The sequence below is a fragment of the Leuresthes tenuis genome, unplaced genomic scaffold, assembly GCF_036924035.1.
Source record: "Leuresthes tenuis unplaced genomic scaffold, fLeuTen1.0.hap1 SCAF_12, whole genome shotgun sequence".
NCBI classification, from domain to species: domain Eukaryota; kingdom Metazoa; phylum Chordata; class Actinopteri; order Atheriniformes; family Atherinopsidae; genus Leuresthes; species Leuresthes tenuis.
Genome location: NW_027325366.1, coordinates 33,876,101 through 34,020,279, shown reverse-complemented (window position 1 = coordinate 34,020,279; position 144,179 = coordinate 33,876,101). Strand labels below are relative to the sequence as shown.

At 45.0% G+C, this 144,179-nt stretch overlaps 3 protein-coding genes and 3 non-coding genes across 6 annotated transcripts in view; 2 read left to right on the top strand and 4 right to left on the bottom strand.

Annotated features, from left to right (window-relative positions):
* LOC140319808 (uncharacterized) overlaps positions 1-17,538 on the top strand; it is a 481,384-nt gene extending 463,846 nt beyond the window's left edge. The window contains exons 4-11 of the mRNA XM_072397595.1: positions 4,496-4,543; positions 12,179-12,250; positions 16,104-16,151; positions 16,527-16,574; positions 16,667-16,847; positions 16,968-17,063; positions 17,155-17,232; positions 17,314-17,538. Of these exons, the coding sequence (XP_072253696.1) occupies positions 4,496-4,543; positions 12,179-12,250; positions 16,104-16,151; positions 16,527-16,574; positions 16,667-16,847; positions 16,968-17,063; positions 17,155-17,232; positions 17,314-17,514 (772 nt within the window). The 3' untranslated portion in view covers positions 17,515-17,538. The remainder of the gene's footprint in view (positions 1-4,495; positions 4,544-12,178; positions 12,251-16,103; positions 16,152-16,526; positions 16,575-16,666; positions 16,848-16,967; positions 17,064-17,154; positions 17,233-17,313) is intronic.
* A 12,683-nt stretch (positions 17,539-30,221) lies between these two features.
* parp4 (poly (ADP-ribose) polymerase family, member 4) lies at positions 30,222-119,476 on the bottom strand. Its single transcript, XM_072397597.1, has 41 exons — positions 119,467-119,476; positions 62,881-62,903; positions 60,062-60,188; positions 59,769-59,988; positions 55,817-55,904; positions 55,662-55,727; positions 55,130-55,208; positions 54,962-55,060; positions 54,598-54,756; positions 54,208-54,345; positions 53,963-54,133; positions 50,992-51,143; positions 50,795-50,926; positions 49,688-49,786; positions 49,423-49,606; positions 49,199-49,340; positions 48,162-48,304; positions 47,924-48,055; positions 46,472-46,558; positions 46,115-46,279; positions 45,850-45,896; positions 45,556-45,637; positions 45,210-45,347; positions 44,951-45,140; positions 44,620-44,690; positions 43,139-43,326; positions 42,957-43,056; positions 42,023-42,193; positions 39,788-39,868; positions 39,627-39,707; positions 39,459-39,554; positions 39,280-39,372; positions 38,679-38,729; positions 38,552-38,590; positions 37,018-37,080; positions 34,774-35,067; positions 34,208-34,662; positions 34,043-34,100; positions 33,564-33,666; positions 31,941-32,070; positions 30,222-30,763 (listed from the first exon to the last, which is right to left on the bottom strand). Exons 3-41 carry the CDS (start codon positions 60,185-60,187, stop codon positions 30,562-30,564), a joined length of 5,115 nt encoding a protein of 1,704 aa, XP_072253698.1. The 5' UTR covers position 60,188; positions 62,881-62,903; positions 119,467-119,476; the 3' UTR covers positions 30,222-30,561.
* On the bottom strand, positions 82,851-82,923 carry trnav-aac (transfer RNA valine (anticodon AAC)). Its single transcript has one exon. It is a non-coding gene; the product is annotated as a tRNA-Val (tRNA).
* trnav-aac (transfer RNA valine (anticodon AAC)) lies at positions 84,159-84,231 on the bottom strand. Its single transcript has one exon. It is a non-coding gene; the product is annotated as a tRNA-Val (tRNA).
* trnav-aac (transfer RNA valine (anticodon AAC)) lies at positions 84,798-84,870 on the bottom strand. The gene has a single exon. It is a non-coding gene; the product is annotated as a tRNA-Val (tRNA).
* On the top strand, positions 114,226-115,514 carry LOC140320014 (gamma-crystallin M2-like). The gene is made up of 2 exons (XM_072397774.1): positions 114,226-114,464; positions 115,227-115,514. The coding sequence occupies exons 1-2, from the start codon at positions 114,288-114,290 to the stop codon at positions 115,503-115,505; spliced, it is 456 nt and encodes a 151-aa protein (XP_072253875.1). The 5' UTR covers positions 114,226-114,287; the 3' UTR covers positions 115,506-115,514.
* Positions 119,477-144,179: the final 24,703 nt, after the last annotated feature.

The following is a 144,179-nucleotide window of genomic DNA, read 5'->3' as shown; positions in this document are numbered from 1 at the left end:
AAAAAACGCCTTTAGCTTTGATTACGGTTAGGGTCACGGGTTCGGTTGTTTCGATAAGCTTCTGCAGTGTCACAAGAGTCGGTAATAATACTTATTATTATAATAATTATTACTTACTACGTTCACACTGCAGGTCTTAATGCACAATTCAGATTTACTGCTCAAATCCGATTTTTTGTTTGGTTGTTCACATTACCTCCTAAATGTGGCCTGTCTACGGATTGCTGCGTGAACAGCTCACGTTCCTGAAGTGACCCGCATGTGCAGGTGATCATTGATGACATCACGCTCATAGACCACAATGATTTTTACTGACGCAACCATGGCAACGGCAACCAGAACTGCAGGACTGTATGGCTGAATGCTAAAAATCACAGCTCTCAAGTCTAACGAGACACACGCATTTCAACAAGTTTCAACAAGGGAAATCTGTGAGATCATGAAGGAGGAAGAAGAGGAAGAAAATTCAGACGTTAATGACGGCTCTAAGCAGAGCAATAACCGCTACATCAGAGTATTTGGATGTGGTGGGATCAGGATGTGGCTGGTTACACGGAGCAGGATTTCTTCCAAAACTTTAGAATGTGGAGGAATGCCTTTCATCACTTTTTGTCAGCGCCTCTCCCCGAGACTTTCATGAGACACGTCGTTCAGGAGATCCATCTCCTTGAGAAAGCGAGTGGGAGTGGGGCTATATTGGGTAGCAACGGGGGCAGGTTACCGCACCTTGGCCAAACTGTTTGGCATCGCAAAGTCCTCCGTTTGCACTGTTGTGCATAACTTCTGCAAAGCTGTGCACCAGGTCCTCATGCCTGACTATATTAAAATACCCCAGGGAGACGATCTCCAGGAGGTGCTGCGAGGCTTCAGGCAGAGGGTGGGGTTTGCCACAGACTGCTTTCCTTAAAAATCATTTAAACTTCTGATTAAACATATCAAACAAAAACAGAATAGAATCATATAGAATCATCAACCAGCCATAGAAAAGTGAGATCAGGGATGTCCGTCCTTATTCTCAGATTATCCAAATAGTTGTTGTGAAATCATCTGAAAAATGTATCCGATCGATTCAGCTCTATAGCCACATTAACAGCTTACAGCCAGTGTTATGTGTGAGTCACTCACTGCAGAAACAGGTCCAGCTGGTCTGAAAAAGAGACGTCAGAGAGCGACTCAGCAGGTTTTTATCAGCTCTACTGTCAAACTCAGCCTCCGACAGACAAAAAGGAAAAGAAGCTGCAAATTTCACCGTTTTCTGCAATAGAAAATTATACGGTAAGAAAGATGAGAAAATCTCAACATTTCATCCTGTAAAATGAAGAATATTTCATGTAGAGACATGAACACTGCAGATGGAAGTCAGTATATTGTACAAACAATCCTGTCAGTATTTGATCAAACAGGAAGTAAAAGCTGCCTTTTAACTTTATTTTTAAGCATCACAACTTTTTCTAAAAGATCTTAGATCAGAAACAATCTTGTTGGATTTGTACAGTGTGATTTGAACCCATGTCTTCATGTAGAGAAAATGATGAAATGTATTAATAAACACCTCAAGGGAGGGTTATGGGTTTTGTTAATCCGGTACACGCCCTTCCTGGATTCATTGAATAATAATTTCTTAATCCTCCTGTTTAACAGAGATCAGACTGATGTTGGTGATTCAGAGAAAAACTCTGAAATGTTAAAGAATAATTTACACAAACAGAGCGAAAGTGATTTCAGAAACGAGTTTCATTCACCAACTGGTTCTGTAACTTAGATGTTTTAATCTCCTAAAGTGACAGAAAGTTATTGGTTTACTGTGATTCTGATAAAAATCTGCCTGTTAGTTTTATATGTGTTTGATCTAAAGGCCTCCTTCGTGTAAATAGTTGCTGGAAAGTGAGCAGCGTTGGGTTTCTGTGTCCCAGGATAGTCCTCTGCAGGCTGCTGCTGCAGATCTCTGACATCTCAGCGACTGTTCAAAGATGGAAAGATGGAAGATGGAAATGGACACGTCCACTGAAGAAAGATCCAAAGAGACAAAGTAAGTATTTTCAAATAAATTCTTATTTATTCAGGGAATGGGCCATTTTATTCAAGGCGCCATCTTGTCGATTTGAGTCGACTATGGCGCTTAGAGGGTTAAGTTGACAAGATGCCGTCCTGAATAAAACGGCCAGTTGTGGCAAAAATAACGTAATTTTGTTCCTATTCTCCACCTCTGGTTGGCTGACATGTCACACTTCACCTCTGACGCAAAATAAGTCAGTCTTTTTACCCTATAGCAAGTTGAATAAGTTCTTCACCGAGCGAGTTGAGCTACAGCAGCAGAGAGATATAGTCAGCATTAGTGAGTATTTCTTTCAAATAATCGCACAATGTCCATTAAAATGTTTACCTGCAAAAAAGCGCTGGGTCTTCTATTTCCTGATCCTGAAGGGCTAAAATCTACCTTTGGAAGAGGACGGTCCGCTGTTAGCTAGTCCACAAGTGGTCCCCGCCTCACCAGCAGTCGGACAAAGTGTTTCCCTACACCAAACACCAACTTCAGTTCCTTTGCCCAGCAATGTAGGCAGTGAGGAAAATGTTTCACGGGGTCGAAGTTTGCATCGAGGAGTTAGCAGGCGTGGTAGTATTGGAAGGAACGAGGCTGGGAGTAATGTTGGTGTTCTGTCTTTTTATGGCTTTTTTATGGCTCGCCAAGTGCTTTCTGACACGGTGCCTTCACAAAGTGTCCGCGATCGCGAAGCCAATAGCTTGACAAATCTGATGGACATGTCAGACGTGGTCGAAGTGTCAGTGGGAGAATGTAGTGGCGCAGTTCATGCAGCCGCAGCCATGCTGTCTGTTCACTGACCGGAGCGTGTTGGCTCACATGGTGGAGACATGACAGGACAGGAGCGCATTTAGAGGCAGACGCGCTGTCACTCAGCGCAGAGCCAAGTCAGCCAACATGCGTCTCGCTAAGCCAGGTTATGGACATGCAGGCTTTGAGTATTTGACTGATGAGGTGGGGTACCAAAATTGGATAAAGCCATTTGATGAAACAGTTGGATATCAGGGGGACAGAAACCCCCCCCAATGCTCATTCGGCCCTAGATTTTTTGTCACTTTTTCTCAATGATGATTTTTGGAATTTATTGACTGTAGAAACAAATCATTATGCCCATCAGTTTTTAGCCTCCCGTGAAATCAAGACACCTTCAAGATTTCACCAGTGGTCTGATGTAACTGTCAGTGAAATCAAAGCCTTCATGTCTCTGTATTTGAGCCATTTGGGTCTGGTAGAAAAGGCAGAGTTAGAAGATTATTGGGCAGATTATTGGCCAACAGCAACACCTGGATTTGGCAAAGTGATGTCCAGGAATAGATTTGAAATGATACAGTCTTTCCTTCATTTTGCCAATAATAACAATTATATTGAGAGAGGCCGGCTATGACAGGCTATTCAAAATTCGCCCAATAATTGATTTCGTCATCACACAATTTTCAGCAGTGTTTTGAGTGAAGCTAAATCAGGCTGCAGCGGTACATCTGGACAATATAGTGTGAACAAAGAGCTTCATGATGGATCAAAACCGAAGTTGCATCTCTGTTGGAAACTGGGTCAGAAAAACATTTACGACAGTTACTGTGCAAACACAAACTGGAAATTGAAACTGCAGTTTGGTGTAAAATGTTTAAACAATCATACGTTTTGAGTTGAGTGGTAGCAGATTTTTTTTTATCATGAGAACAAATAAAATGGTCCCAGTCTGACAATAACTTTACACCAAATCCGAATAAGGAGATATAAACATCTCCTTTGTCTTTATCAACAGACGTAAGAAAGGAGGACGTGCCGGACGTAATCAACATGAGGAACTTCAGCAGTGAGTCTTTTTCTGATGTTAGAGACATAAAACAGCTGAAAATCCAGGATGTGAACCATGGACTTTAAATAAAATGGCTTGGAGCTGAGTTGTAGCTTTCACTCAGCACCTTTTTATCTGTGTTCTGCTTGGATAGCATCAGTGTTGGATTGTCATTTTCTGAAAGTTTATGTTTAGACACATATTCCTCTGATCAGGACTGTTTGCAACACGTTGGTACAATTTGATGAGTCCTTTGGCTCACCGTGACCATTAAATGATGCATATTTGTATTTTGTTGGTGCTTCATTCTTTGTTGAATAGAAATGTTTAACACATTTTGATCATTTTCTTAAAATTACATGAAAGTTTGGACAAAGTTTCCTAAATCGTGTCAGACAGTTGTTTACAGAGGTTCTTCAAAGCTTTTCCACAATAAGTGTTGGGATTTAATAAGAAACTGGTGTAACCTGTCAAATAAAAACAATTACTTTGTCTAATATTATCAATAGTAATGATAAGAGCAGTAATCTAACAGATGAGCTTACTAACATTAAACAGTGGTTCTTTCTCATCATTCTTACAGTGAACTGACATTAATTCAGTTGGTTTGTCATTGTGTGTTTAAACTTTATTTCCATGTGTTGTATTTTCCACAGATCTGCTCTGAAGCAGAAGGAGGAAGAACTGAAAGCTGTCCAAGACAGGTATTGTCCCACTAAAGCCCAGATATTAAATCATAACATTATCTAAAATAAGAAGAAACCTTTTGGTTTCATTTCTATCCACAAACCTTAAACACAGATTACTGTCAGTGTTGGTTTGCATTAATATCTAAAGCTATATTTCACGATTGGATTATCAGTCCATTTTAAAGTACAATTACTTCCACACTGGTGCGGTTACCACCGATTTGTCTGTTTGGTCTCTCTGATCACACTAATGTGGCACTCTCCAGTTTTGTTGGAGCAGACCTACAATCCAGTTAGTAGAAAGGCTGTTCCAGGCAGCGACAGTCCTGCAAAACTCTTCATTCCCTTTAGTATTTTCCCCATTTTGTTTCACCGCAGCCTGGAATTTTGATGGGTATGTTTTTAGATGTGAGATTAGAAAAGACCCAAAACCTGACAAAGTTCAAATTGGTTGAAACAAACGGTTGAGATTAAAAGGCGGTCGTATATTCACCCCCTTTAATTAGAAGCCCTAAATTATACATTATATTTATATCTGAATTATATTTCTTTATTATTTAGATATACATTCTTTATATTAAATATTGAGTAAGATCACTTTTTCAACGTTTTCTTTTGAGCTGAATAAGATTTTTTTTTGTTTCATGTAATTCAAATTGTTTTCAATCAATTACCTTCAAGAGGTCATGTGATTATTTCAGTTGAGTTCACTTGTGTGCAGTGTAAGTGCTGCATGATCTCTGTATATATATATATATATATTTGGCCCCAGAATATTTAACCCAACCAAGCAAACTGCAGAATAAAGACAAAAGGAGCTCTGTAAGAAAGCCAGAGAAAATGTTCTGGAAACATGCAGCTTTGGTTTACACCGTAGAAGTATAAAAATCTCTGAATATCCGTCTGAGCACCTTTAAATCCATCACTAGCTGTTATAAAGAACGTGACACCCCAAGAAACTGGCCAAGAAAGAACTGAGCACCAAACCTCAGAGTTATAAAAAGAAAAAGGATATTAATGCGAAAGTTAACATAAGTACAAGGTAAACAGGAGCTGCAAAGACCCAACCTGGCTCTGGGCAGACCAATGCCTTCATCTTCTGCTCAGCTCACACTGCACCCCCCACAGGTGGTAAAGATGTAAAGATGGCTATCTGTGGTTTCTTTGGGCTGAGTCCTGACTCCTGACCCAAAGACACAGACAGATATATTGGAGAAACAGCCAGGGGACAGAAACAAGAATTATCCCTTCGAGCTTGATACATTTATATCAAATATGTTTCTTCTGCACATGAACAGGCTGAAGAACGAAGCAGGCGTGAGATCCAGCAAATTAACGATTTAGTCGCTCCAGGTGAAGCATATTTGCCATTTCTCTCAATCACTGATCATACGTGGGTGCAATGTCCGACTTCCACCCATGAAGAATAATCTTCTTCACGATCACAGTTCCAAATAGGATAGCCTTTTCCTCATATTTATTGGCAGAAGACAAAGATGGTTGCCCCTAGAAAGGCTACAAATGGATCCGGCTCCCAACATTTCCCATAAGCCATAGAGAATTAGTGAGAAATACTTTTCCAGTATGTGTACAGTTTACTGCAGAACCAAAAAGAATGTGTTAAGTTACCAGTCATAAACTTGCATCTGTTACAAATGGGTGAAACATCAGGAAAGAAACTGCAGTTTTTCTCTGGAATAATAGAACCTATGCACCGTCTTAAACTGAATAAGGCAATGTCTGACATTCACAGAGCAATCATGTACACTTTTTAAACATTCATCCCATACTTCATCTTCCAGGGCTGCATTCAGCTCATCTGTCCATGCCTGTCTAAGACTCGCTGTATTCAACTGCGTATTGTTGTGCAAGATCTGGTAAAAGAACGAAACCGCCCCCTCAGCAGTAGGTTCAAATTTGTTTATTGCCTCAAGGGCCTGATGCTCTACCAGAATCTCAAAGCCAGGTACATGCATCCTGACATAATGCCGAATTTGAAAGAATCGAAAAAGGTCATATTTAGGAATGTCGTATTTTGCTACAAGTTCTGGGTATGAGGCAAAAATACTGTTAATGTACAGATCACCTATGTTGCAAATGCCTTTCCGCTTCCAGAGAAGGAAAACACTATCAGACAGACCTGGTAAGAAGGAATGGTTTTCACATATTGGGATATACAAGTAAGTTTTTAGAGCCTCAATGTAATGTTTTCCCCCTCTGGAGAAATTGGACCGCTCCAACTTGGCACACTTGTCTTGGGGAAAAGTGTCCCAAGTTGGAGCATGGCTCCCGAAGGCAATTTGAAGCGGATTTTCGCGGACACAAGGCCAATTTTTAAGCACTTTTCTCGGGGGATATTTTACCAACCTGGCGCCTGGCTCCACGAGGTCAGTTGAGGGGGATTTTCACAGATATAAGGCCAATTTTTGAACACTTTTCTCGGAGAAAATTGAACCAGGGAAACCGCTACCACTTGCTCCAACTTGGCACACCTTTCCCCAAGACAAGTGTGCCAAGCTGGAGCATTGCTAACGGAGGTAAATTAAGGCGGATTTTCACGGACACAAGGCCGATTTTTAAGCACTTTTCTAGGGGGGTATTTTACCAACCTGGTGCCTGGCTCCAGTAGGTCAGTTGAGGGGGATTTTCGCGGACACAAGGCCGATTTTCAAGCACTTTTCTTGGGGGAAATAGAACCAGGGTACCCGCTCCAAGTGTGCAGGGGTGGAGCATGGCTCCCGGAAGTCCATAGGTGGCGGCCTGTGGTGGCCACATGACCGATTGTCAAGTGCTGTTCTCCAGGAGAAATATACAAATTTGTGGACTGGCTCCTGGAGTCAGTAATGTCCAAAGCACCATGAAACTCCAGGGGCTCTGATGGGACTTTGTGCCCGAGCAGGAGTGCTTAATAGTGGCTGAGTTTAGCCAGAAACGGACCCCATTTCTCCACATTAAAGCAAGTAATTTTGGGGCACTTTTAAACTAAATAAGTGCCCGAAAGTGCATGAAGGAAATTTGGGCCACTTTTTAGACAATATAAAGTGGACGAAAATGCACCATGTAAACCTATGGTGCACTTTGGCACACTTTCGTAATAGAAAAAGTGTTCCGAATTGGACCCGTTTTAGCGGATGTTCCAATTCGGCACACTTTTTCAATTGCCGTGGGTGTGCCAAAGTAGATGCTCGCCAAACTTAAACGCCACCTGGTGACGGGAAAAGGTAAAGGGTGCCCAAATTGGATATGATGCATTTGTACCCTGGACTACCTGGCCAGAATTTTAGGTTTCGATGGATAATAATGAAATCGGGCGATACGATGACACCATCTGAGGATCACGGCCTGGCTCTGGGATTAGCGAAATATTTGCTTTTTATAAGGTAGGCGACAAACCTGAAGTTTGCATCGTATGGTTGAACATGTGTAAGAGCAGCGGTGAAAACTTAGGGACAAATTTTTGGAAAAATTCTACGTTAAAACCATCTGGTCCTGGCGCCTTGTTATTAGGGATATATACCAAATTATAAGACTGCATAAGATTGTTCAGTGTGACTCTGTTTCTAAATGTACTAGCTTGGGAGTGGTGTAGATCAAGAACGGGATCTAAAACATAGTTAAAATCACCGTCCATGATTACAATTGAATCCGACAAATTTGGCAAAGCATTATAAAGTTGCTGGAACAAAAAACGTTTCATCAAAGTTGGGCCCGTATACATTTACTAATATTGACGGTATGGAGTTCAGAGTCCCACTCACTATCACATACCAACCCCTCTCATCGAAGTGAGATCCGGAAAGATGTACACCGGGCGCCCGTCGTATTGTAGAGGAGCTTTCTCTCTTGCGAGCCATAGCACAAGCTCTTTCACCTGGTGGTAGTGTATCCTCACGATGATGGCTCTCGCTTTGCCATCTGTAGCCGGAGCCAAGTCAAGCCCGGTCCACTTCTACTGGCCGGTTGAAGTGCTACTCTCCAAACAGTTTAGGAAGCAGCTCAGACACAAACTGTAGATCAGCCATTTTCCGTTTTCTCCTTAATCCCGACAATCTGAATATTCTGTCTGCCGGAGCGGGCCTCAACATCATCTAGTTTAGCTTGTTGCTGCTTGTGCTTTAAAGTCCGAGATAACTCCAGTGAACCTTATGTCGACCCTGCTGCCCAGCATGTTTATGGCTGTCAGGATGTCTTCAATGGTAGTAGGAGCTGGAGGGCGAGCTACATTAGCGCTAGCTTCGCACACGTCTATTAGCATGGTACAGTGGTCGCTAAAGTTGTCCTCCCCGGGACATTTGTCCTGCTTCTTTCCTTTGCCAGCTTTCTTCATCTTGACTAAGATGCTGAAGTTCACTTCTGGTACATGAAACGATGATTAAATGTCTTATGTGCGAGGGAAATTGTAAAGTCGGGATGGAGCTCCTCTAACACGTCTACTCCATATCGAAGCCAAACCAGAACTCATCCATTCCATCAAAATTTGACTAGTTTGCAGAATTAATACATTTAAAAATGAAAAACAACTAACTTTTAATTCTATTTATTTTACAGTTTAACTGAGATGGAGGAATTTTACAGACAGAAACTCAGTGAGGAGAGGCAAGTATTTCTCTGAAGTTAACTTTAATAACTCATCTCATTCATTTTATACCAACTTTGAACTGTTATTACTTCAGTATTTGTACCATACTGAACTTTTTCACATGCTAACTTTTCAGATCTGCTTTGAAACAAAAAGAGCATGAGTTGAACTCATTCAAACAGAGGTACTGTACTGGTAAAGTTAAAACAAAACATAAATTAGTTAAGTTTAAAATGGGACAGATGTTGCAGTGTTCATGTTCTAAACGCTTTAAACAAGGCTTTCATATTAATCAATAATTATTTACATATCTCTTTACCATTAGACAACTGTTAGACTGAGTAAAAGAATGCTATTCCATTTCAATTAATGTCTCAGTATTACAAACAATATACCAAACCTTAATTTAACATACAATAGCACTCCACTGATATTTACCAATGAGTTTGTATTCTGAGGGTTTTTTACCTGACTTATTTTATGCTGTTTTTAACAGTGTATCTGAGATGCAGACACTTTACAAACAGAAACTCAGTGAGGAGAGGCAAGTATTTTTCTTTTCGTATAGTGAACATTTTAAAAGTTTTTGAAAGAAAAATCTGTCTATACATGTATAATCAACTTCCCTTGGAGAGAGGTGGGAATTAAAAACAATATGATTATAATATTGATTAAGTAAAAGTGCAACTTTCTTTGGTCTGACTGACCTTGATTTGGTATATGAGCCCAGATACCTGCAGGAGTCATTCAAATTGTCTTTATTCTCAGGGCACAATGATACCTGTAAAATAAGAAAGGAGTCTAACCCAACAGACTGATAATGACTAATATATTTACTGATTTGTTTTATAATAAACTCTTTCACAATGGATTTTCCCCATTAGATCTAATTTTAGGTTTAAAGAGGAAAAACTGAAATTCGTCAAAAGACGGGTGTAAATTTTGTATGATGCCCCAAACTACTTTAACACTCGTGTAGTTAAATGGGAGATTTTTAGTTCTATTACTTAAATATCTAATAGATATTAGAAAATGATGAAAGCTACAATGTTTTTCTCATCCTAAACAAGACTTTTAATGCCTAAACCTATCCAAATGATGAAAAATTAAATAAAATTCAAATAAACTGCAAAAGAATACAAAATCGTTTAAAGCTAAATTAGACAGAAGGTACTGAATAAGATGTGAGGTATACTCTTTTCTCGCGGATGATGATCACCACAGTCCCACTGTAATACAACCCTGGTTCCACACAGTAAGGAGAGGTATGAATAATGATAAACAGTATTTTAAAAACAAAAGGTGAGATATTTAATTATTTAATGAGAAATATCTAATCTGATGGCAGCAATAAGTCTCAAAATATTTCGGACAGGGGCGCTCAAAAATGCTCAGAAAGTGTTGCAACTAAACAGGTTAATCAGCAACGGGTCTGTGAAATGATTGGGTATAAAAGGAGTACCTAAGAGATAATGAGTCTCTAATCAGTAAAGATAGGAAGAGTTAAAGAAATCTGCAAAAATCTCGACAAATTGTTAAGAAATTTCAGGAAAATGTTCTTCCATTCAAAACTGTGAAGACTTTAAAAAAGCATGGCTTCGTAGTAGAAGAGTCCGGGTGCTGGAATGACCAGGAGTCCAGACATTTCACCACTTTAAAACCTTTAACATACAACAAAGACTGCTGAGAATCCTATACCTGAATGGGACAACAATCCTCTCCCAGAGGTCCAGGAGCTGGTCTCCTCAGTCCCAGATGTTTACAGATGTTGTTAAAGGAAGAGGGGATGCTACGCGATGGGAAACATGGACCTGTCCCAACTTTTATGAGATGTGTTCCAGGTGTTATCCTAGACTCCATACACCCTTGAACAGGCATATAAGCCATGATATCCCCACAATGCCAAGAGCCACTTACATTTCTGTGGAAATCTCATCCACACCTGGAACCCTGTCATCGGAAAGCTTTTCAATGACCTCAGCAACCTCTGCCTAGGTTATGGGCAAGTCTTATCTCAAGTCAAATCTTGCCTCAATGGAAGAGGTGCTGGTGAGATTAAGGTGACCCTCAGAGTGCGCTTCCCACTGCTTGACAATAATCTCAGCTTGAACCAGCAATTCTCCATCTGCATTGTCTTTATGAGCCACTGAATGGTTTCCTGAACATCCTTGAGACCAACTGAAGGTAATTTTCCCAGGTCCAACTTTTAGCTTTCCCAACCAGTAACACTGCAGCCCTTTTGGCAACTTAGCACCTCTCACCTGCCACAGATGATCCTGAGGTCAACCACGGCAGAAAGACCTCCTTCAGTTTAATGGCTTCCTCTGATGGAGATAATCCACCCCTCTCAAGAAGTTTGGTTGAAGAATGCTGTGTCTGGTAGTAAGCCATGGTGCATGAGTTAAGGTTCATGCATTACCAGCGTGGAGGTGAATTGGACAGGCTCAAGGCAAAAGGTGCTACAAATCTGAACCTTGGTGCTCCTAACTAAAGTCAGCCGGCGCTGTTTTTACCAGGCTGGCAGGAACAGTGATCTGGCAGTGAGTGCAGGATGATGAGCTGATGGTAGTCAGGTGAAGAGGGGGATCACCAGGAAACAGGAGACCACGCCCACAGTGGCAGGTAGAGGAAGACAGACAAGCACACAAGATGGAGGAAGGGAATAGGAAACAAAAGAATGAAAACCCAACAGAGCCTCAGAAAACAAGTCATGTGATGACTCAGCGAGTCACATCATTGATCCAAACTGGAGCTGATTTGCTGCCTCTAAGTTAGTTCTGTTCATGTTAAAACTTTTTCACCAGCTGTGTTTTCCTCCACAGATCTGCTCTGAAGCAGAAGGAGGAAGAAATACAATCGCTCAAAAACAGGTACTATAAGAGCTGGAATATCATTCAATTCTTTTTGTTGTTCTGAATGAAGCAGTTTGTTCCTTTGGAGCAGGGAAGATCCCACTATGATGAACCAGAACCGGACTGAGCAGAGGTCTCAGGATCTTCCTTTAGCTTCTGCTTACTTGTTTCATCTCAAACCTCAATAACCTGAAAATCATTTCTTCTGCACATTCACAGACTTCAGAAAGAAGCAGGAGTGAGATCCAGCTGCCATCAGTGTGAACAGCATGAACGGGAACACAAACAAACGTTTGTATCTTTAAATATTGGATCGATGCAACTGGCAGTTTAAAAAGTCCTCTAAGTCACAGATTTTCAGAGAACCAGTGACCTTAGTGTTGAAGCTGTGTTCTAACCACACTAATTATTTTCTTAACAGCTTAGCTGAGATGGACACATTTTACAGAGAGAAACTTACAGAGGAAAGGTCAGTATTTTATGGAATTACCTTCAGGGATGTAAAGCTGGAGAATACAAAAGCACAGAAAGCAGCAGCCCAGCTGTCTGCTGGACGCATCTAATCTGACATTTCATTTTGCTCCACTGTCGATACAAAGTTAAATCCGTGTGATGCTTTCATATTTGTTGAATAACATCAAACTTTTTCACTTGCTGTATTTCTGTCTGCAGAACTGCTCTGAAACAGAAAGAGGAAGAGCTGAACTCGTTCAAACAGAGGTACTGGACATTCAGAGGGCTGAAACAACACAGCACTTTTTTACAGTTGTGGTTGGACAAGTCACAAGTTGGCTTGGAAGCAGAGGCTGTATTTGGTCACCTTTGGGGTTGACCTCACCAGTGGTTCCTTTCAGTAGGATGATGCACAATGACACAAACTGTGTTCATGAACACACGGTGGACTTCAGTCAGCTACTCACTCACAGATCTGCATCTAAACCTGATGGTTTTACACACACTTCTGTCTGTTTTGTTCCAGAATGGCAGCAGAGTTTCCTGTTTCACGAGACATTGAGGAAAAAAAGAGCAGAAATCTCTCAGTTAGTAAAACATCTGTAGAGATGGAGACATTTTACAAAGAGAAACTTGAGGCCACGTAAGTACCCTGTAGGTTAAAGCACTTTAACACTGTGATGGCCCATCCAAAGGCCTTCCAGTAGAGTCTACATCATTTTGCTCTAATTCCTGCTCTGTGAGTTCATAAATGCTGCTGTTAGAAAGTCCAGATGTGACTCAATTTATACAAAATCACCACAGCAGGCACAATCATCATCAAGCAATGAAGCCTCCGAGTGATCCACTGAACGATGCTATTCCAACAAGAACGATCTTCTTAGGATAACAAAGGTTTTAATCATCCAATCAGCTGTTTAACTCATAAAACACTATAAAATCATCATTGATTGGTCAGCAGTCGTGCTTCATCCACCAGCTGTTCTATTATAATCACCTCTGAAACCAAAGCCAGATACCACCATTTAAAGGGGAGCAGTCAGCTTTAGCTTTTAATTAGCTCTTTGATACAGAAGGCTTGTCTCCTTAAGAGAGTAAAAGCTGAGAAAATGTTTGCGTGTCAGTGTTCTAAAGTTATACTCAGTGTTGAGTGTTTGAGGGAAAAATCAGGTCAAATTAAAATGTGTTTGTTCTGGAGGGACAATGGGGTAACTTTTAGTGACACAGGCAACAGTCTGTAACTGACTAAAGCTGGAAGATGGAGTGTGGACATGCAGTGACACGATAACAGCTGTACAGCACAACAGCCCTGCAGTGACCACTGCCTGCGGCTGAAGTTTCTGATTCTTTATTAGATTTCAATCACAAATCAGCTTAAATGACGTTGGGCCGACTGAACAGTGTTTTAATCTGAGCAACAAGTGCAGCAGAATAAAGACGGAAGTCTTCGGAGCTTCTTGTGCAGAGCATGATGAACGTTGTCAGGAAGCAGGTGGATGTGTTCGTCTGCCATATTTTCAGACACACCCACACCTGGCCAATAAAAATGAATCCAAATCAAAAGTCTAAATCAATCTGCTCTTTCACCGAGCTGTGAAGAAAATGAATGTTGGAGCTTTTTGAGTCACACTGAATTTCTCTGCTCTTAAGCAGAAGGAGGAAGAACTGAAAGCTGTCCAAGACAGGTATTGTCCCACTAAAGCCCAGATATAAAATCATAACATGATCTAAAATAAGAAGAAACCTTTTGGTTCCATTTTTATCCTCAAACCTTAAACACAGATTGCTGTCAGTGTTGGTTTGTATTAAATATCTAAAGTATTCATTCTGTGATGATTGTTGAGACAATGTTCTGGAAAAGTACAGCTTGGGTTTATATAAAAGTGTAAAAATCTCTGAATATCCCTCCGATCACTTTAAATCTATCAACATGACACCCCAACAAACCAGCCAAGAAAGAACAGAGCACCAAATTTTCGAGTTAACAAGCAGGCCACAGGTGATAAGGATCCATCCATCCATTTTCTGCCGCTTCTCCGGGGGTCGGGTTGCAGAAGCAGCAGCTTGAGCAGAGAAACCCAGACGTCCCTGTCCCCGGCCACTTCCTCCAGCTCTTCCAGGGCGACCTCAAGGTGTTTCCAGGCCAGCCGGGAGACATAGTCTCTCCAACTTGTCCTGGATCTTCCCGGGGTCTCCTTCCAGTTGGACTTGACAGGAACCACTAATGAGGGAGGCGTCCAGGAGGCATCCTAACCAGATGCCAGAGCCACCTCATCTGGCTCCTCTCAATGCAGAGGAGCAGTGGCTCCTTCTTCACACTCAAATGCAAACCGAGCTGAAGGTCGACGACACTAACAGAACGACACCATCCGTAAAAAGCAGAGACCATGAAAATTATGAACAGATCGGTGACAAAGGGCCGCCCTGACGGTGTCCAACCCTCACCGGAAACACGTCCGACTTACTGCCGGCAATGTGGACCAAACTCTTGACACCGTTCATACAGAGACCGAACAGCCCCTATCAAGGGGTCCATACTCCCGGAGCACCCCCCACAGGACTCCCAGAGGGACACGGTCGAACGCCTTCTCCAAGTCCATTAAAAAACACATGTAGACTGGTTTGGTGAAGTCCCATTCAGCCTCTATGACCATGCTGAAGGTGTAGAGCTGGTCCACTGTTCTACGGCCAGGACACACTGCTCCTCCTGAATCCAAGATTCGACTATCCGATGGATCCTCCTCTCCAGTACCCCCGAATAGACCTTACCAGGGAGACTGAGGAGTATGATCCCCCTGTAGTTGGAACACGCCCTCTGGTCCCCCTTTTTAAAGAGGGAGGGAGGGACTGCCACCCCGATCTGGCAGTCCAGAGGCACTGTCCCTGATGTCCACGCGATGTTGAAGAGGCATGTCGACCAAGACAGCCCTACAACATCCAGAGCCTTGAGGAACTCCTGACAGACCTCATCCACCCCTGGGGCCCTGCCACCAAGGAGCTTTTCGACCACCTCAGCCCCAGATATGGGAGGCCCCACATCCGGTTTGTCTGTGTGACTGAGGAGTTTCTAAAAGTATTCGTCCCAATGACTCACAACGCCCCTAGTTGAGGTCAGCAGAGCACCATCCCTACCATACACGGTGTTGAAAATTCAGAGTTAACAAGCAGCCCATTAATAGGAGAGGGAATAAGGATGCCAAAGGTTAACTGGAGCTGCAGAGATCCACAGCAGAGACTGGAGGGTCTGTCCATAGGACCACTTTAAGATGTACACCACCCCTCCATCCATCCAGTTTGTCCTCTGCTTATCTGAGGTATGGTTGTGGAGGCAACAGGTCCAGGAGGGAAACCCCAACATCTGTTATCCCACCAACCTCAGCTGGTTTTTAGCTACTCCATTGCAGCTGAATGTATAGATGCTGTTCAGCACGTTCCTGAATGTAAAGGTGATGGAAAAATGTTTTCAAACTCCAGCAAAGTCATTTCAAATGTTTGTCTTTTTCTCTTCCAAAGACTTGATTCAGGTATGAAATCCAGTTGCCGTAGATGTGAACAACATGAACGTGAACACAAAGAAAGGTTTGTTCAAATCTATGATGGATTTATGGATCTTACAGCCAGCCATCCGACTCATTTTACCATTAATGCTGCGTTATGATGGCATTTCACCGTGATGTTTATATTCCAACAGCATGACTGAGATGGAGACTTTCTACAAGAACAAACTTCAAGAAGAAAGGTAAATGTTATTCTGAAGTTTATTTCAGTGAGACAGGAAGCTGAACAGTGTGTGGATACAATAAGAGCTGCATAAAGCAACCGATGCAGCAGCCATGTTCAAGACGATGTTACTACTCTGTCCTACATTTTCTTTTTAACTCTCCTTCCTTTTCTCATCATTTTTTACTCACTGTTCTACGTATTTTTGAGACTGCTCCAAGCAGCAGCCGTTCCTGAGGCACTAACAGGGAGAGAATAGGGGTCTGTGTTCAGCCTTTAACTGAGGTGTGGTCACCACAACCTGGAGCCCGTCTCATTGTTAGGATAACCGAGCAGGCTGGTCTGACAGCTACTTACAGCTAAAGCTACTTCACACTCTGCATCTCCCTTCCAGGTCTGCTGTGAAACGAAAAGAGGAAGAACTGAAATCACTCAAAGAGAGGTAATCTATGTACAGATATCTGGGGCGACAAAAGCAGTTTGTCACATGCAAAGTGTCTCCACTGTCATGTTTTATATTTTCTATCTGGACAGACTGGCAGCAGATTTGGCTGTTTCAATAAAAGCTGCAGACACTGAGAGCAGTAACAACCCAGTCAGTAAAACCAGACTGACAGAGATGTACGACAGGCTGAAACTGCTGCAGTGGCCTCAGATAAAGGATGATCTGAAGGCCACTGAAATGAACCCACAGTCAGCCCAAGCTCTGCTTCAGGTACAGTAACACTGTTGAAGCAACGTCACTCGGTTCATTCCTTGACTTCCTGTCCAAGTTCAACTTTGAATTCCAGTGAGTGTGGATCTTTGGTATAAAGCTTGAAACTGATCCTTCCAGAAAACCTTTGAAGATGCAACAGAGGAAATGAAGAAAAAGAAGAAGCAGATAGAAGAGGCGTTTGGACTGACCGACTCCAACAGTGGACCTCAGAAGGTTCTGTGCTGTAGGACTGTTGTCTGAACTGGATCATTAAAGCAGATTGTGTCATTAGACGTCTGTAACCTGCATGTTTCCTGTGTCCCAGGTTAAAGAGTACAGACAGCTAACCATTCAGAATCTGCAGATGGCTCTGTACCACAGCACCAAAGAAGACCTTCTACAGGTATGTGAGGCACATGTTACAGCTAAAGGAACCAAACTTCAGGCTGAACAATGAACTGAACACTGAACCATTCCTCCACAGACTCATGTCCCCGAACATGGAGGTCAGTACTCAAAGGATGTGATGGTGACTCTGAGACCTCTGACCTCACAGTGCTTCTGGTTGGGCTGCTTGATGGCTTTAAACAATCCTCCTCTTCAGCCCGACTGGAAGAATCTCGCTCCGGGGATGGATCCTTGGGACATTTTTCCTCGAGACATCAAACCTTCTTCTGCCATGTAGACGAATCAGACTGAGGAATGAGGAGAGAATCTGTCTGTTTTTAGAGCTTTAGTACGCTGTTGGGATATTTTATCTTTTGTTCTTTTCCTTAATATTCTGTTGAAAAGACAGCGGATCATGTGACCCGTAGAATATATGCAGACTTTGGTGTCGATGGTCTTAATATGAAGTTTAAAAAACTGTTTATTCAAAATGATCGTGGCATTGTTAATCCTCATTTTTCTATTACTCAACAAATCAAACGTCTGGCTGGATGGTTGCTTGCCAGGTGAGCCCTTAAATTCCTTGCGTTTGACCTAGATTTTACAGATTGTCTTATTTAAATTGGCAGGATCAAATATGGAGCACAGAGGTTCATTATCAATTTCAGCCTGACTTCTCTTAGTTATTCTCCAAGGTATCCTCCCTTTAGCGGAACCCACTCAGCCAGAACCTTTGCGATTTGTGAACCATGTGATTATACTTGTTGGTAAATGGGGGTCATTGGTGAACCAGCTGGTGTTCACCACCTGTTTGTTGGATCGTTGGAAACATCGCAACCTGAAATCAGGGTCAAACTGGCCTTTTACTCAAAGTTTGGCTGCTTCATCGGGTCCACTTATTCTCCCCCACATGCACCCAGTCCTCTTCCGGCTGGTTGCTCAAGCAGTGCTTTGTAAAGGTTAAACTTTGTGACCTTGTCAATAAATTTGTCGGAGAAATTTGTGCATGTGTAGAAAACATTTGTATTTATATGAACATCTGTGAACTCATACAGAGACATTGAGACACTTTTGTGAGCGCGCATTAATGACATCATCCCAGTAGACGAGTGTGTAGAAAGCCCTCTATAAGCCCCCCGATAAATGCCAATAACAACAACACAGCAGCTATGAGCTAACAGAGCTATGAGCTAACAGAGCTATGAGCTAACAACAGCTATGAGCTAACAGAGCTATGAGCTAACAGCAGCTATGAGCTAACAGCAGCTATGAGCTATAGCACACGTTCATTCATTCATTCTTCTTAAAGTATTGGTGAAATAAAGACAGATAATGCCTTATTTAGAGGCTGCATCCTCTAAGCCCCGTTCTCTCCGTTATATGGATCTCCAGTTATCTAAATATCTTCTGAAGGACGCCGACTTTCACCAAACTGTTCTCAGTGAGCAGATGAACGTATTTCATGCCAGAAATAAGGTTTAAAAACACCGGAGTTCCCCTTTAAGACCTGCAGTGTGAACGTAGCCCAACATGATTCTTATTCTCATGCCTTATTCTCCCCCACATGCACCCAGTCCTCTTCCTGGTGGGTTAGGGTTCAAACAGTGTTTTGGTTTGTTTGTGTGGAGGAACTGGGCGTCTGTGTGTTTAATCTACCTTTATAATATTGATCAAAAGGTTTACTGTGGGCTCAAATTAGCCCCAGAAACTGTTCACACATAGGAAGCATAAAACTGCTTTTAAAACTCAGTACTCCGTTAATTATGAGTGAGAATTCTGTCCAATCAGAGGGTCGGTCTCACGATATTTCAGCAAATTCAGCAACAAATGTTTTTGCAGTAATTTGCAACGAGGAATTCCCCCGGGTCAGTGGTTCCCTTCATAGATACCATTCTAAACATTAATATCCACCCTCAACACGGACTGCCTTGCATCTGACAAACAGGCTACAGAAATCTCTAATCTTTCATGTGTATTCATTTTTAAAAGGATTCAGCCAAGTCTGAAAGTTCCCTGGACTGTATCGAGGTGACCAAGCATCAGGGGTAGTTCCCCCCACCAGGAGCAGCCTTACCTCGTTTTATCATTTCCCTTTAGCTTGTAGTGGTAAAAAACTAAAGATAGTAGACAACAAAATGCAAATATGTGTTGTGTTCACCAACAAACTGGTGAGGGCTGAGCTAAATGACTTAAATCTGTGCTTCACTAACATTTCATCGGGCTGCTGCCTCTGTGCTTTGAATAAATCATTTACTTGTTAATTCCCTGTATAAAAACCTGGAGGCAGCACATGTAAAAGGGGAAAAGGTTTCCTTCTGTGAGGAACATGCAGAGAACATTTACATTTGTCCTGCTAAATGTAACTGAATCAGTAGGCTGGCTAACTGAGGTAACACTCGTACTAAGTTGGTCTGTGTAGTAAAGAACTACTGAAAGCTGAAATCCAGGAACAGAAACACAGGTTCATAACTTACCTGCTTGTTCTGCAGCTTCACTCACTTTTCTCCATGTCGCTCTCTCAATGTTTCAGGTTTTCCAGGATAAAATTCTTCCTGCTTTATTTCTTCGTTCATTCATTCGTAAATAAATCAACTGACTGTCGCTCTCAGTAACTATGAAGCTGTCGTTACAAAGTGTTCACGTCTCCACACTTTGCTCCGAGTCATTTTGCACACGTCATCACGCCGCCACACAGCTCCCTCCACGTCCTGAACGCCCATCAGCAACAAGAAGCCTGTACGAGACTCTCTTCAGCAGGAGTACAGCAGAAAGCTGAGACTGCTTAAAGAGAGACACTGAGTTAGCATGGCGGCTAACCACTGAGTTAGCATGGCGGCTAACCACTGAGTTAGCATGGCGGCTAACCACTGAGTTAACATGGCGGCTAACCACTGGGTTAGCATCTCTCTTCAGCAGTAGTACAGCAGAAAGCTGAGACTGCTTAAAGAGAGACACTGAGTTAGCATGGCGGCTAACCACTGCGCTAGCATGGCAGCTAACCACTGAGTTAGCATCTCTCTTCAGCAGGAGTACAGCAGAAAGCTGAGACTGCTTAAAGAGAGACAGCACTGAGTTAGCATGGCAGCTAACCACTGAGTTAACATGGCGGCTAACCACTGGGTTAGCATGGCGGCTAACCACTGAGTTAGCATCTCTCTTAAGCAGGAGTACAGCAGAAAGCTGAGACTGCTTAAAGAGAGACAGCACTGAGTTAGCATGGCAACTAACCACTGAGTTAGCATGGCAGCTAACCACTGACTTAGCATGGCGGCTAACCACTGACTTAGCATGGCGGCTAACCACTGACTTAGCATGGCGGCTTACCACAGAGTTAGCATGGCAGCTACAAACCACTGAGCCTTAGCGCTACACAGCTGATGCACCATTTTGATTTGATCTGTGACGTTTGAGTTGCTGTGATCACATTTATTGTTATTTGTTGAGTTCATGTCGGTTTGGGGAAGATCCTGAATGATAAAAGCATTTAATTATGTGTGTTTAACAGCTCAGAAACACATTTAAAACAGTGAAGAACTGATGTGAACTCGACTGTTCCAACAGATCCAGAAAGAAGTCTGAATTATTTCTGCAAACTTACAAAAAGCAAAGAACCAAATGTTTTGCTGTAATTCGTCAGGACAAAAGGATCTGAGACGCCAACTCTTTGTCTGATGTTATATTTCTAATGAAGGTTATCAGTTTAGGCTTTAATATTTTGACAAACCTAATTAAGCCCTTTTTCATCATCTTTTATAATCTGTAACTAATGTTTGCTGCATTGATCGATCTCGGCCCGATCACAATATAGAATTTGCTTTAGCTGTTAATGGGTTTCTGTAACAATCTGCTTTGAAGCTGCATTGAAATGTGTTCACAGTAATATTCAGAATGACTTCATTACATCATTACAAAGCCAACATAATGCCTTTCTATTTCCTTTCAGCTGCAGCTCTGCAGACTGCAGTTCAGGTGAAGCTGTCTTTGGTAAAACCGTATATTCTAATAAACTTCCTTCTCTGCCTGCAGCAGGGTCTCCTCTGGAGTTTAAGTATTTTTCACAAGGCGCCTTCTTTAGAAAAAGTTATTTAACTGGCTCAGATCTGTGGTGTAGAGTCTGTGGGCCGCTAGCTGAAGACAGAAAGAAGGGCTGAATAATGAGCTGCAGCTCACAGCAGAAGAAGACGCTGAAATATGAAAAATAACCACTTACCTCCTCAGGATAAGAGGATAAAGTGAGTTCATCTGCAGTCTCCCATACGGGAGGCGTAGTGATGGAGCAGCGACCGTAACCCCAGCAACAGATGGAGCTTCTACATTAAAACTGGCTGCTGCTGCTGGGTTTGTGTGGAGGGACCCTGCAGCAGTGCTGCTTCTGGGCTGCACCGAGGGCTCGATGGCCCGATGTTCTCCTGTTTGTGCTCCTAGTTTAGTGTTGGCATCCTTAACAAACATTTGGAAACATTTCCCCCTAAAAACCTCCTTCTGGACAGCGTGAATGAGCAGCTGTTGCATGCAGCAGCTCCTGGGAGATACCTCACTGGAAGGGCTCCATCCCTCAGCTGCTTTGTTGCAGATGTGCTGCTGGCATGGACCTGGATGCTGGATCTGCACTGGTTCTGGTTTGTGGGGACACAGAACCACTGGTCAGGATGAGAAGATCATCTGACCCGAACCGTTCAACTGGAAACGAACACAGAACACCTTCTTTTGGCATTATGGGTGCAATCCTGCTCCTTAAAGAACGACACGTTGGCATCAGTCCCAGCTCTGATCAGCTCATGCACAGCAGCTCAAGCCTGAGACTCAGGCTGGAAGCTGTAGAAAGTCTCCATCTGTCATGCTGATGAAACACAAACATCAGGGTGAAAGGTCATCATAACACAGCATTAATGGTAAAATGAATAAGATCCATAAATCCATCACAGATTTGAACAAACCTTTCTTTGTGTTCATGTTGTTCACATCTACGGGAAAAGCTTCATGAGAAATTTAAATTAAAATCACAGAAAATAACCCAAATCATCCAAAGCAGCCACAATAAATCCAGACATTTACTGAGTAAGAACCACTAACCACCAACCAGCTTATAGCTGTGGGAACACAGCCATCCTTTCATTTGACTTCAGTTAGCTTCAGAATCCCGTTCAGCATCTGTACATCCAACATCTGGAGGAAGCAGACACCAGCTGGAGCTGCTAAAGGCTGCTGTGACCGGCCCCAGAGCAGGTGAGGGCTCCAGGTGAGAGATCTGTGTGAAAGCTCTGCCTCCAACAATAAATCCTGCTGTAACCGCAGCAGAAAGAGTCCAATGTGTGTAAACTGGGAAAAGGCGTCAGAGTCCAGCGCAGACCAGGCTTTTCTTTCATTGGGAAGCATCTTCAAGGAGATATACGAGGCGATAAATATTATGGCGAGGGCAGCAAACCTGAGATATAAGCATAAGTTAGTGAACTCTCTGCTGTCGGGGTTAGCTGAGCCAGGACAGCAGAAGATGGCCTGGATGTGATGAACCTTCATCCTGGTTCAGCCCCAGGACTGAGACAGACTTCTGTGGAGAGGACAGAACCACAGTAATCATTTTATCGGTTAACCTTCTCTAATTATAACATTTAGCAGCTCAGCTAACAGTGAAAAATAACTTTAATAAAAACTGACCTGCTTCACGGTTTCCTCAAAGACCAGGAACCTTTCAGGAAGCTGTTGTTCTGCCAGGTTTCCATCAACAAAGCGGCACCAACATTTTGGTGGTTTCTCCAGTTTAGCTAACAGTTCTTCGTGCTTATCGACTGATGTGAATGGAGCTGGACGCCACGGCGTTGTGACCGGCGTTCAAGATCTGCTGCAGTTAAGCTCGACCGCTGAGTCCAGCGTTTCAGAGGAGCCGCTGTCATCAAACCAGGAAGTAGACACTGAGATGACTTCTTTAGATGATCCCCTTCTCCCTCTTAAAGGGGACATCTGAGGCAAAAACCAGCTCTTCTACACTAATACTTGAACTCTCTCGTCTCTAGTCTGGGCGCCGCGTTCAGATTCCACTTCCTACGTAGAAAGGGCAGCGGAATCTGAACTCCAGCAGCGGCCAACACCCAGTCTCCACCCAGTCTCCACCCACCAGGCCCTGCAGGTGATAAAACAGCAAAGCTCAGGTGAGGCGCCCAGATTTCATTCATCGCAGGAGAAAAACGGCAGAATGGAGAATCTGGGCGCTAAGCATGTCAGCTGCTCTGCTGTTGGCTGCAGTGACCAGCAGAAGACCCTGCATAAGACCCGAGTCTCAGAGGACCTGGAGTGGATAAAAAGGTTTTGCTGAACATGAAAGTAGAACCCCCCCCCTCTGAAAGGTGTCAGTACTCGCCGTTTACTTTGGTTCGAACAAATCAAACAGCAGAAAACTTAACACAGTCCTGAACAACACAGTTTGGGCTGTTTCTGTGTGTCACAGTTCAATAAGAACAGGAACAGATGGATGACAGGCTAATCTGCCTGGACTCACTCAGGCGGGTTCAGGAGCGCTTTAGACTGTTTTACAGCGGGGTCCAACAGTTTAGAAACTTATCTCTCATGAGATTAATGACACATTTCACTAGCTGCAACAAGAATGCTTTGCAGATGGTTTAATTACTTTCACAACGTTTTGATCAGGCATCTATGCGGCCACCTACTGCCTTTAAACAGCAGTCTAAGGCACAGATGTCGCTCTAACAGAGATGTTCAGCAGCCGGTCAGACGAGGATGAAGTTGTGGAAAATAAATTACTTTAGAGAACATGCTTTTCTCAACATGGTTCTTCCTTCTCTGCTCCGTAACAAAATGGCGCCATGCAGAAACAACTCGTTTCAAGCAAAGAACAAGACAAATATTTCTGATAAATATAATGATTGAGGACCTTCGGGAACTATGGCAACGAGACCATCTGCCCTCTGATTGGACAGTTTGAGTTTTTATCGTCCAATTGGCAGCACTGACTTTTAAAGGTAGTTTTCTGCTTTGAATCTGCGAATAAATGCTCACAAAACCGCTTGTATCGTCGTTGTGTTTCAGAGATTTTTAAAAAACACATCTTTTCTACACGTGAGCAAATCTGAATTCCTCAGATCGATTTATTTCACAGGGTCAAAAAGCTTAATTTACGATTACATTTATTGAAAAGCTCATAATCTTTCTGGGGCTAATTTGACCCATAATTTAAGTTCAATGGTTTCCCAAAGTTTTTTACCTTTGAAGGCAAAGTTCAGTCATGTTCGGGAGAGAAAGCTGATGAGAAACGCACGACAGAAAGGGAAGAAGTGGCCGATTTTACATGCATATAAGACGGGCTGCAGAGCGGATTCTGCACTATAACTTAATCCTTGCTCCAGTTTTTATTACGAAACTCTGAATAAATGAAGATTTTAGTACCTACCCCTCTGATCGGGGTCTTCTCTCCTGCTGTGGAGTTGGAGCAGGGTCCAAACTTTCTGTCTTTCAGGCTTTGCTTCGTTCATTTTCCACCAAACAGGACAGCATGAACACCAGGGACACCGTTTCCGTCCAGATGTTAATGTCCGCGGTGCTCACCGTCTCTGCAGGTCGTAAAGATCCTCGGTGAGACCAACGAACTTAACGCTAAGACGATGTTCACCTGTCAGCCACCGGCGGCCGCCATGTTCAACGCGTTTACCGCTCAGTGGGCGTGTCTACGTTGTCTCGATAGATCAATCAGGACAGATTAATCAATAAACCGAAATGGGGTGGGTGGTATTACTGAGGTGAAAGGAAAGTGTTTCTAAAGTTGGGAGAATCTTACTTACATGTGGCGCCCCCCAGGGGTCTGTGCTGGGTCCATCACTGATCAATATCTAAATCAAATAGATGTGGAAGGTATCTGATGCATTAAAGGGAATCTGGGGCAGCTACTGGATAGGGTGGTCACTTCAGAAATAAGAACAAATGATCCTTAAATCTAAGTCAAACTGAGATGTTTTTCAGGAGCTGAAGAAGAATCCACAGGTGCAGATACTTCTGATGGAAGAGACCATGAAAATAAGTTTCTAGGTGTGATAATAGAGAATAAAATAAGTTTCAGGAAGGACTACAAATCACTCCACGTTCTCTGCTGCTCACTGCTTCACTGAATCTGAGTTACTGAGCAGCTTCGGGGCAAAACTTAGAAATGTTCCCGCTCATCATCATCAGTGCTGTAATAAAGGCCATCAGGACAATCCCCAGAACTGCTCTTCACATCAAAAGCAGTGAATCTCCCCCATCTGCTTCCCTGTCCCAGCTCTGTGTCCGTCCAACATTAAAAGGTTCTGTGTGATGAACTGAAGCAGCGTCTGAACTGATGGAGGAGGGCCTGAGAATCACAGAGCATCCTTTAAATGATGGAGGAGGGCCTGAGAATCACAGAGCATCCTTTAAATGATGGAGGAGGGCCTGAGAATCACAGAGCATCCTTTAAATGATGGAGGAGGGCCTGAGAATCACAGAGCATCCTTTAAATGATGGAGGAGGGCCTGAGAATCACAGAGCATCCTTTAAATGATGGAGGAGGGCCTGAGAATCACAGAGCATCCTTTAAATGATGGAGGAGGGCCTGAGAATCACAGAGCATCCTTTAAATGATGGAGGAGGGCCTGAGAATCACAGAGCATCCTTTAAATGATGGAGGAGGGCCTGAGAAACACAGAGCATCCTTTAAATGATGGAGGAGGGCCTGAGAATCACAGAGCATCCTTTAAATGATGGAGGAGGGCCTGAGAATCACAGAGCATCCTTTAAATGATGGAGGAGGGCCTGAGAATCACAGAGCATCCTTTAAATGATGGAGGAGGGCCTGAGAATCACAGAGCATCCTTTAAATGATGGAGGAGGGCCTGAGAATCACAGAGCATCCTCTAAATGATGGAGGAGGGCCTGAGAATCACAGAGCATCCTTTAAATGATGGAGGAGGGCCTGAGAATCACAGAGCATCCTTTAAATGATGGAGGAGGGCCTGAGAATCACAGAGCATCCTTTAAATGATGGAGGAGGGCCTGAGAATCACAGAGCATCCTTTAAATGATGGAGGAGGGCCTGAGAATCACAGAGCATCCTTTAAATGATGGAGGAGGGCCTGAGAATCACAGAGCATCCTTTAAATGATGGAGGAGGGCCTGAGAATCACAGAGCATCCTTTAAATGATGGAGGAGGGCCTGAGAAACACAGAGCATCCTTTAAATGATGGAGGAGGGCCTGAGAATCACAGAGCATCCTTTAAATGATGGAGGAGGGCCTGAGAATCACAGAGCATCCTTTAAATGATGGAGGAGGGCCTGAGAATCACAGAGCATCCTTTAAATGATGGAGGAGGGCCTGAGAAACACAGAGCATCCTTTAAATGATGGAGGAGGGCCTGAGAATCACAGAGCATCCTTTAAATGATGGAGGAGGGCCTGAGAAACACAGAGCATCCTTTAAATGATGGAGGAGGGCCTGAGAATCACAGAGCATCCTTTAAATGATGGAGGAGGGCCTGAGAATCACAGAGCATCCTTTAAATGATGGAGGAGGGCCTGAGAATCACAGAGCATCCTTTAAATGATGGAGGAGGGCCTGAGAATCACAGAGCATCCTTTAAATGATGGAGGAGGGCCTGAGAATCACAGAGCATCCTTTAAATGATGGAGGAGGGCCTGAGAATCACAGAGCATCCTTTAAATGATGGAGGAGGGCCTGAGAATCACAGAGCATCCTTTAAATGATGGAGGAGGGCCTGAGAATCACAGAGCATCCTTTAAATGATGGAGGAGGGCCTGAGAATCACAGAGCATCCTTTAAATGATGGAGGAGGGCCTGAGAATCACAGAGCATCCTTTAAATGATGGAGGAGGGCCTGAGAATCACAGAGCATCCTCTAAATGATGGAGGAGGGCCTGAGAATCACAGAGCATCCTCTAAATGATGGAGGAGGGCCTGAGAATCACAGAGCATCCTTTAAATGATGGAGGAGGGCCTGAGAATCACAGAGCATCCTCTAAATGATGGAGGAGGGCCTGAGAATCACAGAGCATCCTCTAAATGATGGAGGAGGGCCTGAGAATCACAGAGCATCCTTTAAATGATGGAGGAGGGCCTGAGAATCACAGAGCATCCTCTAAATGATGGAGGAGGGCCTGAGAATCACAGAGCATCCTTTAAATGATGGAGGAGGGCCTGAGAATCACAGAGCATCCTTTAAATGATGGAGGAGGGCCTGAGAATCACAGAGCATCCTTTAAATGATGGAGGAGGGCCTGAGAATCACAGAGCATCCTTTAAATGATGGAGGAGGGCCTGAGAATCACAGAGCATCCTTTAAAGGCTCATAAATCAGGGCCGTCTTTGGGTGCTGAGACGCTCCAGAAGGAAACAGCACCTCATCATCACTGACCCCACGCTCGGCATTATGGGAGAGGAAGTGAGGAGGCAGGTGCTCTCAGGTTGTTAAACATCAGCACATCACTGGAATATTATAAAATAATGACTCATACTGTATCAAACACAAAAGCCAGTCATCAGAAAGCTCCTAAAACCCAAACTATGGGAAATATGAACTGTTTACATGTTGTTTTTGTACAAATGAATGAAAGTTTTACAGCAACTGTGAGAAACTGTCTGAATGGTGTCACTTTAAGAGACTAATCTATGAAAGCTTCTGAACAAACATGATGATGATGAGAACAGCTGCTGAGGAATGAGGAAGACTGTTATCAGACAGATACAATGGATATATTCTGTATTTATATCCTACAGTACCTGTATTTCACCACTGAGCGGCGCTGTTGGCCGCCGCTCTGACCAAACTGTGTGGCTCTGGAGGTTTTAAACACTTTCCTTCCTGCTTCATCTGAATATGTTGATGAAATGTAAAACGTGGGAGACAGGAAGGCTCCTCCCTACATTTCGGTGTGTATAGAAACTCACATACTGATGTTTACTGGCCCAAACTCCAGAGAAAACTCAAACAGGGAAACTGAAAACTATCCTGAACAGTGTCACCTGCCAGGATTGTTCTGAACAGATCAGTGTGTCATAAATATAAAACTGTGTATATCACCCCTATTTATGACACTAATATCAGTGAAGATACTCACCAGAGGCTCAAGTATCATATATACGCAAGCGCGCGCGCACGTATTGTCCCGTAAAATGCACTTGAGTCACGCACGGCTTCACACCTGTAATTTACCGAAGTTCGTGTGGCTAATGCTAAAGCTAGCGCTACGGCTGCTAACAAACATAACGCGCTTCCCGCTCGGTTTCTTCGCGGTGCTCAAAATAATCCACAGCGGGGGAAAGTGGTGTTTCGCTCTCTCGCGCCGATGGAAAAGTGACAAAACAGTTTAAAAATCTTACTCTCTTCCTCAGAAGCGGTCATTTCCAGGCGAAAGCGTGCGCCGCCTTGACGTTGATCCGGCAGAGAGAGACAGAACCACGGCACGTGCACGCTGACGGCGCCTGATTGGTTGCGTTGCATCACGTGAACTCCCTACGTCACCTGTTCTTTACATTCGCCACATTTAAATTAAACAAATTATCATTTTAAATATATTTTAATAAACATGACTACACAAATCTTCATCTTAATCTATTTATTGACTTTTAAGATTTTAATCATAAATCCTATTTATTCCTTCTTTGTGACCACAGCCGATGAATTTTCTGCTGCTTTCAATGACTCACAGTTTGTCCTGATCATTTTCTCTCCTCCTTTCACTCCACCTGTACTGCGATTCTGGACTCTATTGCCCCTTTTAGGCAAAAATCTGTCTAGCCAAGAACAGACCTCTGGTTGAACGACACCACCAGCGCTATCAGGCAACGCTATCAGGCAACGCTATCAGGCAGCGCTATCAGGAAACGCTATCCGGCAACGCTATCAGGCAACGCTATCAGGCAACGCTATCAGGCAGCGCTGCAGGCAACACTATCAGGCAACGCTATCAGGCAGCCCTGCAGGCAGCGCTATCAGGCAGCGCTATCAGGCAACGCTATCAGGCAACGCTATCAGGCAGCGCTATCAGGCAACGCTATCAGGCAGCCCTATCAAGCAGCGCTATCAGGCAGCGCTATCAGGCAACGCTATCAGGCAGCGCTATCAGGCAGCGCTATCAGGCAACGCTATCAGGCAGCGCTATCAGGCAGCGCTATCAGGCAACGCTATCAGGCAACGCTATCAGGCAACGCTATCAGGCAACGCTATCAGGCAGCGCTATCAGGCAACGCTATCAGGCAGCCCTATCAAGCAGCGCTATCAGGCAGCGCTATCAGGCAACGCTATCAGGCAGCGCTATCAGGCAGCGCTATCAGGCAACGCTATCAGGCAGCGCTATCAGGCAGCGCTATCAGGCAGCGCTATCAGGCAGCGCTATCAGGCAACGCTATCAGGCAACGCTATCAGGCAGCGCTATCAGGCAACGCTATCAGGCAACGCTATCAGGCAGCGCTATCAGGCAACGCTATCAGGCAGCGCTATCAGGCAGCGCTATCAGGCAGCGCTATCAGTCAACGCTATCAGGCAACGCTATCAGGCAACGCTATCAGGCAGCGCTATCAGGCAGCGCTATCAGGCAACGCTATCGCTACGACATCTCTGTGTCCGTCCAACATTAAAATGACTCATACTGTATCAAACACAAAAGCCAGTCATCAGAAAGCTCCTAAAACCCAAACTATGGGAAATATGAACTGTTTACATGTTGTTTTTGTACAAATGAATGAAAGTTTTATAGCAACTGTGAGAAACTGTCTGAATGGTGTCACTTTAAGAGACTAATCTATGAAAGCTTCTGAACAAACATGATGATGATGAGAACAGCTGCTGAGGAATGAGGAAGACTGTTATCAGACAGATACAAAGGATATATTCTGTATTTCTATTCATATATTTATATATAGAATAGCTCCCTGTGGGGGGGGGGGGGGTCAAACTGTCACGTAGCTCAAATAAAATACAGTGATTGTCTTTCAGAGATATTAAAGTATGTTTTTTATTTAATTAATTCATGCATATTTCTGTATGAATGTAAGCATGCACGTGCACGTGCACGTGCATCCATGTGTATATGTGAATATATGTAATAATATATTCTGTTCACAAAAACACTGAAATTATTAAACTCTTTTGTTCAGCCAAAAACTGAACAAATATGAACATTTTATCATGAGTTCCTAATCATAAATATTCACCCTGCTTGATAAAGACAGTTATACTGTGAGAAAGGCCCCATCCCGATTAAAGATCCCGTTTCTTGAGTCTGATCAGTGCATGAAGACAATTAAAATCCTTTATGAGGCAAAGAAAAGCCCACAAATATAAACTGAAACTCTGATTTTATCCCAGTTTAAAGAGCAAACAGCGGCGTCGTCTGCAGCTCCAGTCCCCGGAGAGGTGAGAACGGTGGGAGGCCTTCGTAGCCAAGCAGCTGACGGGTGGAGGACTCCCAGCTCTTACCGAACTCCAGCCGGCTGCAGATGCACGGATACTGCCGGTCGGCCCAGCACACCCAGTCCACCGCCTTCTTCACCTGCTCCCAACGCTCAGGCCTGGAGGGGAAAACACAGCCACTCAGCGCAACTACAGCAAGCATTCACAACCAAGACAGTCAAACTGGTAGGAGGCTGACAGAAGCTGACGGGGTTTCCTAAGAGTCAGAGTTTCATCTGATCAAAGAAAAACAAAAAAAGCAGGACAATTTAAGCTGTTCTGCAGCCGCTCAGTGAAAGTTGCCCCAGAGTCATGTGTGGCTTCCTGCTGGTGAGATGCAGCTTCAGGTGACATTTCTGGATGAAAGCAGCTGAAACGTGGACTCATCTGAGGTCTGGCATCGTCCTGCTGAAATAACCACAGAAGCCACCTTGATGGCAGCATCTGTCTCTCCAGAACTCCAGCATCCAGCATGCATCAGTGGTACCTTCACCCAGATGAAGCCCTCCATGCCCTGGACTCTGCTGCAGCCCCAGACCATCACAGACGCTGCTTTAAACCTTCCTCTGAGAACAGCTGGATGCTCTTTCTCAGCAGTTTTTCCCAGAAGCAGCTGAAACGTGGACTCATCTGCCCACAGAACACGTGTCCACTGTCTTTCTGTCCCTCTGAGATGAGCTGGAGTCCAGAGAACTGGGCCGTGGTTCTGCTCAGAGCTGATATATGGCTTCCTCCTGGTGTGATGCAGCTTCAGCTCACATTTCTGGATGCAGCCGTGGACTGTGTTGAGTGGAAATGCTTTTCCCAGCTCCTCCTGAGCCCATGTGGCTGTATGGATCATGGTGGCCTGACGGTTTCTCCTGCAGTGCTGCCTGAGGGCTCCCAGCTCATCCAGCAGGGCTTTCTGTCCTTGGCCTTTCCACACTGAGACTTCCCCAGACTCCCTGAATCTGTTCCCAATATTCTGCTCTGTAGATGCTGAAAGACCAAAGTTCTTTCCAGTCTGACTCTGAGGAATATTTCCTGAACTTATTGATGATTCTCTGATGGAGTTTGGCCCAAAGCGGTGAGCCACGACCCATCCTTGTTGGAGAGGCTGAACCTTTGGTGGAAGCTGCTTTTATACCCAATCCTGACACCCTCACCTGTCAGCAGGTAACCTGCTGCTTGGAGAAGCTCCAGAAGCTGTTGCTGCAGATTCTATAAACTTTGACTGAGTGTTGCTGCTTCAGGTTCTACTTTTGGTTCTTTTTCTAAAGTCAGTTATGCTGCTGATGTGTGTGTCGTTGTGCAGACCTGAGCTCTGACTCTTCCAGGCGAAACAGGCTTTGCAGCAGTTTTCCTTCCACCATCTTCTCCATCCTCATCAGCTGCAGAACCAGGAGGGTTGCCACCATCCTCAGGATGTCTGCATGAGCCTTCGTGCCTTTAACACAGACAGACACGCACTTACAGTACAATCTGCAGAACTTTTTGAGACAAACAGTCAGAATCAAATGTAAAATGTGGCTCAGTTTGCCACCTCGGTACAGGCAGATGTCAGTGATGTCACTTCTCTGAGGCTCCAGCAGACGTTTCTTTTGATTTGGTTGGTTTAAAGTTACAGTGACCCAGCTGGTACAGTCGGTGCCAACAACAGCCAAAACACAAACTACAGCAGTGACACAACAAACCTAGAAAGTGTCCTGATAGTTAGGGCGAAATACCAGAAATTTACCGACACAGAAAGTTCGACTGTAACCGAATTTTAATTAAATTCATTTGGCTCATGTCGGTATATTCGGCTGTGTTCACGTCCCTTTAAGACGCGGCACACGTAGTTCAGCGTATGTCGTCGTGTGATAGAGGTTTTGGGACTGGGTCCCGTCGGGTCCAGGATCGGGACGTATCCTAGCAACAGGATGTGAATAAGTGATGTGGAAAGGAAGCTCAAAGAAGGTCTTTACAGCACAAAGACAAAGCAAAGCAAGTCTTTGACATTTGGAGAAGTTTCTCAACTGTCCATGAATCTCTTGATCAACAGCCTATAAAATGTTTTCTCCTTTCTGGACAGGAAACAGTCAGGGCTTCATCACCTGACTCCACCCCATCCAGTCTGTAGCAACAAGGGGAAGAGACGGTGACCTGAAGCTGCAGCGCCGCCGCCGGCGGTCGACCTGGCCGAGGAAGAGGAGCAGCAGCTTGTTCCCAAGAAAAACGTATGGTTGCATTTTAATACGCAGATTATTTTATACTTTTAAACTTGTTCAGTTGTGCTTGTTCAATAAATCTGAACTAAAAGTCCTTCATTTATTTTCAGACGCTGTAGGTCTTACAGTCCTTTTTAAAGTGACAGAAATAGTTGCAATAAATAGGTCCATCATAGACAATCGTGCTATTATCACTTTAACTGGGTGTGGAGAAATGATGCTGCCACAGCCCCATCTAGTGGCCAAACCTTTTTGTGCAAGGAGTGGCGGTAGTTATCGAGGTGAACTGCTCAATATATCGTGAATTTTAGGCCATATCGCCGAGCTCTGCTCCACCGATTATTTAACCAACAGAAATGCTCTAACAAGGGTCCCAACAACCCACTTCATCAAAACTGTTCTCCCAAAATGATGCAGACATGAGACTCAGTCCATCGTGTGCAGGGCAGAACTGCTCATTAAAAACAGCTTGAGAAAATAAAAGACTGAGTTTATGGAGATAAAGCTGTGGGAAACATGTGGAAAAGGACTGAGAGTTAGTAACGAAACCAAAATCAATCATTCACTCCTTGTGCTGCTGGGTCCATTCACTGGATTCCAGTAATTAGCAGGAGGTGCAGCCACTCTGTAATATTCAGCCGGCCGGCTGCTACGGGTCATCGACATGCTTTCAGGCCTCATGCTCCTGCTTAATCTGGAATAAAAAGCCAGTTCTCCTCAGAGATCTCACCCAGAGAGCGTATCCCTTTGTTCTTCAGGAACACGTTGGCAAAGACGTCCACGTTGAGGTTTATCAGTTGTCCCAGTTCGCTGGTTAACTCCCAGAACCCCTCCTGCAGCATCAGAACCACAGTGACAGGCTTTGGGTTACAGTGCAGACCCAGACTAAAACGCTGGATTAGAACTTCTACATCTGTGGAGTCCGTCGCTCCAGAGCTTTTTCTTACATTTGTAGCGGATAATGATGTGAAAACAGCAATAATCTCACTCAGCTGTTCCTTCATGTCATGAAGACAGAACATCCTTGTTCATTTCTCAGGTTTTATGTATCAGGACATAATGAACATCCTGTGGTTCTGAGTCTTTATTTATCGAGTTCACACAATAAATCTATAGAGTTTTGCATCTCAAACAGACACTCTGAAGAAGCTCAGAGCAGCTTTTTGTCATCTGGCCACTGAAACCCAAAGAAAACTCCAAATATCTCACCGAGCGCTGCAGCTGGAAGATGTTTCCCCACTTGTGCTTCAGCGCTGCAGACTTCCAGCTGAAACAGAAATGTTTTAGGGGTGTGGAGGCTCACAAACACAGCTGATGAGGTCAATAACTTTCATTTACATCAAGTGTTGAGGTTGTTCTGTGTTTCGGACTCACTCAGAGAACGGACGAGCTGGACCAGCTGGACCAGCTGGATCGGAGGGAGAAGCTCGACCCTGACAGCCAAAAACCTTGGGCAGGTATCGGATGGCTTCTCTCTTTCGACCCATCGTAAACTTCTGTTGTGGGGAACTTTTGAGGAAACCAACTTCACCTGAAGGAGGTACAAAATGCTTCTGCAGCACTGAACTGGAGGAACCGGTTAGTTGTCCAAAGGAGAAGCCCGTAGCTTTAATCCTTGGAACGTCATCATATAGTCCAAATCCCACATCGTCGTCACTTTCTTCACTTTCAAAGTCAAGTTCAGCCGACTGACCTCTCACTGTAAGACCCACAGGAGGAGGAGGAGGAGGAGGAGCTGAGTCTTGAATGAAAGCCAACGTGACATCAGATTCAAGGCGATTACTTGATCTCAAGCTGAAGTTCCCCTCTGAGATTTCCCCACACAGAGTCTGTGAATGAGGAAAAAACTGAATAAGTTACAGCAGGTCCCACAGAAACCTTCCAGCTGTCAGTAACATGCATGTTTTCTCTAAATGTGACCAGTTCATGCTGGTTGTTACCTGAACATGTTGTCCGTGCCCCAACATTAACTCATTAACCTCACTGGAGGAACTTGTCAGTTGTCCAAAGGAGAAGCCCGTAGCTTTAATCCTTGGAACGTCATATAGTCGATGTGCCATATCGTCGTCACTTTCTTCACTTTCAAAGTCAAGTTCAGCCGACTGACCTCTCATTGTAAGACCCACAGGAGGAGGAGGAGGAGGAGGAGCTGAGTCTTGAATGAAAGCCAACGTGACATCAGATTCAAAGCGATTACTTGTTCTCGAGCTGAAGTTCCCCTCTGAGGTTAGAGTCTGTGAATGAGGAAAAAACTGAATAAGTTACAGCAGGTCCCACAGAAACCTTCCAGCTGTCAGTAACATGTTTAAATGTGACCAGTTCAATTCAATGCTTTGTCTGATCAGCTTCATTTAATCTGGTAACAAACATCATTTCTACACCTCAGACCTGCAGCATCCCATAAAGTCAGTGAACCTTTTCCCACTTTGTTTCCTTCTGCCAACACTTAAAGCCGCTCTGACTCTGAGGAAACCAGGTGATGCAGAGTTCCAGCTGTTATTTTGTCCCATTCCTCTATTTTCAGCCTTTACTCATTCTGTCAACCCCATAAACAGACTAAACTGATCAGTTTTACATGTTATAACATTCCTAAAAGGCTTAAAATAACTTTTACAGCCACAAATTGGAAAAACTTGGGATAGTTTTCTGCAAAAGCAGATGAAGAAAACAGTTATTTTGATGTTTTCTCTTACTTTTACTTCCTGTCAGACAGTCTGAACTCAACATGTTTCCTGTTCAGCTTCATTTAATCTGGTAACAAACATCATTTCTACACCTCAGACCTGCAGCATCCCATAAAGTCAGTGAACCTTTTCCCACTTTGTTTCCTTCTGCCAACACTTAAAGCCGTTCTGACTCTGAGGAAACCAGGTGATGCAGAGTTCCAGCTGTTATTTTGTCCCATTCTTCCTTAAACAGGTCTTAAGGTGTGCAGCAGGGCGGGGGGGTGGTTGTATGGGTTGATTTTCAGCCTTTACTCATTCTGTCAACCCCATAAACAGACTAAACTGATCAGTTTTACATGTTATAACCTTCTTAAAAGGCTTAGAATAACTTTTACAGCCACAAATTGGAAAAACTTGGGATAGTTTTCTGTAAAAGCAGATGAAGAAAACCGTTATTTTGATGTTTTCTCTTACTTTTACTTCCTGTCAGACAGTCTGAACTCAACAGATTTCCTGTTCAGCTTCATTTAATCTGTGAACAAACATCATTTCTACACCTCAGACCTGCAGCATCCCATAAAGTCAGTGAACCTTTTCCCACTTTGTGTCCTTCTGCCAACACTTAAAGCCGCTCTGACTCTGAGGAAACCAGGTGATGCAGAGTTCCAGCTGTTATTTTGTCCCATTCCTCCTTAAACAGGTCTTAAGGTGTGCAGCAGTGCGGGGGGGTGGTTGTTTCTCTGCTGGGGACAGGTCAGGACTGCAGGCAGCCAGTCCAGCACCCGTACCTCTTCTTCCTCAGCCAGGCCTCTGGAATGTGGCAGAATGTGGTTTTCCATGGTCTGCTTGAACAATGCTGGGACGTCCCAGGAAAAGATGTGGCCTTGAAGGCAGCATATGTTGCTGTAAAATCTCAGGGAACTTTTCTGCATTAATGCTGCCGTCACAGAAGTGGAAATGAGCTTTGCCCCCTGATCCAACCCCATACCATCACAGAGCCTGGCTGCAGGGACTGGTTGCTGACAGCAGGCTGGATGCTGCTTTTGCTCTTTGCTCCATTTCTTCCAGCAAAGATGTGGAATACTGATGGGTCTGACCACAGCACACGTTTCCACCGTGTGACGGTCCATCCCAGACGCCTCCGAGCCCAGAGAAGTGGACGCCGCCTCTGACCGTGTGGAACCGAGTCATGATCATCATGTTACCTCCTCACTGTTGTCTGACACTGTTTGCAAAGTGTTGCAGCTCTGAAATGATGCACTTTAATTAAGAGGAATGAAGTTGTTGGATTCAAACCGTCCACAGTGAAGCTAAGTCAAGTAAATGCAGGAGTTTCTGCATTTTTAAAACTCTTTTCCATATAATCCAAACCTTTTCTGATTTAATGTTGTATTCTTACCAACTCTTTATGTAACTATCACCAGATCAGACTCCAGCTTCGGCTAAAAATACCTTTTCTAGATTTCCTGCACCCAGAGATCACCAAGTTGTGCAGATTTGATTTGTGAAGGTACTAACCGAAGAGCGTCTGATGCGTGCACAACACAATGCGCCCTCCTCTCCATATTCATCTCCATCACTCTGTAACAGACACAAATACAGACCCATCAACAACAAGTTCTCTCATCCACTGACAGCAGAACTCGGCCCACTGGGGACATCATCTGGAAGTGGGAGAAATACTGCCCAAAGCTTCCTAACAGGAGTGATATGGAATAATAAGCTTCTATCATAATGGAGCCGAGGCCTGGGAGGTGCGGGGTGAGCGGTCCCTGGGCTGGAGGACATTTATCCTGAGGTGCTGTTTCCACCTGATGGAGAAGACCAGAGGACGACCACGATGGAAAGGAAGGAAGAATGTTGAACTGCAGACTCAGCAGAAGCAAAGTCCTTTTGATTCTGGTCAGATCTTTACCCTCACACGGCTGGGGGGTGCACGGCATCCAGTCTTTGGTGTATACCTGGAGAAAGCTTGTGTCCCTCGCTGTGTCCTGTGGGAGGTGCTTTGGGAGAACGGGGTGCAGGGTCTTTTGTCACGAGCCATTGGGTGACAGTACTCCCCACTTCTGATCAGGACATTTAGAAACTGCTTTTCCAGGCACAGCCGAGGGCTGATTGCAGAGATTCTGCTGGCTTCATTAAGAAAGGCAGCACTGCTGCTGCTGCAAAGTGATAAAAGGCGGATGTCCACTCCGGGTTGGGAGCGAGTTTCAGCATAACCATACTGTACAGAAATGGGGGCGATTGGTGGCCGGATCCACAGTGATTCCAGGCTTCACTCATGGCCATCAGCTGTGGGTCGGAGCTGAAATAATGTTCCTCCACGTCTAAAGGTCAGTTCAGCCGGTTCAGGCGTCTGCTCGGGCATCCCAGGCGTTTCAGACATGGCCCCCAGGGCACAGAGTAGACTTGTTGAACGCCTTGGTGTCCCGCAGGGCAGCTGGAGGAGGTGGGAGCGAGGGGAGGGTCTGGATGATTTATCTGTCTGACATGATGCCTCAGCAGCAGGAAGGAAACTGTCCTTCTGTTGGACCAGTCAGGTTCTACCATGGAGAGCAGAAAAGGGTTTTATCTGTCTGACATGATGCCTCAGCAGCAGGACTTTGGCTCAGCACTGTTCATTCAGAAGAAGGTCGGTCTCCATCTTCCCAGGAGCACACTGTAAGTTGCATCTATCCCAGCATTCAGTCTGCAGGATTATGACACAGAAGGAGTTTCCAACTGCCAGGAAGTTTCTGGAGGCGGGAATCTGCCTGTGACTGACTGCTAAAAGCTGTCAGCAGCCTCTGAGTCCGTGTTCCTGTGAGGTTCAGCTGTGTTTCTGCAGTCCATCATCAGCACAGCATGTGGCACACATGCAGGTTAACGTGCACTGAGGAACGTTTCATCTCCTCCTGCTCTGAACAGTCAACACATTCATTTAGCATCATTAGCTTCTAATAAGTCAGTTCTTCAGTTTCCACCTGAAACAGATTCACATTCAAAGAGTATTTTCTGCATCTGTTGCCCTGGAAACACTGATATGTGCAGATGTGTGTGTAAAGGGACTTACATCATAATGATCCTCAGCCAGGAGGAGATCATTGGTGTCCTACAACATGAACGTATGCAGACATCAGAGGAGTTTTTCACTGAATTCTAGTTCCATAAATTTCTGCTGATTCAGCAAAATCAGTCACCTCGTCTTCCTCATCGCTCTCATAGGAGGAACTCTCATCCAAGCTGGAGCCCTGCAGAAATGAGCCCACAGGGTGAGTTACTGTGAATATACAGGAGAAACCGACTGTTGTCTCATGAACTGTGAGCAGATCTGTGCACGGCTTCAACAATCTTCTACTTTAGGGTTAGTTAAAGCGTTTCAACATCTGATTTCCAGCACTCAGATGATGCCTGGCAGCATTCACGTTAACGTTTTAGCACATTATGGACATAAAAACTCTGCTAAATCCTAATAAAACTGGAGCTAGTTGAACAAAATCAGTCAGCATGTTTGATTTTATCAGATCAAATCATGATGGAACCATGTGTCTCATCAACAGGGCATTCAGCCTTTTTAACATCATGACTGGTACCTATATATCATTCTATTGTGACATAAAATCACATCACAGTTTGAAACGGCAACAGATGTGTCTTTGTGACGCAAAGATCCAATTTAAAATGGCTTCTTTGCTACGTGGGATGCCTCAGGGATCAGCCCTGGGACTCTATCCCACCTCAGATCTGGCCTGTAATCACAGGTGAGACAGGTTTGAATCGTGTGAAAAAGCGTGTTCTCACTGAAGTCCAGCTGATGTAAGGGAGGATGTCCACGTCCTCCTCTGCCATCAGCTTTGGGATGTCTGTGACGCCGTCCTCCGCCTGCTCAGAGTCCTGCAACCATGAAACCATTTGGGTCTGAATTCAGATAAATCCCTGACATCCAGAGAGCAAAGTGAGTGAAGTCAGAAGAAACGAACCCTCTCCTCGATGGCCACGAAGCTGGTGAACTGAGACAAGATGGAGAACTCTTTGCTCAACTCAGTGATGAAGGACTTCAGCTCTGCTTTCTTACCCTGAAACAGCAGAAACGCGTCGCATGTAGCAGAGATTCCACTTTGGTCTGACTCACTCACACTAAAATGTACCTCGTGCTCAGCTTCGGTGGTTTCCAGGTTTCCGTCCTCATAATCCCTGATGAGGGCCCTCGCCGTGAGCTTGTGGAGGAACTGAACACACATCACAGAAGTCACTGCCTGCTTGTTTTTAGCCTTTTAGTGACAGATGGTGTGCATGAGGGAGCTCTTACTGTGCCTCTGGTCTTCTGCAGCTCACTGGTTGACACCATGGTTTTCAGCTCCTGACCACACAAGTTTCCAAGAAGAGTTGCCTGCATGAGAAAAAAAGTCTGGCATCAGCAACGATCTCAGAGAAGCAGCTGCTGCTGCCCATCGGTCTGGGAAGGGTTATAAGGCCATTTCCAGACTATCTGGAGTCCATCATTCTACAGAGAGAAAGATTATTCACAAGTGGAAAACATTCAGGACAGCTGTCAATCTTCCCAGGAGTGGACGTCCCAGCAAGGTCACCCCAAGGTGAAGAAGCCCAGAGCTACATCTCAGACTCTACAGGCCTCAGTTAGCATGCTAAAGGTTAAAGGTCACCCCAAGGTGAAGAAGCCCAGAGCTACATCTCAGACTCTCCAGGCCCCAGTTAGCATGTTAAAGGTTAAAGGTCACCCCAAGGTGAAAAAGCCCAGAGCTACATCTCAGACTCTACAGGCCTCAGTTAGCATGTTAAAGGTTAAAGGTCACCCCAAGGGGAAAAAGCCCAGAGCTACATCTCAGACTCTCCAGGCCTCAGTTAGCATGTTAAAGGTTAAAGGTCACCCCAAGGTGAAGAAGCCCAGAGCTACATCTCAGACTCTACAGGCCTCCGTTAGCATGTTAAAGGTTAAAGGTCACCCCAAGGTGAAAAAGCCCAGAGCTACATCTCAGACTCTACAGGCCTCAGTTAGCATGCTAAAGGTCAAAGGTCACCCCAAGGTGAAAAAGCCCAGAGCTACATCTCAGACTCTCCAGGCCTCAGTTAGCATGCTAAAGGTTAAAGGTCACCCCAAGGTGAAAAAGCCCAGAGCTACATCTCAGACTCTACAGGCCTCAGTTAGCATGCTAAAGGTTAAAGGTCACCCCAAGGTGAAAAAGCCCAGAGCTACATCTCAGACTCTACAGGCCTCAGTTAGCATGCTAAAGGTTAAAGGTCACCCCAAGGTGAAGAAGCCCAGAGCTACATCTCAGACTCTACAGGCCTCAGTTAGCATGCTAAAGGATAAAGGTCACCCCAAGGTGAAAAAGCCCAGAGCTACATCTCAGACTCTCCAGGCCTCAGTTAGCATGTTAAAGGTTAAAGGTCACCCCAAGGTGAAGAAGCCCAGAGCTACATCTCAGACTCTCCAGGCCTCAGTTAGCATGTTAAAGGTTAAAGGTCACCCTAAGGTGAAAAAGCCCAGAGCTACATCTCAGACTCTACAGGCCTCAGTTAGCATGTTAAAGGTTAAAGGTCACCCCAAGGTGAAAAAGCCCAGAGCTACATCTCAGACTCTACAGGCCTCAGTTAGCATGTTAAAGGTTAAGGGTCATACATCTCAGACTCTACAGGCCTCAGTTAGCATGTTAAAGGTTAAAGGTCATGACAGCACAGTTAGAAAAAGACTGAACAAGGATGGCTTGTTTGGAAGGGCTGCAGGAGAAAGCCTCTTCTCTCTAAAAAGACCAGAGCAAAGTGGAGATGTTTGGTCCTAATGCACAGCAGCACGTTTGGAGGAAACCAAACACAGCATATCAGCACAAACACCTCATACCAGCTGTCAAGCACGGTGGTGGAGGGCTGATGATCTGGGCTGGTTCTGCAGCCACAGGACCTGGGCACCTTGCAGTCATTGGTTTTTACATGATTATTCGCAGGTGGAAACATTCCCAGGAGTGGACGTCCCAGCAAGTTCATCCCAAGGTCAGATGGTGCAATACTCAGAGAAACTTTGAGTGTGTCCTTAAAGAAGCCGTTCTTAAGGAAGGGAAACAGGGAGAAAAGGCTGAGCTGTGCCAAATGACACAAGAAGTGGACTGAAAATCAGTGGCAACAGGTCTTATGGAGGGATGAATCCTCCCCAGAGCCCGGACCTCAACATTATTGAAGCAGTGTGGGATCATCTGACAGAGAACGGAACAAAAGGCAGCCCACATCCAAAGAAGAGCTTTGGGATGTCCTTCAAGAAGCCTGGAGAACTATTCCTGAAGACTCCTTAAAGAAATGACAGAAAGCTTGTCTCAGAGGGTTCAGGCTGTGTTGGAGAATAAAGGAGCTCAGACCAGATATTCACTTTAAAGCTGCTGAGAACTGAGAAAAAACTCTGTTTCACCTGTTTCCTGACAACAGAAAGAAATGAGGATTAAATCAGGACAGTTTGGAAAGGCTGTCGTCTCTGCTGAGGGAGGCTGCATCCCATGATTTAAAAGGTTTACAGTCACATGTCTGGGCTGCCTACCTGAGTGCAGTGCGGCACGAATCCGTAAACCAGAGTGGGGCAGTCACTGAACAGCGCCTGCAGCTGCTTGGGTGCTTGTACGGGAGAAGGAGCGGTCGGGTTAAACTGCTGCCACTTCACCGACACCGAGCTGCAGCTGACAGACGACATGCGCTCCACCTGCCGCTCCACCTGCAGGAGGAACACACTCATTAAATGTGGAAGTTTCACCGCATCTCAGCTTAGCAGCAAAGTTCATCTGGAGCCTCGTTAGAGTTTTCCCTGTGATGACCTAAAAGCACCTCGGCTTTACTGCCAGTTCAACAGTTTAATGATATCTGGGAAGTTTTCAGTTCAGTCAGGCGTTTACGCCTCATTCCTCCAGGACTGTGTTGCAGCTGCATCTCATAAGCAGGATGCTCCCGCTGAGCTGAGGTATCTGCTCCTCCCTATCAGGCTGTCAGATAAACACCTCCCCATAATCCCTGCCTCAAAGGGATAATCATAGATTTCACTGTTAGAAATGCATTTGGTTCCTTTTGAGAGGTTGTGAACCTGTGCACTTCCTGACTGTTTTCTATGTGAAGCAAACTCCTCACCTCTGGTCCGGGGAAGTTCTCACCTTTTCTGCCCAGGTGTGCTTGGTTTTTGTGTCAAAGAACTCGTAGGCTCCGCCCCCTTTCTTGGGGGAGGCCTGGGTTCAAATCCCCTGCATGAAAGTTTCCCCAGTAGGGGTCCTTAGGCAAGGCCCCCTTACCCTACCTGCCTACCTGTAAGTCGCTTTGGATAAAAACGTCTGCTAAATGCATAAAACATAACAAAAAAACCTGTGCACTTCCTGACTGTTTTCTATGACCAATCTAAGTGGGAGGTTACCGATGGTATTCATGGCGGTAACCCCCGCCCCCTCTCATGTGAAGCAAACTCCTCACCTCTGATCAGGGGAAGTTCTCACCTTTTCTGCCCAGGTGTGCTTGGTTTTTGCATCAAAGAACTCGTAGGCTCCGCCCCCTGCCTGTGCCAAGGCTCTCAGCATGTGGCGGTTGGCTGTTGAGCTGAAAAGACACACCTTCGTCTGGTAACTGAGTATGAACAGAAACCATATGAATAAGGGCGACCTCTGACCCCCGTTCACACCTGAGGCCGCAGGTGAAGAGGCGGCTGTGCTCGGCGTTGTCTCTGAGCAGCTCCAGAGTGACCGCTGCGTCCTGGATGTGGCCGTCCGACAGCAGCAGCAGATTCCTGACCCCGCGGGACGGCGGCAGCAGGCTGAGCGCCTGCAGGGGGCGCCACAGCTCCGTGCTGCCCCCTACTGGACAGCAGTGCTGATAAGAGGCAGAGGAGGCCGGTTACTGATGATGTCTGTGGACTGGTGAGAATACCTAGAGACATGATACTAAGAAGAAGATTCAAATAAGGCTTTTTTACAGCAGATATCAACTTTCTGTGTCAGGGAATAAAAACTGTTTATTTGAATAAAAACACATCCCATAAAACACCTCCGTCATACCTCTGTAATGCTAACAATAGCTCACCTTGTTGATGTGTCTTTGTGACAGGCTGCTAGTAACAAAGTGCCTAAAGATCCAGTTTAAAATGGCTTCTTTGCTAAGTTGTCTGTTCTGTGTCGACACAACACTGGTTCATCCCTTGAGTTAGGAGCCTTTTTTCTGCCTGAATGGTTCATAGGTCAGAGTTAAGTGGCTGAACACAGAAAAAACACATTCTTCTGGTTTGGGACCCTGGGTACGAACTCTAGTTTGGGACCCTGGGTACGAACTGTAGTTTGGGACCCTGGTCTGGGACCCTGGGTCGGGACCCTGGGTCGGGACTCTAGTTTGGGACCCTGGGTCGGGACTCTGGTTTGGGACTCTGGTTTGGGACTCTGGTTTGGGACTCTGGGTCGGGACTCTGGGTCGGGACTCTGGGTCGGGACTCTGGTTTGGGTCTCTGGTTTGGGACCCTGGGTCGGGACCCTAGGTCGGGACTCTGGTTTGGGACTCTGGGTCGGGACTCTGGTTTGGGACTCTGGGTCGGGACTCTGGTTTGGGACTCTGGGTCGGGACTCTGGGTCGGGACTCTGGTTTGGGACCCTGGGTCGGGACTCTAGTTTGGGACCCTGGTTTGGGACCCTGGGTCGGGACTCTAGTTTGGGACTCTGGTTTGGGACCCTGGGTCGGGACTCTGGTTTGGGTCTCTGGTTTGGGACTCTGGGTCGGGACTCTGGTTTGGGACCCTGGGTCGGGACTCTAGTTTGGGACTCTGGTTTGGGACCCTGGGTCGGGACTCTGGGTCGGGACTCTGGTTTGGGACCCTGGGTCGGGACTCTGGTTTGGGACCCTGGGTCGGGACTCTGGGTCGGGACTCTGGTTTGGGACCCTGGGTCGGGACTCTGGTTTGGGACTCTGGGTCGGGACTCTGGGTCGGGACTCTTTAACAGTAGTAGAAGTGATGTCTGATATTTATTTCTGGCTTCTATAAACTTTCTGTCGTTGAACCTTGGAACTATTTCTGGTTCCTTCGTGAGTCCAACAATAATAAAGCCTCCCGGTCTTTGGACGGTCAGCATTCTCTCTGATGAACGATTCCACCACTTTCAGTTTTTAATCAGAACTCACCTTGATGAAGCTCTCGGCTGCCTGATGAGCTTCACTGAGCGGCTGTGCGCTGAGGAAAGCCTCCGTGTGATCTGACAGCCACAAACAGAAACAGTCAGGAAAACTGAACTTGACTGAAGTTCTGCTCAGCTTTTCAGGTCCGGTCTGCGTCATTAAAGGCGACAGAAGTCTGATTTTCAATAGCAGAAAGTTTTCAGATGCCAAACAGCCTGAACTAACAACAAAGCTAAAGAAGTTCTGGTTCCGCCCGTGCTTCACACACCGGTTCATGCAGTTTTATATTTCTGTATTCGAGCTCGTATTTCCTCTTTGTAAATCCCATGAAACCGACCTGTGCCAAACAGAATGACGTTGACGTTGAGGTTGTTGTCGAGCTTTCTGAGAACCTGCAGGGCGATTCTCTGAGCTGAGCGGAGCGACTCCCCCCTCATGGACTCAGAGGTGTCCAACAGCAGGACGACCTCCCTGTGTCCGGACCCGGAGCCCGAGTCAAAGTCTGGGTAGAACACCAGCATGCAGGCCTGCAGGAGAGAGGAGAAGCGCTGAGGAAGGCGTGCGGCAGGGAAAGGAGGAGGGAGGACGAGACTGACCTGGCTCTCCTTGTCGGGGTGTTTCTCCACCCACATCCTGGGCAGGTGGACCTCCGACAGAGTGACTGACAGCTGGAAACCGTCTGAATCCATGACCTGACCCGGCAGCACGCTGACCACCGCCTTACAGTCCGTCCTCTATGTGATAAAACCATCAACATGTGATGTTTGCTTCCCCAAAAATACTTTGATGACTCAAAGTTTTGTAAAATGATTCAGACACAGTGAAAGTTTTTAGAGCTCGCAGGTAGAAAAGTTGCCCCATCCAGTTTAAAAAACCAAAACGGAGGCTTTCTGACTTGGATGAAGTGTGTAGCCACATGCAGTTTTAAGTGTGAGAAATCACCTTCATCTGGACTTTGTGGGTGGTGCAGAGCAGCCTGCTGATCTCATGGGGCATCTCAACTGAGGCGTCCAGCGTGAACTCTCTGAGGAAAGAAAGAGCTCAATGAACACGACCTCCACACCTGTGGTGAAACGCAGCCTGATGGAGGACAGTCGGACGGTGGAGGAACGTCACACGCCAAACAATAAACTCCCATTTCACAGGATCGATAGGTAACGAACTGCGAGTCCTTTCAGCAGCTCCCATGAACCAAGTCTAACTCAAACGGCATTAAAACAGAATGAATAAGCTCACCTTGCTGTTGCTTCCTCATCAGTCACACACACCTTCTCCACGGTGACCTGTTCAGTAAAAACAGAGGGCAAACTGAGCCAGATGAGCACAAAGCTGCAAAATAAATGAATAAATTAAACAACGTTTACGATAACTCATGAAGAATGATTAAGACCCTTAATTAAGGCAACCCAAGACACGTTTGTTTTCTCTCTGCTCCGTCTCCACTGTGTCCCGTTTGCCGTTTTCACCCCTCCCTGCCTGGTGTCGTCCAGGCTCCTCCTACCTGTGTGGTCTGGTTGAGCGCTGCACTCTGCTGCCAGGGGGCCACACTCCCGGGCAGGGAGAACAGAATTTTCCCATCTTTGACCACCAGCTCAGACACAAAGGTCACTTTGATGAGGACGGTGGCTCCAGGCGGCAGGTTGCCCACGCTGATGGTGAACACGTCCTGCAGAGAGAGCAAAGAAGACGTCACAGCTGGTGAAGGGAATCACGAAGCGTCAGAATGAGAATAAAGTCAGAATGAGAATAAAGTCAGAATGAGAATAAAGTCAGAATGAGAATAAAGTCAGAGTGAGAATAAAGTCAGAGTGAGAATAAAGTCAGAGTGAGAATAAAGTCAGAATGATGGCAGACGTACAGGAGCATCCTGGTCCATGAGGTACGCTCCATGGCCTTTCTCTACAGCCTGCTTGTACTCCTTACGAGCTTTCTCTTTCTCCTTCACCTGAGCGCCGAACACACGAAGCAAAAAGTGTTACTTTGTGCACGTTTATGCATCTTTGATTTTCAGTCATCATTTACAGACATGACCAGCAAACTTCTGGGAATCAACAGTGAAGATGTAATGAATAAAAGAAGATGATAAGAATGTGTAAACACTTTCACAACCAAGGCCTCCATCTCAGACCCGCCCTAACCCCACCAAACCAAATGCTGGAGGGTCCACAGGTCCCATTTAGCTCTTTCAGACCCCAGGACTGACCCAGGGTGAACAGACCCTACTGACGGAGCCCCAACCACCAGGCGCTTGCCCACGAGACCCTCCCCCAGGACTGACCCAGGGTGAACGGACCGTACTGACGGAGCCCCAACCACCAGGTGCTTGCCCAGGAGACCCTCCCCCAGGACTGACCCAGGGTGAACGGACCGTACTGACGGAGCCCCAACCACCAGGCGCTTGCCCACGAGACCCTCCCCCAGGACTGACCCAGGGTGAACGGACCGTACTGACGGAGCCCCAACCACCAGGTGCTTGCCCAGGAGACCCTCCCCCAGGACTGACCCAGGGTGAACGGACCGTACTGACGGAGCCCCAACCACCAGGCGCTTGCCCAGGAGACCCTCCCCCAGGACTGACCCAGGGTGAACAGACCCTACTGACGGAGCCCCAACCACCAGGTGCTTGCCCAGGAGACCCTCCCCCAGGACTGACCCAGGGTGAACGGACTGTACTGACGGAGCCCCAACCACCAGGTGCTTGCCCAGGAGACCCTCCCCCAGGACTGACCCAGGGTGAACAGACCGTACTGACGGAGCCCCAACCACCAGGTGCTTGCCCAGGAGACCCTCCCCCAGGACTGACCCAGGGTGAACAGACCGTACTGACGGAGCCCCAACCACCAGGCGCTTTCCCAGGAGACCCTCCCCCAGGACTGACAGAAGGTGCTTTAGGAATGTTGGGTATCGGGCCCTCTACGATGAGCCATTAGGTCCCTGTACCAGCAGTGAGAGCTTGGCTCTCTTTGCTGGTAATAACTCAACTGGTTTCAGACTCTGCCTATATAACTGTAATCTAATTATAACTTTTATGGACAGAAATTTCAGGTGTTTAAGGCCCGATCCTTATTCCTACTTTTGACCCTTCAATTCCAGTTTGCAGAGGTAAAGAGATCCTTTTGTTTCAGACATGTCCTCCCGGGAGGAGGCAGACCCAGGACTCACTGGAGAGATTTTATCTCTTTGGGAAGAGCTGGATGCGTTGGCTGAGGATAAGGAAGCCTGGGGACCTCTAGTTAGCCTGTTGCCTCTGTGACCCCGTCCCCGATAACCCGAGAAATGGATAAATGGAAAAGAAGTCTGATCAGGTTACCTCTCCCACTATATGTTTTCCATTGATGAAAGCTTCAAATCCACAAACTGCAGCAGAATCGTCCAGCGGGAAGACATACTTTGCTTCAATGGGGACATGGCTCAGATTGGTGTATTTCTGGAAAATAATGACCTAAAAGAGAAAAGAAGAGAGACGAACAGAGCTGTGAGCAGTCAGTGAAAGACTAACATCTGGGAGTCTGAAGCTACTAAACTAAATGAGGCGTTTAAATGTTCACCTGAGAGAGCAAATCCATCAGTTTGCACTTCACGTGGACGGCCTGCAGGGGGAGCTGCTGCCCGGAGCTGTCCAACAGTCCAGCTGTCACATCCTCCAGAGGGTTTTTCATGTCTTCAGCCACCTCATCCTCTGAGCTGAGCTCTGCACACAGAAATCTGATTCATGAGGATGTTTGTGTGAAAGGACAGACTTTACTTTGTCTGGATGACCACTGATCAGAACCAGTCCTGCTTTGATGACCTGGCAGCGATATTTATCAGATTATTAATAAATTGTGTGCATTATTATCATCTTTCTTCCTGCTTTGTCTGCAGCAGCTGCTGCTTTCTGCTCTGAAAGGACTGGTGAGCTGATGCCAACTCCACCTGTTTTACATGAACACACAGGTTCAGAGTCAGTCACCTGGGCCACCTTACAGAGCTGATACCCGGCATCGTAGAACAGCTTCGGGGGCTTCCAGGGTCAGGGTTAGTTAAACCAGATAAGCTGAAGACACGCTGGGTGTGTTGAAGCTGCTTCTTGTTCAGGCCCCAGCTGCGTCATCAGGAAACATTTGGGCCAAACACAACAACTACTCCTGAGTCTGTTCTTTAAAAGCTGTCCCTCAGTCTGGAGTGAACCAGAATCACACCCTGACTGGACTGAACTGGAGCCGCTTCCTTCTGAACTGGAGCCGCTTCCTTCTGAACTGGAGCTGCTTCTTTCTGAACTGGAGCTGCTTCCTGCTTCTTTCTGAACCGGAGCTGCTTCCTTCTGAACTGATGCTGCTTCCTTCTGAACTGGAGCTGCTTCCTTCTGAACTGGAGCTGCTTCCTTCTGAACAGGAGCTGCTTCTTTCTGAACAGGAGCTGCTTCCTTCTGAACAGGAGCTGCTTCCTTCTGAACTGGAGCTGCTTCTTTCTGAACAGGAGCTGCTTCCTTCTGAACTGGAGCTGCTTCCTTCTGAACCGGAGCTGCTTCCTTCTGACCTGGAGCTGCTTCTTTCTGACCTGACAACATGTGACTGAGCGCTAACAGAAGAGGGAAACAGCTCACCGTGGTCAGAGGCGGGCTGCACCGGCCCAGCCGACATGTTGATTTCAGGACTGAAGTCCTTCAGCTGGTCTCCGTCTACGATGAACTGAACCACATACTTCAGCTTCACCTGATCAGCAGAGTACACGACGAACTCGTCATCCTGGAACACAAAAACGTGTAGTTCAACTGGAGTTCAACAGCCCTGTTTGTTCCTGCTTCCCTCTACATTCACAGCGTCCTACCTCGAAGTCAGAGGGGGTTTTCTCGGTGTGGCGGACCCCATGCACGCTGTGGTGGCCATCAGGAGCCTGGGTCAGGGTCTGGTCTCTCTTATGGAGGTCCCTGCAGCGTCCCAGCGCCACATCGCACACCAGCAGCAGCCGGGCGCCGTCCGTCTGGCTGGGTTTGGAGTATTTCAGACTGGTGCTGCAGACGCAGGAGACACAGCTGCCGTCATCTGGCTTCACCAGACTTAGTGCTTTAATGGAATTAGGCTTTTCTACCAACCTCACGGCGTCACTAAAGTAGATCCCGCTGCCCAGATTACCAATATCTGTCCTCTTGATCCCATGATGCCCGACGGCAACAAGGGGAAGCAGCAGGCCCCTGAGGTGATAAAATCAAATATAAAGTCCCATTTCTTACAGTCTAACTCAGGGGTCGGGAACCTTTTTGACTAAGAGAGCCATGAAAGCAAAAAATTTGGAAATTTATTTCAATGAGAGCCATATAATATATTTTAGTAGCTCTCGGCTCGCTTTCTTTCTGCTGTCTCCTGCCGGGTATTTTGATGCAAAGGTAGCATGGCGCGTGTCGAAGTGCCGCTTTACATTCGACCGTTTCATCGATGTAATTTTGTCTTTGCAAATTAGACACACCGCAGAATTTGCTCTCTCCACAAAGGCGAATTCTTCAGTCCATTCGGCCTGAAATGTACGATACTCCTTAGCGATAAGGGTTAGCTTTGAGCTAATGACCGAGCAGACTGATTCAAAAGGGGGCGTTTACCTGTTTTACGCTGCCAACGTAGTCCAGTATCATCCAATTAAAATAATGGACAATTGCTCCTGCAGCCCTGAACAGGACATGAAAAATCGATGGATGGATTAAAACAAGTGAGAATATTTAGTTTTATCTGTGAGCCAGATGCAATCATCAAGAGAGCCACACCTGGCTCACGAGCCATAGGTTCCTGACCCCTGATCTAAAGCAATAAAACAGAAGGTTTACTGCATCACAGACAGAGGAGCTCAGAGGTGAAGCTCTCATGTGAAGCTTTCAGAAACAGTTGGTCTGCAGCATCTGGTGAAAAGAAACGCAGCACAGAAAGCTCTGCTTACAGCTCCAAATGTTCTCATGGATGTACCACAAAAAGGCTCAAACAACCGACAGCTTCACTGTTTTACAGCCAAACAGAGCAGGGTTACCTGCTTTCTGAGGCTCTTCTTTGTCTGAGGTTCTGTTTTTCAGAGCTCTGGAGACTTAAGCTACGTCTTAAAGTCCAGAAGGTTCTGAAAACGTGTGAAGAATTTCTTCCATGAACCCTTCAGAGAAAATGATTTAACGTGGAACTCTGCACCATCTTCAGTCTGACATCGTGTTTTCAGCTCTCACCGGGACAGGATTCCCACGAAGTTACTGGGGCCGGAGGAATGGAGGAGGGTCTTCACGTTCTCCAGCTCGCTCTTGAAGGTCTGAAGCTCCACCCCCCTGCTGACCCGCACAATCTGCTGGATCTGCACTCCGCTGCAGAGCACACACAGAAACATGAGCACCTCCGAAAGGTTTCAGAAAGGCGTGGCAGCATCTACCTGTTCTGCAGCAGGCGGGCGACGGCCTGGAACTCAGAGCTGCTGGGGGGGACGGCCTCCATGCTGCACCGCAGGGCGCGGTACTTCCCCACGCTGGTCGGGACCGAGCTCCCCAGAGTCATCTCACTCAAGCTCAGAACATCTCGGATTAACTGGACGAACAGACAGAAGCTGGGAGCTCAAACACACACTTTGATCAAAAGCTTCCACTCAAACCAACAAGGAACAAGTCAAATTAAATCATTTGATGTTAAAACAGCAGCCAGAAATCCCACCAACCATGGCTGTGCTACCTTACATGTGAAGAACTTCCATTTCTGACCCCCAGGAAGCACTGATCAGGGTTACTATGGTGACCTCTCCTCAAAGAGATAGCAGCACTACCCGTTATATTCAGGAACCTTCAGTTCCTCACGGCTCCATAAAGCTTCCTCCTGACCACCAGCTGCTCTCCTTCCGGCAAAAACTACTTTATGGTGAAAACAAATAAAAGTTTGAATGCCTGCTGTGCCAACCCCAGTCCATCTGCAGCGTTTTTTACATGCACAATGCATTGTGGGTAACTTTAGAACACAGAGGATACACAGAAGCATCCTTAAAATGTCACAATCAAAGATTTTATGAGGCAGCGGCTGAGAAATGCAGACATGAAGGATCCTTTAGTCTGAGAAGCAGCTTCTGAAAACACATCGTGTCCCTGTGGAGGAGATGGAGGGATTTCACCTCCTTTTTTTTATTTATGGGTCTTTTCTTTCTGCTAAACTGTAGCAGAAAGAGCTGAATGCTTTGCTCTCAGGCTGCAGGTTTCCTTGTGGTTCCCAGAGTTTCTAAAAGCAGAATGGGAGGCAGAGCCTTCAGTTATCAGGCCCCTAAAAGCAGAATGGGAGGCAGAGCCTTCAGTTATCAGGCCCCTAAAAGCAGAATGGGAGGCAGAGCCTTCAGTTATCAGGCCCCTAAAAGCAGAATGGGAGGCAGAGCCTTCAGTTATCAGGCCCCTAAAAGCAGAATGGGAGGCAGAGCCTTCAGTTATCAGGCCCCTAAAAGCAGAATGGGAGGCAGAGCCTTCAGTTATCAGGCCCCTAAAAGCAGAATGGGAGGCAGAGCCTTCAGTTATCAGGCCCCTAAAAGCAGAATGGGAGGCAGAGCCTTCAGTTATCAGGCCCCTAAAAGCAGAATGGGAGGCAGAGCCTTCAGTTATCAGGCCCCTAAAAGCAGAATGGGAGGCAGAGCCTTCAGTTATCAGGCCCCTAAAAGCAGAATGGGAGGCAGAGCCTTCAGTTATCAGGCCCCTAAAAGCAGAATGGGAGGCAGAGCCTTCAGTTATCAGGCCCCAAAAAGCAGAATGGGAGGCAGAGCCTTCAGTTATCAGGCCCCTAAAAGCAGAATGGGAGGCAGAGCCTTCAGTTATCAGGCCCCTGAAAGCAGAATGGGAGGCAGAGCCTTCAGTTATCAGGCCCCTAAAAGCAGAATGGGAGGCAGAGCCTTCAGTTATCAGGCCCCTAAAAGCAGAATGGGAGGCAGAGCCTTCAGTTATCAGGCCCCTAAAAGCAGAATGGGAGGCAGAGCCTTCAGTTATCAGGCCCCTAAAAGCAGAATGGGAGGCAGAGCCTTCAGTTATCAGGCCCCTAAAAGCAGAATGGGAGGCAGAGCCTTCAGTTATCAGGCCCCTAAAAGCAGAATGGGAGGCAGAGCCTTCAGTTATCAGGCCCCTAAAAGCAGAATGGGAGGCAGAGCCTTCAGTTATCAGGCCCCTGAAAGCAGAATGGGAGGCAGAGCCTTCAGTTATCAGGCCCCTAAAAGTAGAATGGGAGGCAGAGCCTTCAGTTATCAGGCCCCTAAAAGCAGAATGGGAGGCAGAGCCTTCAGTTATCAGGCCCCTAAAAGCAGAATGGGAGGCAGAGCCTTCAGTTATCAGGCCCCTAAAAGCAGAATGGGAGGCAGAGCCTTCAGTTATCAGGCCCCTAAAAGCAGAATGGGAGGCAGAGCCTTCAGTTATCAGGCCCCTAAAAGTAGAATGGGAGGCAGAGCCTTCAGTTATCAGGCCCCTAAAAGCAGAATGGGAGGCAGAGCCTTCAGTTATCAGGCCCCTAAAAGCAGAATGGGAGGCAGAGCCTTCAGTTATCAGGCCCCTAAAAGCAGAATGGGAGGCAGAGCCTTCAGTTATCAGGCCCCTAAAAGCAGAATGGGAGGCAGAGCCTTCAGTTATCAGGCCCCTAAAAGCAGAATGGGAGGCAGAGCCTTCAGTTATCAGGCCCCTCTCTGTGGAACCAGCTGCCAGACACCCTCTCTACCTTTAAGATCAGGCTGAAACTTTCCTTCCTGATAAAGCTTATAGTTAGGGATGGCTCAGGTGAGCCTGAAACATCCCATAGTTCTGCTGCTATAGGCCCAGCCTGCTGGGGGAGCTCCCATGATGCACCTCTCCTCCCTCCATGTACAGATGACATCATTGCTGTCATTAACTTGTGTTTCTCTCTCTCAGCAGGTGTCTCTGGCCTGGTGTTACGCTGCTTGTTGTCCCCTCTTTCCTGTCCTCTCAGCCCCAGCTGGTCCAGGCAGATGGACCCTTCCTGGTTCTGGTTCTGATGGAGGTTTCTTCCTGGTTCTGATGGAGGTTTCTTCCTGTTAAAAGGGAGTTTTTTCTCTCCACAGTCGCCTCGTGCAGCTCAGGACGGGGCTTGGATCAGAGAAAAGTTTCAGTGCAGTCTGCTGGTTTCCTTAGTGAGGAAACTTTGTTTAATTGGCTCTGAATAAATTGGACATTTGAAATTTAATCATTTGGATTTGATTCTAATTGGCTTGAATTGGACTGAATCTCTGAAGTGACCTGATGGTATCTGCTGTGCTTTATAAATAAAACGTGTAAAATCCTGTCGATTTGTTGAACCTGAACTTTGCTGCAGACTGTCTGAGGAACACTTTGCACATTTTAAAGCAGCTTAAACGTATAAACCTGTGAGCTGGGAGTTACCTGGCAGAGGTCCAGCTTCTGAGACAGAAGCCTGATGCTTGGTTTCGAGGGCTGAGCCTCCCTGTGTGGCAGCAGGATGTAAACCTCCTCCAGGAGGGACGCCGCCTCCGGCAGATCTCCCTCCATCAGCTTCTTCTGAGCCTGAAGCAACAAGCCCTCTGCTCTGCTCACCTGCACACAAACACGCATCATAACAGGATCCCTGCTTTAAACCTTCTGTTGAAGGCAAACCATACGAGCCTCACATCACTGAGGCTCAGCTGCTCCATGGAAACTCTGAGGATGTTGCTGAGGCAGCCCAGAGCCTCGGTCCACAGCAGCTCCACAAACAGACCCACTTCCTGTGATAAGCTTCCAGTGTTCAGCTTCTCCTCCAGCAGCAGCTGCAGATCAAACACAGCATGTTGCAGAACCTGTGAAGCACTTTCTGAACAGTTGGGCCGATAAAGAGAAACTCCTCACTGGGCCAGAAACTTTCTGCCTTTCTTCACACATTCACAGAAGCTCGCTGCCCATCGTGGGAGTGACAGTTCACATACTTCCTGTGTACCACTGGGTGTGGTTTAAACTGTCATGTTTGACCAGTATATAAAAGTAAAATTAAGAGTTTTATCCAAAGTTGCATCAGGTCTGACCTGCTGGAGGGGGGTGGAGCCCAGGCCCGAGGCCTCTGGGGGAAGGCTGCTCCTCTTCCTCATACCAGCAGCCTCCAAGGCTTTGCTCAGGGCCTCGAACACGTCCCGAGCCTCTTCTGAGGTGGACAGAAACACCAGCTGATCCCTCAGCGCCGCCTTCTGCTCACACACAGAAAAAAGGATTTCCGTAATCCGAAGATGTCTCAGAGTGCTGAGCTCTCAGGTGAGAACTTCTTGTGTCCATCCAAAGGCTTTTCCAAAGGCTGCAGTTACGCTGCAGACTGAAAGAATAACGTCCAACAGTTTGTTTCAGGACACAAAGGACAAAGAGCCGCAGGTTCAACCACGCAGCGCCACGCCTCACCTCCGCCGCCGCGGCGTCCTTCCGATGCCTGACCACACGATAGCGCCGGCCCGGCTCGGTTCTGGCGCTCTGCAGCTCCAGAACACACCAGCTGTTCATCTGCACACACATCTGCATCAGTGCCACGGCAACAGAACCAGAACCAACATCAAAATCAAGCTTCTTCACCTTTTCAAAGATGGAATACTTGACCACTTGGAAATCATCGGGAAACGCTGGAAGGTCAGAGTCAGTTTCTGCGTAAATTCTGTGAAATTTAAACAGCAAAGTCCTAAAAAGTCAGGTTCATCTCACAGGAAATGATTCAACATCTGCTTTTAGCTCAGAATATTCCTGCACACTGCCTCCAGATGTGTGGAAACTGCTGTTTACTGTCGGGGGAAATGATGCTGAAGGATGAGTTTTAAGAAGATGCACATCGGTCTCACCTGGACCGCTCCATGTTAGCGCTGCTGAACTGTGACTGGAAGCATCCAGAATGAGGCTTTAGCATCGTTACAGCTAGCTTTAGCCCTCCAGTAACTGAGGTCAGTAAGACAGCATCTTCAGTGAGTGTGGAGGATTATTCAGAGAGTTCCTCCTCCAGCTCATCGGTCCGACCCGGCATCAATCTGACACCTGATCATGCTGATTCTTAACTCCTATAACTGCCTGTGATAGTAGGAACTGAACCTTCTGAACAAACTTGTGTTCATGTTACCTGCAATCTGGCCTCTTCGTCCATTCTGAAACATCTGGATTCACTTTATCAGAAACAGCATCACCTCTGCATTAAAAATACAAACAATGAGACTTAAAAAGGGGAAAAGTCCAGTATGAGGACAAAAGGTGCATCGCACCGGTGGCTGTTCCCACCTCATCTTATCCAGACCATTTCCACTTCTCACTGCAGTCTCACCTTTGGACGTCTTAGCTGCTGGTTTACCTGTTGGTGCTTTGGACTCTGCAACAAAGAGGACAGAGAGTCGTCTACACCGAGGACACAGAGAGTCATCTACACCGAGGACACAGAGTCATCTAAACCTAGGACACAGAGAGTCATCTACACCTAGGACACAGAGTCATCTACACCAGGGACACAGAGAGTCGTCTACACCTAGGACACAGAGAGTCATCTACACCGAGGACACAGAGAGTCATCTACACCTAGGACACACAGAGTCATCTACACCAAGGATACAGAGAGTCATCTACACCTAGGACACAGAGAGTCATCTACACCTAGGACACAGAGTCATCTACACCAGGGACACAGAGAGTCATCTACACCTAGGACACAGAGTCATCTACACCTAGGACACAGAGAGTCATCTACACCTAGGACACAGAGAGTCATCTACACCGAGGACACAGAGAGTCATCTACACCTAGGACACGGAGTCATCTACACCTAGGACACAGAGTCATCTACACCTAGGACACAGAGTCATCTACACCTAGGACACAGAGAGTCATCTACACCGAGGACACAGAGAGTAATCTACACCGAGGACACAGAGAGTAATCTACACCTAGGACACAGAGTCATCTACACCTAGGACACAGAGTCATCTACACCTAGGACACAGAGTCATCTACACCTAGGACACAGAGTCATCTACACCGAGGACACAGAGAGTCATCTACACCTAGGACACAGAGTCATCTACACCTAGGACACAGAGTCATCTACACCTAGGACACAGAGAGTCATCTACACCTAGGACACAGAGAGTCATCTACACCTAGGACACAGAGAGTCATCTACACCGAGGACAGAGAGTCATCTACACCGAGGACACAGAGAGTCATCTACACCTAGGACACAGAGAGTCATCTACACCTAGGACACAGAGAGTCATCTACACCTAGGACACAGAGAGTCATCTACACCTAGGACACAGAGTCATCTACACCGAGGACACAGAGAGTAATCTACACCTAGAACACAGAGTCATCTACACCTAGGACACAGAGAGTCATCTACACCTAGGACACAGAGAGTCATCTACACCTAGGACACAGAGAGTCATCTACACCTAGGACACAGAGTCATCTACACCTAGGACACAGAGTCATCTACACCTAGGACACAGAGTCATCTACACCGAGGACACAGAGAGTCATCTACACCTAGGACACAGAGTCATCTACACCTAGGACACAGAGTCATCTACACCTAGGACACAGAGAGTCATCTACACCTAGGACACAGAGAGTCATCTACACCTAGGACACAGAGAGTCATCTACACCTAGGACACAGAGAGTCATCTACACCTAGGACACAGAGAGTCATCTACACCTAGGACACAGAGAGTCATCTACACCGAGGACAGAGAGTCATCTACACCGAGGACACAGAGAGTCATCTACACCTAGGACACAGAGAGTCATCTACACCTAGGACACAGAGAGTCATCTACACCTAGGACACAGAGAGTCATCTACACCTAGGACACAGAGTCATCTACACCGAGGACACAGAGAGTAATCTACACCTAGAACACAGAGTCATCTACACCTAGGACACAGAGAGTCATCTACACCTAGGACACAGAGAGTCATCTACACCTAGGACACAGAGAGTCATCTACACCTAGGACACAGAGTCATCTACACCTAGGACACAGAGTCATCTACACCTAGGACACAGAGTCATCTACACCGAGGACACAGAGAGTCATCTACACCTAGGACACAGAGTCATCTACACCTAGGACACAGAGTCATCTACACCTAGGACACAGAGAGTCATCTACACCTAGGACACAGAGAGTCATCTACACCTAGGACACAGAGAGTCATCTACACCTAGGACACAGAGAGTCATCTACACCTAGGACACAGAGAGTCATCTACACCTAGGACACAGAGAGTCATCTACACCGAGGACAGAGAGTCATCTACACCGAGGACACAGAGAGTCATCTACACCTAGGACACAGAGAGTCATCTACACCTAGGACACAGAGTCATCTACACCTAGGACACAGAGTCATCTACACCTAGGACACAGAGAGTCATCTACACCTAGGACACAGAGAGTCATCTACACCTAGGACACAGAGAGTCATCTACACCTAGGACACAGAGAGTCATCTACACCGAGGACAGAGAGTCATCTACACCTAGGACACAGAGAGTCATCTACACCTAGGACACAGAGAGTCATCTACACCTAGGACACAGAGAGTCATCTACACCTAGGACACAGAGAGTCATCTACACCTAGGACACAGAGAGTCATCTACACCTAGGACACAGAGAGTCATCTACACCGAGGACAGAGAGTCATCTACACCGAGGACACAGAGAGTCATCTACACCTAGGACACAGAGAGTCATCTACACCTAGGACACAGAGAGTCATCTACACCTAGGACACAGAGAGTCATCTACACCTAGGACACAGAGTCATCTACACCGAGGACACAGAGAGATCTACACCTAGAACACAGAGTCATCTACACCTAGGACACAGAGAGTCATCTACACCTAGGACACAGAGAGTCATCTACACCTAGGACACAGAGTCATCTACACCTAGGACACAGAGTCATCTACACCTAGGACACAGAGTCATCTACACCGAGGACACAGAGAGTCATCTACACCTAGGACACAGAGTCATCTACACCTAGGACACAGAGTCATCTACACCTAGGACACAGAGAGTCATCTACACCTAGGACACAGAGAGTCATCTACACCTAGGACACAGAGAGTCATCTACACCTAGGACACAGAGAGTCATCTACACCTAGGACACAGAGAGTCATCTACACCTAGGACACAGAGAGTCATCTACACCGAGGACAGAGAGTCATCTACACCGAGGACACAGAGAGTCATCTACACCTAGGACACAGAGTCATCTACACCTAGGACACAGAGAGTCATCTACACCTAGGACACAGAGAGTCATCTACACCTAGGACACAGAGAGTCATCTACACCTAGGACACAGAGTCATCTACACCTAGGACACAGAGTCATCTACACCTAGGACACAGAGAGTCATCTACACCTAGGACACAGAGTCATCTACACCGAGGACACAGAGTCATCTACACCGAGGACACAGAGAGTCATCTACACCAAGGACACAGAGAGTCATCTACACCTAGGACACAGAGTCATCTACACCGAGGACACAGAGTCGTCTACACCTAGGACACAGAGTCATCTACACCGAGGACACAGAGAGTCATCTACACCTAGGACACAGAGAGTCATCTACACCTAGGACACAGAGAGTCATCTACACCTAGGACACAGAGTCATCTACACCTAGGACACAGAGAGTCATCTACACCGAGGACACAGAGTCATCTACACCTAGGACACAGAGAGTCATCTACACCTAGGACACAGAGAGTCATCTACACCTAGGACACAGAGAGTCATCTACACCTAGGACACAGAGAGTCATCTACACCTAGGACACAGAGTCATCTACACCTAGGACACAGAGAGTCATCTACACAGAGGACACAGAGAGTCATCTACACCTAGGACACAGAGAGTCATCTACACCTAGGACACAGAGAGTCATCTACACCTAGGACACAGAGAGTCATCTACACCTAGGACGCAGAGAGTCATCTACACCTAGGACACAGAGTCGTCTACACCTAGGACACAGAGTCTTTGTCCTGATGAAGGAAGCTTAAAATCCATGACTCTGAGACCTTTATCCCACCTGCTGTGTGGGCTGATTAGTTTTTAACTGTAAAGGTGTGGGAGGATGAGGTGGAAACGGTGAGTCACTGCTGGGTGGAGATCATTCAAAGAGAAGCTGATTATAAAGGTGAGAATGACAGTACCTTGGTTTATGAGAGGAGCTCTTCTCAGTGAAGAGGGAGGAGGAGGAGCTGAGAGAGCAGAGGAAATATCCAGCTTGTATTCATCCAGAGGCAGAAGAAGGCCCGCCTCCCTGCAGCTGAACACGTAATTCACCCCGACCACCGGCGTCTGGTGCTTCTGGATGCTTCTCAGCCGGTTGGAGCTCAGGCAGGACACGTCGCTGGCCACCACCAGAGAGCACTGTGGGAAATGTAGGCAGGAATCAGACAGCCGCCTGACAACACGGCGCTCAGGCGTGACGGCGCTGCCTCACCTGTTTGGTCACCACGAAGCAGATGCTGCCCCCGTTCTCCGTCACAGCAGATTTCACCTTCATCTTCTCCTTCACGGTCAAACCTTTCAGCTCCAGGAGCACCGAGAAGTTCTCAAACACGGCCATGCTGAAGAGGAGAGGAGTTATTATAAAACGCAGTGCAGGTGAGAACAGCCTCACCTGGACCTGCTGCAGGCTCCGCCTACTTTAGTTCAAAATCATGAACCAATCAGAAACAACTTTCAAACCACAATACACACAATAAAGGCTGCGTCGCTGAGAGCTGACCGGCCACAGTTCCTGTGGCTCTCAAATCAAAAGGACCGTTTCACAGCTTTTTCCTCCTGTGTGAAACCCACACATCTGGAACCGGTCACATCTGGAACCTGAGTCCTGTGTGAAACCCACACATCTGGAACCGGTCACAGCTGGAACCTGAGCCCTGTGTGAAACCCACACAGCTGGAACCGGTCACATCTGGAACCTGAGTCCTGTGTGAAACCCACACATCTGGAACCGGTCACAGCTGGAACCTGAGCCCTGTGTGAAACCCACACATCTGGAACCGGTCACAGCTGGAACCTGAGTCTTGTGTGAAACCCACACATCTGGAACCGGTCACATCTGGAACCTGAGTCCTGTGTGAAACCCACACATCTGGAACCAGTCACATCTGGGACCCGAGTCTTGTGTGAAACCCACACAGCTGATCTGGTCACAGCTGGAACCCGCCCTTTTTTTTTGCATTTTCACACATCAAAAACAGATGTCACAAAGTACAAAAAAGTCATTATTAAACCTGCTTCCTCTGTGCAGTTTTCACACAGGACTCAGTCCAATGGAATAATACAGATGTGGCCCTGCAGTGTGCGGGAATACAAACTGCATTACTCACTGCACTCCCTAGGAGGCACTGCAGCTTTGGTTGCTGTGGAAACCACAGAATAAAAAAAACAAGTCCAATTCTTATCTTACAGAGTGAAACCTGAGGAAAAGAGACCCCCCACCTCACTAAGTCTGGAAGGGAATCCAGCGGAAAACTGGAGGATCTGGATCCAGAGAGTTGAACCTGCGGAAGTGATGAAAAGAGTCACGTGATCTGCACGAAGCAGCTCAGGTGTTTAACACGCCTGAGTTGCTCCGAAGCAAAGAAAATGTGACATATTAGAGACACCTGTTCTTCACAGGGTGGCAACACCCATTCCGACAAGGCTTTCCATATAAGGAAATGTGCGTTACTCAACAGGTGAGTCCCTTCGTTCTGTTCATGCAATTTATATGTTGAACACATGTTTACAGATAATTAAAAACACAAAGTCTGGGCAGCTGGAGGAGGAGAAGCAGACCGCGGTGGTTTTCAATCACACACTCCAATGCCACGAAAATTTAATCCAGGAAAAAAAGGCTTACAAACATGGACCGAAACGGCTCCATAATACGCACAAGAATCCAAAAGAAACTAAAGTTAACCAGAAGAAAGCAAATACGCAGCATGAAGTGGTCAAAATTGGTTTTACGCATGCCTATGTGCGTCTGGCACATGCGTCTTCGGGCTCTCCCACGTTGGTTTGTGGATGAAAGCTATATGTTCAGCTGTAATGTCATGTAAAAACAATCTCTACATGACATTTACTCCCAGGTGTGACCAGTTAGGACCTTAAGACATCAACAGGCTGTAAAGCCTTGCTCAACGGCTGTGTGTTTGTGCCAAATGCGCAAAGCCCATCCGCGCTTCCCATAATCGGAGCGAGTACTCATAAATCACGTGAATAACATGAATAAACGTTTTTACTGCATTTTGTTGTTTTTTATACGTTCTATGCTGTCATTTCTCTCCTCTCCTATTGGCAAGGCAAGGCAGAGTGCTCGCAACTGTGTCCTGTGCAGTTGCCGTGATATCTGTAATTGCAATTATTACTTTTGCATATGATGACAGCAAAAGACGCATCTGTGGAGAGCTCCGCTCCAGCTGGCTGCTGACAGCTCACTGACACTGTATTTCTGCTTAATCAGTTTCAGCCAGAGTTACATTAATATCTGTATTTTTATATTTGAAATTCAGGGGTTTTTGATAATAGATTATTAAAGTTTGTTTGCGACGCTGTGGCCTCTGTATGTGCAGAGTTTGTGCGCCAAACTTTAGGGCGTATTTGCGCCGGAATATCATTAGTGCAAAATGTTTTGGGTAAAAAATAGGCTATTAAAAGGAACTGTCGGGATGGCGGTATGTTAAAAAAACCCAGAACAAACCGCCATTCCGACCATAGGAGGAAAAAAGGGTCGGAGTGACGGGACGTTTTATAAAAAAATAAGAATTGGAGGCCGATGTCGGAACGGCAGCATGTAACCTTCTTCACACGAGTGCACGGAAAATCAGAAACTGTTGCTGCACATGTGGCTGATTTAAAGAATAAAGCGACAGACTGACTTTGAGCTTCTCACACTCACTGATTCGGAATAGAACCGTGTGTGGAATCATGGATTAGAGGAGGACCACAGAGAAACCTGAGCTAAACAAGGCAACAGACATTTATAGAGCCGGAGTCAGAACCGGAGCAGGTTCATAAAGTCAAGCAGAAGCAACATGACAGCAAGAGACAGCGGCGCCACATCTCAGATTTTATGCACATGCCTTCTATCTGCAGCGAACTGCAGGTTTGGTTCGGTTCCGGTCACCCACCTCTGAGTGTTATCTGGGCGTTGACGTCACGGTTGGTTTCTGTCAACACATGCGGAAGTAGAAAAGTGGCACTGACCCGGTTTAAAGTGACAAACTGGAAGTCTGTGGCGATTAAAGTTGGAGCTGAGCTGATATTTACCCGTTTTACAAAGAAACTGAGCCCAACCTGTTCCCGGACACGAACATGAAGATAACAGCTGGACGAGCTGCGTGTACTTCCGGTGGGGGGCTTTTCATAATAAAGGTTTGTCACCGAGCTCCGTCTGTGACAAAAGAGGATATGGTTCCGACCCAGAGTCCTCATCTGACTCCCTGTTATCTTTAAAGTGTCCTGATCAACAGTTCTGCAGCTTTCTGAAACCTTTAAAGTGTCCTGATCAACAGTTCTGCAGCTTTCTGAAACCTTTAAAGTGTCCTGATCAACAGTTCTGCAGCTTTCTGAAACCTTTAAAGTGTCCTGATCAATAGTTCTGCAGCTTTCTGAAACCTTTAAAGTGTCCTGATCAACAGTTCTGCAGCTTTCTGAAACCTTTAAAGTGTCCTGATCAACAGTTCTGCAGCTTTCTGAAACCTTTAAAGTGTCCTGATCAATAGTTCTGCAGCTTTCTGAAACCTTTAAAGTGTCCTGATCAACAGTTCTGCAGCTTTCTGTAACCTTTAAAGTGTCCTGATCAACAGTTCTGCAGCTTTCTGAAACCTTTAAAGTGTCCTGATCAACAGTTCTGCAGCTTTCTGAAACCTTTAAAGTGTCCTGATCAACAGTTCTGCAGCTTTCTGTAACCTTTAAAGTGTCCTGATCAACAGTTCTGCTGCTTTCTGTAACCTTTAAAGTGTCCTGATCAACAGTTCTGCAGCTTTCTGAAACCTTTAAAGTGTCCTGATCAACAGTTCTGCAGCTTTCTGAAACCTTTAAAGTGTCCTGATCAACAGTTCTGCAGCTTTCTGAAACCTTTAAAGTGTCCTGATCAACAGTTCTGCAGCTTTCTGAAACCTTTAAAGTGTCCTGATCAATAGTTCTGCAGCTTTCTGAAACCTTTAAAGTGTCCTGATCAATAGTTCTGCAGCTTTCTGTAACCTTTAAAGTGTCCTGATCAACAGTTCTGCAGCTTTCTGAAACCTTTAAAGTGTCCTGATCAACAGTTCTGCAGCTTTCTGAAACCTTTAAAGTGTCCTGATCAACAGTTCTGTAGCTTTCTGAAACCTTTAAAGTGTCCTGATCAATAGTTCTGCAGCTTTCTGAAACCTTTAAAGTGTCCTGATCAACAGTTCTGCAGCTTTCTGTAACCTTTAAAGTGTCCTGATCAACAGTTCTGCAGCTTTCTGTAACCTTTAAAGTGTCCTGATCAATAGTTCTGCAGCTTTCTGTAACCTTTAAAGTGTCCTGATCAACAGTTCTGCAGCTTTCTGAAACCTTTAAAGTGTCCTGATCAACAGTTCTGCAGCTTTCTGAAACCTTTAAAGTGTCCTGATCAATAGTTCTGCAGCTTTCTGAAACCTTTAAAGTGTCCTGAACAATAGTTCTGCAGCTTTCTGAAACCTTTAAAGTGTCCTGATCAACAGTTCTGCAGCTTTCTGTAACCTTTAAAGTGTCCTGATCAATAGTTCTGCAGCTTTCTGTAACCTTTAAAGTGTCCTGATCAACAGTTCTGCAGCTTTCTGTAACCTTTAAAGTGTCCTGATCAACAGTTCTGCAGCTTTCTGAAACCTTTAAAGTGTCCTGATCAATAGTTCTGCAGCTTTCTGTAACCTTTAAAGTGTCCTGATCAATAGTTCTGCAGCTTTCTGAAACCTTTAAAGTGTCCTGATCAACAGTTCTGCAGCTTTCTGTAACCTTTAAAGTGTCCTGATCAATAGTTCTGCAGCTTTCTGTAACCTTTAAAGTGTCCTGATCAATAGTTCTGCAGCTTTCTGAAACCTTTAAAGTGTCCTGATCAACAGTTCTGCAGCTTTCTGTAACCTTTAAAGTGTCCTGATCAATAGTTCTGCAGCTTTCTGTAACCTTTAAAGTGTCCTGATCAACAGTTCTGCAGCTTTCTGAAACCTTTAAAGTGTCCTGATCAACAGTTCTGCAGCTTTCTGAAACCTTTAAAGTGTCCTGATCAACAGTTCTGCAGCTTTCTGTAACCTTTAAAGTGTCCTGATCAACAGTTCTGCAGCTTTCTGAAACCTTTAAAGTGTCCTGATCAATAGTTCTGCAGCTTTCTGAAACCTTTAAAGTGTCCTGATCAACAGTTCTGCAGCTTTCTGTAACCTTTAAAGTGTCCTGATCAACAGTTCTGCAGCTTTCTGTAACCTGTAAAGTGTCCTGATCAATAGTTCTGCAGCTTTCTGTAACCTTTAAAGTGTCCTGATCAACAGTTCTGCAGCTTTCTGAAACCTTTAAAGTGTCCTGATCAACAGTTCTGCAGCTTTCTGAAACCTTTAAAGTGTCCTGATCAATAGTTCTGCAGCTTTCTGAAACCTTTAAAGTGTCCTGATCAACAGTTCTGCAGCTTTCTGAAACCTTTAAAGTGTCCTGATCAACAGTTCTGCAGCTTTCTGTAACCTTTAAAGTGTCCTGATCAACAGTTCTGCAGCTTTCTGAAGCTCTTTCACAGCTTTTCTTTGGACATTTTCTGCTTTTTCCCTCATCTTCAGTCCTTGTTCCTGAGCATTTTCAGAGTTTTTTTCTTTGTTCAGCCACTTAACTCTGACCTTTGACCCATTCAGGCAGAAAAAAGGCTCCTAACTCAAGGGATGAACCAGTGTTGTGTCGACACAGAACAGACAACTTAGCAAAGAAGCCATTTTAAACTGGATCTTTAGGCACTTTGTTACCAGCAGCCTGTCACAGAGACACATCATTTGTTCCCATTTCTTTAGTTCTATCTATGAAAAACAGCAAAGAAAACACAGTTTGACACTGTAATGTAATAATTTCCATTCGTAGTCCTGTTACTAAACACCGAGGGAGCAAACTAAGAAAATTAAATGTATTTAAAATGTGAACACCACAAATCAGAGTTAAACCACAGATTAAATCTGTTTTTTCTTTTGTTTCCTGACTAAATGAGTTGATGATCAGCTCATGTTGGGTTTTAAATCTCATAAAACATGAAATAAAATAAAAAAGTACACTTTCTTTGCCAGTTTAAAAAAAACAAACAATTTAATTGACTGATAGAGACGATGAACACTAAGAAAGACCGAGTCCACGTTCATGTGTGCTTGTTAAAGAGGACCCACATCTGTTCTTCAGTGAGCTGCAGCTCCTCCGTCATACCTGCAGTTTTATTCTAACTCAGGGAAATGTTGCCCCGTGCAGCTTTAGAATAAACTGCCTGAAAGCAGAAAGAAATCTGGGTTTTAAATATTGTAAAGACAAACTTCACAGGATAAAAGTCTCTGTATCGGTAACTTGATGCAGCTGATCAGCTGTTTTCCTTCTTCAATCACGTGACCTGCAGCCTCATGCTGCCCTCCTGTGGAGAAAGAGGTGAACTGCAGCAGACACATGGCGGCAGGACAGATGCTGTCAGGCTGAACTTCAACAGACTCTGTGGAACGCATTTCATCCAGTTTCTGGAAGCAGAATAATCAGAGGAGACCTGCTCTGTAAATTTCAGGTTACAGATTTGTTTATAATCTGAATCATCTGCCAAAAAACCCTTAAAAAACTCAAATCTTTCTGCTTATCAACCACTTATCTCCTGGGATCTGCACAGGATAAAGTAAGTGTGCTTCCTGTGTGTAAATATAAAGATGAAGGAGTGAATCCTGTCTGTTAACAGGACACACAGACTCCATTCTCACCATCTGCCATCATATTTCAACTTTAGATTTAAACATAAAGTTCGGCTCAGACAGCCCAGGATCAGCCAGTGACATCATTATTTTAATATTCACGATGCTTCGGTATGAAGGAAGACAGCCTGCTGTAAATAAATATGAGAAACACGACGTGTGTGAAGCTGAAGTCATCAAAAAATGAACATCAGGCATGTTGAAAACAAGAAGGCGAAGATCATTTCATGCTCTATCCAAAAGTCATCAAATGTCTTCAGTTTCTTCTTTTTCTTCTGGGTGAATCAGTCGTTTCCAACAAGTGATCCTAACAAGCAGCCGAGCTGTATGTTTAAAGGAGAGTTTAATGTTTATTCATGTCTGCAGGGTCCCAGCAGTCCTGCATGAACACCACACCACAGCAGCAGCACAGAAATAGCTCCACGGTCCTTTTCCTGCCCGCAGTGACTCAGTCTGAGGAGCAGGAACAGCATCCGCCCTGAAACAGAGTTCATCGATGCTGATGTGCACATCAGACACAGCCCAACGCACGATGACTCACGGCCCGGTTCATGCTGCTGCCGGGGGACGTGTTCGAGTCCAGGAGAGCTTCTGGACGATGAAATATGAATCATCTGGAAGTGAAACTGTGATGGAATGACAGAGAGATTTTCAAAATAAATTCCAGAGCAGGATTGATCTTTTCTCCCTGGACTTACTCATCAGAGGGCAGGCGTGCTTCTGTTGTTGTTTTCACAGATTTCCTCTGACTGTTACCCTCACAGATGTCATGACTCATGGTTAAACCGGCGCAGGGCCACAGATGAAGCGTGAGAACACAGGCAGGGTGAGGGTGGCTTCATCTGATAAATGATCCGCTGAGGCGGGAGGAAACGGCGCAGAAACAGAAAGCTACAGAACCAACAAACAACCAGACATTACAACAGAACTGGAGAGCTATAAATAACAGGTGAGAGATTACCAGCAGACAGGTGTGAATCAGACCAGGACACCTGGGGGGGGGGCAGACAAGAATCTGGCACTGAGGACTGAAACAGAAGAAGAATGAAGCTCAAACAGGAACTCAGAACAGAGGCTCTGCCTTATATAGGGCGATTATTCGCTAATAGGTTTTAAGTAAAGGTTTAATTACAGCAACCTTAAAAGTCTGAGGTACATATCCTGTAAAGACAGATTGATCAGATCCAATATGGAAGTATTGATTAAGGAGAAAACCTCCTTGAACAGTCTGGTTGGGATTGGGTCTAAAATACAAGTTGATGGTTTAGAAGAGACTATTGCTGTTGTTAGCTCAGAAAGATCAACTGGGCAGAAGCCGTCTAAATACAAATCAGGTTCTAAAGATACTTCTAAAGCTGCTCTACTTGATGATACATCAGTGATAATAGTGGGAAGGATTCCATCAATCTTCTCTCTGATAGAAACAATTTTATTGATGAAGAATCTCATGAAATCATCACTGCTGAGAGTTAAAGGAATACATGGCTCAACAGAGCTCGGACTCTTTGTCAGCCTGGCTACAGCGCTGAAGAGAAACCTGGGATTATTCTGGCTACAGCGCTGAAGAGAAACCTGGGATTATTCTGGCTACAGCGCTGAAGAGAAACCTGGGATTATTCTGGCTACAGCGCTGAAGAGAAACCTGGAATTGTTCTTATTCTCTTCTATCAATGATGAATAATAAGCAGTTCTAGCTTTACGAAGGGCTTTATTATATGTTATTAAACTATCTTTCCAGACTAACTGAGACTCTAGACTTTCTCAGCTTTAAAGCAGCTGTGAATTATACCAAGGAGCCAACCTCCTCTGACTGATTACCTTCCTTTTTCCAAGCTGTAGTGCTGTCAACAAGAGAGTCAAGTTGTGTGAAGCGAGAACATCACAATGAGCAAAGAGGCCTCCTCAGTAACGGATCAGAACCCGGCAGAACTCCTCCGGGATGCAGCTGGAGCTCAGAGGAAAGTTTCCAGCACGAAAAGGCCGACCCAGAGTGGGTGAGATGTTCCTAACAAAGAGCTCTGAGTGTATTCCCCCCCACATCAAAACTAATCCCAGCCACACACAGCGGGGGTTCTCAGGGCCTGCATCATCAGCCAGCAGAACTTCAGAGATGAGCCGGTGGAATTACTGGATCCTCACTGTTATTTCATCCTTAGAAACATCTGCCAGAACAACAGCCTGCTGGTATTCTCCTACATATCGAACCGCTGCGCTCCTTCACCAACAGCTCCCTGCTAATCTCTGACTCCTGCAGCACCTCCTCCTGCCACAGACACTTGTATTTAATTGGAGTGTTTCTTCACAGAAGGCTGGTTGCAGAGGGCCTTTGATGCCTCGCTGCTCTCTAACCCGCCGCCATGCAGCAAGGAGGCTGCTGCTTTCAGAGCCGAGGGCTTCAGGTTAGCTTCACCAAACGCCTCCATCAGAGCAGATAGCTGGACACAGTCGTGAAATTCACTTCAATTCAGTCTTATTCATATAGCCTCAATTAAAAAATAAACCCAACTATTCCCTTTGAGCAGAAGCAACAGTAAGAAGAAACAGCAGCAGCGTAATAAAGGATAGTTCAGAGTCACCTGAGCTAATCCTGACTTTAAGCTAATCTTGCTTCCTGAAGCCAAACTGGCAGCTGGTTCCACAGAGAGGGGCCTGATAACTGAAGGCTCTGCCTCCCATTCTGCTTTTAGGGGCCTGATAACTGAAGGCTCTGCCTCCCATTCTGCTTTTAGGGGCCTGATAACTGAAGGCTCTGCCTCCCATTCTGCTTTTAGGGGCCTGATAACTGAAGGCTCTGCCTCCCATTCTGCTTTTAGGGGCCTGATAACTGAAGGCTCTGCCTCCCATTCTGCTTTTAGGGGCCTGATAACTGAAGGCTCTGCCTCCCATTCTGCTTTTAGGGGCCTGATAACTGAAGGCTCTGCCTCCCATTCTGCTTTTAGGGGCCTGATAACTGAAGGCTCTGCCTCCCATTCTGCTTTTAGGGGCCTGATAACTGAAGGCTCTGCCTCCCATTCTGCTTTTAGAAACTCTGGGAACCACAAGGAAACCTGCAGCCTGAGAGCAAAGTGCTCTGTTGGGGAAATATCCAACTGTGAGATCTTTAAGATGTGATGGAGCTCGGTCATTAAGAGCTTTATAATATAGTATTGGGCCACTCCTTATTTCTTTCTGTTAAGGCAAAAAGCAGCCACACTTTCAGCCTGTCACAAAGACACATCATTTGTTCCCATTTCTTTAGCTGCATCTATGAAAAACAGCAAAGAAAACACAGTTTGACAGACAGAAAATAGGATTTCTGCAGCAACAAGGTGATTCCCAAAGAGCTATTAGCTGAAAACTTGGCATATCTCAGCATGGTGTGCAGTGTGTCCTTAAAACATTTGAGGAAACTGGACAAGTGGAGGACAAAAGAAGAAGTGTCAGGCCTAAAAAACTATCTCCAGCAGATGAACAGGATCTGAAAGTGATGTCCTTAAGAAAGAGGAAAAAATCCAGCTGTGACCTGACAGGACCTGAGAGATGCATCTGGACCTTCAGCTGATCCATCTACTGTTGGCCCAAGCCTCATCAGAAATGGGCTCCATGGAAGGGTGGCTGTCAAGAAGCCATTCTTAAGGAAGGGAAACAGGGAGAAAAGGCTGAGCTGTGCCAAATGACACAAGAAGTGGACTGAAAATCAGTGGCAACAGGTCTTATGGAGGGATGAATCCTCCCCAGAGCCCGGACCTCAACATTATTGAAGCAGTGTGGGATCATCTGACAGAGAACGGAACAAAAGGCAGCCCACATCCAAAGAAGAGCTTTGGGATGTCCTTCAAGAAGCCTGGAGAACTATTCCTGAAGACTCCTTAAAGAAATGACAGAAAGCTTGTCTCAGAGGGTTCAGGCTGTGTTGGAGAATAAAGGAGCTCAGACCAGAGATTCACTTTAAAGCTGCTGAGAACTGATAAAAAACTCTGTTTCTGCCTCAGATTCTGGGTTTATGTTCATGTTTAACATGTTTCAGTGAATCTCTGCAGCTGCTTCCTGTTTTTATATAAAACATGAATAAATGAAGCTGATCAGGACAGAATTCTATGTGAAAAGAAGAAGAATTTTCCACGATATTCTGGATCTTACAGTGAACTCTTTTCTTCCTCCTGTCTGAGCTCCACTGCTGGTGAAATAACTGAAAGGTCTGCTCAGCAGAACCAGATGATATGTGAGATCCACACATGTAAAAGCTCTTAAGGATCAATGCTGTAGGAAAATGAGCAGCTGAGTGTTTTCTCTCTAATGTACACTTAGATTGCAGCAGAGTTGATCTGAGGCAGACTGATTATTCTCATGTTTGCTCTTGAATGAGGTTTGGAGGTAGCATTCATTTCTCCTTCGTTAGACCGCTGAACTCTAACAGATCTCCTGCTGCTTCAGGCTGTTTCCCCAGACTGCTCCAGAACACGCCTGAACGTTTATTGTCTCCAACATCCATCCAATCATCTGTAAGAATAATTACAAACACGGCTTTTTATTTCTTTCTGTAAAGCTGGGTATTAGCAATAAGCCCCTCGCTGCTCTGAGTGATCCTGCTGTTTGGTGTGTATTTGGTGCCGTTATCCCAGAATAAATGAGAATAAACCTGGAACACATTCATTTGCTGTAATAACAGTCAGAGTTACTAATGAAAGGAGTATTGATTCCAGCTGCTGTGTTGCTTCCGGTCGGGTTTAACTTTAAATTCCTTGTATTAGCTTTGAATTATAGTTTGTTTTTGTGGGAAATATGTCTCCAGATGTTTGTCTGTGATCAGCCTGGATCCTCCCCATGAGTGAGTCAGAACATCTGGGTTGACACGGGGTGTTGATGCCCTGCTGTGAGCAGCGATATGTTGGGTTTTACCTGAAAGCAGCACATTCAGAACCATTCTGGAGGTTCTGTTAACAGGAGAAGGGGAGCTGCCTCCCTCCTGGTGGTACGGCACACCGAGGCTGCTTTTTAAACTTTCCCTCCGTGTCCTGCCTGCTGTGCCTGGTGTGGCTGCTTCTGTGTGTCATGCAGCTGCGTCAGCAGGCTTTAATGCTTTAATGTTTTACGATCCTGATGAAGTCCAGACAAACGTGCACACTCAGAGTTCAAGGTGTGTTCCTTTAAAGGTCTTAATTCGCAGCAGGAAAAGGTTACCGAAGGACTCTTCTGCGTGTGCGGCTCATTAAATGAGACACAGACTGCCAGAATAAACGCTTTATTACTGCAGATACAGAAGCTTTGGAAGACGTTTTGTTGGATTTGTAAAGTCGTGGTTGGTGAAGTTGCTCCAGCTTTTCCAGAATGTGGAAACGCAGATTAAATAAGCTCAGAAGTCTCTCTTACTGTTTAATCAGCGCCGTCACCTGAACTCGTACATGTCACCAGCGTTCCAGCTCGCTGGGGAAGTTTATTCTCTCTGGTTGTAGATTTGCTGCCAGCCTCACGTCCCGCTGACCAACTGAACTGTTGGGTCTGCATTTGGCAGAGTGAACCTGCTTCTGAATGAGGCAGGAAGCAGCAGCTCCTTCTGGATGCTCACTTCTGTGTAGAAAGGTGGAGATAAATCAGCTGTTGGTGTTCTGAGTCCGACCGATTGTTTCTGTTTAAACTGAGCTCCTCTCCTCAGGGGAGGGGCTCTCGATGGACTCGGTTCTGTAAAACTTGAAGTATTTAGGCGGAGGAGGAGCTCCATCATCTGGGGGGAGGAGCTCCATCATCTGGGGGGAGGAGCTCCATCATCTGGGGGGAGGAGCTTCATCATCTGGGGGGAGGAGCTTCATCATCTGGGGGGAGGAGCTTCATCATCTGGGGGGAGGAGCTTCATCATCTGGGGGGAGGAGCTCCACCATCCGGAGGGAGGAGCTCCATCATCTGGGGGGAGGAGCTCCATCATCAGGGGGAGGAGCTCCACCATCTGATGGGAGGAGCTCCACCATCAGGGGGAGGAGCTCCACCATCCGGAGGGAGGAGCTCCATCATCTGGGGGGAGGGGCTTCATCATCTGGGGGGAGGAGCTCCACCATCCGGAGGGAGGAGCTCCATCATCTGGGGGGAGGAGCTTCATCATCTGGGGGGAGGAGCTTCATCATCTGGGGGGAGGAGCTTCATCATCTGGGGGGAGGAGCTCCACCATCCGGAGGGAGGAGCTCCATCATCTGGGGGGAGGAGCTCCATCATCAGGGGGAGGAGCTCCACCATCTGATGGGAGGAGCTCCACCATCAGGGGGAGGAGCTCCACCATCCGGAGGGAGGAGCTCCATCATCAGGGGGAGGAGCTCCACCATCAGGGGGAGGAGCTCCACCATCCGGAGGGAGGAGCTCCACCATACTGGGGGGAGGAGCTCCATGGTCAGGGGGAGGGGCTCCACCATCAGGGGGGAGGGGCTCCACCATCAGGGGGGAGGAGCTCCATGGTCAGGGGGAGGAGCTCCTCTCCTCAGGGGAGGGGTTCTCGATGGACTCGGTTCTGTAAAACTTGAAGTATTTAATGTTTTTTCCAGAGTTTTGCTTCTCGTTATACTGCTCAGCATCAGAACTGTAGATTGAGGGTAATAAACCCATCATATCAAACGACTTCTTATTCTGTTCCGCTGACATTCTGTTGGATATGAACACTGCAGTTAAACTAATGTTGAACTTTCTCTGTGACACATGGTGGATGCTGCTGCTGGAGAGCAGAACGTATTTAAAGCTCTGCCCAAACGAAGGAGATTACAGCATGAAAATAAAACCTGGAGTAGCTTTTATCCACAGACTGTTTGCATTTCATTCATTTATCCTCTGAATATTTTTAGGAGAAAAAAAGTCTCCAAGTAAAACTGTATCATCAGCCGAGATGCTCCTTTGTCCTCACAGTGTCTTTGCTGCTGTAACATCTGCTGTAAGTCAGTTGGTCCACAGCAGCCAGAGAGCAGCTGCTCCTTTACCTTCACTTCCTTATGCCATCATTTTATTCCACAGACATGAAGAAACTGAATTAGCCAAGAATCTGTAGTCCCTGACTGATGTTAGTCACCCTAAAAACAGAAGTACCCAGTTTCCTTATGAGGTTGCAGTTCAGTGCAGCTTTCACAGAGAAGGCCGACGGGCCCGATGAATGTTTCCCAGCAGGAACGACAGCAGCTGCTCTGACTGAAGCTCTGATAATGCAACTGAGCCGAGGAGAAGGAACGAGACAAACGTTTGTATGTTCAGTCATGAAAACAGGCCCCAGCTGAATCAGGTGCTGTGCAAACTTTAATCTTCTAATTTCACATTTATTTCTCAGCCTTTTCTTGTTCTATCTCCTGTATTCAAATGAAGGGGCGTGGCTAGTTTACAGCCAGACATTTTAGGGCTCATTGATGAGTCCATGCAGCACTCACACAGATGCTGTTGCCCACCTGAGCGTCTCTGAGCGCTGCAGTACCCGAACCTGTCCACCGGGAGGAGCTCTGGCTCCAGCAGTCCACAGCAGAGCTCTGCGATCACTGACCCAGTAAATGGTGGTTAGTGTGAGGGTCTCATCCAGCTCACATGCCGCCTTTTGGGAGCCACACATGCTCATAATTTCCCTGAATACAAGTCATCGCCACACATTTGTCCTGCTGACTGATTCCATTCATGCAAAAAGAAGTACATTAAAACTCCTCCTCTCTCATCTTCTCCTTCCTCCTCCTCCTGCATCCGTCTCTGTCACCTCTCTTTACACATTATTGTTCAGGGTGTCACATCAGCCAGACATTTTGTCACCCCTCCCTCCCTCTGCAGACTCCTCCCTGCTCCTCCTGTGTCTCAGTTAAACATGAAGGCGATGGCGGTGACACTGAGGACAACCTGCATCTCCAAACCCGCACACATTAACAGCTTTTCACCCGTTTAAGGTCACTCACCTGGAAAATAAACCAAATATTCCAGCGAGGTCTTCGCTCTATGAGCAGCGACCTAAATAACCGGCAGAAACATGCTTGTAATGTGCATTTTTCTCCCAGCTAAACTGAGGTGTTAGATTAGCATATGAGGAAGAATCTGCAGCCATGCCGAGCGAGGCTGACCCGCTGCTCTCAGCTCCGAGCTGCATGCAAACAGGCTGCTGTTTAGGAAGCTTCACCTCCTCTTACACCTTTTCCACATGAATGGAGCCCATCAGCAGCTTCAGTCAATCAGTGTCCAGGCAGGATGTGTTTATCCTCGGAGCTGCTGCACCTGGCAGCTCCTAAAATCCAGCTCACAATAACTACATACAGACATTTTAAACCTACAGTCCTGAAGTGGTGCACGATGAAAAGCCTAAATCAACAAAAGAATTCAAAGGCTTCATCCTCTGGGGACCATGAACGTCTGGCAGAGCAGCCGAGGCATCAGCTGCTCCAACCTCAGGCCGGTTCTCCTATGCAGAGTTCTGATTGGACTGTTCTTTGATCTGATGCTCTGATCCCGGGGCACCTCAGCCATCTAAGTCCCGTCCTGTCTGCTGTCTGCAGCAGCGGTGACTCAGTTTCCACCCGCCCTGTGTGTCTCTGTCTTATTCTAACTGAAGTAAAGTCATTCTACTGTTTGCATGGCTGCAGTGAGAATGTTGTGCACTGGTTGGAGATGTTCTGCCTGCTGTTGTGAGGCTGTAAGTTTATTAAAGGTGACATATTGTGTAAAAATCCCTTCTTCCTGTTCCTGGGAGCATATATCAGGGCATCTGGAGTGTAAAAATCCCTTCTTCCTGTTCCTGGGAGCATATATCAGGGCGTCTGAAGTGTAAAACTCCTTCTTCCTGTTCCTGGGAGCATATATCAGGGCGTCTGAAGTGTAAAACTCCTTCTTCTTGTTCCTGGGAGCATATATCAGGGCGTCTGAAGTGTAAAAATCCCTTCTTCCTGTTCCTGGGAGCATATATCAGGGCATCTGGAGTGTAAAAATCCCTTCTTCCTGTTCCTGGGAGCATATATCAGGGCATCTGGAGTGTAAAAATCCCTTCTTCCTGTTCCTGGGAGCATATATCAGGGCGTCTGAAGTGTAAAACTCCTTCTTCCTGCTCCTGGGAGCATATATCAGGGCATCTGGAGTGTAAAACTCCTTCTTCCTGCTCCTGGGAGCATATATCAGGGCATCTGGAGTGTAAAAATCCCTTCTTCCTGTTCCTGGGAGCATATATCAGGGTGTCTGAAGTGTAAAACTCCTTCTTCCTGCTCCTGGGAGCATATATCAGGGCATCTGGAGTGTAAAAATCCCTTCTTCCTGCTCCTGGGAGCATATATCAGGGCATCTGGAGTCACCAGCAGGTGTAAAACTCCCCTAAAACAGCCTCAGAGGATATAAGAGCCCAGTGGATAAATCATATTTGGTCCATTACTGTTGATGAGAAAGCAAGTTTGCGGCTAACTTACAGCTAGCTACATGCTAAACTGTCTCAGGTTGGATGGGGCCGAGCACCGGTTAACAGAGAGGTGCTGAAACAGGGCTGAGACACTCTCAGTAAGACCTCAGAAAGTTGTGTTAAACTGTTAAAAAGGGCAGAATGTGTCATCTTTAGTGTTGGACTCACTCGGATCAGGGACCTTACATGTTGGACTTCTGTTAAAGTAAAAGGCTTCTTTGTTTTTAGTCAAATCAGTTTTGACTTGTTCGGATTAATTCTGATTGGCTGCTTTCTTTGACACCCACAGGCTCTGGTTTCTTCTTATACACTCGATAGTTCTGTAACCCAACAATAATTTACTTTCTCTCTCCCTAAACATCCCACCAGGCCTGCAGGACTAAGAGCTGCAGTAAAGCCACAGTTAATCTGTGGGGTGAGAAGAATCTGTAGAGAAGATCAAGACAACCAGCTCTCATGGCAAAACCAGCATGAATCTAAATGGATGTGTTTCACTCCTCAGAATCAGGCAGAAATCTTAAAGCTAGTTACTCCTTTAGCTGCTGCACGCAGAAGGAAGTATAATCACAGATGCCTTTTCCTCACAAACATGGTGGAGAGATGCTGACCTTCAGAGCTGAAGGATGTCAGACTGCAGCTCATCAGAGGGACGAAATCAAATGAACTGAGAAGCCTGATCTGAACCCACGGCTCCAACCAGCAGCCCACTGATGCTAACCACTGCAGAATCAGCCATGCTCAGGCGTCTGTGGTCAGAGCAGCTGGTTCTGTGTTTGGACCGGGCAGCACTCGGACTGGTTTGGTGAATGAAACAGCACAGAGCAGGAATCCTGTTTTTACGGGACATTTTATTCATCTGCACACTGAAACAAGTCAGGAGGAACCTGTGAATTAGAACAGGCTCATCCTCAGGCTCCCGAACACTGAGTGGACCCAGAACGGGCGCCGGTCCCATTGTTCAACCAGGCAGGGCCCATTCAGACCAACTGTGAGCTCCCGACGTGGAACAGAAATGGAAAAAGCTTGCATAGGCTCCAAATGGGGTCTGTGGACACAGGAGGCTGCAGTATAATCCTGCTGCCGAGTCACACGGGCCATTAACACCGGGCCAAGCTGTGCCTAATCCCACACGGGCCCATTTAAAACTCTCACATGGGCTGGAATCTTGTGCTTTTATTAACAATAACAACGTTGATATATTTCTACGTGGCACGTGTAGCACGTCCAGCTCCACAGGCAGCCGTGATGACTTCTGAACGATGACACTTCACCTGAACTCAGTCATGTGACCTCGATACGCAGAATTAATGATGAGGTTTGAGCATCTTTTGAGTGTTGCTCCAGCACAGAACTACTGGTCTCTGGGAATGTTTCTGGGAATAATGGTGCTGCTGTGCCTCTTGTTCTTAAGGAGGAAATGATCTGCACAACCCCCCCCCTGCAGTAGCATTTCAGCCCGGGGCTCCTTACCAGATTTATTCTGCCATCACGCACGTGGAAAGACAAACACTCCTGCTGCAGATTGCTTTGCACACCACAGCGACCCTAACAGCCAGCTTTAATGGTTCTGTGCATGCTCTGCTCCCTCTGATGGACAGAAACAGGGGTCCAGCTAAAGGGGAAACATTTTCCTTTTGATGGAGGGGGTCGCTGAGGCAGCTCCAAACAAGTGCTGCAGGTTCAGAGTCCAGAAGAAACCCGCCAACGTGTCCATGTTTCCTCCGAATGCCTGAATCTGAAACATGTCGTTTAACAGCACGATTCTCATTGATCACCTGATGTTCACGCTGGAAGCTCCCCTCCCGTCTGAAGCTCTCCGAGTTCATGCTCTCGCCTCCATTCTGACTTCAAGTGAGCATGTTTCAGCTCAAGCTGCTCATGAATGTCTGTGAAGTGGATATCACTGAGAATTAAAAGAAGGCACTCTGTCGGTCAATACTCCGTCATTCATGAAGCTCTGCAAAGGAAGAAAAACCTGCTCCATCTCATGCTTTCTTTTGTTGGAAGGGTAATTAGATTTTTGCAGGCAGTTGTGAACTTAAAGTTCTGATCAGAAGAAAAGCAGTTTTCATTAAAATGTGCATTTTTTGTAAATTCACGTCAGCATTCGTGGTGCATGTGAGGATTTATGACCCAAGATGCACCACAAAGACCACCTCTGTGATGCTGTGACTTAAGAACTCGATTACCCAGCATGCCAGGCTGAGGAGTACCACTGTACTGCAGGAGCACAATAAACACGCTAAGATCACGCCTCGACTGCTTATTATAAGAGTCAGCAGGTCGACACATGGTGTCAGAAGTGGCCGTGAGCAGATAGAGAAGAAAGATTTGCCACGAGGGGAAAAAAGAATAGAAATAGAAAAGAAAAAGGCAAAGTCAACGGCCGTGAAACGTGCTACGAAAGCAACATGCTAACAGGCTTTGTGACGGCGTGTGATGGGTCCAAGTGGCAGTGAAACGGGGGCCGGATCCAACGATTAGAAGAGGATCTGGAGCCCGGATTAGAGGCAGCAACAGCAGAGGGCTGTGGGGGTCCTGGATAAGTTAGTCAGCGCATGTGAGCGCTTCCATCAATTCGTCTAGACCAGTGTTTCTCAATTCCGGTCCTCATGACCCACCGCCCTGCATGTTTTAGATGTTTCCCTCCTCCACCACACCTGATTCAAATGATCAGCTCATCATCAAGCTCTGCAGTGGCCTGATAAGGAGCCATTCATTTGAATCAGGTGTGGTGGAGGAGGGAAACATCTAAAACATGCCGGGCAGTGGGTCCTGAGGACCAGAGTTGAGAAACACTGATCTAGGGTCAAACTTCTGAAGTAGAATCGGACCATAAGCCTTCGGTGTCCGAACCTCTGAATGACTGTGCTGTTGGGATACAGCGCATGTTAACCAGGCTGCAAAAGTACGACGTGCACGTGATTTATACACAAGGAAAATACATGAAGACAGCCGGCACCTTGTCCAGAGCAGGAGGAACACGAGGTGTGACATCTCTGCTGGTAACTGCAGACAGAACTTCATAACTTCAGATGTTTTCAGAAGATTTGTGACAATGTAGAAGCTCTACTGGCCCATTTGTCATAGAAAATGGGCCAGTAGAGCAACATGTCCCAGTTTAAATCAGAGGGTGTTTATCCTGTTCTGGACAGGCCAACGAAGCCCTTTTCACACGAGGGAGCCTCACGCCCCTTTGCTGCTTCCTGTTCGTACGGCAGGCAGAATGAGGCCGGCGGAGTTGATGGGCCTCTGAGCCGCCGGCAGAGCTACTGACAGAGCTGAACTGTTCATCTGTGGGAGGCAGGAAGGTGTCGCTCAGCGCTGTGGCGCTGTTTCCCACAGATATGATGCAGCCGCTGAGTGAGGAGGGCTTCACACTAAACCACCTCTCCATGTGTTTGAGCTTTGCTGGTTTATCGGACTTTCAGAGGAGAGGTGAAACATCTTCAAGAACCACGATGAATTCTTCCAGCTGCCCTTATTCAAGCTCTGAGGATAAGTTAGCTGTTAGCTTCCTGTCATCACTGCTGCCTCTGTTCCTGTGTTCAGCCAATCAGGGGGAGCTCCCACACCTGATGTCATTCACTGCCCTGAACAGCCAATCAGGGGGAGCTCCCACACCTGATGCCATTCACTGCTCTGAACAGCCAATCAGGAGGAGCTCCCACACCTGATGTCATTCACTGCCCTGAAAAGCCAATCAGGAGGAGCTCCCACACCTGATGTCATTCACTGCTCTGAAAAGCCAATCAGGGGGAGCTCCCACACCTGATGTCATTCACTGCCCTGAACAGCCAATCAGGAGGAGCTCCCACACCTGATGGCGTTCAACATGTTGAATCAGCTGACAGTGTTCCGCGAGACAATGACAAACATACGGAGTTCACTTTAAATACAAAATCTGCTTCTTCATGGAGCCAGAACGATGGAACTCAGTCTATTCAGCTGCTTTCCACCAGCTTTAAACAGCCTGAATAGCTCCTGCTGTCCTTCTGAGATTCGAATCCTTTCAACTTGTTTTCCTGCAGTCACTCATGTGGCCTGTGCATCGATGGTATCCCCCCCTCTGTCGGTGGAGCAGAGCCCTGACTGTGATGTGGAGCTCAGCAGTTTCTCCTCTCTGGGTTTGTTACTAACAGCAGGATTAATTCTGGGGACATCTTGTCTTTTCTCAAACTTAAAGAGCTGTTGGCTGCAATCTTTGTCTTTCAAAAGCTGGAAAAGGCAGCTGAAGAGCGGAGTTGTTCATCCATTGAATAACCACCTTCACTTTCTGATTGACACCTTAAAACAGGAGATTAGTGGGCAGCAGAAACGAGTGATGAAAAGTAGGAAAGAAAAGTTCCTGCAGCCAATAATGAAATGGATGCTGTGCACGTGACTGCAGAGCTGAAATCAAGGTTTTTGTTTACAGCTGCTGACAGACAATGAGCTTCCTTGTCAGAAGAATGAAAATCATCCAATAAGCAAAGCAGTTCTGCATGATGGAGCACTAATATGAGCTCTGCAGATAATCCTGGAACACAGGTGCCAACACCTCTGCAGAATGAGACTCAACACATTTATTTCAGAGATTCCTGGTCAGACAACAACCCGGCGAGGACAGAAATGTGACTCCTGCTGCCAAACACTATTAAATTGGCTCATTTCGTCTTTGCTCTCCCTCCCTGGCCAGGCGTCTGATAACACATTCAATATAAAGCTGGCAGCAAATTAATGGCTCCTGACATTATAAACAGAACTCGATACTGTTTGTTTAGCTTGTGGGTGTGAAAGCAATTCTCTTCATTAATGTTGGCAACAAGCGTGCAATTAATTTATGGACTGTCAATATCTGTAGTTAAAAGCATAGCATCAACAGGAGCAATAAGCATCCAGTCATTTCTCAGGTTTCACCTTAAATAAGATCGTTCCGATTGAAGCGAAGGAGAAAAAGTTCTTGTTTCAGGAAGTAGTCGGATCCATTTCCTTCTTTCACACTTTTCCCCTCGTTGTGGCTTCTTAAACAGACTAAAGTGAAATATTTCAAACATCAGGAAAGCATTCAGAGCCTGGGTTCCCTGGATAAATCTCAGCAGGATCGGCACACCTGGAAATCCTACAGATCCTCTCAGAATTAAGTAAAGAGCTGCTGACACGACTGTCCTTCCAGCAGCGAAAATATGAAGCTCCGTTTAGCCTTTTTCACACATCTGCTGTGGTCCTAAAACGTTCTGAAGATGTTCAGGATGGGTTTGACAAAGCAAATGTCCGGAGTTTCCAGCTGGTTTCCAATCAGCCACAACGTAAAGTATCCGTGAAACAGTTGCTGGGTTTCTATTAACTGCGATGGCACTTTGGAGCATGAACAGAGCACCGAGTCTAAAGTGGTTCAGTCCCCCGCCTCATTATCTGAGCTCAACTCTGAGATGCTCAGGTTGTACGATTTTACTCAGATTAACATGTTTACGTGTATTTTACCTCAGATTTTGGTCGGATTTTCTTGTGTCGTGAAAACATGCTTTCTTTCTTTTTTGGATACATTAATAAATAAACAAGAGAATCCATATGCTGTATGAGGTCATCTGCTCACATAGACTGAAGGATTGTGGGTACAGACGTCTTTATTGGAGTTGTCCCACCACTGAGAGTCTAACCACCAAACATTATTCAAATTCTTTGTACGCCAGTAAATTTGTGTCCACCTTTCATTTGATCTTTTCTTATTGAAATAACGTACGTACCTCCCCACCTCTGTTCTTCAGAGTTATGTCCTCTGCCACAGGCGAACATCGCAGGTGAAAGCTAGCATTTGGCTCTTTTCTTTTTGGTGTGTTTAAGAGCTACTTTTGGCCCAGATGTTGGTGTCTTTTCATGAACTGAACCAGGCAGAATTTATAAGCTGTGGTGACCGTGCCTCAGTGATTTGTTCTCTAACTGGAAGGTCGGGAGTTCGATCCCCAGGCTCTGCTCGTGCCAAAATGTCCTTGGGCTATCCATTGCCCCCGATATGCTCATCGGTGTGTGACTGTCGAGAAAAAGTGCTGCATATATGAATATCTTTATGATAAGAGTGTCTGTGAGAATGATAAATATACTGTAAAGCTTTTTGTACAACCAAGGCAAGGTTAAAGGGTTTTTATATATATATTTTGGCATGCCATTCAGGAAATTAATCTTTGAATATATGGAACGAAACTCCGAATATATCGAACGAAACTCTGAATATATTGAACGAAACTCCGAATTTATTGAATATATCGAACGAAACTCCGAATTTATCGCACGAAACTGAGTATATCGAACGAAACTGAATATATCGAACGAAACTCCAAATTTATCGAACGAAACTGAATATATTGAACGAAACTCCGAATGTATCGAACGAAACTCCGAATGTATCGAACAAAAATGAATGTATCAAACAAAAATGAATATATCGAACAAAACTCCGAATGTATCGAACGAAACTCCGAATGTATCGAACGAAACTGAGTGTATCGAACGAAACTCCGAATTTATTGAACGAAACTCCGAATTTATCGAATTTATCGAACGAAACCGAGTATATCGAATGAAACTGAGTATATCGAACAAAACTCCGAATTTATTGAATATATCGAACGAAACTCCGAATTTATCGAACGAAACTGAGTATATAGAACGAAACTCCAAATTTATGTTTATGCATTTTAGCAGACGCTTTTATCCAAAGCGACTTACAGATAGGCAGATAGGGTAAGGGGGTCTTGCCTAAGGACCCCTACTGGAGACAGTACCTTTCATGCAGGGGATTTGAACCCAGATCTCCCACATGAAAGGAGGCAATGATACCATTGGACTATCCAGTCCCTATAGTGAGACACACAGACAATGCCCACCCCCAGACAGGTCGCCAGTCAATTACAGGGCTACTTGTTTGTAGCATTCACCTGTTTTCTCTTGTGCAGTTGTACTTCCACCTATGATCTATAAATGGACTAAAATCTTGTTTCCGCCCGGTCTCGAACCGGGGACCTTTCGCGTGTTAGGCGAACGTGATAACCACTACACTACGGAAACTACACTGCGAAACTCCTAATTTATGGAACGGAACTCCAAATTTATCGAACGAAACTCCGAGTATATAGAACGAAACTCCGAGTATATAGAACGAAACTCCGAATATATCGAACGAAACTCCGAATTTATCGAACGAAACTCCGAATTTATCGAATGAAACTCCGAATTTATCGAACGAAACTCCGAATTTATCAAACGAAACTCCGAATTTATCAAACGAAACTCCGAATTTATCGAACGAAACTGAATTTATCGAACGAAACTGAGTATATCGAACGAAACTGAATATATCGAACGAAACTGAATATATCGAACGAAACTGAATATATCGAACGAAACTCAGAATTTATAGAACCAAACTCTGTATATCGAACGAAACTCCGAATTTATCGAACGAAACTCAGAGTATATCGAACGAAACTCCGTATATCGAACGAAAATCCGAATATATCGAACGAAACTCCGAATTTATCGAACGAAACTCCGAATATATAGAACCAAACTCTGTATATCGAACGAAACTCCGAATTTATCGAACGAAACTCAGAGTATATCGAACGAAACTCCGAGTATATAGAACGAAACTCCGTATATCGAACGAAAATCCGAATATATCGAACGAAACTCCGAATTTATCAAACGAAACTGAATTTATCGAACGAAACTGAATTTATCGAACGAAACTCCGAATTTATCGAACGAAACTGAGTATATCGAACGAAACTCCGAGTATATCCAACGAAACTGAATTTATCGAACGAAACACCAAATTTATCGAACGAAACTCAGAGTATATCGAACAAAACTGAATATATCGAACGAAACTCAGAATTTACCGAACAAAAGTCAGAATTTATTGAATATATCAAATGAAACTCCAAATTTATCGAACGAAACTGAGTATATAGAACGAAACTCCGAATTTATGTTTATGCATTTTAGCAGACACTTTTATCCAAAGCGACTTACAGATAGGCAGATAGGGTAAGGGGGTCTTGCCTAAGGACCCCTACTGGAGACAGTACCTTTCATGCAGGGGATTTGAACCCAGATCTCCCACATGAAAGGAGGCAATGATACCATCGGACTATGCAGTCCCTATAGTGAGACACACAGACAATGCACACCCCCAGACAGGTCGCCAGTCAATTACAGGGCTACTTGTTTGTAGCATTCACCTGTTTTCTCTTGTGCAGTTGTACTTCCACCTATGATCTATAAATGGACTAAAATCTTGTTTCCGCCCGGTCTCGAACCGGGGACCTTTCGCGTGTTAGGCGAACGTGATAACCACTACACTACGGAAACTACATTGCGAAACTCCTAATTTATGGAACCGAACTCCAAATTTATCGAACGAAACTCCGAGTATATCGAACGAAACTCCGAGTATATCGAACGAAACTCCGAGTATATCGAACGAAACTCCGAGTATATCGAACGAAACTCCGAGTATATCGAACGAAACTCCGAATTTATCGAACGAAACTCCGAATTTATCGAACAAAACTCCGAATATATAGAACCAAACTCCGAATATATAGAACCAAACTCCGAATATATAGAACCAAACTCAGAGTATATCGAACGAAACTCCGTATATCGAACGAAAATCCGAATATATCGAACGAAACTCCGAATTTATCAAACGAAACTGAATTTATCGAACGAAACTGAATTTATCGAACGAAACTGAATTTATCGAACGAAACTGAGTATATCGAACGAAACTGAATATATCGAACGAAACTCCGAATTTATCGAACGAAACTCCGAATTTATCGAACGAAACTCTGAATTTAACGAACAGCATTCACCTGTTTTCTCTTGTGCAGTTGTACTTCCACCTATGATCTATAAATGGACTAAAATCTTGTTTCCGCCCGGTCTCGAACCGGGGACCTTTCGCGTGTTAGGCGAACGTGATAACCACTACACTACGGAAACTACATTGCGAAACTCCTAATTTATGGAACGGAACTCCAAATTTATCGAACGAAACTCCGAGTATATCGAACGAAACTCCGAATTTATCGAACGAAACTCCGAATTTATCGAACGAAACTCCGAATTTATCGAACGAAACTCCGAATTTATCGAACGAAACTTGACTGTTGTCAGACTTCACAGAAGTGCCTGCGGCCATCTTGTCTAACGTGTGGATACTGCAGCGAAAAATTAATGACAATGAGTCAGTCCACTCGGAATCTCAAGAGGAATATTAAAGACTGAGGACATCATTAACACACTGGCGAATGCATGTACGGGCCAAAATCCTCCCGATAATCCTGCCCAATACCGTTCTGACAAAGAAGTTCGCTCTCTTTTTAATCGTGGCAGACTTACTACAACAGGCCAGGCCGCTGTTTATCAGGCCAACCTCAGCATGCCTTCAACCTCTCAGGAGTGCCCCAAAACAACAAACTCAGGCATTCAGAAAGATGGCGAACGCAGAGCGAGATGAAGCTGCGTCCCTCTACATCTGTCATGAGCTGGTTATGGCACAGACGCGATGCACAATCCAATCGGATCGAGTTATCCCGGGGTCTGAATTCGATCACAAGTAACCCGATCCGATTTCTTGTCGGAACTGAATGATGATCGAATGAGCCAAATCACGAGGCCTGGAGGCCACCTACTGTTAGGAACCTCTGAGGCGAACGCAGCACGTCACTCGTAACTCACATAGAAAAGCATGATTGGCTTGAAACTTCTCATATGGAAATGGAAAAGCGTTCAGGGTTCACAAAAAATCCAACAGACAGTTGTGACAGGCTGATTACAACCGATTACAACCACACATTCACAGAATGGTCAAATTATCGTACATTAGGCCTTTTTTGGGATTATTGATCTTACATTGTACACAGGGCAAAATTACAAATACGATAATTATCGTACACCTGGCAACACTGGTGATCACTGGTATCCCAGAATCACTCCCCTAATGCCAGCCGTCACTGCTCCTCACACCACAACAACCATCTTTTCTTCCACAACCTCAAGCTACCCCAGCCTCTCACCAACTGCACACCAGTCATAGCGGGGTGGGGATACAAACCCTGGGTCGGGTGGGGGGTAATGAAAGTATAGAGGATGCCAGAGGTGAAGGCAGGACAAGACACACTCACAGATTCAGCAGATGAACTCACCTAAACCGTCCAAAATCACTAAAATATGAGTCAGCAAAAACAAGGCCACACAGGCCAACTCACCTAAAATGGCCGCCTGGTTTCAAAAGGCTCACATGGGCCACACCCTCCTCTTAAATACATCCTGGATTTCTTCCTCGCTTCTTCCAAGAGTCTGTTTACCCTAAGTGCCCCTCCTGCTGGGCCCCCAGCTACTATTGCTTCTTCTAACCCGAATCCACTGACTGAGGACTTTACTTCCTCATCTGACACCTCCTTCGCTATTTTCCTCTCACTCTGTCCACTTACACCCAACTCCCTCAACAATGAGACAACAGACTTTGCAACAGATCCTCTACACTGGACAGATCCTAACTTTCCATCCTCACTGCTCTCCTGCTGCCCCCAACTCCACATACCTAAGCTTTTTCCTTTCATATGCTTCGGCCACTAATTCCTCCCATGGAACAGTCAGCTCTATGAAACAGGCTCTCATTCTACTCCTGGACCACAAGACTATATCAGGCCTTAGATTTGTAGAGGCTATTTCCTGGGGAACAACAAGCTTTCCTCCTAAATCTACCTGCATCTCCCAACCACAAGCATCCTCTAAGCTGCCTGGCCTCCTTATTGACTTATTAACTTTCTCCCCCTCCTGAACAAACTGAATTTCCACTCTCTTCACCTTAGACCCTCCTAAATTTACCTGCCGTTTATCTTCAATACCTGCAGCTAAGCTTCTTAATACTTGTTTATTGCCACGTATACCAGCCTTCTCACAGACTAAACTACAACCTGACAAGGTATTCTTTAGAGTTGCAGTACCTGAGCATAACAGGTCTCCATTTACCCAGAGTTTTAGGTTCTGAGGAGTTGGCAGTACATCATATGTTGCCCCTATAAAAAAATCTAATACTCCTTTCCTCCATGCTCCACAGCTCTTTCCAACTGAGCTTTTTCTTCTCTACACCTTCCCAATTGAACCACTGTCCCTGCTCAGCCTGAGCCACTGCCTTTGTACCCCTTAACATTTCCTCCTGTCTACGAACTGCACAACAACTAGCTTTCTCTTCACCTTGGGACCTGCTCTACTCCACACCGGTTTGCCTGAGCCAAGCCCCAACCCTCCCCGGCCTATTTCAACATTATCACAATCTCTGTATGCCTAAGAGTTGCTTCTGCCTCCTGAGCTGCTATTCTCGGATTCTATTTCCTGCCCTTGGTTGGGTTTGGAACCACCTTACTAACTACCACATCTTTACTCCCAGCTAAAAGGAGCTCAGTCCTAACTTTAGTACATTTAAACTCCTTTACTGGACTGGATACTGGGAGCTGGAGTAGCCTTTCCCATACAGTGTCACAGTCCTTAAGCATCGAGGAACACCTAGCATCACAAAGCTAACTAATGTTTCCATTTTTTCTGCAACAAATAATGCAATCTCATATCAACTTTCCTGGAAGCCCTGATTTATCTATTCTATCCAGTCCCTCAGCAACATCTTTCTGAAACTGCACTGCCTGCCCTCCATCATTCATATCTGCCTGGTACCACCTACCTAAACTCTTTACTGTCTTTTACCTAATTATTGGAATATTTTCTTCATTGATCACAAACTTTCTATCACTTAATTTCCCTCTGCTTATTGAGATACTTCTAGACTTATTAGGTTTGATTTTCATACCAGTTCACTTTAGATTTTTATTAAGTCTCTCAAGTATTCTCCTCATATATGGCACTGTTGTAGTCACCAACGTCATATCATCCATGTCGGCCCTACTTGGTGTAAGGCACATGCCATCCTGATATCTCTCTCTACCTACAACCCACTTGGATGCTCTAATAATCATCTACATCGCCATTCTAAATGCTAATGGAGATCTTATACACCCTGCCATAAAGCCTATTTCTAGCCTCTGCCAACCTATTGTGAAACCTGCTGTACTTTGGCACAGTCTAACATCCTGAAAATATGCTCTTACTAACTTAACAACAACTACAGACACTCCAAAATAATCAAACGCTTTCCAAATAAGGCTGTGTGGCACTGAATCAAATGCATTTCCTAAATCCAGAAATATAACATGCAAGTCTTTTTTCCCTCTATTGGCTGTCTGAATCTGATGCCAAATCATGCTAATGTGCTCTAAACACCCTGCGAAACCTGGTATTCCTGCCTTCTGCAGGGTAGCATCTATTAACCTCTTCCTTTCTAAATAACTCAGTGCAACTACACTAAAGAAAATCTTCTCTTCCATTTAGGAGGGAATATAAAAGAATTCCAACATAAAAAACAGTGTATTCTAAACATATGGAGACAACCTGTGATTCTGACACACAACTCGTCCTTGAACACCAACTATTGGCTCTTAAATGGTTACAGAATAACAGGTGTTTGTCCTTCTGAATTATGTTAATTCAATTCAGACTCTGCAGACATCTTAGCTATAATCAACCTTCCTTCTAGTTCTATTTCTTTAAAAACATGGCAAAAACCCTCAAAAAGGTTTAAAATCATGACGCACAGACGTGAGTCACTTCTGTTCGACCTGCAGCTGAGAATTTTTAGAACAGTAACAGCAGTAAAACTGACTCATTATTTGGAATCTGTTATTGACTCTCTGTATTACAGTGAGCAGCTAAAAGCCACACCATGAAGCTGTTCCTCCAGTCACACCTGAAACACTCCAGCTCTCTATATAGATACAGATAGTTGCTCTATTGATCCCAGTTTAGCAGTTAGCTGTAAGTTAGCAGTTAGCTGTAGGTTAGCAGTTAGCTGTAAGTTAGCAGTTAGCTGTGAGTTAGAAGTTAGCTGTAAGTTAGCAGTTAGCTGTAGGTTAGCAGTTAGCTGTGAGTTAGCAGTTAGCTGTGAGTTAGAAGTTAGCTGTAAGTTAGCAGCAGATGCTAGCAAACAATGCTTTCTCATCAACAGTAATGGACCAAGCCGGAGATGTGCACAGCGTAACTCGTTACCCTCAGATATAGTTTATCCACTGGGCTCTTATATCCTCTGAGGCTGCTGCTGGATGGAAGATGCATGCTCCTCAGTGCAGCTGACAGCAGAACATTTCCACCAGAAGCTGGCTTCATCCGTCCAGCAGGGTGGATGTGAGTGGGCGGGGCTTAGCAGAGGAGGCGGAGCCAACTTAAGGAGTGACGTGGTTTAGAGATGAAAATCAGAACGGCTCGTTAAATGAGGAACTTTCAAACTAAGGGGAGCTAAATAAATCCCAGGGTTGTGTTGTTGGGGAGTTTTACACCTGCTGGTGGCTTCAGACGCCCTGATATCTGCTCCCAGGAGCAGGAAGAAGAGCCTCTTTGCAAGCAGCGTGCATGTGACCATCAGTCTTGTAATAGTGCTTTGATATTATCACTCAGACATTTGACATGTTCTGAAAATATGTCAACATTTCTGTTTGATTAGACTTTAATATCTCACGCTGCAGCAGTCAAACTGCAACAAGTCATCTTCATACAAAGTGAACAACAAAACATGTGAACAGGGAGTCCTTTAACATCCCAGGAGACTGTAAAAGATGCTCACGGTGGAAGTTTCATCGTGCTTTTCTCCTCTGACTGAAGTCAGTCACTTTCACTGAAGCGGCCTCCTTGAAATTTAATTTCATGCAGCTTTCACCACGCACCGTCCTCTGGTTACGCTGCTGATCTAATATCTCAGCCGTTAGATTTACACCGCCACACTTCTATTTGGAATGCCTTTAATGTAATAACTCAACTTAGATCCTCTTTATATTGCTGCTGGAGCTTTTTGGGCTCCAAAGTGATCACTGCTCAAACAGCCCATTGTCTTAAAGGACACAGGATGTACCATCTTTTGTGTGTTCACACTCAGTGTGTGCAGTCTCACAGGCTCACTCTGACACATTCACGGTTAGATTAAAGCCTTTAGAGTCAGACGTCAGAGACAGTCTTTACAGTCAGAATGAAACCAGAGTTGTGGAGCTCCTGTGATCATGGCAACAGCACAGATGTGTTAAAAATGCTGCTGTGGCTTAAAGCTGCTTATCAGTTGACTTCATCGTTGTTAAGAATTTCAACCAGGTGCATGATGGGAAATGGTGTCAGAAAAATCTGGCTGTGGTCTTCCAAATAGTGACCCTGCAAGATCTGGAGTCTTCATGCATGCACATTTGTGCAGGTATGTCTGCTCAGAGCAGGCGACATGCTGGCTGTGCGGTTCAGGGACCGCACACGATGGCATCGAACATGTGACTGTACTGATTACGGCCGGTTACGTCCACTTCGTGCCTCTGAGTGGGTCAATGGCTGCGGACTGTTCGACAGGCTGGAAAACACCAAAAAGTGCTACTAAAACGGTGACGAGTTGTATTTCGGTCGGCTTTACCAACAGATTCAGAAATAGGTGAAGTATAGAAATAACCAGTTAGATTTCTGAGTAAAAAGCATGATTCATGGTGAAAGCTGCCTGCTTACAGACTGATGGTAAAACATGTGGGTTCACCACCAACTTAAAAACTAACCCTGGCATGTTGCTTTGGCCAAACTCCACCTTCAGATGAAGCTGCATTCACTGCCCCTCAGAAATTTGAAGTTGAAATTCCTTTGGTCTTGTTTTCAGCTTTGATATTAACATGAAATGTTTTCCAAACCCAAACCGAGCAGTTTTTCATGCCTAAACCGAACCAACAAGACTGAAAGCAAAAGGTTCAAACTAAGGTATTTCAGCTTTAGGACTGTGTTCTCAGATTAGAGATAATTTAGTGTAATGTGACACAAATAAATCAGATTTCTTTTCATTCATTCCACTCGGTGTAAATACAGCGTCTCCATTGTGAATCAATGCAAATCGTGTTTTACACACATTAAATAGGCGCTGATGAGGCGATCAATATATCTGCAGTGGGAGCAGACTCCTCATGAAGATTAGATAAAAATCTGTCCTTTAATGCTATTTACAAAAAATTCAGGATAATATTACACCATAAAGGGGAATTACACCTTCAGAAAACCAGCGAAGTGACACATAAAAGTGATTCCAAGGACACAGACTCATTAGGCAGCTTCCATTCTAGCTTCAGTTCATTCAGCCAACAAATGGAGAAACCGTTGGATTAATTCCTAGAAAGCTAAGGAAAAGTGAAAGAAAGTAAAGTGTGATGCCTGAAAGCGTCTCTTTGAGGCTGAAGACACAAACCGGCGCTGAGAGTTCAGAGGAGTCCAGAATAACTCGCCAGCCTGCCTGAAATGAAAGCATCGCGGACTGATCGATACTCACTGATTGCTACAAGATTTACTTTGTGTGTCGTCTCAGGTTGAAATAAAAGAAACTCTTTGGACTTCGAGATCAGCTCCTCAGCTCCTAACTCCCTCACTCCCTTTAACCCATTCACTCCCTCACTCCCTCATCCCCTCACCCCCTCACTCCCTCACTCCCTCACTTCCTCATCCCCTCACTTCCTCATCCCCTGACTCCCTCACTCCCTCAGCTCCTCACTCCCTCACTCCCTCATCCCCTCACCCCCTCACTCCCTCACTTCCTCATCCCCTCACTTCCTCATCCCCTGACTCCCTCACTCCCTCAGCTCCTCACTCCCTCATCCCCTCACTCCCTCAGCTCCTCACTCCCTCAGCTCCTCACTTCCTCATCCCCTCACTTCCTCATCCCCTGACTCCCTCACTCCCTCAGCTCCTCACTCCCTCACTCCCTCATCCCCTCACCCCCTCACTCCCTCACTCCCTCACTTCCTCATCCCCTCACTTCCTCATCCCCTGACTCCCTCACTCCCTCAGCTCCTCACTCCCTCACTCCCTCATCCCCTCACCCCCTCACTCCCTCACTTCCTCATCCCCTCACTTCCTCATCCCCTGACTCCCTCACTCCCTCAGCTCCTCACTCCCTCATCCCCTCACTCCCTCATCCCCTCACTCCCTCAGCTCCTCACTCCCTCATCCCCTCACTCCCTCAGCTCCTCACTCCCTCAGCTCCTCACTTCCTCATCCCCTCATCCCCTCACTCCCTCATCTCCTCACTTCCTCAGCTCCTCACTTCCTCATCCCCTCATCCCCTCACTCCCTCATCTCCTCACTTCCTCATCCCCTCACTTCCTCATCCCCTCACTCCCTCAGCTCCTCATCCCCTCACTTCCTCATCTCCTCACTTCCTCATCCCCTCACTCCCTCAGCTCCTCATCCCCTCACTTCCTCATCTCCTCACTTCCTCATCCCCTCACTCCCTCAGCTCCTCACTCCCTCATCCCCTCATCCCCTCATCCCCTCAGCTCCTCATCCCCTCACTCCCTCATCCCCTCACTTCCTCATCCCCTCACTCCCTCAGCTCCTCACTTCCTCATCCCCTCACTCCCTCATCTCCTCACTCCCTCAGCTCCTCACTTCCTCATCCCCTCACTCCCTCACTTCCTCATCCCCTCACTCCCTCATCCCCTCAGCTCCTCACTTCCTCATCCCCCCCCCCCCCCCCCCCAGCCCCTCCCTTTTTTCTTTCATAAGAAAGAACTCTGAATTTAATCTGAAGCAGACGAGTTTAATATACCCTCACAGTGAAATCTGATTTCTGAAGTTCTTCCTGTCAGCAGTTTAGCTGGTTTTGGACTTTCAGTTGGTCACAATCAAAAGAAAAAAATCCATATTGGATTCAAGCTTTATTTGGGTAAAACAAACCAGGCGTCTATGCTGGAAACTCCTGCTGGTTCTCAGGTGTGAAGGCCAGCTCATAGGCTCTGACTAACCGCTGCTCACATCCTATCTTCATCTATTTAAAGACGTACTTAAAACAGCCTAAAGACATATTTCTGCTGTGTCTTCACCCCCCATCCAGCTCCTGCAGGTTTTTATTGTTCAGAATAGAAATTAGATGCCGTTTTTTAAGTTTAATTCTCACGAGTTTTCGGTTGATCAGAATCTTCAACAACCAGCTGCTCAGTGAGAGGATAAATCCCTCAGGAGAGGACTTCCCTTCCCTTTCCCTCTCTAAATGCTTTTAAAGAAGAAGACGTGCCGTCGTCCTCTCGTGACCCCCCCATCCTCAGAGTACAGCTGCTCTAAACAGCCCTCCCACGCACACCCCCCCACAGCGATGGATGCCAATCCGCTCTCACCGAGCACTTTATCAGGAGCAGCAGGCGGACTCTGGGTCGGCCTCTCTTTGCTCTCAGTTCTTGATGAGATGCTGAAAAGCTCCCCTGAGACCCTGCTCCATGTTGGCATGATTCATCACATCATTTCGGCACATTTATGAGTTGCATGTTCGTGCTGCCAAGTCTTACATCAACCACAAAAGGTGGATTCAGATCTGTGACGGGGTAAATGGGAATACTCCGAGGAGACTGACTGCCTTTTAACCCCCTGCAGTCATTCAGGACTGAGGAGCAAGAACTAAAGTTTTATCTTCTTACACTGTTAGGATTACAACTGAAATGTAATTTCTTATCTCAGTTATTGTATCATTGTTAAAACAAATTAATCCCACTCTTGGTTTGTCACAAGGTTAGCTGCTAGAGACCCTTAGAGACCCTTAATGTGCACCACCTCCTTTAGTCTTGTCCTTGTCTATCATCTCTTCTTGTGTCCAAGAAGCTTCCACAGTTATAAATGACCAGAGGGGGTTCAGTAGGCTTTTCCTGCCCAACTGTACCTGTGATTTCCATCAGATGAGCCGGTGGTTTCAGCACAAACCTCAGCAGAGATATTCACATGGATCTCCACCATAAACTGAAGAGTAATCCTCTCAAAGGCTGAACCATCCACCCAGTCCCACTCCTGGTACAGACCTTGGTTACCTCTCAGCTCCAGTGCTGCACGGCTCTTCGAGCAGATCTCCCAGCATGCAAAGTGAAACCGCTACAGATGGTGCAGAACACAACAATTCAGCTGCTGATCCTTCAACGAAAGAAGTTCATGACCCTCCACTGGCTGCCTGATCAGATCCAGTCCCTGGTGCTGCCTCCAGAGAGACTTCTGGGTCTGGTTCAAGTCTTACGGGCTGATGCTCCTTCTGGGCCTCACCTGGTTTAGCCATCCCTACAGACAAGGCAGTCTCAGTCCAGACTGTCCTCAGTGATGATCCACGATGGTGGAACCAGTTGCTATCAGAGCGGGGGGGGCGTCCCTCTGAGGACTCATCTGGTCTCCGAACACTTCTAACGCCCTAAAACCTGCCCCCTAACCCAGGTCCACCATCTGGCCCTTTGCCTTTCTTTTAGAGGGGCAAGGTGTCCCTTTACTTTTGGAGATTAAGAAGGTCATTGACCCATCCGAAAGCTCCTGACTGAAGGGCCAGATGACCTCCACTTCTTAATCCCCAAAAGAAAACGGATCCTTCAGAGGCTTCAGAAACACGATGTTTCGATGTGAAGTGAAGCTCTTGCAGGAACATAAACTGCAGGGACTGGATGAGCTGGAATAAAACTGAGAGCTGACTGGTTCTTATGAAAGACTCCAAACTTAACTTTAACCTTTGCCTAAAAGACTTTCCTTTTGATTCATCAGACTCATTTGTTCCCATCAGGCAGTGATAGACGTTGTCTGTCTGGAGGTTGCACCGAATGGGCGATATGACCTTGATTAATGCATATAAATGAATCCTTTCCACACTCTCTTTGTTGTCTATTTAAAGTGAAGCACACAAGGCTGACTATCCTGACTAAATACAGCTCGTGTTCTTCCAGAATTATCAAAGTGTTGTAAACTGGTTTGGGAGCAGCGTATCCCAAAGGTCTCTGTGTGCAGACGCTATTATGCCTGTAACTTTGATTTGCCATTAAAGCAGAAATTACCTACAAATCTCACAACAGAGGAATCCCTTTGGTTGATTCCTTTTAATTCTTTTACAAAGGTTGGAGGCAAATTGAATAAAGCATGACTAAACCCTGCAGCTTCCTGAGGGATTTTACCTCCAACGCTTCAGCTCGGCACAGGCAGGGTGAGGCAGAATAAAGACGGTGAAATCCACTTTGATTGTGTTCCTCAGGGTTCAGAAGAAGGTGCACAAAAGTTCCCCCAAAACACACGAAAACGCTACTTAAAGGACGTTTTTACAGCTTTGGCAAGATTCATTAATTAGTTTTTGTTATAAGGTGAAATTTACCTGGTTTAAGGTGAGACTCATTCTTGGGTTCCATGTTTTTTTCTGTCATCCATCACTTCCTGGAGACTAAAACCTCCATTTTATGCCTTTTGTGCCCTTTTTTTAACACATGCTCTTGTTTCAGGCCTTTTTTTCACAGCCGTTATGAGTCTGTTTGAATTAATCTCTATTTTTGTATCATTTATGGTTTCTACACAATCAGCTTAAATTCTGCATTTTTCTTTTATGCTTCCTCAGTAAAATATGAACTGTTTAAAACGTCTTTGTGATAATCTACCTAATGTTCCTTTACAGTGCAGCAGATACACTGGATGCGTGTTTCTTCTGCATCTTTATGATGTCTTTGACTCATATTCTTGTGAAAACAGCTGCTGGGAGATCAGTGCAGTTTTTAACCCTCCGTGCACGGAGGAAAACGCTGGAGAAATGAAGTGGGGATGGTGCTGCTAGCATGTTTTCTCTGGTCATCTGTTGCACCCCCGACTGGTATCCTCAGGTGAAAATGACACAGGAAGAATTTCACATTTCCTCCTCAGATTGGAGGTGAGGGGTCACTTTAACCTGTAAAAGGAAACATTTGATGCACAACAGATGAATGAAAATACCTCCCTGTATTCAGTCCTGCTGCAAAGAAATGTTTAAAGACGTTTCCTAGTTTAGTTGGAGGCTCCTCTGTGTTGTCCAGCCTCATTCTCACGCCTGTTTTAGTCCAGACCAGATCATTTCGGAGCCCACTTCGCCTCAGACGAATTGTTGTTAGTTAAAGGCTGTGAGTCGGTGTGTTCCAGCCTCATTTCGCTCTGTCTGCTGCTTTTTAAATGAGTTATTCACTGTTATTCTGCTGGAAGATGCTCACAGAAACTCATCTTTGATTCAGTATTTCCACTCCACATCTCCCCTGGACAGTTATTCCCTGCACCTGCAGGGTTTCTCTTATTCCACCTGTTCTGTGCGGGTCGTGCAGAAATGAAGGTGAACATCCTGTTAAAGGCGGGAGCGATCGGTTCATCTCAGGTTCATCTGATCGCTGATCAGTGGCTGAAGAAGGTTTTATTTCTGCATCATGAGGATGTTTCTGAGATGAGATCACAGATTAAATGCATCCTGCTGTCATCCTAACGAGTGCAATAAACATCAGAGCGTTATTCCGTGAAAATGACACCATGTTCAAACTATAATCATCTTCACTGGCAGAAGTTGTTTTTTCTCATTTATGCTTCCAGTGAATATTAGAAAATTACTTTTTAGTGCTTAATTACAAATAAATGCATCACTTCAGTCATCTCCATCACGCTGCGTGATTTGATAGATTTAGACTGAAAGTTCACATTAAGTGGACTCAGAAAACAAACTATGTTAAATCTATTAATCGGTTCCTAAAGCTTTCAGTCCTGCTTGAAATGCAGACATCACCCCGTTCCTTTTGTTTTTCATTACTCCAACACAGAAACTGTGTCAGCTCAGCGGGGAGGACCGCTGGAGTCTTTGGGTTTAAGTACGTCTGCAGACTTAAAGCAAGGCAGCTGGTGCAGTTGTTCTGTTCTAACTGGAGGGAGCACAGCAGCCATCAAAAGAGCTGCAGAATGAGCAGAAATAAAACAGCTGAGCTCCTGAGGAGAGAGGAGAAGCCAAGCATGTGATCTTCATGATTAAAGTGTCAGAAAGATGGCAGAAATGGCATTTATTGGTGTGTGTGTGTGTCTCAAAGACAAGCATCATCCTCCATTTTAGTGTGAATCCTGCAACAAGCTCCAGCTGTTTTACACACATGAAGAAACTCATCAAAGATTAGAGCTGAAGTGCATCTTTCAAACTGACTCCCATCCATAGAGAGCTCCCTCCGGTTATATCTGAGACACAGGATACAGCAACATTAGCATAGCACCATTAATCCTTTTATGTGGCTAATCACAATATGAAATAATTACCACCCAGTGTGCAGAATTAATTCAAAGCATGTATTTCTCTTGTTTTCATGGCGTTTGGAATCACTTGATCTGGTGTTCTGCTGCTAAACATGTAAAAAACAGTTGTTAAAAGGAGGATTGTGATGAAAAGACGTCCAGGTTGGTTATCATGGTTTAGAAAAGCTAAAAGAAAGAAAAAACAAAGACACAAAGCAGCAAAACTCTGACTGTAAGTGGAGCTGTTTGTAATAAAGCTGCTCTTCTCCGGATAACTCCTAAGCTCCATCTCAGCCGCGCTGACAGTCCCATTAAGATAAGCCTCTTATTGTGCAGAAAATGAGGTGTCAGTGTTTTAAATGTGTTGTGGGGCTGGAGCTGCTCTGTTCAGATAAACCCGGTTCCCCTGCCTTCATATGAAAGGGTCGCTTCACTGTTCGCCCTCAGAGATCTGAGGACTGCAGCCAACTCTGAACTGGAGTTACATCCAGTAACCATCTCCAGAAAACTTTCAGCAGCATGAAGGGACGGCACCACCCTGTATCCTGCAGGCTGTGTCCAGCCACACATCTGGGGTCGGTTTATTCTCTTTGAGCCCACACAGCAGGACTGAGCGGGAGCCACCAGCTGTCTCACAGACAGCAAAAATTAATCAATCTCATCCTTTTCTGTCCTCAAGGTGTTGCTGTCAGTTTCAGGCAGACATTACGGTCGGTAAACATGTGTTACAGTGAAGAAAAGGTGAGCTGTGAACACTCTTTCAGCCCAGACTGCAGCACCCTCTGTGAATATCACTGTGTGAATTCCCATCAACTCTGAACAGAGCTGGAGCAGAAATGAAGAAGCTTCTGCAGAGGAAATGAATCAAATCTGAAAGCATCAAAATACAGACGCTGAAAAATCTGAACTGATTCAGAAATATCAAGAATCGGGTCCCTAAATCTCCACTGAGGAGGTTTATAGAACAAAGCGTGACGGTAAACCCAGCTGAGGAGGCACGGCTCCACTGAACAGTCATGATAAACAGCATGTTTCCAGCCAGGGGAGGATGGAAAAGACCTGATGTAGCTGCTGCCAGCCAGAGGACCATCCAGCAAGTGTCACATTCCCAGAGGTCTGAGGAGAACTGCCACGGATTGGATGGAGGTGGCGTGAACTGGACTGTATCTTTGGATCCCAACTCAGAGAGTGAGGTTCAGATTCAGCGTTAGAAGCTCTGTGTTGTGCACGTCTTTCCCGACACAGCAAGAACTAACTGTAAGAACTATAACCACAGAGCTGCTGCCATGAGAGCAACTTTATCAACACTTTCTTTCATGGTTCCATTAAACTGGAACTTTTTAATATGTTGTAATAAACACAGAGTCCCTGAAGCACAGCTTCACTCACTGAGGACGCATCACTCCGGCCAGCTTCCCCCCCAACACCAGGAGGAACAGCTATGACCTCCACAGCCACCGGTCAGGCCTGCTGGTCCAGCAGGAAGCCTGAGCTCCTCCGTCAGGCCACAGGTTCACACATTTGGTCGTTGAGCCGCTGATAAAAGGCTCGCTGTGAGTTTGTGAAGCAGCAGAACGATGTGGCCGAGCTGCTCGCCAACAAAAAGAAAAGTTTATTTGTACAATTCAAGGTGATTCAAAGTGCTTTACAGGGACATTAAAACAGAAGAAATAAAAAGCAGGATTTAGAATTTAAGCAAAAGAAAGAAATAAGAACAATAGATAAAATCAGAACAATAAAGATAAGATTGAATAAAATGTAATAAAATTATATATATGAAAGATAAAATCAGGAGTTAAAATATGATTCTGTTTGAAACTGAAGCTCATTTGGAGCTTTATTCAAATGCAGCTGAAAACAGATGTTTCTTCAACCTGGACTTAAATCCTGAGAGTTTCAGCTGATCTGAGGCTTTCTGGGAGTTTGTTCCAGACATGTGGAGCATAGAAGCTGAATGCAGCTTCTCCAGGTCTGGTTCTGACTCTGGGAACTGATAAAGAACCGGATCCAGATGACCTGAGGGGTCTGGGAGGTTCATAGTGGGTCAGGAGGTCAGAGGTCAGAGCTTTATGGACCAGCATCACACAAAAAGGAAAGTTTGTGTGATGCAACACTAAAACTCGTCCAATCCGCTGCCAGGTATTTTCACAGCTTCACTGATGGTCCTGAGCAACAAAGCGTCTGCAGAGCAGGTCCGATGCCTCTTCTCTGTGTGGGCAGGAGGTTTTACCGCTCTGTGTCGCCACGTTTCGGTTCATAATCCCACAGCAGAGCTGCACTGGACCCGAAACTCTCCTGAAACAGCTTATTTCATCCGGAGCAGAGGCAGAACCGAACCAAAGGTCTCTGTGAGTGACTTATTCACGTGGAACCAGCCTGATCTGTATTATTAGCATTCGGTGACTAATATGAGAACATTTAGGTGTTTTAGAGTCTCTGCATGTTGGAAAGCCTCAGAAGCTGTGACTCAGACTCGCCGGCCGTCCTCCCACATCCACGCAGAGCTCAGGAATGCAAGCTCAGCTTCCAACACCTGAGAAGCTGCTGCTCCTGTAGGCAGTGAAGATGTCAGCTGATGCATCCATAAAGGCCAGCTGTTAGGGGCATGCTGCAGCTCTCCATCCCTGCTCTGTTTGCCTCTGTGTTCCATCCTTTCACTTAAAGAAAGAGGACGAACCCGAGGCTGTGACCTCACAGGGAAATAATATCAGATATCCTGTTTGTGTATTTAATCTGGAACCTTTTTCTAACCCTCAGGTCTAACCTCAGCACACCCTCCAGGATTAAACTGAAGACTTCCCCTCTTAAAGCTGGTTATCACTCCTTTCTGACAGAAACTCTTCCCCCGCTGACCAGTGAGAAGAAATCCCCAGCCCAGGTTAAAGGGGGGGCGATATCTGCGAGAAAAGAACATTCAGACTGATTTATTCAGAGAGAGCTGGCTTCTTCACAGCCTCCTGTAAGCTCCAGCAGGCCGAACCTGGCAGCAGCAACAGGTTTTATAGAGAAAAGGACGTTTTTTCTTCATGCTGAGACTCTTAGTTGGTTAAGAAAGAATCTGACACCATCATTTCACCAAAGATTGTGATGCTTCCTTAAGTAAAACAGATTATATTTGCCTTTAGGGATGTTCTCCAAAGTTCTGACCCATCCTAACGGCTCCATAATGAATGAGCTGCATGTGTCTTTTTACTCAAGCTGCCTGCAAACGTGCCGCCGACCCATCGGGCCTCATCAGCCTCATCAGCCTCAGAGAACTGTCATGGTCAATATCAGCAGAGCTGAAAACACTCCTCCTGTCCTCATCTTGATCACCGATCAGCTCTAAATGATCTTTTGCTTCATTCTGCCTTTTATCCTGCAGGATCTGAAACGATTCCTGCGACGTCACGCTGCTTTTTCTGAGGAAAACACACCAAGGTCAGCCTCGGTCACATGGTAAAACACACCAAGGTCAGCCTCGGTCACATGGTAAAACACACCAAGGTCAGCCTCGGTCACATGGTAAAACACACCAAGGTCAGCCTCGGTCACATGGTAAAACACACCAAGGTCAGCCTCGGTCACATGGTAAAACACACCAAGGTCAGCCTCGGTCACATGGTAAAACACACCAAGGTCAGCCTCGATCACATGGTAAAACACACCAAGGTCAGCCTCGGTCACATGGTAAAACACACCAAGGTCAGCCTCGGTCACATGGTAAAACACACCAAGGTCAGCCTCGGTCACATGGTAAAACACACCAAGGTCAGCCTCGGTCACATGGTAAAACACACCAAGGTCAGCCTCGATCACATGGTAAAACACACCAAGGTCAGCCTCGGTCACATGGTAAAACACACCAAGGTCAGCCTCGATCACATGGTAAAACACACCAAGGTCAGCCTCGATCACATGGTAAAACACACCAAGGTCAGCCTCGGTCACATGGTAAAACACACCAAGGTCAGCCTCGGTCACATGGTAAAACACACCAAGGTCAGCCTCGATCACATGGTAAAACACACCAAGGTCAGCCTCGGTCACATGGTAAAACACACCAAGGTCAGCCTCGGTCACATGGTAAAACACACCAAGGTCAGCCTCGGTCACATGGTAAAACACACCAAGGTCAGCCTCGGTCACATGGTAAAACACACCAAGGTCAGCCTCGATCACATGGTAAAACACACCAAGGTCAGCCTCGATCACATGGTAAAACACACCAAGGTCAGCCTCGGTCACATGGTAAAACACACCAAGGTCAGCCTCGATCACATGGTAAAACACACCAAGGTCAGCCTCGATCACATGGTAAAACACACCAAGGTCAGCCTCGATCACATGGTAAAACACACCAAGGTCAGCCTCGGTCACATGGTAAAACACACCAAGGTCAGCCTCGGTCACATGGTAAAACACACCAAGGTCAGCCTCGGTCACATGGTAAAACACACCAAGGTCAGCCTCGGTCACATGGTAAAAGCCCAGAGAAGAAGGCTTTGCTGCTGCTAGATAACAAACTGTTCTTCTCTCCAGAATATGTTGAAAGATGGAGATTCTGAGCTCAGCTGAGGAACACTCTGCATGCCAGGAGGAAGCCAAGGGAATTGTGGGTAAAGTCTTTGGGCCCAGCATTAACGAGCCAACACTGTGATTCAGATTGGTCATTATTTTAATTTCCTTTTCTTTATTTTACTCTGTTATCTGTCTATAATATTGATAAAATGCTGCATCAATGAAATGCTTCAGGAATGATTCAGTGTTGAACTCGGGTGGTTTTTATGGAAAACACACCTTCATCTTATCAAAGTGACTCCATGGAGGGGAGGGGCAGCTATTTTAATGCCACTTCCTTTGGAAAGGTCACTAAGTCCTTAATAGGAACCACGGAAACCTCCTTCTTTTTCTCATATCCTCTGGAATTATGAACACTTGTCCGCAGACAAGGGCACCCTTCAGATCATTTCCAAGACGTGGGCCATGAGGCATGAAATAGGGCTGCGGCTCCCGGATGTGGCGCTGGTGTTTTACTGCGGCCGACCCCAAAGGGTTTCCACTTGGCCTGGTTAGGGCTGCCCCTGTCAGGTGACCTCAAGCACATGCCGCCCCAGCGATGCTGCTTTCTGAGTCACGAGTCGGGGAAAGTCAAACCTCCCCAGCGACGCTTCGCTCCACCCGCAGACGTTCGGTTTCCTCCACCAACAGCAGGAAGAGGTTCAACACTCAGCTTCCCTGTTTGCATTTCATGGCTCTCCTGTTGTTCAGCTGCCTAAAACCTTCATTTGCTGTTTTATTTCAATGATTAACTTGTTTTTCATCCCTTTTCATTGTCCAGCTTCTTTTGCTTTCTTTTCTTTTTGGGAGATTTTTTTCCTCGTCTCATGAATTTTTCAGCAGTTATTTTCTGGCGAACTTCATTTCAACACAAAACAACTTCATTTCAACACAAAACAACTTCATTTCAACACAAAACAACTTCATTTCAACACAAAACAACTTCATTTCAACACAAAACAACTTCATTTCAACACAAAACAACTTCATTTCAACACAAAACAACTTCATTTCAACACAAAACAACTTCATTTCAACACAAAACAACTTCATTTCAACACAAAACAACTTCATTTCAACACAAAACAACTTCATTTCAACACAAAACAACTTCATTTCAACACAAAACAACTTCATTTCAACACAAAACAACTTCATTTCAACACAAAACAACTTCATTTCAACACAAAACAACTTCATTTCAACACAAAACAACTTCATTTCAACACAAAACAACTTGATTTCAACACAAAACAACTTCATTTCAACACAAAACAACTTGATTTCAACACAAAACAACTTCATTTCAACACAAAACAACTTCATTTCAACACAAAACAACTTCATTTCAACACAAAACAACTTGATTTCAACACAAAACAACTTCATTTCAACACAAAACAACTTCATTTCAACACAAAACAACTTCATTTCAACACAAAACAACTTCATTTCAACACAAAACAACTTCATTTCAACACAAAACAACTTCATTTCAACACAAAACAACTTCATTTCAACACAAAACAACTTCATTTCAACACAAAACAACTTCATTTCAACACAAAACAACTTCATTTCAACACAAAACAACTTCATTTCAACACAAAACAACTTCATTTCAACACAAAACAACTTCATTTCAACACAAAACAACTTGATTTCAACACAAAACAACTTGATTTCAACACAAAACAACTTCATTTCAACACAAAACAACTTCATTTCAACACAAAACAACTTGATTTCAACACAAAACAACTTGATTTCAACACAAAACAACTTGATTTCAACACAAAACAACTTGATTTCAACACAAAACAACTTCATTTCAACACAAAACAACTTGATTTCAACACAAAACAACTTCATTTCAACACAAAACAACTTCATTTCAACACAAAACAACTTCATTTCAACACAAAACAACTTCATTTCAACACAAAACAACTTCATTTCAACACAAAACAACTTCATTTCAACACAAAACAACTTCATTTCAACACAAAACAACTTCATTTCAACACAAAACAACTTCATTTCAACACAAAACAACTTCATTTCAACACAAAACAACTTCATTTCAACACAAAACAACTTCATTTCAACACAAAACAACTTCATTTCAACACAAAACAACTTCATTTCAACACAAAACAACTTCATTTCAACACAAAACAACTTCATTTCAACACAAAACAACTTCATTTCAACACAAAACAACTTCATTTCAACACAAAACAACTTCATTTCAACACAAAACAACTTCATTTCAACACAAAACAACTTCATTTCAACACAAAACAACTTGATTTCAACACAAAACAACTTCATTTCAACACAAAACAACTTCATTTCAACACAAAACAACTTCATTTCAACACAAAACAACTTGATTTCAACACAAAACAACTTGATTTCAACACAAAACAACTTGATTTCAACACAAAACAACTTCATTTCAACACAAAACAACTTCATTTCAACACAAAACAACTTCATTTCAACACAAAACAACTTCATTTCAACACAAAACAACTTCATTTCAACACAAAACAACTTCATTTCAACACAAAACAACTTCATTTCAACACAAAACAACTTCATTTCAACACAAAACAACTTCATTTCAACACAAAACAACTTCATTTCAACACAAAACAACTCCATTTCAACACAAAACAACTTCATTTCAACACAAAACAACTTCATTTCAACACAAAACAACTTCATTTCAACACAAAACAACTTCATTTCAACACAAAACAACTTGATTTCAACACAAAACAACTTGATTTCAACACAAAACAACTTGATTTCAACACAAAACAACTTCATTTCAACACAAAACAACTTGATTTCAACACAAAACAACTTCATTTCAACACAAAACAACTTCATTTCAACACAAAACAACTTCATTTCAACACAAAACAACTTCATTTCAACACAAAACAACTTCATTTCAACACAAAACAACTTCATTTCAACACAAAACAACTTCATTTCAACACAAAACAACTTCATTTCAACACAAAACAACTTCATTTCAACACAAAACAACTTCATTTCAACACAAAACAACTTCATTTCAACACAAAACAACTTCATTTCAACACAAAACAACTTGATTTCAACACAAAACAACTTCATTTCAACACAAAACAACTTCATTTCAACACAAAACAACTTCATTTCAACACAAAACAACTTGATTTCAACACAAAACAACTTGATTTCAACACAAAACAACTTGATTTCAACACAAAACAACTTGATTTCAACACAAAACAACTTCATTTCAACACAAAACAACTTGATTTCAACACAAAACAACTTCATTTCAACACAAAACAACTTCATTTCAACACAAAACAACTTCATTTCAACACAAAACAACTTCATTTCAACACAAAACAACTTCATTTCAACACAAAACAACTTCATTTCAACACAAAACAACTTCATTTCAACACAAAACAACTTCATTTCAACACAAAACAACTTCATTTCAACACAAAACAACTTCATTTCAACACAAAACAACTTCATTTCAACACAAAACAACTTCATTTCAACACAAAACAACTTCATTTCAACACAAAACAACTTCATTTCAACACAAAACAACTTCATTTCAACACAAAACAACTTCATTTCAACACAAAACAACTTCATTTCAACACAAAACAACTTCATTTCAACACAAAACAACTTCATTTCAACACAAAACAACTTCATTTCAACACAAAACAACTTCATTTCAACACAAAACAACTTCATTTCAACACAAAACAACTTCATTTCAACACAAAACAACTTGATTTCAACACAAAACAACTTCATTTCAACACAAAACAACTTCATTTCAACACAAAACAACTTCATTTCAACACAAAACAACTTGATTTCAACACAAAACAACTTGATTTCAACACAAAACAACTTGATTTCAACACAAAACAACTTCATTTCAACACAAAACAACTTCATTTCAACACAAAACAACTTGATTTCAACACAAAACAACTTCATTTCAACACAAAACAACTTCATTTCAACACAAAACAACTTCATTTCAACACAAAACAACTTCATTTCAACACAAAACAACTTCATTTCAACACAAAACAACTTCATTTCAACACAAAACAACTCCATTTCAACACAAAACAACTTCATTTCAACACAAAACAACTTCATTTCAACACAAAACAACTTCATTTCAACACAAAACAACTTGATTTCAACACAAAACAACTTCATTTCAACACAAAACAACTTCATTTCAACACAAAACAACTTCATTTCAACACAAAACAACTTCATTTCAACACAAAACAACTTCATTTCAACACAAAACAACTTGATTTCAACACAAAACAACTTGATTTCAACACAAAACAACTTGATTTCAACACAAAACAACTTCATTTCAACACAAAACAACTTCATTTCAACACAAAACAACTTGATTTCAACACAAAACAACTTCATTTCAACACAAAACAACTTCATTTCAACACAAAACAACTTCATTTCAACACAAAACAACTTCATTTCAACACAAAACAACTTCATTTCAACACAAAACAACTCGATTCTGCTCTCCAATGATTGAACAAAGTTTCCACAGACAGAATAAACCAGCCTGTAAATAACTGATGGACAGCAGCACCTGCTGCTGTGTAAACTGCTGTTTTTAAGACCGATTGCTTTATAAAAGAGTTGTAAAACTGACAGCTGATGCATCTTCGGCTGCTTTCACGAGTTTTAGTCTAATAGTTCTCTGGTGCAGCTCACTTCGCTGCATTATTAATCGTGACAGTAAGTGTGTTGACAGTCAGAGAGGCTCCAGCACGCAGCCTTTAGTTACACTTCCTGTCATACATTATTTGTGATCATAAAGCACTGCATTTATCCTGCTGCAGACAGCAGAAAGCCCACTGTGTGGTTTTCACAGGAGCTTATCTTACCTAATGTGTAACTGCAGCCAAGTACTGTAACACCACCAAAGGTCAAAGGTTCCTTTTCCTCTCAGCTTCTGCCTCAGCGGACCAAAGAAACAAGCTGGGGTCAAGCAGGTGAGGCTGTTTGGAGGAGTTTTCTGGTTTTAATTAGATTCTGAACCGTTTAAATCGTGGAAAAAGGAATTCATTACTGGAACGTGTTCTCTGGCTTTCTGACACATTTAACACAAATGAGCTCTTCAGGTGGTTTGTTTTTTACTGATAACAGATGATTTTCTGTTGAAAATGCTGAAGCTGTTCCCTGTGTTCCCTGAGGACAAACTTAAGATAAAGTTTAACATGAGAAAAGACAAAGTTTAACAACAGAAAAGACAAAGTTTAACATCAGAAAAGATAAAGTTTAACAGCAGAAAAGACAAAGTTTAACAACAGAAAAGATAAAGTTTAACAACAGAAAAGACAAAGTTTAACAACAGAAAAGATAAAGTTTAACAACAGAAAAGATAAAGTTTAACAACAGAAAAGATAAAGTTTAACAACAGAAAAGATAAAGTTTAACAACAGAAAAGACAAAGTTTAACGTCCGAAAAGACAAAGTTTAACAACAGAAAAGACAAAGTTTAACAACAGAAAAGATAAAGTTTAACAACAGAAAAGATAAAGTTTTTAACAACAGAAAAGATAAAGTTTAACAACAGAAAAGACAAAGTTTAACATGAGAAAAGACAAAGTTTAACAACAGAAAAGATAAAGTTTAACATCAGAAAAGACAAAGTTTAACAACAGAAAAGATAAAGTTTAACAACAGAAAAGACAAAGTTTAACAACAGAAAAGATAAAGTTTAACAACAGAAAAGACAAAGTTTAACAACAGAAAAGATAAAGTTTAACATCAGAAAAGACAAAGTTTAACAACAGAAAAGATAAAGTTTAACAACAGAAAAGACAAAGTTTAACAACAGAAAAGACAAAAAGTTTAATACCATAAACTGGGACAGAAGACTTTAAGATATTCCTTGTCAAACCTTTTCTCTTCTTTGATTCGCTGATTAATCGCTGGCTGAAACATTCAGAACGGGTCTCAGTTTGAGCTGATAATCATAAGAAAAAGGACATTAATCAGATCAAACACATATTTGGACGTCATTCATTCTTTCTGGGTTCAGCCTTATTATTCATTCCGATGTGTGAGGAAATGTTTTCAGCTGTTATAAAATCAGTGGAGTCCTTTAACTGAAGTCTGTGTCTCTTAAATAAAGCCGGAGCTGTGTTTGAGTCCCGTGTGAAGCTCAGAGTCTGATGGGACAGACGGCGCCGCGGCTGCCACTCACGGCCTGTGATTGTATTTTAAAAAGGGCACGCTGTCTAGAAATGAAGGGCGCCGGCCTCCCTGAAGCCCGTGGAGCGGCCGGCTCCGGCTGGCCTTCTCCCCCAGGGCTTCTCCTATAAACTGTGAAGGTGTCCCATATGGTGAGGGGAACATTAGTCCAGGCAGATGTGACCTCCCTGAAAACTGGAGCTGTCCTTGAGATGATTTGATTGTACTGCAGCCTCCCTCCGTTTAATTTACTCCACGGCGCTCATTTTGCTCACGTGTCGGCAGCTGAACCTCCTGAAAAGTCCTGCAGACAAAATGAACATTACAGGCAGAGGATGAAGCATTAACTGAGTGTAATTTAACTTCCAGGCTCCAGGTGACATTTTAACCGCAGTGAAATTGCAGGATGGGCTCTGGCAGTACCTGGAGCTGCTGATGGCAGCACTTTGCTGACTGCGGCGTGGACCGGGCCCGGTGAGTCTGAGTGGGTCGGCCGGTACGCCCACAGCAGCAGGAACCACCGTGAAGGTCCCTTCTGTCCAGATTTAGTCTGAGAGGGAAGAGAAGCTGCAGTTCTGGTTCTGGCTGTGCCAAAGGCAGCCAGAGTTCTTATACAGGCCCGGCTCAAAGCCCAGAGAAGGCAGGATGCTCCAACAGTCCTACATGTGGAGGTTCTGGTTCGGATCCACTCAATGTTACGTCCCATCAGTGCTACATTAATGTGTTCTGTGCAGCTTCCCGGGTCCAGCCCCTCATTATTTGGTCCAATCCAACCAATCACGGCCCATGACCGGACACTAAAAGGCCCGGGGAGCTGCACCTCCGGGCCTTTGGGCCACCGGGTCGCCCCTGACACCCTGTCTTAGTGCAGAAGTTCTATCATGTTGGTCCTGGTTGGTCCAGGTGAAAAGTTCTTCTCAGTTCTTGTTTTGGCCCAGTGGGTGATGATTGGAGCACGTCCAAGATAGCAGCAAATATCCTTCTGGCTGTTCCTGTGTGGATCAGGTACAAAGTTCCACTCTTCTTCTGCTACTGTCCTGCCAGCCTGAACTTCCAGCAGACCCATGTGGGAAGATCTGGTTCTGAATTCAGCTGCAACACCTCCACAGGATGGGTTGGACCCAGATACACTCAGAAGGGCCTCAGACAGCAGGAGGAATCACTTCCTGTGAGTCTGAACCTCAGAGAATCACTTCCCGTGAGTCTGAACCTCAGAGAATCACTTCCCGTGAGTCTGAACCTCAGAGAATCACTTCCCGTGAGTCTGAACCTCAGAGAATCACTTCCCGTGAGTCTGAACCTCAGAGAACCACTTCCTGTGAGTCTGAACCTCAGAGAATCACTTCCTGTGAGTCTGAACCTCAGAGAAACACTTCCTGTGAGTCTGAACCTCGGAGAATCACTTCCTGTGAGTCTGAACCTCAGAGAATCACTTCCTGTGAGTCTGAACCTCAGAGAATCACTTCCTGTGAGTCTGAACCTCAGAGAATCACTTCCTGTGAGTCTGAACCTCAGAGAAACACTTCCTGTGAGTCTGAACCTCAGAGAATCCCTTCCTGTGAGTCTGAACCTCAGAGAATCACTTCCTGTGAGTCTGAACCTCGGAGAATCACTTCCTGTGAGTCTGAACCTCAGAGAATCACTTCCTGTGAGTCTGAACCTCAGAGAATCACTTCCTGTGAGTCTGAACCTCGGAGAATCACTTCCTGTGAGTCTGAACCTCAGAGAATCACTTCCTGTGAGTCTGAACCTCAGAGAATCACTTCCTGTGAGTCTGAACCTCGGAGAATCACTTCCTGTGAGTCTGAACCTCAGAGAATCACTTCCTGTGAGTCTGAACCTCAGAGAATCACTTCCTGTGAGTCTGAACCTCGGAGAATCACTTCCTGTGAGTCTGAACTTCAGAGAATCACTTCCTGTGAGTCTGAACCTCAGAGAATCACTTCCTGTGAGTCTGAACCTCAGAGAATCACTTCCTGTGAGTCTGAACCTCAGAGAACCACTTCCTGTGAGTCTGAACCTCAGAGAAGCAGCCGATCCTTTCACAGAGGTCAGACTGCTTCGGCTTTTTGGAATTTACTCCATTTAAAGCCTCCATTGTGCTCGTTTCAGGACGCTAACATTTCAGAAAGTGTGTGTTCGGGATCTTCAAAACCAACAACAATAAGTCAAAATAGCCTTTCTAAAACCTGCATATTGGACCAAAGCTTTGGAGCAGCACTGATGCGTAGCTTTTAGGTTACTGTGAGTCCGACTGATGCAACTCTGTGAGCATGAAGGAGTCTTCGTGAGGCTCTCATTAAGCTGACTCAGTCAGTTCTGGCAGCTTGTTGTGCAGCTGGGGCCAGCGGTTGACTCCTTTAGGCAGGTCAGAGGGGAAACTTTCACATTAAAAACACGACTCTCTTAAGAGACACAAACCCGTTCAGAAGCTCATGCAGCACTCCAGCTGTGGTCTTATTCCACCTTCCTCTGATTTATCTAACAGAGCCCATTTTATACAGCTGTCTTTCCTCTGAGCTGCTCTGAAGTCGGTTTCAGGTCCAGAATCTTAGTTTGGAAGATGTCAGCAGTTCAGCTGCAGGCTGCTTCACCTGCACCTGTAATACGACCCTTTGTGTAGAGAACATCATCAGCTGCTGCCTCCGGATCAGTGAGAAACATCCTCTCTCTGCAGGCTTTTAAGCCCTCATTGTTAAACTGGATGTTTTGTGCTGAGGACCAGCAGAACTGCTCCACTTTCTGTCACCAGATGCAGTAAAACTGTCGCTCATGATCACAGATTGTAGAATTACTACAACGTCCCGGCTGCAAACACAGTCCATGTTGGACAGAACCGGGCCAGCAGAGAAACAGCAGCGGTATTCAGAGGAGGCAGTGCCAGCTTTGCTTCCCTCACAGACACAGGTTAGATTTGTTCTTAATGCTCTTTGCATGGACCTCAGTGGATTAGCATGCTTTCACAAGCTCTCCCCTGCAGGCGTTTGGGGTTACAGCATCAGAGCTTCACAGTCAGGCTGAGGACTCTGTTCATGAAGCATGAACAGACGAAGCAGCATCTCATTGTTCGTTAGCTTGAAGACGATCCGTAATTTTCCTTTTTGCGTTAAACCTCCAGAGACTTCCTCCTCCTCTGGGTTGGTTTGCAGCAGAAACAGGGATTCTTCGTCCACGGAGAGCTTCGGTTCTGCAGCAGCTGCTCCGGGTTATAAAACCTGCAACTTCAGGTCTGACTAACTACGTCAGATAATCATCGCCTCGTTTCACGGATCAAATAAGAACGTTTTACATGTTTAGTTCGTAAATTAAGTTACTTATCGTCCTAAAAATGAATAAAGTGAAAAACATGTTGTGTCTTTCTGCTTTTAGTAGAAAATAACTGGAACATGAGCTGCTGTGTGAGAGGAAAAGCCTAAAATACTGATTCAGTGTCCCTTACACACATCATTTCTACTTTAATCTGAGCAAATAAAGGCCCAACTGATGAGAAATGGGGAATTCTGGTGGGACGTGAACGCTCTCGGTGATCTGTGTGAGTCACAGCTGCATGAAACAGAAGGCGAACATCGGTTTTCTCCACTGGATGCTTTTGTTTGTTCACACACTCAGTCCTGCATTTCTATTTTTGCATGTTCAACACCAGGAGATGAAAGCTTATCGAGCTTTTTCCCCTCAAAGGTCAAGTTCCTCTGGAAAGTAGTTCTTGTGAGACGTGCCAACTGTTATTTTCCAAATGTGGAGGAAGAAATCTTCACATTTAATTATAAGCACACCAGAAATCACAGAATTTGCATGAAAAAGCTGAAAATCTTGTGTCTCATCAACATTTTCTCACTCACAACATGTTTGATAGTAACTGTATCCTTCCACCTGAGCTGGTTTAGTGACATCATCACCATTCAGGTGTGTGTTAACAAGATGCCAAGGAGGAAAGACACCAGCAATGATCTCAGAGAAGCAGCTGCTGCTGCCCATCAGTCTGGGAAGGGTTATAAGGCCATTTCCAGACTATCTGGAGTCCATCATTCTACAGAGAGAAAGATTATTCACAAGTGGAAAACATTCAGGACAGCTGTCAATCTTCCCAGGAGTGGACGTCCCAGCAAGTTCACCCCAAGGTGAAGAAGCCCAGAGCTACATCTCAGACTCTACAGGCCTCAGTTAGCATGTTAAAGGTTAAAGGTCACCCCAAGGTGAAAAAGCCCAGAGCTACATCTCAGACTCTACAGGCCTCAGTTAGCATGCTAAAGGTTAAAGGTCACCCCAAGGTGAAGAAGCCCAGAGCTACATCTCAGACTCTACAGGCCTCAGTTAGCATGTTAAAGGTTAAAGGTCACCCCAAGGTGAAGAAGCCCAGAGCTACATCTCAGACTCTACAGGCCTCAGTTAGCATGCTAAAGGTTAAAGGTCACCCCAAGGTGAAGAAGCCCAGAGCTACATCTCAGACTCTACAGGCCTCAGTTAGCATGCTAAAGGTTAAAGGTCACCCCAAGGTGAAGAAGCCCAGAGCTACATCTCAGACTCTCCAGGCCTCAGTTAGCATGCTAAAGGTTAAAGGTCACCCCAAGGTGAAAAAGCCCAGAGCTACATCTCAGACTCCACAGGCCTCAGTTAGCATGCTAAAGGTTAAAGGTCACCCCAAGGTGAAGAAGCCCAGAGCTACATCTCAGACTCTCCAGGCCTCAGTTAGCATGCTAAAGGTTAAAGGTCACCCCAAGGTGAAAAAGCCCAGAGCTACATCTCAGACTCCACAGGCCTCAGTTAGCATGTTAAAGGTTAAAGGTCACCCCAAGGTGAAGAAGCCCAGAGCTACATCTCAGACTCTACAGGCCTCAGTTAGCATGTTAAAGGTTAAAGGTCACCCCAAGGTGAAAAAGCCCAGAGCTACATCTCAGACTCTACAGGCCTCAGTTAGCATGTTAAAGGTTAAAGGTCATCCCAAGGTGAAAAAGCCCAGAGCTACATCTCAGACTCTACAGGCCTCAGTTAGCATGTTAAAGGTTAAAGGTCACCCCAAGGTGAAAAAGCCCAGAGCTACATCTCAGACTCTACAGGCCTCAGTTAGCATGCTAAAGGTTAAAGGTCATGACAGCACAGTTAGAAAAAGACTGAACAAGGATGGCTTGTTTGGAAGGGCTGCAGGAGAAAGCCTCTTCTCTCTAAAAAGAACATGGCAGCACAGCTTAGGTTTGCAAAGCTGCATCTGAACAAAGCTCAAGACTTCTGGGTTCACTTAGTTTCCCACACTGGGTGCTTGCTCCTTTCTCAGCAGAGGTTTTCTGTCTTCATATCGGCGTCTCGGCTCTTTTACAGACTTCCAGCTTCCAGAAAGTCACATTTTTTGCTCTAGGTGTGGAATTCGAGCTGAAAGTTTGCTTGTTCCTCGCCTGAATAATTTAAAAAAGATAATTATTTCTGACATTCAGAAGTGATGTAAAACTGGAGCATACAGAGCGGCTGACCTTGACTCCAGACTTTTACCTTTTGACCCAACACAGAAGCTGCTGTAAAAGCTTCCATCTCCTGACTTTGAGTTACAGCTTAGTGTCAGAAGTCATATTTTTGTCAGGCTGATGTGTGTTTGTTGGGCTTTCAGTGTGATTTCAGTGTGATTCACACAAAGCTGCCGGCGCCATCATGTGATGACACAGCTCTGAGTGGATCTGTGATCTCACCCAGAAAGGAAAAAGTTGGGACAATGTGGAAAATGAACGAGTCAACGATGTCAGCATGAATCAGAACACAAATACTCTGTAGGCCCAACACATTCCAGCAAAAACTAAAGACAAGAGGCAGATTAGGGCAGCGAACCAGATAAAAACATTTTAAAAACACTATTTCAAACAGGTGATGATAGCTGTAAACTGGTCCTAAAGCAGCTCCGTCAGAGGCCGAGTCTCTGGGCAGCAAAGACTAATTCTCACATAGATTTTGCATCCAAAGTGGAAGTCAGAGATGGCTGACATGTATTCGAAAGCTTCTCTTTGGTTTCTTTATGCTCCACAACAATACTGCAAGTATGGAGAACAAGCTTTTTCACCAGTGTGGTTTAGAGCGGGATAATAACCCTTTAGTGTCCTGACTGCTCAGTAGCTTTCTATGGCATGCTGCTGGGTCAGGGCTTTGCACAATGGAAGCCATGGTACCTTTTCACGCTGAGCAGGTATAAAGGTGACGGGAACCAGAGGGAATGAACAGCAGCCACAACTCCCAGCTCAGTCCTGAGAAGCCAGCAAAGCACCGTGAACATGGGCAAGGTGGGTAAAATACGGGCTCTATCCATCTGGGAAAGGTCATCCGAAGAGGGCCGCTTCAGCTTCATGTTCTGATGAAAACTGCTCTCCTTTCAGATCATCTTCTACGAGGAAAGGAACTTCCAGGGTCGTCACTATGAGACCAGCAGCGACTGCCCCGACATGTCCTCCTACCTGAACAAGTGCCACTCCTGCAGGGTGCAGAGCGGCTGCTTCATGGTCTACGACCGTCCCAACTTCATGGGAAACCAGTTCTTCATGAAGAGGGGCGAGTACTCCGACTACATGAGCATGATGGGAATGAGAGACTGCATCAGGTCCTGCTACATGATCCCCATGGTGAGACATCTCCTCTCCAGACAACAGGTTCTACTGTCCCAGGATTGTCGTCTAGCAGCTCCTACACCACGCCTAAGACAATCCAAACTCTGTTCATGTGTCGTCCCACGATGGTGGAATGACCTACCGAGCGCTACCAGAACAGGGGCGTCCCTGTCTATCTTCAGGAAGCTCCTGAAAACCCAGCTCTTCAGAGAGCATCTCCTATCCCAGCACTTACCTTGTACTTCCCTCCCCCCTCTATCTCTGCACTTTATCTTTCTGCTCTTCCTTCTATGCCTGCACCCTATCTCTACTCTGTCCCCTCTGACAGAGTCGGACTCCTGGGTTCCTTCTATGTAGCTTATTGTTAGCTTTTTGTTAGCTTATTGATAGCTTATTGTTAGCTTATTGTTAGCTTATTGATAGCTTATTGATAGCTTTTTGTTAGCTTATTGATAGCTTATTGATAGCTTTTTGTTAGCTTATTGATAGCTTATTGATAGCTTTTTGTTAGCTTATTGATAGCTTATTGATAGCTTTTTGTTAGCTTATTGATAGCTTATTGATAGCTTATTGTTAGCTTTTTGTTAGCTTATTGATAGCTTATTGATAGCTTATTGATAGCTTATTGTTAGCTTATTGTTAGCTTATTGTTAGCTTATTGTTAGCTTTTATATAGCTGTTATATCTTCATTTGGATAAAAGCGTTTAAATACAGAAACAGAAACATAAACATACTGATGACGGTCTAATCTTTGTATTGAAATGTTCCTTCTGCAGCACAGAGGATCCTACAGGATGAGGATCTACGAGAGGGAGAACTTCGGAGGTCAGATGCATGAGATGATGGACGACTGTGACAACATGATGGAGCGTTACCGCATGTCCGACTGCCAGTCTGCCCACGTGATGGACGGCCACTGGCTGATGTACGAACAGCCCCACTACAGAGGCAGGATGATGTACATGAGGCCCGGCGAGTACAGGAGCTTCAGGGACATGGGCTTCGGCGGCCAGAGGTTCATGAGCATGAGGCGCATCATGGACTCTTACTATTGAATTTAACTGAATAAACTCATTCAATCCTCTACTCTGACTTGGTTCTAGTTTATTTCAGGCTTGATGGGGGGTGCAGGTGGTGGGAGATGGACATAAATGATGGTCTTTCAGGGGTATGAGAGCTGCATCATTCAAAATAATGATGATCATTCAGAAAGCTGGTTTTCTGACTGCTGTTATCAAAGAACAGGGTGAATAAAGCTTTAAAAGTTCTCGGAGTGAGATAAAGAAAACCCAAATGCACACATTTAAACATCCACAGCAACTATCTGTAGAGGTCGGTGAATTTTAGGACTCTGAAAAGAACATCTTCAATTCAACAGGACTTTTTAAACAACTTTTTTCATCTATAACAATCTGTTGGTTGAGATATTTTTGCTCTGAAATTCTAAGTTTATGTCTTACTTTATTAAGACTGGAAGGGATCTGCATATTTCTGCCTCTACAGAGCAGAATATCATGAAAGCATTCAGGGAATCTGGAGGAGTTTCAGTGGAAAGGACGAGGGAGCAAGCCTAAGCTGGACCCCGTGACCTCTGACCCCTCAGACGCTGCATCAGGAACCGTCATTCATCAGCAGCTGATAGAAGCACATGGACAAGGGATTACTGTGGAAACCTTTGTCCAGCACCACAATACAGAGTTCCATTCACAAGCTTTACTGTGCAGAGAAGAAGCCTGATGTTAACCTCGTCCACTTCTCTGGGCTCGGAGGCGTCTGGGATGGACCGTCACACGGTGGAAACGTGTGCTGTGGTCAGACCCATCAGTATTCCACATCTTTGCTGGAAGAAATGGAGCAAAGAGCAAAAGCAGCATCCAGCCTGCTGTCAGCAGCCAGTCCCTGCAGCCAGGCTCTGTGATGGTATGGGGTTGGATCAGGGGGCAAAGCTCATTTCCACTTCTGTGACGGCAGCATTAATGCAGAAAAGTTCACTGAGATTTTACAGCAACATATGCTGCCTTCAAGGCCACATCTTTTCCTGGGACGTCCCAGCATTGTTCAAGCAGACCATGGGAAGATGAAAAGAAATCTTCTTGTTTTTGCTCAGTTCGTTTTCCTCCTGATTGTTTGATGGAAATTATTTCAGCTCCTGATGTCAAGGAATCTAATTAGAACAATTCAGCTCAGAGCATTTTGTTATATTCATATATATACACTGCGAGCTTAATCTGAGAATGACTTAAAGACATTTAAATGTTTTGTTCTGTTTATAGGTTTCTCATGTTGTTCTACTTCCTGTCTCCATCAGTTTAAATCAGTTTTTAACCATTCCTGCACCCAAGGTGTCGCTGTCAGGTCACATAAAGCAGCACAGAGCAGGAAACTGACTCTTAGGTGACATCAGATGTTCATTTTCTACTAATTTGACTTTAGAATTCCTATTTAAAGGGGACATACTGTGTAAAAATCCCTTTTTTTCTGTTTTTGAGAACATATATTCACCGAAAGGGACTGAAAACACGATGAAAGTTCCACCGTGAGCATCTGTTACAGACTGCTGGGATGTTAAAGGACTCCCTGTTCACTTGTCTTGTTGTTCAGTTTGTATGAAGATGACTTGTTGAAATGTTGAAATGTCTTTATAAGAAAGAGGCCCTTCTTCTTCCTGCTCCTGGGAGCATATTTTAGGGCGTCACCAGCAGGTGTAAAACACCACCCTAAGCCCCGCCCACTCACCCTGCTGGAGCCTCTCCTCTGATGTGGATTTGAATTCAAGCATCATTTCCAGTTTAAAGACTCTTGTCACACCAGAAGAGAAATAAAACTTAAAACAGATTCAGTGGAATTCACTCTGTTATTTACCCTGAAAGTTGAATAAACTGAAAAGTGTTCGTGATGTAAGCGACACTTTCCTTCCTTTTTATGATGAATTAGGAATATCCAGTGAGGGTTCTCCTTTGAGTTTTGTTCTCCTTGTTGTTAGATTCGGTTTGACTCGTTATCTGAGCATCCAATGATGCTCGTCTGGAATCAAAGACACTTAAAGACACTCAGACTGTACTCTAGCGGTGATCTCTCCGGGAATTTATTGAGACTTTGACTGTGCAGTTTGTTCTGAGGAGCTGAAGTCTCCAGGCAGATGACATTCGTCCCCCTGCTCTGCTGCTGCCGCCCCGCCTCATGTTTCTGTCAGCTCGCATTGTGTCGCAGCCCATCAGCGAGGAGAGGAGAGGCCGGGGAGTCAGACACCTCTTGTTATCCTGGGGGCTGAACTCGGGGGAGCTGTGGTTGTCAGAGCTCGGTGACACAGAGCACGAGGTCGCAGAGGGCAGCCTGGGGGGGCAGGCTGCAGCTTTCTGGTGCCCAGAAGTGCAGTTTACTGTCAGACTCCCCCCCGTCCTCCCTGCCATCTCACTGCTGCTCTTACCTCAGATTTTATGGAGGTCGGGTCCTCCTGCTGTTTCCACCCTGCTGCAGAGAGAAAAGTCAGGGTGGATTTATTCAGAAAGCAAACAAGTTGAGAGAAAGGTTTTATGGGAAAATGTACAACTGAAACACCAAGAATATAAAAAGTAATAACTATATGAACACAAAGAATAAGATCCCTAAACAAAATGATTCATTTGGGGGTTATAAAGTTCTCCAGCTGACAGCCAAGAGGAGCTGGGTCAGCTCAGAGCTCCCTTCTCTCCTAAAGGACGGTCCGGTGTTTCCTAAAGGAAGCACATGTGGACATGATCCAGGAACATTTCCCTCCTACCCGGGCTGCCCTCCTATCTATGCTGCCCTCCTACCCGGGCTGCCTTCCTACCCGGACTTCCCTCCTACCCGGGCTTCCCTCCTACCCGGGCTTCCTTCCTACCCGGGCTTCCCTCCTACCCGGGCTTCCCTCCTACCCGGGCTTCCTTCCTACCCGGGCTTCCCTCCTACCCGGGCTTCCTTCCTACCCGGGCTTCCCTCCTACCCGGGCTTCCCTCCTACCCGGGCTTCCTTCCTACCCGGGCTTCCCTCCTACCCGGGCTTCCCTCCTACCCGGGCTTCCTTCCTACCCGGACTTCCATGGTATGGACAGCTAACTTCAACAGATATAGCTGTAATTTAAATCTATTAAGTGTGGAGATGAAGACAACACAATATCCAGTGATTTTGCACCAACATGTCGGCACATACGTGTTTTCACGCGGTTATTATCAACCAACAGACTCTGAATCCTCTCAGTGGAATCAGATTATTCTTGTTCTATAATTTCAGAGAATAATAATGATTCTAGCCTGGAAGCTTAAGCAATAATGTCATCATTTTTCTTCCTGATTATGTTAGAAGTTATTTCTACTAATTATTCCTGGAATTCATCACACAAACTGACCTGGAACCCGTTTAGGTGTTTAATACCTGACACTGAGGATGACTCGTCTTCTTTCTAATGTTTCATTTTAATTAGGGCAAAATGTCAGCACTGACACAGAAAATTAACTCGTCCCAGAGGCCTTTGAAAACATTTCCCATCATTTTTCTCATTATGAAGCTCTCTGTGGAAAATGAGGGTGCCTGTCTCCTAATGAAGGCAGTTCAAGTTAAATATTCAGTCAGCTCTGCAGTGGGAGTCGTGGCTTCCAGACAAAGCCCGGCGTGGAGGGCGTTGTAAAAGCTTTCAGAACGCTCCAGCTGCCCTTTCTTTCTAATGTTTGATGAGGTTTTCATTCACTGCAGAAAAAGCTGCTCCTGTAACCGAGGAGGAACCACAGAAGATTCCTCATTCTACCTGAGATGAAGCCCTAACCCCCAGCAGGTCGTGCTCAGGTAACAACAAGGTAATGATGGATGGCTGAACACTCAGGATGATGTTAGTGATCGGTAATCAATACTGACCGAGCAGCCTGGATTATAAACCAATATTTACTCTTCAGCCAGACAGTTTTAAGGTAAATGATTATTCTCTGATAAAATCCTGGATTAGGAGTCATTACGGAGGAAATCATGAGCAGCACGAGCTGCTGAAATCATAATAAAGACGGATCAATCAGTCTTCATTTACAGCCCTTTTCAGGGGCTTTTCAAAGCAAAAAGGAATAAAAACTGAATACAAAGATATTCTAAAATAATGCTCCCTCTGATGAAATAATTAGCCGTAAAACACCAAGAAAAGCAGTGATAAAACGAAGCAAAACAGACTGAAATGATCATTAGGCAAAGCCTGAGCTACAAAGTGAGGTCTCAGTGAGCTGCGTTCAGGTTCAGCTCAGAACCTTTAGCATCACAAAGCTGGGTTTGAAATTAATTAACTGGATTTTATTGGATTATGATTACTATGAATTGAACTGCAGTTGGCTTGAATTGGACTGTATTATTTAAGTGCCTTGAGACGACTTGTTGTAATTTGGTGCTTTATAAATAAAACTGAATTGAATTGAGAGGTCTGCAGTGAAGCTATCCTGACTGATTTCTATTGTTAGGATAAGTTTAACCAGATAACCTTAAGATAACCGTAAGATAACCTTAAGATAACCTTAAGATAACCGGGCTGTGTTGAACCTGCATGCAGAGCCCAGGACTTAAGACGAGGCAAATAAAACCTCAGACGAACCCAAATAAAACCTCAGACGAACCCAAATAAAACCTCAGACGAACCCAAATAAAACCTCAGATGAACCCAAATAAAACCTCAGATGAACCCAAATAAAACCTCAGATGAACCCAAATAAAACCTCAGATGAACCCAAATAAAACCTCAGATGAACCCAAATAAAACCTCAGATGAACCCAAATAAAACCTCAGATGAACCCAAATAAAACCTCAGATGAACCCAAATAAAACCTCAGGTGAACCCACATTAAAACTGTCTGAAGGAGGAAGGAAACCAGGGAGTATTTTCACCGAGGGAGCTGATAATCACCGAAAGGCAGCTGTGCTCACTGATGGAATCCAGATGTGCTGCGAAATGAATGAAGCACAGACAAACCTCTGCGTGAACTCAAAGCCTGACACAGAAATCAGAGACAGAACCAGCAGCTTAACACAAACCCACGGACAGGTTTGAATCCAACTTTATTTAACTCTCACACAGATTAACAGACTGATGAATCTCTAAAACTATCTGAGAGAGTCGCTGGAGCTTTAATCTGCAGACTTTCTGTTTTCTTCTCTTTCACCTGCAGATGCTTCAGGTTGAGGGTTAAAAGTCCGACTTTACACATGCTCAGGGGCCGATGCTTCAACACGGTGTTTAGATGTTATTACAGAAGTCTTTTTACTCTTTGCATGCTCGCTAAAGCTAAAGCTAACAGCACCACATCATCTGTAAAAATGAACAGGAAACCCTCACTTTTTAGCCTACCTTTGAGTCTTTTTACTCTTTGGATGCTCGTAGAGTGTTTGGTTCCCAGAGTTTCTACGAGCAGAAGGTGATTCTGTGCTTTATAGATAAAACTGAGGACCAAACGGCCCCAGCTGCAGCTCTCTGCTAAAGCTAAAGCTAACAGCACCACATCATCTGTAAAAATTAACAGGAAACCCTCACTTTTTAGCCTACCTTTGAGTCTTTTTACTCTTTGGATGCTTGTAGAGTGTTTGGTTCCCAGAGTTTCTACGAGCAGAAGGTGATTCTGTGCTTTATAGATGAAACTGAACTGGTTTTCTCTGATGAAACACTTATTTTTGCTATTTGATTCAGACTCTAAATGATGATGGAACGTACTTATTGAACTGTGAGAGTTCTGCTCTGAGCTTATTGCTAATCCTCATGTGACCTCTCACCTCAGGTGTGGATCACCTGCAGGTGCAACGCCTTCCAGGTGAGTCGATGGTGATGTTTCCACTTCAGGTTGGTGAGTTTCAGCTCGTAATCCTGCCGTCAAAGTGCAGGTTTCTGTCTTACTTCTGTCTGATTTTTCCAGCTGAACCGTTGTGCTTTTATTTCTCATTAGAGAGGATTTTAGTTTTCGTCTCCACAGGCTGTTTGAAGCTGCTCTCATTAGGCTCCCAAGGCTTTCTGGTGCTGACAGTGACGTCCTTTCGTCTGGGATTTTTCACATTGCATCATTAAATCGGCTGCATTTGTTCTAAAAAATGTTCCTTAATGTCATCCAAAGGGTTTCAGTTGTGCAAACAGCAGTTGATGAGCAGTAATTCAGGACCGCCACAACAGCTCTTCTTACCACTCCTGCAAATGGTTCTGCTGCTGTTTAAATTCCCTCAGAGAGGAACACGTAAAAACAAGAATACAATGCTCAGGAGCCTAAAAATACATCAGAATGAATTCAAAAGTCTTCGGCACAAACATCAAAGTTTTCGGCGTTGTTTCTCGTGCAGCTTTTTCCTCGTTTGCTGCAGAGTGAGAGCTCAGAGACCCGAGTGTGTCGGCAGGATAACACTAAGTCAACAGGGCTTGTTGCAGCCTGTGAGGGAGGCTTGGGAACAAAGATAAGGACCTCTTAACATGCTGCATTCGAGGAAGAGCTCAGGTGTCACTGAGATTTCAAGCCCCCACATTGGCCCCTGCATAAAGCAGAGTGTCACTGAGCTTCTGAGAACTCAGAGGTTAGGAAACAGAGACTCGTGTTGTGAAAGTCGTATCTCTCTCCTTCACAGCCTATAAAACTCTCCCAACATGTAATCAGCTGTTTCCTGTTCCTGCAGAGCCGGCTGAGGGTTGGCACTTCTGCAGGATATTAGCCTGATAGGCCGTTGTGTGATGTTACAGAATCCCAGCCGTCACTCAGGCAGACAGGTTCTGTTTTCTCACAGTGACTCAGTCTGAGCTCCTTTCAGCACATGAAAGAACATTGATTGAGCCGCTTCACATGAATATTGATGCAAGCGCCTCTCCTGCACCTCTCTGTCCTTGCACCATCAAATATTCCCACACTCATTCCAATTATGATCATATAGCACATTTTCTCACCCTGTTTTAGATAGAAGGGAAATATTCCCTCCAAGGACATTTTATTTAGTGGAGAAATGATTAACCACAGAAATTAAGTAATGTTATTTATCAGAGGCTGAGATTATGACCTTATGGTCGCCGCCTCCCAGAGGAAACCTCTAACAGCTTCAGATCAACATGTAAATAAACATGTAAAAGCTCAGTTTTAAAGCCAAACTTTATGATAGATGACCTAGAAATATGGATTTGTTTAGCACCAGTCCACCTGTCACGCTGCTTTCTGACCCCTCTTGAACAGGACCCCGACGTATTTAAACTCCTCCTCTTGAGGCAGTGCCTCAGCTCGACCCTTTCATGACCCCAGGGCCTGCTGGAGCTCTCTGCTAACAGCACCACATCATCTGTAAAAAGCAAAGCTGCAACCCTGGACCAACCGAGCAGGAAACCCTCACTTCTTAGCCGACCTGGGAAAGTCTACGCTGAGGTGGTGGAGCGCGAACAGGCAGCTGGACCTCAGATTCAGGTGCTGCAATGCAGGTTTCAGCCTGGTTGAGGAACACTGAATCAGCTCTTTACCCTCTATACTGGAGCTGCTCCGCAGCGAGAGCTCGGTTTCCTTTGCCGGGTTAAAAAGCAAGTTGTTGAAATGAAAAAACCCGTTGAAGTTACCTAATCCCTTCCCACAGGTTCTGTGAAAAGCTTCTGATCTTTAAACCTGTGGCGCTGCATGGAGAAGCCGCTGGTTATCGGGAACTTTTTAGACCTCAGGACCAGAGAAAAGGGTGGAAATACTGACTGTGAAATCTCTACAGAAAGCAGAAAGTTATTGTTACAACATTTATTAAAGCTGAAGGTCTCTGATGGTCTCTGGAGCAAAAAACCTTTAATTCTGCAGCTTAATCATGAGCTTCCCTCCTTCTCTGAAGGAACAGACTCTGCACACAGCGGCGTCTGATAACTGAAACACAGAGAAGAGAGGTTGGCAGCGAACACTTATGATGAGGACACAGTAATAACTCCACTGAAATCCCATTTTCATTCGTTAAAATGAAGTTGTTCTCCGAGTCTGATTTATCTGATAATTGCACGTTGGTGTGCCGACGCACGCTCAGAGTAAAACCCGTAATAAGCTGTGAAATCAGCCACAACATCTGTAGGTGGTCACAAAGATAACAGCGCCGGAGGATGTGCTGCCGTTCGGATTCCTTTCAAAAGTGGAAACTAACTTCTTTATATGCAGCAAACACTGATGCTATCAGCCTGATAAATTCGGTGTTTATTTGACAGGCGGCTGAAAAGAACGCCTTTAAAAGTGTAGGTGTGGAGCTCTGCTGGCTGCTGGCAGCCCTCAGTACTTATCATCAAGCCCACTCCAAAACTACCTTCATCATTTGAATGTGATAACAGTGAGGCAGGCGGAAGGATTGGACCGTTTGTCCTGCTGCTCTCTGAGCTGCTGACAGCCGGTGGGTCGGGCTCAGCTCACCACTTTGTACCGTTTCCTTCTGCCAACACTTAAAGCCGTTCTGACTCTGAGGAAACCAGGTGATGCAGAGTTCCAGCTGTTATTTTGTCCCATTCCTCCTTAAACAGGTCTTAAGGTGTGCAGCAGTGCGGGGGGGTGGTTGTTTCTCTGCTGGGGACAGGTCAGGACTGCAGGCAGCCAGTCCAGCACCCGTACCTCTTCTTCCTCAGCCAGGCCTTTGGACTGTGGCAGAATGTGGTTTTCCATGGTCTGCTTGAACAATGCTGGGACGTCCCAGGAAAAGATGTGGCCTTGAAGGCAGCATATGTTGCTGTAAAATCTCAGGGAGCTTTTCTGCATTAATGCTGCCGTCACAGAAGTGGAAATGAGCTTTGCCCCCTGATCCAACCCCATACCATCACAGAGCCTGGCTGCAGGGACTGGTTGCTGACAGCAGGCTGGATGCTGCTTTTGCTCTTTGCTCCATTTCTTCCAACAAAGATGTGGAATACTGATGGGTCTGACCACAGCACACGTTTCCACCGTGTGACGGTCCATCCCAGACGCCTCCGAGCCCAGAGAAGTGGACGAGGTTAACATCAGGCTTCTTTCCTGCACAGTAAAGCTTGTGAATGGAACTCTGTATTGTGGTGCTTGACAAAGGTTTCCACAGTAATCCCTTGTCCATGTGCTTCTATCAGCTGCTGATGAATGACGGTTCTTGATGCAGCGTCTGAGGGGTCAGAGGTCACGGGGTCCAGCTTAGGCTTGCTCCCTCGTCCTTTACACTGAAACTCCTCCAGGTTCCCTGAATGCTTTAATGATATTCTGCTCTGTAGATGCAGAAATATGCAGATCCCTTCCAGTCTTTCTCTGAGGAACATTGTTTTAACTCAAACTGGAGCTCCTCTGAACATCTTTGCCTGTCATGGAGGCTGCTTTAGGACCAGATCAGGGTTAAAATCACATGTTTGAATGATAGGATTATGTTTTTTACCTGAATTGATGGTCCATCCCAGATGTTGTGGAAGAGCCACTGCTGGTTAGACACGTTCATGACAATGAAATAGAATAAAATAATACTCTAAAGGAAGCAGATGAGCTAAAGTTCCTGAGACAAACCAGATTTGAATGATTTATTGCTGGTAACAGCGAGATGTTTGGAGTTCAGGAACAAGTTAACCTTAATGTCAGCAGAAATGTGCTGTTATGCTTTTATTAGTGTAACTTCCCTGCTGACCAAAGTAAAGTAAATGCAAACTTCCCTCAGTCTGCACACATGAGTTATTTCCATGTTAAAGTGACCTCAGCAGCAGAAAAGATGGAAGTTTAACACTAAATGCATTACATGTTTATATTCATGTAAGCTTCCCTGCCACACGTTGTGTTTTCTCCCCTGCAGGCTGAGCTGTGGGCGGTAAAGGGCTTCGGTGCTTCCTCGCCTCGCGGTTTTGGCGTTGGGCTGATTGTGGAGCAGCGGAGCGGCGCAGGAGGAGGACGATCAGCTGTGTCCTGCCAAAGCGCGGCTGATGACCCCTGAGTAAACCTCATCAGTTTCCCCCGGAGGACAAGCAGAGCAGGAGCTCCGGGCAGGCTGCTCAGGAGCTGCTGGTCATGTATCAGCAGCTAAATCTGCTTACAGCAGCTGGTGGCGCTGCACACATCACAGCAGGCCGAGAGCCGGAGGAGCGGCCCTCTACACCTGTAAGATATGGGAAGTCAGGTGGAGAAAAGTACTCCAACCGATACAAATCTAATGGAAAAGAATCTGGAGATAAAATGTGGCCAGGATTTTATTAAACTCTTGACACCATGAATAGTAAGCATGTGGCTCTCCTGCACGCAAGGATAACAGGAGCTTCCTGGCTGAGTGTAAAAGAGATGAAGACCACAGGGTTTCATTACCGGAGGAAAATAACCAGTCAGAGTAAGAGAAACGATGTCCCCTGCACAATATTTTCATAAGAAAAAAAGAATCTTAGGCTCATATTTTCTGTCCTGAACGTGAGAGGCGGCATTACTCCTGAGAAATAAAGTGAAGCAACAGCGTATTCAGACTTATCTTTGCTGAAACTGAAACCTAAAACTGATTTCAGCTGAAATGTGTTTGAGTATTTAGAGTAAAACAGGCGAAGAAGAAGCAGCTGGTGTTTATAGATTCCTCTCAAACCCGCATGTATACGTTCCGTCTGCAGCATCGATCATCAGCGGTTTGGACACAGCGGTCAGCTTTGTAACCAACAGTCACCAACACCAGCGGTCTGAAAACTAGACTGGTGCCTGCTCCGTGGTCCTCAACAGAAACTCAGAAAACACCAGATACATCACATCTTAAAGAGCTCAGAGTTGGATATTTCCCCAACAGAGCACTTTGCTCTCAGGCTGCAGGTTTCCTTGTGGTTCCCAGAGTTTCTAAAAGCAGAATGGGAGGCAGAGCCTTCAGTTATCAGGCCCCTAAAAGCAGAATGGGAGGCAGAGCCTTCAGTTATCAGGCCCCTAAAAGCAGAATGGGAGGCAGAGCCTTCAGTTATCAGGCCCCTAAAAGCAGAATGGGAGGCAGAGCCTTCAGTTATCAGGCCCCTAAAAGCAGAATGGGAGGCAGAGCCTTCAGTTATCAGGCCCCTAAAAGCAGAATGGGAGGCAGAGCCTTCAGTTATCAGGCCCCTAAAAGCAGAATGGGAGGCAGAGCCTTCAGTTATCAGGCCCCTAAAAGCAGAATGGGAGGCAGAGCCTTCAGTTATCAGGCCCCTAAAAGCAGAATGGGAGGCAGAGCCTTCAGTTATCAGGCCCCTAAAAGCAGAATGGGAGGCAGAGCCTTCAGTTATCAGGCCCCTAAAAGCAGAATGGGAGGCAGAGCCTTCAGTTATCAGGCCCCTAAAAGCAGAATGGGAGGCAGAGCCTTCAGTTATCAGGCCCCTCTCTGTGGAACCAGCTGCCAGTTTGGCTTCAGGAAGCAGACACCCTCTCTACCTTTAAGATCAGGCTGAAACTTTCCTTCCTGATAAAGCTTATAGTTAGGGATGGCTCAGGTGAGCCTGAAACATCCCATAGTTCTGCTGCTATAGGCCCAGCCTGCTGGGGGAGCTCCCATGATGCACCTCTCCTCCCTCCATGTACAGATGACATCATTGCTGTCATTAACTTGTGTTTCTCTCTCTCAGCAGGTGTCTCTGGCCTGGTGTTACGCTGATTGTTGTCCCCTCTTTCCTGTCCTCTCAGCCCCAGCTGGTCCAGGCAGATGGACCCTTCCTGGTTCTGGTTCTGATGGACGTTTCTTCCTGGTTCTGGTTCTGATGGAGGTTTCTTCCTGTTAAAGGGAGTTTTTAAAAGGGAGCTCAGACCACAGACTGATTTTCTTTCCTAAATATCCACCTGCACCAACGTGACCCTCGTGGAAGAAGAACATCAGAACAATTCCTGAGTCTTGAAGTGAAAATGTGCAGAATTTCATGAATAAAACTCCTCTTCACGTTATGAATCATTCTGAGTTTGAGGTCTCAAGGACCCAAATAAACACCACCAGATGGAGGAGGAGGGAATCCAGGACTGAGGACTAAAACTAAAGCAGGAACACAGAACAGAGACTAAACCAGAGAGAAAAGACTAAGAAACCAAAAGACAGAGGACATGGGCTGTGACTCTCCTCCTTTGAAACTCAGGTATCTGCATTATGCTCTGGGCTTGTGTTGCACTCAGTGGAGAATGTTTCACCTTTACCTTTACAACAGGACAAGAACCCACAGCGGACTGCCTTAAAAGGTGGAAGCTGAAGGTTCCCGTCATCAGAAGCCTGTGGACAGCCTCAGCTGAGCAGGTTCTAACACAGAACCGGTTCTGAACTGGTTCTAAAACCAGCATTAGAGGAGGATCTTTGAGATGAATCCCAGCCACCCTGCAGACAAAAGGTCAGATCAGCTGTTTGCTCTTTGTTTTAACACCACCCAGACAGACACCCTCCTTTTCTGGCAGAACAACACCATCCGCTCCAGATCTGCCAGCCAGAGACCTTCTTCAGACCCACACTGACCAGATTGAACCAGATCTGAACCAGATTGAACCAGATCTGAACCAGATCTGAGCCACGGAAGCCCTCCAGGAACCCGGTTATGAGCCAAACTCTGTAATCTGAGAGTCTGCACGGCCTCAGTATGTTGGATAAATCTCAGGAATGCACGCTGCTCAGTATTTGCACAGTTTAAAATAACGGTCACGATTAAATTGGGTTTATAACACCGTCATCCCGAGTGATTAGCCTGACACAGTATGAAAAGTTCAGGCCTGCTGTGGGAAATAATGTCCCGTGGCTGTTTGCCAACATATTAACTGACCTTTTCAAGTTCATGGATGAGCCACTTTGGCTCTTTTCCTGCAGAAGCACAAACTCAGCAGACGGCGTGAGGGAATAAAGAAAGCAGAGGAGGAGAACTCATTAACAGAATTGATGCAGTCTGGATGTAGCCTGCACCGATGCCAATACTCCTCTGAGGCTGATTTCTTTGTTAGAACCAGAACAAGTAATCAGTGGCAGTCAACAACAGCCCACTATTGATTCTGAGACAGACACACACTAATATTAATTATCATACAGTACAGAGAAAAATCTCTTTAATGAATCCCAGCCAAATTAGGTAGTGAGTCAATTAAAGCAATATTTATTCCAACAGGTACAGTATACTTCCTGAATCTTGACAACAGAAATGTTGAGTCCAGACAACATGATCTTTGGCTGAACATAAAGAGGAAGTGAAATATGAAAAAAGACTGAATAAAACTCTGTTTTTACCTTTTTTACCAACAGAAAAACAGGAAACTATATGACTGTTTTCCACGCTGACACCTGTTTGTCAGAAAAAGCTGATTTATAAACCATGCAGCTCTGAACATTTAAAGAAAATACATGTCTGAAACATCCATTATCAGTGAAAGTATCATTAATATATTATTCATTTGGTCACATTAGCACACATCAGGCTGTAATTAATAAAGAAGCTTTGGAGAAAGTTCAGAAAGGGAGATCTGATCCATTTCCTTCACTCTTGGGCTTCCCTGCGAATCCCTTCTTTCCCACGCTCTCAAACCTTCCACATTAATTATGACATCACCACTGGTCCAATAGGCTTCCTGCCTCCTTTTCCCACCCAGATAATCAGTCTCTCTCTTGTTCTTGACCCCCGATAGACCAGACACACACTTAGGGACTCTATCTCTGGAATAATATGAAATAAAGATAATTAAGGTGCAATAATTAAGGTGCAATAACCACTATTCCACTGTGCAATTCACAAGCCCATTCACAACTGCTGCTGTTGGTGAAACTAACCTTCAAAGATCCCGTTACCTCGGCTGCTCGTTCAGCCGCTTTGCATTAATAAAGATAAGAAAGATCAGACCATACCTGACCCAACATGCCCCCCAGCTCCTGCTGCAGGCCATGGTCATCTCCCACCTTCACTACAGCAACGCTCTCCTAACTGGTCTCCTAACTGGTTTCCTAACTGGTTTCCTAACTGCTCTCCTAACTGGTTTCCTAACTGGTCTCCTAACTGGTTTCCTAACTGGTTTCCTAACTGGTCTCCTAACTGGTTTCCTAACTGGTCTCCTAACTGGTTTCCTAACTGGTCTCCTAACTGGTCTCCTAACTGGTTTCCTAATTGGTCTCCTAACTGGTTTCCTAACTGCTCTCCTAACTGCTCTCCTAACTGGTTTCCTAACTGGTTTCCTAACTGGTCTCCTAACTGGTTTCCTAACTGGTCTCCTAACTGGTTTCCTAACTGGTCTCCTAACTGGTTTCCTAACTGGTCTCCTAACTGGTTTCCTAACTGGTCTCCTAACTGGTTTCCTAACTGGTTTCCTAACTGGTCTCCTAACTGGTCTCCTAACTGGTTTCCTAACTGGTTTCCTAACTGGTCTCCTAACTGGTTTCCTAACTGCTCTCCTAACTGGTTTCCTAACTGGTTTCCTAATTGGTCTCCTAACTGGTTTCCTAACTGGTCTCCTAACTGGTCTCCTAACTGGTTTCCTAACTGGTCTCCTAACTGGTTTCCTAACTGCTCTCCTAACTGGTTTCCTAACTGGTTTCCTAACTGGTTTCCTAACTGGTCTCCTAACTGGTCTCCTAACTGGTTTCCTAACTGGTTTCCTAACTGGTCTCCTAACTGGTTTCCTAACTGCTCTCCTAACTGGTTTCCTAACTGGTCTCCTAACTGGTTTCCTAACTGGTCTCCTAACTGGTCTCCAGCCTGTGAAACCTCTGCAGATGGTCCAGAACGCGGCGGTGCGTCTGGTCTTGGATCAGCCTAAAAGAACTCGTCCCCCCTCTGTTCATTGAACTCCCCTGGCTGCCCTTAGCCGCCCGCATCAGATCCAAGTCCCTGATGTTAGCTACAAAGAGCTTAATGGAACGGCTCCATCTACTTGAATGCTCTTGCAAAGGCTTCTGTCCCAACTGGGTCCCTCCGTTGGTCCCAGGATTGTCGTCTAGCAGCTCCTACACCACGCCTAAGACAATCCAAACTCTGTTCATGTGTCGTCCCACGATGGTGGAATGACCTACCGAGCGCTACCAGAACAGGGGCGTCCCTGTCTATCTTCAAGAAGCTCCTGAAAACCCAGCTCTTCAGAGAGCATCTCCTATCCCAGCACTTACCTTGTACTTCCCTCCCCCCTCTATCTCTGCTCTTTATCTTTCTGCTCTTCCTTCTATGCCTGCACCCTATCTCTACTCTGTCCCCTCTGACAGAGTCGGACTCCTGGGTTCCTTCTATGTAGCTTATTGTTAGCTTTTTATAAAGCTGTTATATCTTCATTTGTAAGTCGCTTTGGATAAAAGCGTCTGATAGATACAGAAACATAATTGTGTGTTTCTGTTGTTTTTTAATCTTGGGCTAAGGATCTTTCTTGCTGCAGTAACGGCACACATGCAGCACCCCCCCGACCTTCATCCCACGCCTTCCAGTTTGTTTGAGTTCTGATGTGTAAAGTCAGCAAATGTTTGCTGTTGTTGAGGTTTTTCCCCACATTGCGCTCCCCAAGGAGCAGAGTCTGGATGCTGTTTCTCCCCCTCCTCTCTCTTTTTTTCCTCCCCCCTGGTTGCAGCTCTTTAAAAAGGGCACATGTATGAGCTGCTGCCTGTTGCTCAAATCATTTCCCCGGGGATTAATAAAGTATTTCTGATGACACCAGGTCAGAAGTCATTTTCTAATCAACCCCCATGTTACAGACCCCGAGTTAGAGAGCATCGTTTTCCCCAGTGTGTCCAATATTCAAATGTTCTACTTTGCTTTGACTTGTAAATGGCTTGAATTTAGTGATAATTGTTAATATATATATTCTTCGGTGTCTGTCTCTCATTTTATGACACATAGAAGCTGCGCTACATCAGCAGGATTCAATTCAATTCAATTCAATTCAGTTTTATTTATAAAGCGCCAGATTACAACAATTGTCATCTCAAGGCACTTAAGTAATAAAGTCCAATTCAAGCCAATTGGAATTCAATTCATTGTAATCATAATCCAATTAATTCTTATGGAGCCAATTCAAAAACAACATCCTAGCTAAGGAAACCAACAGATTCATATCTGCATCTAACCAGGGACTGTGACTCTTTTTGGATGTGGACAAAGGTCCAATAACGTCTTTCTGGATCAGACAAAGTGATGCAGCTGCGTAATAAATGCAGGCTGATCGTCTCTTTTATGCTTCAGAAGGCTGTGACCTGCAGGATGGACCGAAAACTCAGCTGATGTTCACAGCTGGGGGTCTTTATCACAAACTAATTCAAACTTTCCCTTAAAGATGTTTAAAGTCTCATTTAAAATCGTGATACAGACAAATTTGAAGAAAACTGTGTTAATTTGAATGTTTTCTTTGTCTAAAGTATCTGAATGGGACGAGTGTTTTCAGCTGAGGCGTCGGGCAGCAGCCAGAAATCCAGCGAAAGGATATTTAGATGCACTATTAAAGGGTAAGTTTTAATGCCAGCCATAATGTTTTCCGAATGTCAATTTTAATGCCTAAAGAAGTAGTTTGTTATGTGTAAAACAGCAACGATAAAGCAAGTGAATGCACCAGGAAACAGAATGCAAAACATTTAAAAAATGACCTTTAACAATGAAGTTACCTGAAAGCAGCAGCAGCTGAATGCAAACCAGACATTTCCAGATTTATCAGGATGGGACACGACCTCAGATGAACTGTGTTATTAACTGTGACGAAACCTTCTGGATTCAGTTGCATTAATGTGTGTTGGTTTGCAGGAATAATGGGACAAAATACTACCTGAAAGTGGTAAAAGCTTTATTTTCTGGAGGGCCTAACATGTAAAAATGGATGCTAACGAATGAATTAGATTCCTGGATTCATGCTGTCTGCAATGAAATAAAAGCCAAGGTTCACGTGAGAATCACTGAGTTTTTAATATCTTTCTTTCTCACACCGTTCCAACCTGATTGGGGTTGTACAAAAGGCAGTAAAACTGTTAAGAAATTATCTATGTTTTGCCCTGGAGCTGCAGACGAGTCTTTGTATGAGTTTTCAAATCTCTTTAGAGAATTATAGCAGCAGCTCCAGCGGTTCCTCCGTCAGTCCCTCTCTATAGATCGTAGATCAATAACCTTCCTTCAGCAGTTTTATTCAGCAAGATTTCTTTCAACAAAGGAAAAATTGACCAAAAGATCATAAGAGATGTGAGAAATATGAAATGTAAAGCCATTAATTCTGCTCCAAAGATGACCTGAGCTGTAATAAAAGTGAAGGGATTTTGTACAATAACACAGTGATATCAGTAATAAAGTGAAGCTCCACAGTTTATTTGTCAGAGGGTGACCAGAAGTCCTTCTTCTTCATGTTTACACCGGCTTTCTGTAGATTGAGTGTGTGAAACCCAAAGGATGAACAGATGAACTGTGTACCTGAGTCCACATGTCAGCCGTGGAAGACGCTGCAGGTCCGTGTCGCTGCTGATGGAGAGCAGAACAGCGCCGGCTGCACAGCCTTGGCCCGGCGCCGTAGATGCACGCCAAGTCATTTGGCGTGTTCTTACAGCGGTATTTTCTCACTTTGTGCTCCACATCCTGAGGAAATGATGCCCTGCGCTGCACTTATAATCATAAAAAGACACCAAAATGTGAAATAAATGACACAAAAAGAGTCTTTGATCTGAGAGCTGATAACCAGCTGATGGTGCCTCTCCTCTTTAGTCTGGAGGCTGCAGCATCAGGTTCTGATCCATCTGACCACAGAACAGTTTCCTCTCTGCCTCAGTCCATTTTGGACCATTCAGAGCTTTATAGACCAGCATCAGAACTTTAAAGTCTATCCTCTGATGTAAAATAAATGTTCTAATTATAGAACATTTGCTTGTGAAAATGATCAGTTCACTTGTTAGTTATTAGTTTATATTGTGGAACAACTGGTTTTGTGCTCAGTATGTTTTAGTTGACATTAAACTGTAGAAAAGCAGGATTTTAAGTGTTTATCTCTGATATATTTAACATTTTGCAGATTAAATCTGACCTTTTTCTCAGCTCTAAGTTTATTTGTGCAGCACAAGGTGATTCAAAGTGCTTTACAGAGACATTAAAACTGTAGAAAAAGAACGATTTAAAATTTAAACAAAAGAAAGAAATTAGAACAATGGATAAAATCAGAACAATAAAGATAATATTGAATAAAAATTTAATAAAATGATATATATGAAAGATAAAATCAGGAGTTAAAATCTGATTCCGTTTTGAAACTCAAGCTTCTTCAAAAGCAGCTGAAAACAGATGTTTCTTCAGCCTGGACTTAAATCCTGAGTGTTTCAGCTGATCTGAGGCTTTCTGGGAGTTTGTTCCAGACATGTGGAGCATAGAAGCTGAATGCAGCTTCTCCAGGTCTGGTTCTGACTCTGGGAACTGATAAAGAACCGGATCCAGATGACCTGAGGGGTCTGGGAGGTTCATAGTGGGTCAGGAGGTCAGAGGTCAGAGGTTTATAGAGCAGCATCAGAACTTTAAAGTCTATCCTCTGATGTAAAATAAATGTTCTAATTATAGAACATTTGCTTGTGATAATGATCAGTTAACTTGTTAGTTATTAGTTTATATTGTGGAACAACTGGTTTTGTGCTCAGTATGTTTTAGTTGACATTAAACTGTAGAAAAAAAAGGATTTTAAGTGTTTATTAACACTTTTATATTCGTACGTTAGCAAAAAACTACTGAAAATGTGACTGTATTTGAAATGTAATCCAGTATATATTCATTTTTCAGCAGGAAGATGAGAGCCTCACCGAGACAAAGACGCTGGAACTGCTTTAAACCCATTTAGCTGCATTCAGCACATTTTCACTTCAGCCGGAGCTCATATGCTCATCACAAAGTGGTTTGGTTTCCAATTAGCGAGCACTCTTCTGTTTATTACAGCCATGTGGAGCAACTTTCCTAAAAATTCACCAGAGGAGAGCAGTCGGTGTGTCTGTGAACACGTTTTATCTTTGGAGGACAGAGGTGTGTTTAAAAGAGACAAAGCAGAGCTGAGCTCAATCACTGAGAAACCTCCTCTGGGCTGCTGTATCTTTTAAAAAGCTCAGTTATTCAACCTGTTTGACAGAGTTTCAGCTTTCAGGGACTGATGAATGAATCATGCAGCAACAACTGGATAAATCAGGATACCTCTGAAGTCCAAATCCAGAAAACAGCATGTCAGTGTGAAAAACAAGGATAGCCCACAGAGGCAGAAGCCATTAGTTACTGTTCAAAAGGATGGATGGACGTGAGAAATGATCAAAGTGTGAAGCCAGAGCTCGAACAGAGGGACAGGAAAGGCTGCGGGGACTTGTTATTGGTGGCAGAGTAACAGATGAAAATGTCTTTGCGGCTGCAGGCATCTTCCAGCAGCCAGAGGAGTGTCACATTACTTCTCGTGCGCTTTCCTGCTGCTGCAGGGAGAATGTTGCTAAGTTTGTCAGCAGCAGCCTCAGCAGTCAATCTGTTTCCAAAACCCTGAAGCTCAGACAAAGAAAAGGCTTCGCAGAGTACAAGGCCGAGTGCTCGCAAGCTTCATCAGTCGCCGTGTTGTTGATGTGCTCAAAAGTCAAGGTTACTGCACAGCTACAGACCCAAGGCCAGAGCCACTGAGGCTTCAACAGCAGTTTTCTCAGGTACAGGTTTGAGACATTTCTCTGTCAGAGGTGGCTGAGCCGGCCTCATGCAAGACTAGGCACCAAAAGATGTTCGCTTCCATAATGCAAAGCTGCATTTCCCCATATTTGGGTCAGAACTGGTTCTTTACACAAAAACAGGAGCCACTGCAGTGATACTGCAACAAACGAATATGTGGATTAAACGAGGTGGAACAGCAAATAGGAGATTTCTAGCTTAACAATAATCATAATATAACAGCCTATGGTGATGAACGGTTATGAGCTCTGAAGATGTAATTAAACTGACTAAATTACTATGAATATGTACAAAAGCACAGAAAACTTCCTCAACATTTCCCCAACATCGTGTTAAAATCTCATCAAACATTTAGTCATTTAACAGCAGCTTTTATGCAAAGCAACGAACAAATGAGAAAGTCTTTAATTCAGGATTCAGTTCAGTAAAAACCAGTAAATCCACACTGGTGCTCACTGGTTAACCTTTAACATGCTAACTGGGGCCTGTAGAGTCTGAGATGTAGCTCTGGGCTTTTTCACCATGGGGTGACCTTTAACCTTTTGCATGCTAACTGAGGCCTGTAGAGTCTGAGATGTAGCTCTGGGCTTCTTCACCTTGGGGTGACCTTTGACCTTTAACATGCTAACTGAGGCCTGTAGAGTCTGAGATGTAGCTCTGGGCTTCTTCACCTTGGGGTGACCTTTAACCTTTAACATGATAACTGAGGCCTGTAGAGTCTGAGATGTAGCTCTGGGCTTCTTCACCTTGGGGTGACCTTTAACCTTTAACATGCTAACTGAGGCCTGTAGAGTCTGAGATGTAGCTCTGGGCTTCTTCACCTTGGGGTGACCTTTAACCTTTAGCATGCTAACTGAGGCCTGTAGAGTCTGAGATGTAGCTCTGGGCTTCTTCACCTTGGGGTGACCTTTAACCTTTAGCATGCTAACTGAGGCCTGTAGAGTCTGAGATGTAGCTCTGGTTCTTTTTCACCTTGGGGTGACCTTTAACCTTTAGCATGCTAACTGAGGCCTGTAGAGTCTGAGATGTAGCTCTGGTTCTTTTTCACCTTGGGGTGACCTTTAACCTTTAGCATGCTTACTGAGGCCTGTAGAGTCTGAGATGTAGCTCTGGGCTTCTTCACCTTGGGGTGACCTTTAACCTTTAACATGCTAACTGAGGCCTGTAGAGTCTGAGATGTAGCTCTGGGCTTCTTCACCTTGGGGTGACCTTTAACCTTTAGCATGCTAACTGAGGCCTGTAGAGTCTGAGATGTAGCTCTGGGCTTCTTCACCTTGGGGTGAACTTGCTGGGACGTCCTCTCCTGGGAAGATTGACAGCTGTCCTGAATGTTTTCCACTTGTGAATAATCTTTCTCTCTGTAGAATGATGGACTCCAGATAGTCTGGAAATGGCCTTATAACCCTTCCCAGACTGATGGGCAGCAGCAGCTGCTTCTCTGAGATCATTGCTGGTGTCTTTCCTCCTTGGCATCGTGTTAAACTGACAGAACTCCTGCTTTTATAGAGCTGCTCACACTGACTGAGGATCAGTTAATCAGAGCATTGATCAGTTAATCAGAGCATTGATCAGTTAATCAGAGCATTGATCAGTTAATCAGAGCATTGATCAGCAGCTGCTGGCTGCTTCTTACCCTCTTAGTTCCTGTGGAAGCAGTGAGGGTTCACTTACTTTTTGTTACGCACTGCTTCAGTGATTTGTCTCAGTTTTTGTTCATCTGAGGTTGATTTTACTGAAATTTAAGATCCGATGAAGGTTTTTTCCAATTTGCTTTGATATCTAACACCTCAGAATTTAAAGTGGGTGCACTTTCTTCACCCGACTACAGACTTTATTCTGTAACATGAAACCACCAACAGCGTCAGAGCAGTTCATAAAGAAATGTAAAAGTTTCTGCAAAGTGCTTGTTTCTGCATTATCCTGCCTTTCTTCTGAATGTACTGATGTCCGGTTAATATGATAACTTCAGCTAACAGAGTTAGCTGCACCCTGCCTGAGGCAGATCTCTGCACTCAGAGAGTTTCCTTCAGGAAAACATGCTGTTTGAATTTCAGAGGCTTTAGTTACATGTTAAACACACCTTTATCTCTGCATAACACCTATCATCCTGTCTGACATTATGCTGTAAAACAGGGCAGCAAAGCTGAAAAGATGCATGATTAGCAGGAGGTTTCAGGGTCCTCCCTCAGAAGAAGTAAATAAAAATCCAATTTTAATTTCCTGACCCACTGACCTCCTGCATTCAGTGAGAAACAGCCACCTGCAGCAGTCTAGATAAATTAGATTGAGGGTGTTATTAAAAACCAAGAATACATTAAGAACGGTCAATAAGTGGATGGATCAGGACAGGAACAAATAAAGGGAGGAATAGCTGTTCAATGTTGTGCATCTGAGAACATTTTGGGATGCAGTTTAAAAGGTTAGGAGATGTTAAACCTCAGGGCTGCTCCTGTAAATAGCATTTCTTGCATGATCGTGATGAATAATCCTCGCTTTAAAAGCTGATAATTTGAACCTAAACCATAGCATGAGTGATGGGGTACATCTGTTTCTATTGCTCAGGCACATGGGATGCCAGACATTTATTATCATCTGAGACGAGCAGCCTCACTTTGACGTGGACCATTGGCTCTCAGATTGCACAGCAGCTGTTTCTGTGATGGTGTGGAGTGATGGAGGACTCAGGCAGAGACACCTACAGCCCAAAATAAAGCCCAAAGTTTGCTCAGCAGCGCAGTGCAGGCAGTCAGAAAAAGTCCATAAAGCAGTTCAGAGAGTCAAAGCTCCGGGGAAAAGGTGTAGCGGCGTAAGGCTCAGACTGGAGACACAAAGCAGCAGAAACAGGGAGGAGGGACGCCTAACCTGTGAGGCTCTAACTTTAAACCCAGTTCAGAGAGTCAAAGCTCCGGGGAAAAGGTGTAGCAGTGTAAGGCTCAGACTGGAGACACAAAGCAACAGAAACAGGGAGGAGGGACGCCTAACCTGTGAGGCTCTAACTTTAAACCCAAAAGAGCAGGAACTGGTGTCTGACTGAGGCTGAACTCCAGGCAGCAGAGAGTCAGCCATTTTGTTTTCTCACTCTGAAAGCTGTTGGAGGCTCGTTTCATGAACTGTCGGCACGTTAAAGATCGTTACAGCAGCAGACTGCTGAATTCAGTACGATTAAAGATGAGATTCTTCTGTCCATCACCACAGATTCCGCTCAGTTCCACTATATGTGTGAGTTCTAATGAGATGGGAAGTGTGAACATGGCCTTTATCAAACTGACTGATGCAGAAAAAGAAACCATGTAAAACCATGATGGTTTTGGCCAACACTGGACTGAATATAGACATTTTGTCTGTATGAATCATTCATACCTCAAAGGGTTTGAAAACCATTACCGGTTCTGTTTGTACACAAACACCATCCTGATTAGGATAAACAGAGTTTCTGATCAGCTGAACATGAATAAGGAGCAAACAGGAACTGCATTAAGCTGTGTGGAGAATTCTGATCTTAGTCTCGTTACGTCCACTTTCTAACGTCTTTATCAGAGTATTACAGCGTTTTCACAGCGTTTTCACAGCGTTTTCACGGCGTTTTCACAGCGTTTTCACAGCGTTTTCAAAGCGTTTTCACAGCGTTTTCAAAGCGTTTTCACAGCGTTTTCACAGCGTTTTCACAGCGTTTTCAAAGCGTTTTCACAGCGTTTTCACAGCGTTTTCACAGCGTTTTCAAAGCGTTTTCACAGCGTTTTCAAAGCGTTTTCACAGCGTTTTCAAAGCGTTTTCACAGCGTTTTCAAAGCGTTTTCACGGCGTTTTCACGGCGTTTTCACAGCGTTTTCAAAGCGTTTTCACAGAGTTTTCACAGCGTTTTCAAAGCGTTTTCACAGCGTTTTCACAGCGTTTTCACAGCGTTTTCACAGCGTTTTCACAGCGTTTTCACAGCGTTTTCAAAGCGTTTTCACAGCGTTTTCACAGCGTTTTCACAACGTTTTCACAGCGTTTTCACAGCGTTTTCACAGCGTTTTCACAGCATCTTATCACACACACGGTTTCACGGAGCTGCTCGGTCCAGCCTTAATCTGTGACTTTGGGCTTTATTTTCCATGTAATCACAGAAGTTCTGCTTCCAACGTTCTGCGGACCCGTCGGGTCTATTGAAAGAACAGGTTGAATTTAAGAAAAGCTGAGTTCAGATGTGATCTGTTAAAGTAAAAATGTATTTAATGAACTGGATTGTGTCTTAATGAACTGGATTGTGTTATAATGAACTGGATTGTGTTATAATGAACTGGATTGTGTTATAATAAACTTGATTGTGTTATAATGAACTGGATTTGTGTTATAATGAACTGGATTGTGTCACAATGAACTGGATTGTGTTCTAATGAACTGGATTGTGTTATAATGAACTGGATTATGTCTTATTGAACTGGATTGTGTTATAATAAACTTGATTGTGTCATAATGAACTGGATTGTGTTATAATGAACTGGATTGTGTCATAATAAACTGGATTGTGTCATAATGAACTGGATTTGTGTTATAATTAACTGGATTGTGTCATAATGAACTGGATTGTGTTATAATGAACTGGATTGTGTCATAATAAACTGGATTGTGTCATAATGAACTGGATTGTGTTATAATGAACTGGATTGTGTTATAATGAACTGGATTGTGTTATAATGAACTGGATTGTGTCATAATGAACTGGATTGTGTCTTAATGAACTGGATTGTGTTCTAATGAACTGGATTGTTTTATAATGAACTGGATTGTGTTCTAATGAACTGGATTGTTTTATAATGAACTGGATTGTGTTATAATGAACTGGATTGTTTTATAATGAACTGGATTGTGTTATAATGAACTGGATTGTTTTATAATGAACTGGATTGTGTTATAATGAACTGGATTGTGTCTTAATGAACTGGATTGTGTCATAATGAACTGGATTGTTTTATAATGAACTGGATTGTGTTATAATGAACTGGATTGTGTTATAATGAACTGGATTGTGTTCTAATGAACTGGATTGTGTTCTAATGAACTGGATTGTGTTTATCTGAATCGTTGTGGAGAACCACAGCTGAGAAACACTCTCAGGCACAGTGTTCAGTGACAGATTTATCTCTGCCTGAGAACAATAAAACAAATCCTCTAAAGAGATCTCGGACCCGGATCAGGATCAAGTTTGACATTTCTGATGCAGATCCTTGTGATGATATGTTAAGAGACGTCTGACCTGAAAAATGCTTTGTACCAGACTGAGATGGTCAAATGCTGAGATATGTGCTATTCACCATAGATATTTATAGATATTTACCTGAGGACGGACATGTCTTTCTGCACACATCTTTATATAAAGAGGAACTGGCTTTTTTGGGGTTGTTTGTCTTATATCTGCATGCTGTAAGAGTCTGTACAATATTAAATACTATTCTCCACCAGACTCTAAGCCCCAGCCTCATTTATTACTCTGTCATCAGAACGGCTGCTTAAGGAAAACCTCACATTTTCCTAATCTTTTTGAGTAAAGCCGCTGATAAACATGCAAACACTCAAAGTGAGCATCTTCCACCAATTCCAGTGATTAAGCAGAGCATTAGTTCAGGAACAGTCAAGCACAGCTGTCATCAGCTGGTCTGTTTACCAAAGTAAACATAAAAAATGCTGAGTCAAGTCAGCTCATTTTTAGTTCAGAGTTTGGCATCCAGCCATTGGAGATCAGTTACTCCAAAACATACCCTTCAGTTTAAGCCAACACATCGTTTGTAGAGCATTACACACCGAAAAGATGGGACATACTCAACTGTCCCAACATTCACCAATAACCCCAATGTTCCCAACAGTCCCAACGTTCCCAACATTCACCAGCAGTCCCAATGTTCCCAACATTCACCAGCAGTCCCAACGTTCCCAATGTTCCTAACGTTCCCAATGTTCCCAACATTCACCAACAGTCCCAACGTTCCCAATGTTCCCAACATTCACCAGCAGTCCCAACGTTCCCAATGTTCCCAACATTCACCAGCAGTCCCAACGTTCCCAATGTTCCTAACGTTCCCAATGTTCCCAACATTCACCAACAGTCCCAACGTTCCCAATGTTGCCAACAGTCCCAACGTTCCCAACATTCACCAACAGTCCCAACGTTCCCAACATTCACCAACAGTCCCAACGTTCCCAATGTTGCCAACAGTCCCAACGTTCCCAACATTCACCAACAGTCCCAACGTTCCCAATGTTGCCAACAGTCCCAACGTTCCCAACATTCACCAACAGTCCCAACGTTCCCAACAGTCCCAACGTTCCCAACATTCACCAACAGTCCCAACCTTCTCAATAATCCCAACGTTCCCAACATTCACCAACAGTCCCAACGTTCCCAATGTTGCCAACAGTCCCAACCTTCCCAACCTTCTCAATAATCCCAACGTTCCCAACATTCACCAGCAGTCCCAACGTTCCCAACATTCACCAGCAGTCCCAACATTCACCAACAGTCCCAACGTTCCCAACATTCACCAACAGTCCCAACGTTCCCAACATTCACCAACAGTCCCAACGTTCCCAACATTCACCAACAGTCCCAACCTTCTCAATAATCCCAACGTTCCCAACATTCACCAACAGTCCCAACCTTCTCAATAATCCCAACGTTCCCAACATTCACCAACGTTCCTAACAGTCATTTAAAATGTCGGTGCGTCTAACTGAAAGTCTGGAATTCTCTCTGCTGTTTGCAGATGAAATAACATCAACATACCTCCAACAAATGGAAATTACAGTGAGTTATGATGATCTTTTTGATGACTTTTCCTGTGGTTGTTTTCTTAAAGAGCCGCTCTGACGTACCTCTGCTGAAGCCTCCCATAACTCATATGCTGCAGGGGTCTTTGACCTGTAACTACACCATAATTACTCTGTGCTGAGTTCAGCGAGTCCAGCTGTCATTAGTCCAACATGTCTGTCTGCATGCAGCGAGCAGAGGATTCAGCATTTAGTGAGAGCTCGAGTTCAAGGAGAAAGTATGTGATCAGAGACCTGCTGACCAACAGGCCTGCGGTCTCTCTGAGGTGCTTAAACACCAACAAGATGGACAGAGATGGAGGAGCAGAGTTCACCGGCTCAGAGGACCTCAGCACACAAACACCCATACATCACCATCATCATTACACTGAAGGGCAGGAGATAAGTGACAGGAGGGCAGTTATATCACGCCACAAGCACCACGATAACACAGCCACAGAGATAAGGCGCCATCGGAGGGGAATGCTGAACGCCGCTGTGTTCGCCTTCACATGACTGAGCGTTACCATGTGTTGGGATTACAGCCCACTTCTTCTGATTTATACACATGAATAAAATACAATTAAATGAAGGGCAGCGGTTGCTGAAATAAAAGATGTGAAGACGGATAAAGCTGCTTTATCTTCTCATTTGCACAGGTCACATTTTCCACTTATCTGCGTTGATTTAATTGGACATGGACGGCGAAGCTTTGCAGTATCTCCGAGGTTCCAGGTACGTCCTTATTTATCTGTGGTTAACGAGACGAGGCCTGCAGAGAGCGTCAGACAAAAGGTCGACTGCTGCTGCCGATCTGAGGAGGAGATCAAGGCCCATCATGGCTGCAAGTTCCACTCATTTCTAACACTCAATAACTCCATTTTAATGTTCCCCAAATCATCAAACATCAACTCTATTTGATTTCCTCACAGCAGCGCGGGGAAACAGCGTGATTGTCAGCATCAGCTCTAAAGTCAGTGAAGGTTAATAGACCTTCAGTGTGAGACACAGAACCAGGACTCTGGGACAGGCCACACTTTAAAGAACTGCTTTTTAGAACCAGGACTCTGGGACAGGCCACACCTTAAAGAACTGCTTTTTAGAACCAGGACTCTGGGACAGGCCACACCTTAAAGAGCTGCTTTTTAGAACCAGGACTCTGGGACAGGCCACACCTTAAAGAACTGCTTTTTAGAACCAGGACTCTGGGACAGGCCACACTTTAAAGAGCTGCTTTTTAGAACCAGGACTCTGGGACAGGCCACACTTTAAAGAGCTGCTTTTTAGAACCAGGACTCTGGGACAGGCCACACTTTAAAGAGCTGCTTTTAAGAACCAGGACTCTGGGACAGGCCACACTTTAAAGAGCTGCTTTTTAGAACCAGGACTCTGGGACAGGCCACACTTTAAAGAGCTGCTTTTTAGACTCTGGGACAGGCCACACTTTAAAGAGCTGCTTTTTAGAACCAGGACTCTGGGACAGGCCACACTTTAAAGAGCTGCTTTTTAGAACCAGGACTCTGGGACAGGCCACACTTTAAAGAGCTGCTTTTTAGAACCAGGACTCTGGGACAGGCCACACTTTAAAGAGCTGCTTTTTAGAACCAGGACTCTGGGACAGGCCACACTTTAAAGAGCTGCTTTTTAGAACCAGGACTCTGGGACAGGCCACACTTTAAAGAGCTGCTTTTTAGACTCTGGGACAGGCCACACTTTAAAGAGCTGCTTTTTAGACCCAGAACTCTGGGACAGGCCACACTTTAAAGAGCTGCTTTTTAGAACCAGGACTCTGGGACAGGCCACACTTTAAAGAGCTGCTTTTTAGAACCAGGACTCTGGGACAGGCCACACTTTAAAGAACTGCTTTTTAGAACCAGGACTCTGGGACAGGCCACACTTTAAAGAACTGCTTTTTAGAACCAGGACTCTGGGACAGGCCACACCTTAAAGAACTGCTTTTTAGAACCAGGACTCTGGGACAGGCCACACCTTAAAGAGCTGCTTTTTAGAACCAGGACTCTGGGACAGGCCACACCTTAAAGAACTGCTTTTTAGAACCAGGACTCTGGGACAGGCCACACTTTAAAGAGCTGCTTTTTAGAACCAGGACTCTGGGACAGGCCACACTTTAAAGAGCTGCTTTTTAGAACCAGGACTCTGGGACAGGCCACACTTTAAAGAGCTGCTTTTAAGAACCAGGACTCTGGGACAGGCCACACTTTAAAGAGCTGCTTTTTAGAACCAGGACTCTGGGACAGGCCACACTTTAAAGAGCTGCTTTTTAGACTCTGGGACAGGCCACACTTTAAAGAGCTGCTTTTTAGAACCAGGACTCTGGGACAGGCCACACTTTAAAGAGCTGCTTTTTAGAACCAGGACTCTGGGACAGGCCACACTTTAAAGAGCTGCTTTTTAGAACCAGGACTCTGGGACA

What these genes read in the sequence shown, in the direction of transcription:
- parp4 (XM_072397597.1), bottom strand. Translation starts at nt 60,187, where the DNA reads ATGGCCGTGTTTGAGAACTTCTCGGTGCTCCTGGAGCTGAAAGGTTTG. An exon ending in AGCAGCTGAGCCTCAGTGAT is followed by an intron (nt 54,134 to 54,207) that starts GTGAGGCTCGTA and finishes GTTTGTGTGCAG; the next exon opens with GTGAGCAGAGCAGAGGGCTT. An exon ending in TGATGGATTTGCTCTCTCAG is followed by an intron (nt 48,056 to 48,161) that starts GTGAACATTTAA and finishes TTTCTCTTTTAG; the next exon opens with GTCATTATTTTCCAGAAATA.
- LOC140320014 (XM_072397774.1), top strand. Translation starts at nt 114,288, where the DNA reads ATGTCCTCCTACCTGAACAAGTGCCACTCCTGCAGGGTGCAGAGCGGC. An exon ending in CCTGCTACATGATCCCCATG is followed by an intron (nt 114,465 to 115,226) that starts GTGAGACATCTC and finishes TTCCTTCTGCAG; the next exon opens with CACAGAGGATCCTACAGGAT.